This window comes from Molossus molossus, unplaced genomic scaffold (genome assembly GCF_014108415.1).
Source record: "Molossus molossus isolate mMolMol1 unplaced genomic scaffold, mMolMol1.p scaffold_m16_p_8, whole genome shotgun sequence".
Lineage (NCBI taxonomy): Eukaryota > Metazoa > Chordata > Mammalia > Chiroptera > Molossidae > Molossus > Molossus molossus.
This window is the reverse complement of record NW_023425402.1, coordinates 96,961,528-97,105,706: the sequence shown is the minus strand read 5'-3', so window position 1 is coordinate 97,105,706 and position 144,179 is coordinate 96,961,528. Positions and strand designations below refer to the sequence as shown.

General features: G+C 43.2%; 1 protein-coding gene across 1 annotated transcript; it reads right to left on the bottom strand.

Annotated features, from left to right (window-relative positions):
- Positions 1-85,754: 85,754 nt before the first annotated feature.
- Positions 85,755-132,719, bottom strand: SAMD5 (sterile alpha motif domain containing 5). The gene is made up of 2 exons (XM_036249340.1): positions 132,096-132,719; positions 85,755-86,146 (listed from the first exon to the last, which is right to left on the bottom strand). Exons 1-2 carry the CDS (start codon positions 132,552-132,554, stop codon positions 86,084-86,086), a joined length of 522 nt encoding a protein of 173 aa, XP_036105233.1. The 5' UTR covers positions 132,555-132,719; the 3' UTR covers positions 85,755-86,083.
- Positions 132,720-144,179: the final 11,460 nt, after the last annotated feature.

Genomic DNA, 144,179 nt, shown 5'->3' with positions numbered 1-144,179 from the left:
CATGTATGAACTGGGAAGGTTGGCTTAACCCCTGGGAGGCAAGCTCTGATGCGGGGTGTTCTTGGGTCTCTGGGGAGGCAGCGCCAATGAGTGTAAGAGAGACAGGCAAAAAAACCACATCTGAGACAGACGCCAAGTAAATAGATAATAAATAGCAAATTAATGTTGACTTAATAAAGTGACAGGATTCAGCAACACACTAGGTAGAATAAGAAAATATGGGAGAAGTTAGAAAGTGTGGGGAAATAAAAATGTATGTCTTGACTGGAAGATAACAGACTGTTAGAGCTGCAAGAAGCCATAAAACCATCTGGTCCAATACACACATGTATTGGAAGTGAACTGAGATCAGGCAGATGAAGGGCCACAGAAGGCCACAGTGTGCACGGTCTTTGCCTTCTTCACGACTTCTACTGAACCACGGCGTCGCCGGCATCTAGACCCCTCCTACTTGGCAAGCTTTTATTCAAAAGAGCATTTCGCCAAATTAACAAGAGAAAAATAACAGAGGACATCAGAATCTATACTTCGTTTTCCTTTTATGTCTATACGCTTTTGCTAGGTTGAGAGGAGAATAGCAATTATTATTAAATGTTTATAATATGATTTCAAAAACCACTTTACCAACAACAACAACAACAAAAGTCTCACTTATTATACCAGAGGAAACATTTGAACCAAATGACTTTAAGTGCTATTAAATAAAGGACATGTAACTGGAGAGCTAACACATTTTGAATATTTGCAATTAAGGAGAAAAAATGCAAAGCTACTGTTTAAGAAATGCTCCCTTGTCTCCTTTCATTTTCCTGTACCTACTCTGTGAGCCATTAAAATGTAGTTACATTTTTATTTATCAGTATTTTGAGACAGCAATGGGTCTTAAATAGCAAAAATAATAATAATTGAAATTGTACTTATTGAATAACAAATGTATTGATCGTTTCCACAGGATCCCAGGCTGGGAGGATGCCAACTGGGAGTGACTGATTTGCTACCCTTCAACCCAGCTCTGTCTGCCATTTGCCTGGATATGACCTTGGGGAGGGCACTGAAGTGAACTGCTCTGGTCTTCCGCTCCTTTTGTCTAAAACATGACACAATTAAATTTAAAAAATCTCTAATGTCAAAATAGCTCACTTATTCTTGTTTTATTCCCCCTCTTGATTTTGTTCTTTATGTAAAAGTTAACTATGAGTGGAAATCATATGTTAAAGATTAGCAATGAAGAAAACTGTATGACTACAATATGTCAGGATTGTTTGTGGATTTCAATGAACCAAAGGCTCTCTGTCTCCACAGTGCAGGCTGGACTGTAATCATTTACTATTTTTAACCACAGAGCTTTAATTACATCTCCTCATTAAGAAACAGAAAGAACAGGGACATTTCTAAATTTGATTTTTGGCTCAAACTCTCTTTGCCAATTCCTTTGGACAATAAATTCTGAATGATGGTATTCAATATCTCCCAGACAAACATTTCTTTCATAAAAATGGGTGGGGATGAATGAATTTCAAAATGTCATCATTTTAGCTACCATTTATTCTACTCTATTACAAATTCAATAACCTTGAACCAGAGTTAATAGAAATTCATGATGAGCAATAAAAATCAAACTGGCCTCAAATTCCCATGGCTACAAACACCACCCCTAAACTACCAATTCCTCAATTTCTCTCTGCAGCCTAGATCTCTCAACTGAATTCCAGCCACAATCACGCAGACAGACATCTCCAGTGGGATGTCCCAGGGGAGCCTCAGACTGAACACATCCGTCACCCTCTTCTCTTCTCCCAGACCAGCTCCCCCTTCAGTGCTCTGTGTTTCTGTGACTATTTCCACTTCCACCTGCTGCCCAGATCTGGCTCCATGACACTCTCCTCTCATTCGCCGCCCTGTTAATTCACCCTCCTTAACTTCATCAGATACATCCTGCCTTTCCCATGAACAGTATCTTAATCCCGCATTCTAAAATGCCAGTCTGATGGCTTTCCTTGCTTGAAAATATGCCAGTGCCTGAGTAAAACCTAATGTCCCAGCACTGCATGCAAGGTGACTCACACCTGGTCTCCGCCTTCCAGGCCAGCCTCATTGTAAGCCACTCTCCTTGTTTCCACCCAAAGTGTTCATCACCCTGAGCCTTTTACACCTTCCTAATGTTCCATATGCTCCCCTCTAGTCTTTGCAGATATCACCCCTTCTTATTGGGAATGTCCCTTGCTCTCTTCTTGCCAGGCTACCTCTACCAATCAATGGAAACTCACCAGAGCCTTTCTACTGCTCAGCCTCGGCTTCATTGATGGTGCACGTGTCTTCTCATGGGATGATGGGTACCCCTCCCCCACAGTTCCCACTCCATGGCATTTTAACTGCTGTCGGACTGTGAGCCCATAAAGGCAGAGTCTGCATTTTATTTACTTCATTGATTAATGCCTGGCATATAATAAATGTTCAATAAATATAATAAATGAACAAATAGGCGTACAATAAAGGGTCTATGAGGACAGTGATCCTAGGCCCAGATGCCTGGGACAGTCCAGGTACACACTTACTGAACCCGCCTCATTATTAATAGACCTTCCCCCCTTCACTACCAAGTGTCCAAGTATGTGGTCACTAATTATGTGGTCACTAGGAGTCAACATTCACAGTGTACAGCTACCCTTATTAATAAGCAATATCATTGAGAAGACATGGTAATGCATTCACACAGGGAGGTCTGGGAAGGATGATCACTGAACTATAGTCCTGCCCAGGCGAATTGCAGGTGCCTTTTCCTCCTGCTTGTACTTCCACTAACTGGTGCCCCTTTCATTCAGTGAGCGCACACCACTTTTACACACATAACAAAGCTACGTTGAAAAAGTCACAGCAAAATTCATTTCCTGTGAATTTTCTAGAATGTTCAGCTTTGTCTTTAGACAAAGAATATGGGAAATGCCAAGATTCTTCACACTGTAAGTCAACTAAGCATATGACAAAATGGCTCCATCATAAAGATAAAAAACATCTGAAGTTTGAGATTATATTCACAAATATGTCGCCCAAACCCTCATTCCATGAAAAATGAAACGAAAGTGAAGTAAAATAAACACTTCTGGCGGCCAGAATGCCAGAATATGCAGACATTTGGTTAGAAGCTGCAGCATAGGGTCTAGACATCCACAGCTGGTGATGAGAACAAATGCAGAGACCAAAGCTTCAAATAGGAAAACATATGGAAAACATTAAATGGAACATAAACATTGCTAATCAGAATCCAACAGAGGTAATCTTTAAAAACTCCTCTTGTGCGAATGTGCTCCCACAATCAATTCCACTTTGCAGGGCAACGGCCTCTGTCCGTGCAAACAGCTAGAGCTCAGTGGAATGTTGCTATGAGAAAAAGTAATCATGTTCCTATCAAGTTTTTATAGTGATTAAATGTATATAGTGAAGCACCATTGGTCAGGAACTTTTAACCGACACTTAAATATGTAAGTTCATAGGAAAGCTTTGATTGCATTACAATTCCAAATAAAGTTCCAGACCAATTACTTTTAGTTACTTTCTCTGTTTTATCGCTGACTTGCAGATGCATCAAAAAGAGAACAGTACAAGCACATTGGTTCTGCCTGGACAGAGATATTTAAGACAAATCATCTCCAGCATTGTGGATCAAAGTGGAGACTATTGCTTGCATCTCTTCCAGAGCTAAATATTTCTAGCAGAAGAATGGTATGAGGTCTTTTTAAAATGTATTTATTTAATAATTTTAGAGAGAAAGAAGGGAGGAAAGAGGGAAAGAGGGAGGGATGGAGGGAGAGAGGTGGGGGCGGGGGAGAAAGATAGAGAAAGAGAGAGAGATCATTGTTGTTCAACTTATTTATGCATTTATTGGTTGATTGTTGTGTGTGCCCGGACTGGGTACTAAACCTACAGCCTTGGCATATTGGAATGATGCTCTAACCATCTGAGCTACCGGGCCAGGGCCTGGTATGAAGTCTTGTACATCAACTGAAAGGAAGATGATGGGGGGGGGGGGGGGCACGTGCTGATCAGCCATTGGCTCTGACTTCCTTTCTGGGCAGTGAACTGAGGTGTGCACTGACATACTCCACAATCTGCTTCTCTAAAACAGAGAGGGAAGGTTCAGACTCAAAAGTCTCCACTCCCTAGAATCCAGCTAATCAGCCAATGGTGTGTTCAAATTCTATCACATAACCTTGATCAATTTACTTAATCTCTTGAAGAGTTCCTATAGAACACTGGGTTTTGAGTGACCACGAACACTCTATAATCTAAAGTGTAGAGTCATTATGTTTGAGGTAAGCTCACAGGATACATTTTCAGAAGAGGATGTAGATTATTAAGTGATAACTGATTCTCTAGTAGCCTAAATTTTCTCTTAGGAGATGAATTCTGCATCATGGTGGGGCTATTCCACCTGCTCAGAGTGACAGCCTGCTGGAGCACCAGAGCCCTGATGAGGATGCCTTTAGCAACTCCAATCTCTGGAACTAAAACTCTGAGAGCAATTATGCTGCTTCTTAGTACATAATCCTACCTTGGGCAGCTCATCCTCTTCCATACTTTCTATCACCATCTACACCATCAAAAGCACAGGCAACAAAAGCAAAAGTAAACATGGACTATATCAAACTAAAAAGCTTCTGCACAGCAAAGAAAACAATCAACACAATGAAAAGATAACCTATGAAATGGGAGAAAATATTTGCAAACCATATATCTGATAAGGACTCAATATTAAAAAAAAAAATACAAGGAACCCATACAACTCAATAACAAAAACCCAAATAACCTGATCTTAAATATGGGCAAAGCACCTGAATAGACATTTTTCCATGGAAGAAATACAAATGGTCTATAAGTATATGAAAATGTGCTCAATATTACTAATCATCAGAGAAATGCAAAACAAAACCACAATGAGAAATCACCTCATACCTGTTAGAATGGCTATGACTAAAAATATAAGTGATAACAAATGTTGGTGAGGATGTGAGGAAAAGGACTCTTGTGTACTGTTGGTGAAAATGCTAATTGGTACAGCCATTATGAAAAACAGTATGGAGATTCATCAGAAAGTTAAAAATAAAACTGCCATAAGATACAGAAATCCCACGTCTGGGCACATAGCCAAAGAAAACGAATCAGTGTCTTAAAGAGGTGTCTGCCCTCCCGAGCCCAGTACAGCGTGCTCTCACTGCACTCTTCACTTGGTCAACTCTTCCTCATCCCTCAAGCCCAAATCAACACGCTCTCATTCCTCCTTCTCCGGTGTGCTCCCAAAGCATCTCATCCTTTCCATTTACACAGACTGTAAGTCTTGTCATTTATCTGATTCCTTATTGGATCCCTAGAGCCAGCAAGTCTCTGAAAGATATTATATACGCAATGTGTATTTGCCAATTCAAACTTTGAGCTTGGGTTTGGGAGCCTTTCCCTCCTATATGCTAACTACTAAATCCTATGCAAGTTAGCTAATTGCACTGAACCCCAGCATTCTTACCAGTAAAGCAGGATAATGATACCATGGAACCTCAGTTCTCGAACTTAATTCGTTCCAGAAGGCCGTTCAGAAGTGATTTGTTTGAAACGTGATTCATTTTTTTCCCATTAGGAATCATGTAAATTGAATGAATCCATTCCAAACCTACAAATGATTCCGTTTGAAACTTTCTTATATACAGAGCATGTCTAATGTCCTTGTTTAATCTATAAACAAACACTTATTTTTAAAATATCTTTTTCTTTATTGATTTTAGAGGGAGAGGGAGAGAATGAGAGAAAGAAATATCAATGAAAGAGAACACTGATTGGCTACCTCCTGCACGCCCCCCACTGGGGATCGGGCCCACAACCTGGGCCTTTGCTCTGACCGGGAATCAAACCAGGGACCACTTGGTACGTGGGCTGATGCTCAATCACTGAACCACGCTGGACAGACAAACACACATTTTCTTAAAGTTATGAAACCAGCCCCTGCTGGGCTGACAGCAGTCACTCCCAGCACCGGTTCCAGGGTGCCGTTCAGATCAGTGTGTGGCATCTGCGCTTCTTCACATATCACTGCCTGGGAAAGGCTGTGACTGGCTAACAGCTTTTTGTTTATCCAAATCAACAACAGTTGATCTACCTCTTCAATTACTTGTGATTGTGGTTCTGTGAGCACTTTCACACCCTCAGCAACATTCGCACTCTTGATGGGCTCTTTGTGGCCTGAGAGCTCCTTGTCCTGCTGAACTAGCATTAAGGCTTGTCACGTTGAAAATGGCGGTGTTGGTCAAGGAGACATGTTTTCCCCTTGAACAACTTGATGGAGAACCAAACTGTTTCAGATGGGAGACGTTAGGGAGCCGGGGTTTGACTGAACCTATTTCACAAGCTTAGGGTGTTGATCAGGAGCTCACGTATATGCAATACTTGGCACACAGCCTGATGTGTAGTTCGACGTTGATACTGATCCTAGTATACGGAAACTGATGACCCAAGGGCCAGTTCTGGCCTGTAGTCTATTCCATTAGTTCAATCTGTTACTTAAGATAGAAAAAATTACATAAAAACTTGAGGTTTTACTTTATTATGAAAAACACTCTTCAGAGCTGACTGCCCTGAATCTGTATTTCTCATGCAACCGTCAGCTCAAGCCCAGTAACATCTTTTGCTCGAATAAGACACAGACTTTGGGTTGCCACAGACTTCTCTACCCCCATGCTCTTATTATCCCTGACCTGCTTCTCAGCTAGACCATCTGTGCTTAAGACCCTCGCTGTACAAAATTACGGAAAATCCTTTGAGATGAAAGTGTTAGTCAGTCTCACTGAATTCCAACGTGCACGATTATACCTAGCACATTGGAATTCAATGAAACTGGCTTTTTCCCCTTCTCCAGATGGCCCCTAGGCCTAAGCTGAAGTAAATGTATAAATATATTCAGCTACAGAAACATTCTATGATTCTAACCTTGGGGTCAGTATCTCACTTCCGGCAGTGGAAGGAACAATGCTTCTTCTGTCCTAGAAATCGATCACATGAGCTTACAGAAAGGAACCTGGACAGTGCTTTCTGGAAAAAAGTTTCCAAACCAGCTTCCACGGGGGTGGTGCCGGGAATGTCGACCTCACAGGCCCAGCAGAGCTGGACTTGACTCGATTTCCTGAGAGAATGATGTCAGGCCCAGTGACCCCCAAGTGGGGATTATTGTCCCACCTTGAACTTGCCACCAGCTGTTCATGGCATTTCTTCAAATCAGCGAGGTGTCCTGTTGTGCGGGGTGAGGGGGCGGGGGTGCCCCAGCCTGGCAGCCCCTCAGAGCCTCTGATTGTGGCCATCTTCTTCGAGTCCCCGGAGGCTGATGTTTCACATCACAGGAAGGGGGCTTCCCATGTGGTCTCTGATGTAGTTTTGTTGTGTCTTCTCACAGAAACCGGTCTGTGAGCACCCTGACCTATGCTTCCATGCAGATCAAAAGATGACCAGCATGCTTCAATAACAGGCTCGGATTCAGGGTCGCAGGTGAACGCTGATTCTGACCCTGATCCTCTGACCCTTATTGTTTAACCAAGGGATTTCTATAAATCCCACTTAATTATTTAGAGAACTGTTGGGTTAAACTATATGATACACACACATATATATGTACATCAAATGATGTATAAACATACACACTATAAAATCATGCTTTAACTATAACGTAATTGAATGAAAGGGCCATGAAGCAAAGTGGTCTTGAAAAAAAAATCAACATTTTTCAATCAATGAAAGTATTTGATAATGTTTCTACAAAACAATTAAGAAACATGCTTATCGCCCTGGCCAGTTTGGCTCAGCGGTTAGAGCGTCGGCCTGCGGTCTGGAGAGACCCGGGTTCGGTTCCCGCTAAGGGCACGTACCTCGGTTGCAGTTTGTCCCCGGCCCTGGTTGGTCGTGTGGGTGGCAGCCACTCGATGTGTCCCTTTCACGTCGATGTTTCCCTCTCTCTCTCTTCCTCTCTCTCCTTCCCACTCTGTCTGTACAAAAAAAAAATGGAAAAGTGTCCTCGGATGAGGATTAAAAAAAAAAAAGACATAGTTAAGGACAGTCTCAGTCTTAAAGGGGCAGGATTCCAAGTCTCCTTGCCTCCTCTGATGGGTTTAAAAAAAACCAAAACAGTTTTCTCACTGGAGCAACGTTTCACACTTCTAGGTTTGGTGTCTACATCTTAGTCAGGAAAAAATACTGTTTGTAATTTCATGGAAGATAAAACATTTCAGCGAGGGCACACATTCATCGCACAATGAATCAACAGCCAGTCACCTTTATCCCCATTCACATGCAAATAACGTCCCAATTTCCCTACTTGTCATTATATGTGACATTTAAACCAGTTACTATGGACTTACAACACAAGTGAATGCCAGGCAAGTTAAGATGCCAAACAAAACCTTGCTAATATATCAGGAACTTATCATTTCTTTCTTTTTAGAAAGCCTTTCATAAAAGTACACCAAGTTCTGGGTAAAAAAAATGCTTCAGACTACACACTCTAGCCAAGCAGATAAACACAATATAAACTGTTTCTTATTGGTACATGAGTGACAAGTTTAATGAATTTGAGATGACTTTCCAGTTGGATATTTTATCTTTTTACCTCTAAATGTTACCCGCCTTTGGGAGGAGAGGGTGGGTGGAGATTGAAGAGGGAATAAAAGGTGATGGGAAATTTCCTCAAAAAATTAAAAACTGATCTGCCATTTGACCCACCCCTAGGAATATTTCATAAGAATCCCAAAACACCAATCATGTACCCCTATGTTCATGGCAATGCTATTCAAATAGCTAAGATCTGGAAACAGCCTAAGTGCCCATCAGTAGATGAGTAGACACAAAAGCTTTGGTACAGCCCTTGTCAGTTTTGTTCAGTGGTTAGAGTGTCAGCCCATGGACCAAAGAGTCTCAGGTTTGATCCCCAGTCAAGGGCACGTACCACAGTTTTGGGTTTGATCCCCGGCTCCAGTCGGGGTCATGTAGGAGGGCAACCAATAAATGTGTCTCTCTCACATTGATCTCAATCTCTCTCTCTCTCTCACCCTCCTTCCCTTCCTCCCTCCCTCCCACTCTATCTGAAAAAAAAATTGAAAATCAATGAAAAAATATCCTCAGGTAACAATCTATAAAAATAAACAACAACCCACCTGTGGTACATATAAACAATGAAACACTATGCAGCTGTGAAAAAGAAAAATCTATTACCTTTTCAGACAGCATGGCGTGACCTGGAGAATATTATGCTAAGTGAAATAAGCCAGTCAGAGAAAGACAAGTACCACATGATCTGTTACATGTGAAATCTAATGAACAAAATTAATTGATGAATAAAATAAAAACTGAGGCATGAAAACAAGAAACAGACTGAGGGACCTCAGAGGGAAGGGGGTGAGGGGCAGGAAGAGATTAACCAAAAAATGTATATGCATTTATGCATTACCCTTGGACATAGATAATAGGGCGGTGAAGGGCTGGGGCAGGGTGAGAAAGGGGAGGAGGACAGCAATATGGGAAAAAAGAGGGTACATCTATAATTCTTTCAACAATAAAGATTTTTTTAATGTGATAAAAATATACAAATAAAAATAAATTAATTAATAAACAAATGTTACCTGCTGCAGGGTAAAAGAAATAAAATGTCAATCAGATAAGTGATCCACTTTTTTTTTTATATCAAATTCAAATGAAGGAATATGGCAACTACTACACAGTTGGATAAAATTAGCTTCTTTACTGTTTTGGTTGATGTCCCCATTAATTAAGAAAAAAGTTAGATGTAGAAGGTACATCTAATTTCCAAGCAAGTATTTAATTCCTTTAAAAAACTGATGGGATATTGAAGCCCATAGAAAAATACATTTAGAAAAAAATATATAAATATAAGGAAAAATATATAGAAAAAATATACGCACACACACACATACACATATATAATGCAGAACATATATCTGCCCGGCCGGTGTGGCTCAGTGGATTAAGCATCATCCCATGGACTGAGAGGTCCCGGTTCAATTCCCAGTCAGGGCACATGCCTGGATTGTGGGCTCAATCCCCAGTAAGGGGCATGCAGGAGGCAGCCGATCGAAGTATCTCTCTCCCATCCATGTTTCTATCTCTCTCTCCCTTCATCTTTCTCCCCAAAAAATCAATAAAAACACATTTTTTAAAATATCAAAGATTTGTTAACTACAAACAAAATTAATTCTTTAAGATCATTAACAAATGGAAAGAAACATAGTCTTCTCAACTTATCAATAATTTCCAAGAACTCTCAATATACAGCTGACCCTCAACCAACAGTTTTGAATTGTGCTGGCCCACTTACACCAGGATTGTTTTCAATAAACACAGTCGGCCCTTCTTATTGCGGGTTTAGCATCAGCAGATTCAACCCACCATGGATCGCAAATGGTATTTTCTCAATTCCAACTGCAGATTCCCACCAAAAATACTATTTGATCCACAGTTGGTGGAACCTGAATATGCAAAGGGCCAACTTACGTTTTTGGAGAATGGGAAGTTTGATGCATATTTTCAACTGGACAGCCCCCAACCTCCTTTGTTGTTCAAGGGTCAACTATATTACATTATGAAATTATTACTCAGGCCTCATTGCTTCAAAGACTTCTGCGGTGGTAACTCTCCCAATCTACAGATTAGGAGTCTGAGGCCCAGAGAGGTACATTTCAACACATGGGGGTGCTGTCCAGGGCCTTTTTCACAGCCTGTGACATATGGAATTAAATGTACTCAGAACAACAATTAGTAGAAAGAGAAAAGCTGGAAATGAAAATCTTTCAGCAAATCTTTGAAGTGAGCAGGTTTAAAAGGAAGTGAACTTTTTTAAACTAAGAAATAATTACAAGTGCCACATCCATCCTTATGGTGGGCTGCAATCTAGCTCATTATTTTCCAACAAAGAATAAGAAAAATCACTGTGTGATGTATGTGTAATAACCTCATTGTTCCCATTATGGGGAACAAAAGGGAAAGTGTTAACAAAAAGTGTAATTTATTACTTCTGGATCTGTACAAATTAAAATGGGACAATAAAATAGGAAAATAAACCCAACATCTTCATGTTAGACTGCCACTGCTAGAACAAACACCCAAGTGTTGGAAGGATATGGTTTTCTCCTAAGCATTTTATAACTGAATTAAAGGGAAAAAACAATTTCAGCAAACACATCATGAATTTAAACTCCAGTGAAACAAACAAGAATTTTACTGCAAAACCCTAAAAGTTAAGTTATTCCAAGTTTATAGGTAAAATGAATAGATTCTGTATTGCTTGCCTCCCATTAAACGCTATAAATGTAACCACAGAAGTCTCGCGACAGCGCGCAGGGCAGAATACCAAAGAAAGCTCGTAACAGGATTTGAGACCACAGGATGTTAGTCATGTACAAAACCCTTCAAAATTTTGGATCCGAATCATCATTTACACACACACACACACACACACACGCACACTTTGTAGACATTTTGAAGTTTTATGAGAGTCAAGCCATCCAACCATTTTTGAGCAAACAATTTTAGAAAGAGACAGAAAGTTGCATGAGGGTGCCAACCAAGCTGAAGAGCCCGCCTGGCGCCCAGAGGTTCTGAGATGGACTCACATTTCTTGGCCCCTCTTTTGAACCCTACACTTGATCATGTCCTGCAGGTCTACCTTCCAAATGAGGGCAACTTGCTGGATCACACACATTGTGACAAGGGCCCTTTCACTTCACTGTAGCCAGTGAATCAGTCAGTTTCTATTTTTTTTTTAATTATTTTTAATGATTTTAGAGAGAGAGGAAGGGAGAGGGAGAGAGAGAGAGAAACATCCATGAGAGAGAACATCGATTGGCCGCCTCCTGCATGCCCCTCGATGGGGACCAGGCCCACAACCTGGGCATGTGCCCTGACTGGGAATCGAACTGGCGACCTCTTGGTGCAGGGGTCTATGCTCAACCACTGAGCCACACCGGCCAGGTGAATCAGTCAGTTTCTAACTAGAGTTCCCCAGCAACTGGGCAGAGGGTTTTCTCGTGTCTGCTGGAGCTCGTGGTAACGGAGGGATGTGGGGAAATCCTTGAAGGAGATCTTCCAAGGCTGGACCTCCAACTCTGAATCAAATCTCTTCATGCAAGAGCTGAGCACGGAGCAGGCCGTCACGGGCAGAAGAATTCAGGGATCAGGTGAAAAATCTGGACTTCTCGGATCGTGTGTCCTGCCCTCTGTACAAAGCCATGCCCATCCATCAGTGCTCAACTCTTATTAATGTCTGCTGGAGGTTAAAGCAGGTTTACGGAGGATTAAGAAGCCAAACTTACTCTTTCGTAATTTTAAAGTTTCTACAAGAGTTCAGTGAATCTTCAAAGGGATGTTTCAGGAGTTGAGGAGGCAGGACCAGGGAAGCTAACATTAAATTAAAAAATACTTAATTGCTAAGCAACAAGATAAGCATCTGAGTGATCCTCTAAAACACAGGGTCCCCAAGTCTAACCTTGTAGGTCATGGCATGGATTGAAAATCTTGCAAAGCCACTGGCTGTTTGGTTTGGCAACTTTTCTAGGTGCTTTTCCATTGTGGTATTAAGGGAATTGCATCATAAAATTGTATTTCTTTTAAAATAAGGATTTTTTTTTTCCATTGAATCTATTTTAAATGGGATGAACACAATAATCTGGTTAATTGGGATAAACGTTTAAGTAAAAAAATGTACCTTCCTTCAATTTGTGAGAAAAATTATAGTACTTTCTCCCTACTTCAGGATACCGCCTCGGAGCCTGGCTAGATTCTGCAGAGCCCTGTTTAATTTTATGTTGATCATCCTTTACCATTAAGCCTTTTAGCTGCAATGTGTTTAGCGTCAGCTAAACTACTGAGATCGCAAGTCATTTTTCCCCCTTCTCCGCCCTCACAAAAGAACCTGCAATATTCTTGCCCTTTATGGTAAGCAAGCAACAAACTTTCCTAACAAAAATGAATGAATAAGTAACTGTCTCAATTAGAAGCTGTCTCTCTTTCTACATGGCTATTAAAAATTACCTACGCTGATGCTGTTAGGGTTTGGGCAGCCAACTAAAACAGTGGATATTCAAACTGCTAAGTCTGAGTAACGATTATCTCCTGATTTTCTGAGAGTGAACATGTGAAAATCCTTCCAAGGAAAGACACAGAGGAAACAGTTATCAGCACGTTTTTCAACCCTTCCTAGCCCGAAGGACGGCAGCTATGAGGGAACACAAACCGTGTGCTATTTTCTCCTCCTGCTATTCCTCCAGGCCCTCTGGCTAACAAGAGGGAACTTTGTGGGGGAGGGGGTAGCACCCACATGTTGGCAGGGAGCCCCCTGAGATGAGGGCGAGCCATGACTCCTCAGGGGCCCCTGGAGCCTCAGCTCCACTGTTCCTGGTCAGCCTGGGCATAGCTGGGAGCAATGCATGAAGACTGGAGAGAGCCGTCTCACACTGAGAACACCATTCACACGTAAATATATACACTGGCTGTATCCTTATCTTGAACATACATTTATTTTCATAGACCACATACTGGACAATGTTCAGGATTTTTAAAATTAGAAACTTAATTAATTGTGCTTTTGTATTTTGTTAATAATCCATGTAACTACAGTATAGTACTTAGAGAAGAATGGTAACCACATCAAAGTTACAAATTCTGGCTTCCTGGCATGGATTCCATGACTATAAAAATTCAAAACAGGTGAGAAACGGGACTTTCATTTCCCAAGTCCTTTGACTCTACGGACTGAAATCATTCGCTGTGCCCAGCCTAGCCTTGGAGCCAGGGTGCAAAGCACAATGCCGGCACGGAGCTCGTCCAGGTCACCTGCTTCTGCAGATCTGCCCCACCACCCTGTCTTAGGGGGAACCGGACAGTACTTGATCTGACGCACACAAAAATGAATACACGTATTTGAGAACACGGGTCTACCAAATGGCTAGCCAGAAAACAAATGCATTGTTGTTCTTTATCAAAATGCACATACGAGGAACACAAAGGCAATGTAACAGCAGGTTCCTGAATTCCAGAAGGTCACCGTCGAAAACAGAGAACACTGAAGTTGACAGTGCTTTTCATTTATTCCGCAAAGGCTATAAAATGCCCGGCATCGAGGATTGAGGTCCCCCGCCTTTATTTACCGAAAGATGATGGGCCACCCCGCCGGCCCCAGCACACACAGCTGCTCAGGCCCACGTGTCTTCCTGCCACACAGCTCAGGGCCAGGGGGAGAGCGGCCGAGCACGGGGCCGTCCCACACCAGCCACGCACGGCTCACATTCTTCATCAGGTTTTCGAAGGCATCCCCAGGCAGCTGTGACTCACAGAATAGATGGGGAAGTGGAATTATGCTACTTTCAAACAAAATCAAATTGCCAAAATCTGTATCTAGGCACAAATATATCTTTCTGTAATTTCTTCCAAGGCTTTGGTGAACAAAGGGAAATTTTTCAGTAGTGTAGATCAATGTACTAACGTGCCTAACAGACAAAAGAATAAGTTAATGTGTCATAACCATCCCATTTCTTATCAAGAAGCAACGCATTTTCAGAAAAGGCCATTTTTTAAAAAATAGCATCGAGAGTGACTTTTCCTTTGCTTTATACTATATTTGTTCCAAAGATTTGGTGGAGAGAGAGCCAGCCAGCACGGGAGTAGCTGGAATGAATGGTCATGCTCTTGTCTGTAGGCCCTGTTACCACCACCAAGTGTAACTGGATGTAGCAGCAGGTCTCTGTGGGAATGGGATACACTAACACAAGCTAATTTTCATTAATTTCTCCAAACTGTCCTGTGAGGAACTTAAAACATATGCCTGACAGAAGTTAATAGTGGCTAGTACTGAACAAAAGGATTCAACTAGTTTGAAATGAAGGGAAAAAAAGCAAAACTGGGCTGTGGGAAGGAAGATGTTTACATCACACACGGAACGCGCTCTGATGACAGGCCGCCAATCCCTTTTCCTGAACCAGCTACTGCGCCAGAGAGTGCGAGCCAACGGGTCCTCATGTCCCGCCACGGTGCACACCCTTTTGCTGCACAAGGATGAATTTATAAAAGCTAAAAACATTGGTGAGAGGAAGGGTTTTTACCTCTTTTCTTCCTAATGAAAGCTATACAGACCTCAGGTAAGTCTTGCCAGCCAGACTGCGTGTCATCTTTAAGAGAAGGTTGTCTATGAAAAGCCAAATCTGCTACAGTGTTAACACCTGGGCATCTTTGGGGGTTACCAAGATGGCAGCAGCTTTCTAGTCTTCCATCCTTTACATCCAATAAGCACATTTGGATTTAAGTCTGGTTATATGCATATTTCATGCCATCCGTGAAATAACCCAATGGCCCTTGGCAGGTACCATCCTCTCTCCTTCACACACAGGAAAGCTGTGGTTCAGAGATGCAAAGTCCCTTGGCCCGTGATAACACAAGGTCACTAAGGATCTACAGCTGAAATAAGTTTACTCTGCTCCGTGTAAGGTTTATGGAGAGCCTGGTATGTCCCCATCCTTAGGCACGGAGCTAGATACCAGAGGCACTCACCTGCCCTGGACGCCCTCCGTTGAGGTTGTAGAAACTCCTGTTAGCTCGGAATGGCCAGGGCTTGGCAGCTGGTGCCTTGGTGCTTGGAGTGTCTTGGCCGGTCCCCGAGAACGGTGGCTGCCAGTGCTTGGGCCGCTATGTGCCAAGCAAACAGCCTCCCGTGGGCTTCCAGGCCCAGATCTGCCGCCGCTGCTACCATTCCGTGGAGCGGTCACGTCCTCTTCGCTGTCCTCCACGTCTGAGCGATTCTATGACCATTCCTCTGTTCAACCAAGACAGTATCTTTTAAAACAATTTCCCTCAGTCCATCATTTGGGCTGAAGGTGTATTTGACATTAGTCTGCTGACCATATCCTCACATTAGGTAACAGCAGGGAACTCCTGGGTCTCCGTTGTTCATCAAGGGTTTAGATCATAAAGTGAATGATGATATTTAACGCTCGGTAATGGAAACATTAAATAATTTGAGAGGCTGGAGCTAAATCCAAGTCTGTCTGACCCCCAAGCCCAAATGCTTAACCATTTGGCAGCACCGTCCTCGGCCACTATGCTCCACATTGGTCACAAAGGAAAAACTGGTAAAGATTGGCAGACGCTGGAATCCAATAACAGGTATCATATTTTTTATATTCCAGGCCAGGTGATATAAAAAAGAACAAAATAAAAAGATTTGGTAGTTTCATGCCTATCGTTTTCATACAAACATATGGAATGCATGCTCACACCAATGAGTTACATAGTAGATTCTAATTTCTCAACTTCTGGTGATAGACAACTAATGTCTAAATTTTCAGTCAGAGTGTTATCTTTATTTGTTAAAAACATAATAGAAAACCTCAAGAAAATGGACATTTCTTGGTTTTCAAAGGAGCTAAATTCTCCTATTGATATCATACATCACCTTGCATTCATATATCCCTCAGCCTTTCTAGATATTTCCATCACTCTTATATCCTTTCCATGGAACTCACAGAGCCTAGATACTGCCACCTGCTAGGGTACTTAGATTGTATCCTGTCTTCTAATAATGTAGGGGCACATCACCCTTCCTGACTAAACACCAACTGAAGACAACACTGACATTACTGAATGCATCTTTGCATGCTCAACCCGGCTACAGTGACTGGTACTTGGTAGAAAACCAAAGCAGTTTTGGTTGAATTCAATGAATGAAAGAACAACTAGATACCATTGTAATAGTAAGCATTGCCATAATAAGTCTGTGTAACAAACCACCCCCCGAGTGGCTTGCAATGACAAACATTTATTCTCATGCTGATGAATTTGCCAAGTTGAGCTGATCTGAGTGGGCTTCAGGTTGAGGGTCAGCTGGGCCTGGCCCCAGGCAGGTTAGCTCAGGTCTGTGCCGTATGGATTCATACAAGGCCTCAGATTGAAAGGGTGGTAGCCATCTGGACATCCTCTTTCTGGGGTGGATCACCGACGCACGGAAGACCAGCCGAAGAGGGCAAACACATTTAAAGCCTCTGCTTACATCACGTTGCTCAATATTCCATTGCCTAAGCCAGTTGCATAAGCCCAAATTAATGGGGTGGGAAGCACATGACACCCACGTGGGGGGGGAGCAGAAAGGGTGTGAATGTTGGCTAATAATCATTCAAACCACCAGAACTATGAAATCATCACAAAGCCAAAAGAGACTGAAGCAGAACTTAGACGGAAAGTTTGAGACTTAGAGCTAGAAATTACTTTAGAAGAATGTACGGATATCAGCGTTATCAAATATAGTTCAAATTCTGACTTCACTTTTCTCCTGTGTAAAATTAGGGATATTAATAGGTCCTATTTCAGAACTGTTCGGAAGACTAATAAATAAACCCATATAAAATGTTTTAGCACAGTGTCCTGAACACCAAGAAATGGCCATTTTCCTGGGACCGGGGGTAGTGGGGGGAGGAAGTCAATGGGGAGATTTGTAATACTTTCAACAATAAAGATAAAAATTTTTAATGGCTACGTTCAATACAGTTAATATATATTTCATAAATGTGCACAATGATGTTAGTGGTGGTGGTAGTGATTGAGGATGATAAGTTAGAAAAAATTCAATCATTCATGAACAAACTAGTTTTATATTTCAATTTCATAAAGTTAATAATATCTATCAAACAAAACAAACAAAAAAGTTTGGGGGTTGCCTCTACTAGATTTTCAACACACTCTATGACAAATATTCTAAAAGTCTGACTCCTCCTCAAACTGCTTCTGTGTCTCTGTGTGTGTTCCCATGTGGCCACGCCCAATTTACCTATGAGCCTTCCCCAGGCTTTGCTTCTCGTCTTTACGGTACCCTTTTCATTTCATACTCATTCAATGCATTATGTCAACCCATTTCTCTCACTTTCCTTTTCATATTTGCCCTACCTAACTTTTACTCTCAAAATGAAAAAGATACCAAACTCATTTCTTCCACATTTACTTCTAAAATGTCAACTCAACAATTCTGTATTTGTATTATGTTACAGGCGCTATATTATATGTTTCAGAAAACATAGGACTAGTAGGGGAAAATATCCCTCCTCTTAGTATTTGTCATCCAATGGAGGAGATAAAACACTGATGCCTCAAGAAGTAAAAGAACAGAAATGTGATAGATATATATGCTGGAATATTACTCAGCCATAAAAAGGAATGAGGTACTTATTTATGCTAAAACATGGATGTACCTTGAAAACATCATGCTAAACAAAATAAGCCAATCATAAAAAAAAAACATATATTGTTCTAAAAGACCATATACATAATTCCAGGCACATCTATAGAGACAGAAAGTGAATTAGTAGTTGCCAGTGGTTGGTGGGGGATGGGAGTTGGGGAGAAATGGGGAGTAACTGCTACTCTAGAAATCATAAAGGGTGTATTTTTTTTTTTTTATCCTCACCCGAGGACATTTTTTCCATTTTTTGTTCAGAAAGAGTGGGAGGGAGGGAGAGAGAGAGAGAGAGACATCGACGTGAAAGGAACACATCGTGTGGCCGCCACCTGCACGACCCAACCAGGGCCAGGGACAAACTGCAACTGAGGCACGTGCCCTTAGCGGGAACCGAACCCGGGTCTCTCTGGACCACAGGCCAACGCTCCAACCGCCAAGCCAAACCGGCCAGGGCGGGTGTATTTTTTTTTTTTAATCCACACTCGAGGACATACTTAGAGAGAGGAAGGAAGAAAGGAGGGGGGCATTAATGTGAGAGAGAAACATCAATTGGCTGTCTTCCAAATGTGCCCCGAACAGTGATCAAACCCAAAATCCAGGTATGTGCCCTGACCAAGAATCAAACCAGCAACCTTTTGGTGCACAGGAGGATGCTCAACCAACTGAGCCACTCTGGCTGGGTTACAGAGCGTATTTTTGAGGTGATAAAAATATTCCAAAATTGATTGTGGTGGTGATTACACAATCCTGCGAATATACTCAAAATCATTGAACTTTGTACGTTAAATGGGTGGATTGCATATGTGGATTCTATCTCAATAAAGCTATTTTTTAAGGGGGGAAAACAGATCCATTTTTTTACACAAAAAATTGAAAAATTCACAAAAGAAAGAAAGAAAGAAACAGAGAGAGAAGAGGAGAAGAAGAAGAAAAAGCAGCAACAGCGTAACTTGTTGGAATGCTGTAAAAAACTTATCCGAATTTAAAAAATTATATACAAATTAACGAATCAAGTTCACCGCTTTGCAGAAAAGCCGTTGCATGTGGCCGCCAGAGGAAATGCTTTCCATGCCAACATCAGTACTTTCCTTTCCTTGGAAAAATAGCAGCTGTCAGTCTGCGGGGGTGTAAGCTCCTCCCCGCAGCCATCTCCACAAGATGCTAGATGGCACCAGCGTGAGCACAAGACGTCCCCAGTCACTCCCGATCCGTCAGCAACCAGCAAAGCAAATAACTGTCCTGGGCTCCGTTCCCCCTGGTGACAGAAGGAGTCAGAACTGCAGCCTGAAGCAGCCCAGGAAACCTCACGAAGAGAAGTGATAGCGGAACGTGCCAGCTAGAATTTTTCATCTTTGCAAAGCAAGGGGTGTGTAACCCTAGCGAAAGTTTATCTATAGTATTTGCTACAGTTTTTAAGTAAAGAACTGGACACTCTGCCTTATAAATGCTACACTTTTTGCATTTGGGAAGAAACTTTATCAAGCCTTAGGCATCCAATAAGACAGACCCTTTCAAGAGAGCAACCAAAAATTAAAACTGCCCGTATGTCTGCCCTTTCATTCGACCCATCCCTTCATCCAGCGGTTCCATCTGAACATTAACTGAGTGTTACTCTTTCGTCCTATAGTAACTATGGCATAGATGGTGCTTAATGTACATGAAAGGAATAAAGAAGGAAGAGGAGGGTTAAGAAGGCGGGAGGAAAAGAATGTGTAAAGCAAGGAGGGAGGGAAGAACGTATATGAGCTATGACATTTTAATTCGAATTAAACAGCCCGTTAAAATGTTAAGTTATGAGTCTCAAATAGTGAAACTGACCTAATGTTCACCACAGCCTCGATTCGGAAAGAATGCTATTTTCAAGGTTCATGATTATTTTGAAAAGAGCGCTCGCCATTCACACACACTTCCCCATGTCCGCCCTCAGAACCCGGTGAGAGGTGAATAAAAGTCGAAGCAGTTTATTGTCACAGGGTGCACATCGAGCCTGTGGCCTGAATCATCCTGACCCTTTGACACATCCTTTATAACGAACAGGTGAAAAACCAGGCCAATCTGTTGGAGAAAACCCAAGGATCACAACTCACTGACAACTCTCCAGTGGGTTGGAGGTGGACTTAGCTCTCGGGGCACCTCGGCTGGAGGCCGCCTCCTGCATGTCCTCATACTGAGAGGGGGGCGGTCCCCACGGGAGAGGCCTGGCGCAGCCCCACACGAAGAAACCACAGTCAGAAATCTAGGGCTGACAGTCCATGTCAAGTGTACGCAAAGTACAAAATGCTCCGTCCAGCAGGAGCTAGTGCTTAACCATCTGCTATCACCACACGGAGCCCCTCGGTTCAGGTTGGTTCTGACCATCAAACAACATGAGATGACTTGCCGCCCTGTCTTAGACATTATCCTGCTGCTACTCTTGACTAGTGTGCGCTTTAAAGCCACTGAAACCCCCAAACCTTTCTCATCATTTCTGCTAAATTGTATCATCTGTTTTGTACGAATATGACTGGCTGTGGTAACCCAAATGCGGGGACTGCCACCTACTCCCATTGAATGTCATCCTATTGGACTTCCTTGTCATTGTACCTTTTCTAAGATCTGTTCAGAGTCTGATTTTATATTCCGACACATTACCATTGCCCCTCACTTCGTGTTCAGGAATTGGATCATCACCAATATCTTTATTCACCCAAGAAATGTACAAAATGGGAAACTTGAGAAATAGAGAATCTCTGTGGCACTCAACTGGAGAACGCATTAGAGGTTGTCGTCAATATAATAATGACCACTGCTTGGGTATGGTCATTTAATCAGGTATGAACCCAATCAAAGGTGCTATCATATAGGTCAGTGGTTTTCCATCATTTCTCCAAAGAGAGTTATGAGTTCCCTGGGCTGCAGGTGTAAGGGAGCAAAGAGAGCGTGATCTCCCCAATACCTAAGTGTTTCTGGGTTTTTTTTGTCTTTATTTTTATTTTTTGGCATATTACATGTCTGCATAATCCTTTGTTTGAAAAAAAAAATCCTTTGTGTTCAAATGAATCTTTGAAAACTATAGATTTAGACCTAATTTCTCTGTTTCCTGTGAGCACATCATGAGATCCTTTGACAACTGTCTTGGAATTCAGATGGACTGTACTGACCTTCCCCTCACTAGCACTCCCGTGATCCTCCCTTCAGATCAAATAATCTTAGCAAATCTATATTGGCGCCTGCTGACCTGCTTCTTTTACACTTTCTCCAAATGTATTTAAGAAACTATCTTACACTGAGCTGGCATAAAGTTTATTACTTTTAAAAGTGAGGGCCACACTTGACAAACCACAGAGTTTTAGAAATTATCATTTTTCCATGCAAATCCTTGAAACTGATCAATAATGGTCTATAAATAGGATTTTAAAGTTCTTAAAAGAATGTTTGACTGTAAATCATTCAAACCAAGGGGTCAAAGTCATTTAAAGGAGCTGGTAGCTTGCATATAATCTCTTATTTGGATCCTCACTCTCCCTTACCTAAAGCTTGTGACTAGATGAAAGAAATTTCATCTACATTCTGGAAACAAACAACAAGCAGATCTATCATCAATATTGATTGGTCCACAATAATAATATTTTCATTCACTAGGAACTAGACTTTTTCACGGACTGAACCATTTGGTATTCAGTAGCAATTTTGAACAAATTCTAGGCACTGGGGTATGGTGGCCAATGTCATTAAGCTTTCTGCACAGATCAAAGAAATAGAACAATGATCTAGTGCTAGGGAACATCTGTACCAAAACAATAAAATAAAATAAGTAAAATATCAATGTAAACAGTGTCTTTAAAACTGACAAAATTTACTTTTTGCCAATAGCTTGCTCTCTCTTTTGAGCTAAATTTCCTTTTGATGTAAGGCTGGCTGCATTTTAGGCTGTTGTCCAAACACAAAGTCATTTCCACTGCCGATTTACTAGATGGCACAGCAAAATCTAGACTGGGCATCATAAAGAATGCAGGGGAAAGGAAGGATAATTATGTAAAGCCAACATCTGAATGCATTGTGTGTGACTGGCAGACTTCTCCGGACTCGCATTAATATTCACACCGGGCGCTGTTTAATGAAGCCATTCAGAAAGGAAGACGAAGCAGGGAAAGGTATAGAGGCAATCAAAAAATAATTTATTGCAACAGAAATATTCCTTCTTTTGAAGCATCGTTTCAAAAAGAGGCACTTTCCCCCCTGTTCCTAATTTTACTAAATAGAACCTCTTCCCTGTCAGAACCCCAAGAGTTCTTTATGAGAAATAGAAATTGGTACGATGAAAAAAATTCCTACGCAAAGTGTACATCACTCCGGAGACATGCCGTGTGGGTCTCTCAAAGCCATCAAGCTGCATAAAGAAGATGCAAAGGCCTTCGGCTGGTCACGAGGTGCCTTCCTAATTATTTTCAGCCAGTTTGCCCAGGTCACTTTTGAACCTGAAAGGGAAGGGAACGCTCCCTCTGCTGCCCTTTGCACCCCAGGTCAGCCCAATATCGATACTCTAACGCACATGACACCAGGAATAAGAAAGCTTCAGGTTCTCCGAGGGAAAGGGCTTGCGGAGGTTGGGAAAAGATAAATCAAAGGACGTATATGCACAACCAATGCACACAGACGACAGTCTGGGGAAAGCAGGAGGGGGTGGAGCAGGGAGGAGGGGGTCAGTGGGGAAAAAAGGGGGGACATCTATAATACTTTCAACAATAAAAAAAGAAATCTTCAGGTTATTTCCAACAGTGAACTTCAAACTCATAGCTTCTCCTCCCTAGGTAAATATTTCCTGATATTTCCAAGGCTATTGTCTTTGTACTATTAGTAAAGGAATGGGTTCCATATATAACCTAAAATGCTTGTTCTTTATTAAAGACTTAGAGAGGAGGAGGATGAGGAAGAGGAACAGAAGAATCACAATAACTAAACAACAACACCACGAGTCACATTTTTTGAGTGCTAGCTACATGCCCAACAGTATGCTAAGAGTTCCACATGCATTACTTTTTTAATCCCCAAAGGACTTTATGAGGTAGGTACTATTACTATTCCCATTTTTGAATTTCTGAAAACAGAAAGGGTAATTTTCCAAGATTATATAGCTTATCTAAAATGCATAAAATCAATGCTAATTACAAAGGCTAAAGCTATGTCAGAGTAACTAATAAGGAGGCAGGGCAGCGAGGAATAAAACATAGATCAAAAAGAGTCTAGTAACTCTTAATAGACTAGGAAATATTTCCTAGAAAAAACTGGAAGTGATTGCAGTTTTTTAATTCTATCAGTAGGAAGCTATTTAACTGCAAGTAACAGATCAAACAATTGCAGTCGCTTAAGTGAGCCTGGGTTTAACTTTTTTACACATGGCAAGACACTCTGAGAGAGATGGTTGCTGGTATTGGTTCAATAATGTTAAGGCCAATGACACTGCAATCTTCTTAGCTCTCCTCTCACGGTAACAAAAGAGCTGCTGCAACTCCAGCCATCAAATCACTTTAAAGAAGTGAGACAGGTGCTGCTAAGCGATACATCAAAAAAGCTTCCCCAAACTACCCCAAGTCCTCCAAGTAGAAGACTTCCACCTAGGCCTCCAGGATCAGAACTAAGTCACATGGTTACTCCTAATTGAGAACAGGCTGAGGAATATGAGCAGGATTGTCATGACTGGTTTGGATCATCTGTGACCTGCTCTCTGGAGCTGAGCCATGATACTGCCTGGAACTAAATTGCAGTCTGTTAGCAAGACTGTGACTGAATTTGGACTTGCTATAGTCAGTCACTGTGACTTAGAGGTCAGCAAACTTTTTCTGTAAAGAACCAGAGAGTAAATACCTTAGATGTTGAGGGCCACATATGATCTTTGCCATATACTGATCTTTGTTCTTATATATTTTTAAACAATCCTTAAAAAATTCTTGATTCCTGAGCTATGTAAAAATCATCTGTGTGAGTTTGCCAGAGGTTTGGGATAAAGCTCTAGGTATGAAATGCAACAATGAAGAAACTGATCAGCTAAGGCTGCTTAAGGGTCTTAACATTTCCCTATATCTATACTTCTATTTTCTCAAAAGAATTAAGATTGGGAGTTAGAAAAACCAGATTCTTGGCCTAATAAATAGTTAATTGAATAAATCAACTAATACATACTAAGTGACATGATAACTAAGTCATTTTAGTAACATCTAATAAAATTTTAGTTCCTTCAGTTCCAGACTATATTCTGTAGAGATTAGACTGTATGATCCACCAGTTTCCTTTAGCTTTAATACTGAGTGATTCTAACATTAGGAAAGCATTGAAAATGAAGGCGGCATCTCCCATGACGACTAAACACCGAACGGCGGGAACACTGCGTCTGCACTAACCACCAAACATTAGCAGACTGGTCTATCACCCTGAGCCTCTGGCAGGAAGGGGCATTGGTACGAATACTCACCACTGTGCCAGTGGACCCTCCATGCCCCCCACAGACACGAAGTGCCTGGTCTGGAACAAAAATTACCCATCTTTCTGGGTCTCCCTACTTGACTTTCACTGCAAATCCGCCACCCCCCGCAACCCCCAGGACGCGAGCCAAAGGGGGAATGCCCCAAACAGGCAGTTTTTAATTAAAAAATAAGAGCAGTGAAGAATTGTTTTTCCTTTTCTATTTATCTTTTATTTATTTATTATTTACTGTTGACAGTATTAGAGATGTCCCCATTTCCCCCCTTTGCTCCCCTCCACCTCCACCCAGCCCCTTTCTGCAATTTTAAAAAATTAAGCTTTTCTTGCATTCTCTCCATAATCACTCCTCTTTTATCACAAAAACAATATTGTTAATTACTCTAAGCAAAACTGATGCTGCAGGCGGATGAGCCTGGTTCCCGTGGCCGGCTCGAACTTCCACAGCCCTGGGGTGGGGCGGGAGGGGCCAGCCTGTGTGCTCAGCCAGGACCCGGCTCATCAGCCTGTGGGCCCTGCTCCACTTTGATTCCTCATGAGGCCTACCTGGGGGCGGGGGGTGTTAGATCCTTTTCTCCCCTTGATTTCAGAATTACAGAAGGCTGGAATATAAAATAAATGTACCCAGGAAATAAATACAATAAAACAGAAATGTATATGCCCGCAGTTAAATTTCCATCTAATTGAAACATCTTAACTTGCATCCACTATTGACCAATTCTTCGTTGCTCTAATGTGCTCAATCTTACTTAAATTTAATGGTCCTTTGACAGCTTAAGTTTTCATACACACTTGGCATAATGTGGTCAGAGTTACAACGAGCAAAAGCTTGTTTTTCCACAATAGACTGTGTTTTCAGAAGATTTGTTGCAAGTGTCTTCTGAATTATATTTTTTCTTCAATGAAAATGTTCGAACAGGATAATATATTGTGGAAATAGCAAAGTTACATCAGATTACTCCATGTACACAAGTCCTTCCTATACTGGGGAAGGAGGCAGGGCAAACGCCCCTTACAACGCTAATGCGACCTTTACCAAAGTTCAAAAGCATAGCATATGTCCTAAAATATGGACATACAATTCTTGTGTCAAGATCCTTTGGTATTAGAACAATGATTTTAACATTAACTTAATTTGCCATGTGTGGCTAATTATTTATTAAGAATATTATCATATGTGAGGAGTTATTGCAAGATGATAGCTAAATAAGCAATACAAGTGGGAGACATGTCCAGGTCGGCTGGGCAGCTCCCAAGGACCCCTGCCGATGGCCCTGCCCCTCCCCTCCCTTCCACACACTCAGTCACCACACTTGTAAACTGCACCTCACAATCCCGGGCAGCCACTGAAACCAGGGCAGACTGCCCAAGAATGTGAGACCGGGACCAAGTGGCTTTACTTTGGTCTCCTGAACCAAAAGAACTATTGCGTGGTCATCTCCCTGCTATAGTGTCCGGAGAAGTGGCAACTGCCAGTCTGGACCAGGGGTGAAAGACAGGAAAGAGTTTCTGGGCCTTTCACCATCCTGGGCTCCACTCCTTCCTGGCGCTGGAGATGGGTTACATGTCAGAAGAAGCCCTAGAGAAACACAAAGGCACAGCCTGGACAAAACTCATCTTCTCCGGCCGTCTACCCGCACCACCACAATCACCACCTCCTCTTCCTCCTTCCTGAATTCTTACTGATCACTGGATCAGGGAAGATATGTTTGGCTGCAAGCGACAAAATACTAACAGTTCAGATATGCATGGCCTCACTTGGAAAGAAGTCTGAAGATACATTGTTCCACAACTGGTTCCGAGCGCAACATTATCAGAACTCGAGATTGGTTTCTCCTAGATTCTGCATGGTCCAACACTTCCGCTACCCTAAGCATCATGTCTGTAGGGAGCAGCATTCAAAGAAGGGAGCGGAGAGGGAGCGAGGGGCCAGCTCCTCAGCAGCTATGTTTTGTCAGGACCCCCAGCCCACTTCTTCCTTTATTTAGCTCACTGACCTGACCTGGTCATATATCTGCTCTGAGATCATGCTCTAGAAGAGAAATGATGGCCGTGACTGGCCCAGACCAGTCAACGATTATTCCTTGGGGCTAGGAATAGCTTTGTGTCTGGAGAAAGACAGGGCCTGGGGATGGGAGGAGGGGAGGCGACTGTTTCATGGAAACCCAAGAGTGTCTCCAACTGTAAGCATCACCCAGTAGCCACCCACAAGGCCCCGGCATCACCCCTTCTCTTGCCCCACCTGCACCCTAGATTCGAACACCGCCTTCTATCCAATCAGAAGTCAAGTTCCACTGACCGTCTCCTAAAAACACCTCCTGCACTATCCAACCTCATGATCTCAGTCACTATTTTATTTCCTGTTTCACTCTTTCTTACATATAAAATTTCAAAAAACTCCCTCCAGGACTTCTCATTTCCAGCCTCGCTATCCTCTATAACCCAAGAAGAAAATATAAGGAGCTATATTAGTAACTTTGCTCAGATTATATCACTCCAACACACATAAACCTTCATCTGCTACTCGGACTTCAACACAGAGTTCAAGCCCATTAGCCTGGAGGGTAAGACCCTGGTGATGATGCTCCAGGCCATCTTTTTAGCCTCACTGCCCATTGCTCCCCCCTCCCCCCACACACACAGAAGAATATTCATGGGCTCTCTTTCTAATATTATCTCCCTCGGAACTTCCTTTAGAAACAAACAATCCCAATGTCCAAATCTAACTCCTCTTTAAGAAGGTGTTCTTACCATCTTCACAGGCGGGCAATGACGGAGGTTAGCAGAGCAGGCCGGTAACGTGCCAGCCAGTGGCCTTTCCCAGGCCGAGTGCTGAGGGGTGGTGGGTTCGCCCACCTGGAGCCTGTTCCCAGCGCACTAGTGTGGAAGTGGGCTCACCTGCCCAGGAAACACCACCACCTTCATGAAGCCTCTCGGGTCCCTCTGGAAGATTTTCTGGCTCTGTGCATTCCCTGAGGGCTCTCGTGGCATTGAATTCTCCTGCCTTGCAGCAGAATTAGTTTTGCCCACGTCTTTCTCCCCCACTATCGATTCCTTGCTGGTGGACAGTCAATAGTTTGCCTCGAATTGGTGCACAGTAAATATAGAAATAAAAGTGCAAAGTGAATACCCTGAAGTGTGGTCTTCGTTCTGAGAGCAGAGCTCAGGAGAGAAGTGATCCAGGTCAGCCGGCCAAGGGTCGGACAGGGGTAAGGAGAGGCTGCAACCGGGAGGCATGCCCAGACCAGACGGGGCAGGGTGAGAGGCACAGGAGAGAGGAGCTCGCTCTGTCCGCGGGACGCAGCTCCATTGCTGGGCAGAGCAGGGGCAGGGGCAGATGGAGGAAGGACCGGCAGTGGAAAGGAGGAGCCGAGGGCTATGGGGTGGCCCGGAGCAGAGGGAGGCACAGCGTCGCTGCTCGGTCCAGCCAGGGCTGCGTGCGGGTCCCTGCACGGAGCACCGACACTCAGCTGATTTCAATGAAACACATTATACTTCTTAACAACTCAGATGGTAATAACCAGAAAAGAACCTCGGAAATCCGCGCAGGCTCCTAGGACCCCGGCAGCCCTTCTGTAATGAATGTGTGGGGCACAAGCCTACAGGGGCTCCTGGAATCCCGAGGACCAGGTGTCAGCTGTTCAGGGGTATCACCAGCAGAAGGCACCCTCCCTCTTAGGCACTACGCTCTGTGATGGCCTCTAGACACAGGCTAACAATGACTACGGTCTGCACACACGTAGCCAACTGCATTTAGGCGACAGTTACCTCCAGCCTTTCGTGCAGCCAACAGGTTTTCCCTGAGGGTCCTCTCTGTTTCTCCAGAATTTCTGAAGGGGGCAATTCTTCCTCACTCTTAGAAATCCAACGAAGCAGCAATGGTGCAGTTTTCCTGGCAATTCATTTATTCGGGGGCAGAAAACAAGGATTTCTCCACATAGGATTCTGTATCAAGGAGCATCTTTTTTTTTTTTTTTTTTTCTTTATTGATTTTAGAGAGAGAGGAAGGAAGAGGGAGAGAGAGATAGAAACATCGATGAGAGAGAACATCAACTAGCTGCCCCCTGCCTGCTCCCCACTGGGGATTTGGCCCACAACCTGGGCATGTGCCCTGACCAGGAATCGAACCGGCAACCTCTTGGTACATGGGTTGACGCTCAACCACGGAGCCACACCGGCCGGGCTCAAGGAGCATCTTTAGGTAAATGTATCCTTAGTAGCAGCATGTCTGCTGTGGTGATCTAGAACATACTCATATAGAACTCAGGAAAATCTCTCCAGATCAACGTGTGTGCTTCTTTTCTGTTAGGATATAGAAGACTAAACAACCAAGTGCGTTTTCCTTTTCACCTTGGCTCCTAGGACGTTCAGATATAAATGCAATGTTCACTTAAGTACCTAATTCATTTCAAGAACAGGTGCCTTTCTATTTTATTTATCTTAGATTTCCTATTTTATATCTTTATTTTAAATAAGAATGAGAAAGATGTTTTTGAATTGTTTGAAAGCATATCTCTCCGTTTCCTATGTTTTTGCAAAGAGTTAGAGACACGCTCTCCTTAAACGATGGAACGATGGAGAAACGTTGGTGAGCTGCTGGAATGTACCAAAGGAACAGAGTACTTGCAAGAGACCCCACAGGCTGACATGCGTTGCTCAAATGCCTTACTGAGAAATGGGATGCTCCAGAGAACAGACGGGGATGGCTTCTTTAAATGTCCCTCCTTTCTGCACTCACGAGGTGGCCCGGTGCCCTGAGGGGTGTGCTCCACATTGGCAAGGAGAACATTTGGTTCAGCAGAAACCGAAGTCTCTGCTTGACTAAAATAATGGATTCCCATTAAGGACAGAGTATTGATGGTGCTCTCTGTCTCCTCACACATGGCTGTCTGGGGTGGACAGTGCCCCTGAGGGTCTGACCTCACTGTGCTCTGTCCGTTCAGTTCCTGATAACTTGCTTTCCCTAGACCTCTGATATTCCAACCACTGGCTCCAAAGCACGCTTGCAGGTCCAGCTGCCCCGTATATGTTCCAGGTTCCGCTAGTCCCACCTGCCTCCAAGGCTTAGCACCAGCGTCCACTTCCCCACCATTTCGGGTCTAAAGTGCTACCAGGTGCCCTCCCCCGGCTCCCGAGCACCAAGCCATGTCTCCGTGTTGAGGCTGAAATGGAGGCAGATCGTTTACTCTGTTCTTGTCTTCCTCCCAACTAGATTTGAATGTTCTTGGCTTCAGGCTGTGCCTTGTGGGTCTGGGGCCCTAACACCCAGCCCAGCACCTAGCACATTCCAAGCACTCGACCAGCGTAGAGACTCTCATTTCACCTCTGCCTCAGTTTTATCAGTTTCCTCACCTGTTAGGACTAAATCGGTTAAAACCTAAAAAGTAGTGTTCTGGCATATTCAATGAATTCCATAAAATTAAACCATCATTTTTAGACAGTTGATAAATGTTTCTTGAATAAAAGACTAAATGAGCCTGGCCGGTGCAGCTCAGTGGTTGAATGTCGACCCTGAGAGGTCACTGGTTTGATTCCCAGACAGGGCACATGCCTGGGTTGTGGGCCCCGACCCCCAGCAGGGGGCACACAGGAGGTGGCCAATCGATGTTCTCTCTCATTGATGCTTGTATCTCTCTCTCCCTCTCCCTTCCTCTCTCTCTAAAATCAATAAAGAAAAAAATTAGAAAAAAAAAGAGACTAAATGAATGTGAATATAATGACAAAATCAATGTGAAAAATCAAATGACTCACTGGCCCAGTAAGGTTTGTCTTTCAAACACTTTCACGTTCAATCTACGTCAACGTGTGTGGTAGTTACGGGATACACATGTTAATATGGTACAAGGCACATGCCCATCACAGACGGCCAGAATGCCACCAAAGTGTGTACTGCATGGAAGGCAGTGGCCAGAGCCCCTTTCTCCTAGCTCTGTGCTCTCCTAGAATCCGGGCCAGCGTGACAAGTTTCACGTGCAACACTGTAGAGAAAGTGACTCCCATAGGCTAATGTAACCCAGCATTTGTTTCCAGCACCTGCCAGAGCCATTTCAATTAGCTTCCAGAACAGGCAGGGCCGCGGAGCTGAGGCAGCAGATTCCACTCAAAGCACCACGGAGCAATTTCGTTTCATAACGCCATCGCTGCAGCGTGGGCCCGAGAGCTCGCCACATTTGCGAGGATGGAAATGATATCATTACTTTCTAAGTTGAGTTTATGAATTACAAATCAATTCCAAAGGCCAATGAATCAGAAAAGTTGCTTTTGCCAGGTATCTTTCTCAGTCATTTGGGGGCCAGGGCGGAACATACCACCTACACGAGACCTGCTCGTCCTGAGGTGCCTGGTGCTTCTCACGTGTTCCTCAAGGCACACTATTAACTTTTGAATTACCGGAACCCTGTCCAACTGCCCATTTGCAGGAGAGCATCTTCTCACACCAAGTGTGAGATTCACCCAGAAAGACCAGCCGCAGCCTCCCTCAGACAACAGCGAGACCTCCCACAGAGAACAGCCTCAACCTGGTAGCTCCCAATCATTCAAACTCACAGATGAGAAACTTTATCCCGTAATTGCAACCTGCTCTGTCCAACTAGAATGTATTTTTCAACACAGGAAAATGAACATTTTTTCCAAACCAAATATCACTCCCTCCCTTTTTACTAATTTATATTCTAAAATCACCGTAAGAGCAAGTGACTAGGACTACTGAAGCCAAAAGCCACAGTAAGGGTGCGGCCACGGCTCTCGCCTGACGCGGGGCTCACAGTGGCCACACATCCCAGGGAAGGAGGGCGAGGGGAAGCACGGACGGGGCGGCCAGACCCTGTGCCTTCGGGCTGCGCATCCACTCCTCACCAGGCTGCACATCGGGGCTCATGCCAGCAGCTCAGCTTTTGCAGAGGAAGACGCTGGGTCTCAGAGAGGTTAAGGCAAAGGCCCCAGGTCACACAGCCTAGCAGGTTCTGGAGCCTGGATTTAACTCCGCCTGTGCCCGACTCTCAACCCTGGGCCCCCACTGCGGCATTTTCCCTTAACAACCCAGAGCCAGGATGAAAGTCCTGGCCTCTCCCAGGAGCGGCAGAGTTACAGTACGGGGACTGTGTCTCTGGCGTATTTCAAATGGTGGCTCGCATAATTTACTTCTTTAAACAATACTCATGCATACAATTTTGGTTGGCAAAATAGATGAATCATTCCCATCAACACTCTCATGTCACTCTCTGAAGGGGGGTATGTTTACACTGATACACGCTACAGGCGTATTTTAAAGAAGTAAACATTTATTGATATGTGACATTCACCAGGTAGCATGCACAACCAATTCTTCAGCTATTTCTAGAGGGCTTTTATAAACACATGCACAGTCATGAATGAAGTAATGGGAACTTCTTCTCTCAAAGATATAAAACCTCAACTTTTCTCAATCTTATTAATTTTCAAGAAGAATAAAAATGAGTGCTTTCGCCCAGAAAACAGGTGCCACGAAGGCACGGGGCAAACATCACCGGTGATCTACTTTTAAGTTAATCAATATTTAAAAGTGCACACTTATGGAATCTAAACATAAAATCAGAACTCTAATGTATTCACATGCTGTTAATATAGCCTAATTTTACATTTCAACAAGTTTTTAAAAATCAGAACTATAAATAGTATGATCAGGGTTCTTGTCTAACAGACTTTGTTTGACTGTGTTGGTATTTTAAATATACTCTTCTACAGGTATGCTTTCTTCTGCTTAGCTTTTTAAGAAAAGTGCAATATATTTCCTTTGTAGAGACATTCGAAAATCTTAAGTGTGTAGCCTGATGAATTTTTACACAGGTCACTCTCATTTACTCACTACCCAAAACAACATGTGGAAAGTTACAGTGGCCCAGAAAGTCCTCAAATGACACCTGCCAGGTAGTAGCATCCGCAACACCAGGTATCACGTGTCAGCTTCTGAAACCACAGGTGAGCACTGCCTGCTCATCCTCAAGCAATGGGGTCTCAAGAACGTTTCTTCCGTGTCTGGCGTTTTCACTCAACACAGCGTGTCTGAGAGTCTCCCGTGTGGTGGTCTGTCGGTGGTTCACTCGTTTTTACAGCTGACCTCTTCACAGGCTGCCCTCCCAGCCCCAGGTGCCCCCCCTTCGCCCAACAGATACAGCTGCTCTCGCTGGGCTCCCAACGCCACCTTCTCCAACACGAGCCTCCTCTCCCTAGACGGACTCAGCAGCTCCTTTTCTGTTCACGCCTTCTTTCTCAAGATGTGTTTCAACCTGCTTCATGTGGTGCGACACCCCCACTCTGCAGAGTGATCACCAGGAGGAGAGGAGCCGAGACCGAGCGTCCCTTCGTGGGTGAGCGGCAACGTCGGAGGCGGCCGTGGGGCTGCTCCCTGCAGAAGGAGCTGCTCCCGCCCTGTTCCTTCGCCCTTCCTCTCTGCCCCCCTTCCTTCAGCATCTCCATCCCTCCCTCTCCTCTACCTCTTCTTCCCCTCTTCTGGCTCATTCCCCCCATCTCCCCTTCTAAGTGCCTTAATCTCATTCTCTCTTATTCTTTCCCTTTAATGTTCATTTTTTCTTATCTATGGTTATTTCATTCACATGAAAATATTTAATGGGATATCAGGCTACTGAGCTGCCAGGAGGTTCATTATCTCTCCGCTTGGACAACAGGTGATGTGGCTGGTGGCCACTGCACTGGGTATCCGGAGAAGATGAGAAACTCAAGTCTGCCCGTGGAGAACTGTTAGGAGGGGATCCTGTGTGAGAGGCTGGCGGGGGCCCAAATGCTACAGAGCCGGGAAGGTATTCAGCGGTTTGGCAGTGGACAGACTCATCTCGCAGCACAGGGTTCTCAGAACGAATTTAAGGCGCTCAGGGGGCTCAACAGGAAGGAAAGCCAGAGGTTCACAGGACGAGGACCCAGCGACCAGGCACACCCTGCGCACTGCGAGACAGTGCAGGACATGCCAGAAAGTGGGGAGAGGACTAGGGGACAAGTGTCTCTCAAGGATACAATCATAATGGACTTTCCATAGAAGTTGAGGCTTCAAATGCAACAACTTCGGAAGAAAGACAGCGGAGTTAGACAACGGAGCCCTGTTCCTGGCTCAGCCACACGGCAGGCGCAAAAAGAAGGAAGGAACTTAGATAACATGATGTACTTAGTATATTTTGTAATGAGACAATGGCCCAGAGAGGAACAGTGACTTTTCCTTTATCACACAGGGTCCTTTGTTACCCAGCATTTTTTTTTTTTTTTTTTTTTTAGGCCAAGTCTAGCCTCATCCCTACTACATTTCTCATAAAAAGGGGTTTAGGATTCAATAGGCAAAGAAATCAGAAAGCAATTTCAGACAGTAGGGGTCAGAACAGAATACTGGAAGAGGGTTAGGAAAGTAGTTTGGGGCCAGTGCTAAGAACTTCCACGCCAAGCAATGCAGCGTGAACTTGACTCTTGAGAAGCAGTGGTGAAATTAAGAATTTCTGTAATCAGAGAAACGATACGGCCATTACAGCCTAACTACAGCTCGCCGTCCAGCTGCGGTGCACACGGTGCCGATTGGGCAGCTGTGCCACGTCTCAGGATGGCACCAAATGCACAGCCCAGCTCTGAGTGACCACACAGACACCGTGTGACCTCAACATAGTGGTCAGACATGGGCACTTGACCCAGCTCTGGGTCAGCAGCGGGGTGAGAGTCCAGCCGACTGAGCCAATACCACCTTTGCTTTGTGAGACTTCGAACTTGAGACGAACATTGGCAGACAAGCAACTGGACATCGGAGTAGCAGCCAGGGGGCAGCTACAGGAGAGATGCGGAGAGAGACGCGGACGGCAGCAGCGGCCAGCACATTAGCGGGTGTCCGCACAGGCCGTGCTCGGGCACCAGGAGGGGATCAGAAGCTCCAGCCCTCCCAGCGCCTGCTGACGGGCATCTTTTTCCCAGATGGCATTTGGTCTCCACGAGGCTTCACCGTACGGCTGTCCCCAGGGTTCTAGGCCATGTGTCTGACTCCTGCCACGGACCCTCAGTCAGACTGTATTGCTTCAGGGAGTCTCTAAACTAAAGAATTTAACCAGAAGAGAAGCCGGGGACTGTCTGGCTCAATCCCAGGTCTTCAGAGGAGGGCACAGCACCCTTCCCCCTTCACACTGAGGGGGTCACACTGGAGGTCGCAGGGGCTGCCCCTTGCGCTCCCTCCTTATTTCTGACCAGCTTCCACTTTCATCAGGCTCAGTCTCTTCTCCCAGATCCTCGCCTGCACTTCCCATCTGAGAATGTGTGTCTGGAAACACCGGAGCCGGGCTTCCTGCTTCTTATGGAGAACTCTGGCTGGTTCTTCCTGCCCCAACCTCTCCAGGAGCACATCCCGCGCCATCCGCCTGGACCCAACCCCAATCCTGAGCAAACCTTCTGGCACAATGAGGAACGAAGGCCAACACCTCACCAGACCGACTGATTCGAGAGCTCTGGGCAGCGTCATCCCTTGCTGATCGTGACATTCTCGGAGAGCTGGAGGTGGTCTGATGAAAAGGCCGGGGGTGATGTGCGCTTCGAAAACATGTCCAACAAGTGTCCCACTCATGGTAAACCACTGGCAATGACACACATTTCAATTCCGCCTTGAACACGGTCTTGCAGGAAATACCCTGCATGACAGATGGCGGTGGGGAGAGGCCCGAGGGCATCCATCCCAGGGTGCTGCTCACACACACATCGCCCGCAGGACAACTGCCCTCAGGGCACAGTCACTCCATCAAAGCCAGGCCTGTCGTGAGTAAAATCTGTTGAAAGGGGACATTTTTTCTCCTGTTTTTACTCCTGCGGGGTCGATCAGCTAAGAATAATAAAAGTTGCAATAGACTAAAATGCTTCAGGTCGATTATCTGTCCCCTTCCCTTTGCTGTGTGTTATCAGCCAGCCCAAATAGTCTCCACGTACAAATGCAAATGAAGACCTGAGCACACACCATGGAAGATGCGTAACAAGAGGCATGTGCCCAGCATGGAAAGAACCTCATAAGAGAGACAATTGCGTCCGTCGTTTACAGAGCACAGCGCACACGTAATGTGCGACCGTCACGCTTCGTTGGTGGCTGTTTCCCCAGCTGGTTAATGAAAGCAACAGAAGCCACAACGAGGTGTGCGAGCTCGAACGGGACTGTTATGAAAATGAAATCCAGGTGTATCTAAGCAAGATAAATGTTTTATATGAGGTATGTCCTAATGTTCTCTCCTTTCTGCAATCCAGTGGCAATGAAGAGAAGCATCTTCCAGGGAGTATATTGGTCTGCTGGGACTGCCAGAGCAAAGTAGCACAGACTCGGTAGCTTCAACAACATTCATTTATTTTCTCACAGTTCTGGAGGCTAAAAGACCAAGATCAATGTGGTGACAGGGTTGGTTCCTTCTGAGAGCTGTAAGGAAGGAGTCTGTCCCAGGCCTCTCTCCTTGGCTGATGTATGCAGGTCTTCGCGCTCCTGTATGTGTATTTGTCTCCAAATGCATCCTTTTCATAAGGACACCTGTCACCTTGGATTAGGGCCCACACTAACGACCTCACTGTAACACGATACCTCTGTAAAGACCCTGTCTCCAAATGAGGCCATGCTCATAGGGGGGTGGGTACAGTTAAATCCATAGGAAGGGGTTAAAAAAGAAGAGATTCTAAAGGTAGCTCTTACTCATCTCAGCTAGAAAAACACTCATCCTTTAACCAGTAATCGCTTTCTGTTTTCAAAAGAAAGTTCAAAATTCCATCAGAGCTAATGAAAACTAAAACACTAGAAACACATGCTCTGGCCACACACACACACAAAGTACTGTGAGGGAGGACTCGGCCTGGGCCATCAGGCCCGCTCACCTCACAGCTTTGTTTTCCTGTGTTTTGTACATCCAGGGCCACTATCAAAACCTTAATATTTGCCTGGCTGGTGTGGCTCAGTGGTTGAGCATCGACCCATGCACCTGGAGGTCGCCAGTCAATTCCCAGTCAGGGCACATGCCCAGGTTGTAGGCCTGATCCCCAGTGGGGTGCATGCAGGAGGCGGCCAATCAATGTTCTCTCTCAGCCATGTTTCTCTCTCTCTTTCTCCCCCTCTTCCTCTCTCTAAAATCAATAGAGAAAAAAAAATAACATTTGCCAAAATAGAGTGAAGAAATTGAATAGGAATCCAAGAAAAAGAAACAAACAATGAGCACTTTACAGCATGTCAGAATCAAAAGGGCCACCAACGTCACCTGACCCCACCTGCTGCACATTTCGTGAGTCCTCTCCACTGCACGCACTCCGAAGGGCCATCCTGTCTGTGCTGGTCAGCAAACTCGCCCTAGGGATGCGCACCCCGCTTTACACAGCTGGAAGGCGGGAAGCTCTTCCTCGTACTGAACAGAATGGACCCTAATTCTATCTATGAGACCAAACAGAACCTGTCTCATGCACTCAGCAAATATTTGCTGTGTACATACCGTGGAGCGACAGCGCCTCAGATCTACTAGGGACTTGTCTATGACAAACACTCTTCGGCAAACACCCATCATGGAAACTGCTTCATTCCCTTTGCCATTTTTGTTTCTCTGCTCAAGAGAGCACTTTTTCTCCTTTTAAAGTCTACTGCCCAGAACCAGACACAATCCTGATGATTAATTTTATTTTTTATCTTTTGGGTTTGACTTGTCACTTCATCTTGGATGACTGTATAATAAACTTATAAAACACTGCAATCAAATTAATCTAAATTCTGTGGAATTTCGGAAAACATAAAGAGATAAAGGGTATATTTTTGAGGAATTTCAATAGAGTATTTAATGGGTCAATACATTTTTTTAAAACATCATTCTTTCCACCCTATTTTTTAACAGTTGTTTATTTGTTTAAAAAAAAAAAAACCTGGAAAATATTTTTATTTATTTTAAGTATCTTACATGGTTCTTTGGTTTACAGAATAAGATTGAAAGCATGGAGTTTACATACAGATTCTTCACCATCCATCACTAGCAATCTAGTTTGTGAAATTAAAGATGCTACAAACATAGCCCCAGAGGATGACATGGACCTAGTACTGAAACTGATGCAATGACAATGTCAGAGGAACTTGACCTCTGGAAGAGCAACCAGAACATACGTAGCGGTCAAGACTCGGATTACCCCACACAAGACATACATCCGTGTCCACAGTTTAGGGCTTTAGAAGTTCTGGAAAACATTTCAAGTTCCCCACTATCTTTTTAATATATATTTTTTTAATTTGAAAACATGACTGTGCATGCTCCTGTGAGCCAGCACGGTGCAGCCCCGAGTTCTCCTCCCACCGGCACACGTGGACAGGAGGCCTGTGTTCTGGGAGACCCACAGGAAAGCTGTCCTGAGCGCAGTGACTAACTAGGGGAGTGTGTCCGTACATTTGCCAGCCTTGGTTCACACATCCCATGATGCTGAAGCTTAATTAAGCCAATGCCTCAGAGGATCAAAAGAATTCTTCCAACCACACTGAGCGCTGGATCCTGGGCACTTCAAGGAAAGAGAAGTTGAAACTCATTCTCTCCTCGAAAACCAGAATGCAAATAGCACCCCCATCTACTATTGCTGGCACGTGCTTGGGAGTTTCAAAACTCTCCAAATCGGCCAACTGTGTTTCCCCCCTCTTGAAATGACTCTGTAATTACCTAGCAGTTAACTAACAGGGAAGCTGTCTCCTGGCCCTGATGCATGTGGTAGGGGGGAAAGGGCACGATTTCCTCCCAATATCACACCGACTGCAGCACACGGTTCCTGTCCTTTAAACTCCCTCCATCAGGAGCTGCCAGGTCTCTCCAGCAGGAGAAATTAAGGGTAGTGTTAAAAATAAGATTTTTCACTGCTCTAAGCACTAACTCAAGCCATAAATTTGAGAGGCTGATATTTAAGCATCATTTAGTAAAATGCCAGTTAGTACACATTAAGTAAAAAGCAATCTGGTCAGTCTGGCATAACTCACTTTGGTGGTTTCGTTAAATCAAAAATTTTTCCAAGTCGTCAGTCTTCATGTTAGAAACAAAACATTGTGTTCTAATAATATTAAGCCCTCGCCCTGGCCAGTTTGGCTCAGCGGTTAGAGCGTCGGCCTGCGGTACAGAGAGACCCGGGTTCGGTTCCCGCTAAGGGCACGTACTTCGGTTGCAGTTTGTCCCCGGCCCTGGTTGGTCGTGCGGGTGGCAGCCACTCGATGTGTCCCTTCACGTCGATGTTTCTCTCTCTCTCCCCCTTCCTCTCTCTCCCTCCCACTCTATCTGTACAAAAAAATGGAAAAATATCCTCAAGTGAGGATAAAAAAATAAAAAAATAAAAATAAATTAATAATATTAAGCCTATATCTCAGATTAAAAGCCAAAATTATTAAATTTAAAATTGTATATTTTTAATCCAGCCACTATGGGAAATTAAGGCCTAAAAATATACATGTGGCCTTATATGCTAACAAAGAATGCCTTTCAGAAAAATTATTAGAGAATAATATCAACTAAAGCTAGAGACTGAATTCATCCTGCCCAGCTTTCAATTTTTTTTATCATTATTGTTGAAAGTATTACAGATGTCTCCCCTTTTACCTCCCTGACCCCCTCCTCCCTGCTCCCACCCACCTCCTGCTTTCCCCAAATTATTGTCTGTGTCCACTGGTTATGCATACACACATATCAGTCCTTTGGTTTATCTCTTCCCATCCCCACCCCCACCCCCTTCCCTCTGAGGTTTGTCAGTCTGTTCCCTACTTCCATGTCTCTGGATCTATTTTGATCGACCGCTTATTTTGTTCATGATATTCCATAAATAAGTGAGATCATGTGGTACTTGTCTTTCTCTGACTGGCTTATTTTGCTCAGCATAATACCCTCCAGGTCATTCAATGTCATCTCAAAGGGTAAGAGATCTTTCTTACTTACAGCTGCATAGTATTGCATTGTGTAAATGTACCACAGCTTTTTTGTCCACTCATCTACTGATGGACACTTGGGCTGTTTCCAGATCTTAGCAATTGTAAATAGTGCTGCTATGAACATAGGGGTGCATATATTCTTTCTGATTGGTGTTTCAGTCTTCTTAGGATATTATCCTAGAAGTGGGATCACTGGGTCAAATGGCAGTTTCATTTTAAATGTTTGAGAAAACACCATAATGTTTTCACAGTGGCTGCACCAGTCTGCATTCCCACCAGCAGTGTACTAGAGTCCCCTTTTCTCCACACCCTCGCCAGCACTTGTTGTTTGAAGACTTGTTCATGGCAGCCATTCTGGCAGCTGTGAGGCGATATGTCATAGTTGTTTTAATATGCATCTCTCTGATGATTAGTGACATTGCACATTTTTCATATGTTTCTTGGTCATTTGTATGTCCTGTTTGGAAAAGTATCTATTCGGGTCCTCTGACCGTTTTTAATTGGATTAGTCTCCCTTTTGTTAAGCTGTATGAGTACTCTATATATTTTGGATATTAACCCCTTATCCAATATATCATTGGCAAATATGTTCTCCCAGAGAGTGGGTTCCTTTTTCATTTTCATGCTGGTTTCTATTGCCGTGCAGAAGCCTTATAGTTTGATGTAGTCCCATGTATTAATTGTTTCCTTTGTTTCTCTTGTCCTAGGCCATGTATCAGTGAAAATTCTGCTACATGTGATGTCTGAGATTTTTCTGCCTACATTTTCTAGGATTTTTATGGTTTCATAACTTACATTTAATGCTTTTATCCATTTTGAGTTTGTGGCTTCTTTTTTAATAGTGTAAGTTGGTGTTCTAGTTCATTTTTTTTGCATGTACCTGTCCAATTTTCCCAACACCATTTATTGAAGAGACTGTCTTTTCTCCATTGTATTTTCTTGCCTGCTTTGTTGAATATTAATTGCACATGATGTCTTCGGTCAATTTCTGGGTTCTCTGTTCTGTTCCATTGATGTATATGCCTGTTCTTGTTCCAGTACTGGGCTGTTTTGATTACAATGGTTTTGTAGTATAACTTGATGTCCAGTATTGTGATCCCTCCTATTTTTTCATCTTTTTCAAAATTGCTGTGGCTATTTGGGGTCTTTTATGGTTCCATATAAACTTTGGAGTATTTGTTCTCGATCTTTAAAATATGCCATTGATACTTTAATAGAGATGCATTGAATCTGTAGATTGCTTTGGGTAGTATGGGCATTTTTTAAAAATATTTTTTCTTTATTGATTTTAGAGAGAGAGGAAGAGAGAAAGAGAAACATTGATAAGAGAGAACATCAATTGGCTGTCTCCTGCATGCCCCTACTGGGGATCAGGACCACAACCTGGTCATGTGCCGTGACTGGAAATTGAACCAGAGACCTCTTGGTGCATGGGTCGATACTCAACCAGTGAGCCACACCAGCCGGGGTTATTATGGGCATTTTAATGATGTTGATTCTTCCAATCCATGAACATGGTATATGCTTCTACTTTTTTATATCTTCCTCTATTTCTTTTTTCAATGTCCTGTAGTTTTCTGAGAACTGGTTTTTTACCTCCTTAGTTAAGTTTATTCCTAAATATCTTATTGTTTTTGTTGTTGCAATGGTAAATGGGACTTTTTTTTAGTTTCCCTTTCTGAGTGTTCATTATTGGTGTATAAGAATGCCATCAATTTCTGAATGTTAATTTTGTATCCTGTTACTTTGCCAAATTCATTTATTAAATCTAGTAGATTTTTGAAGGAATCTTTAGGGTTTTCTATGTACATACAATATTATGTCATCTGAGAAAAATGACAGTTTCACTTCCCCCTTTCCAATTTGGATGCCTTTTATTTTTTTTTCTTGCCTAATTGCTGTTGCTAAGACTTCCCATACTATGTTGAATACAAGTGGTGAAAGTGGGCACCCTTGTCTTGTTCCTGTTCTTAAGGGAAATGCTTTTAGTTTTTTCCCATTGAGTATGATGTTGCCTGTAGGTTTTCCATAAATGGCCTTTATTATGTTGAGATATGATCCCTCTATTCCCACTTTGCTGAGAGTTTTTATCAGAAATTGGTGCTGGATTTTGTCAAATGCTTTTTCAGCATCTATTGATATGGTCATATGATTTTTATCTTTCATTTTGTTTATGTAGTGTATCACATTTGTTGATTTGCAAATATTGTACCAGCCTTGCATTTGTGAGATAAATCCCACTGGGTCATGTTGAATAATTTTTAAATATATTTCTGGATCCGATTTGTTAATATTTTATTGAGGATTCAGGCATCTATTTTCATCAGGGATATTGGCCTGTAATTTTCTTTCTTTGTAATGTCTTTATCTGGTTTTGGAATTAGGGTTATGCTGGCCTTATAAAAAGAACTTGAAAGTCTTCCTTCTTCTTGAATTTTTTGGAATAGTTTGAGGAGAGTGGATTTTAGTTATTCTTTGAATGTTTGGTACAACTCCCCTGTGAAGCCATCTGAACCAAGGCTATTATTTACTGGGAGTTTATTGATTACAGCTTCAATTTCCTTAGTTTTTATTGATCTTTTGAAGTTTTCTGACTCTTCCCAGTTCAGTTTTGGGAAACTGTGATTCTAGGAATTTTTCCATTTCATCTAGGTTGTCCAATTTATTGGTGTATAATTGTTCATAGTATTTTCTAACAATCCTTTGTATTTCTGTGGTGTCAGTTGTTACTTTTCATCTTTCATTTCTGATTTTGTTTATTTGAGTCCTCTCTGTTTCTTGGTGAGTCTGGCTAAAAGTTCTTCAATCTTGTATATCCTTTCAAAGAACCAGCTCTTGGTTTCATTGATCTTTTGAATTGTTTTTTAGTCTCCATGTCATTTATTTCCACTCTGAAATTTATTATTTCCTTCTACTTTCTCTGGGTTTTCCTTCTTGTTCACTTTCAACTTCTTTAAGTTGTAGGGTTAGATAATCCACTAGAAATTTTTCTTATTTCTTGAGGTAGGCCTGTAGTGCTATGAACTTCCCTCTCAGGACTGCTTTCACTGTGTCCCATAGATTTTATGTTGTTGTGTGTTCATTTTCATTGATTTCCAGGAATTTTTTTTTATTTCTTCCTTGATCTCCTTGATAACCCATTCATTGTTTAATAACATGCTATTTAGCCTCCATGTGTTAAATGTTTTTGAGTGTTTTTATTGTAATTAATTTCTAATTTCATGCCATTGTGATCTAAGAAGATTCCTGAGGTGATTCCACTTCTAGGAATATACCCTATGAAGCCTGAAACACCAATCAGAAAGAATATATGTACCCCCATGTTCATAGCAGCACTATTTACAATAGCTAAGATCTGGAAACAGCCCAAATGTCCATCAGTAGACAAATGGATAAAAAAAGCTGTGGTACATATACACAATGGAGTACTATGCAGCTATAAGAAAGAAGTATCTCTTATCCTTTGAGATGACATGGAGGGACCTGGAGAGTATTATCCTAAGCAAAACAAGCCAAGCAGAGAAAGACAAATATCACATGATCTCACTTATTTGTGGAATATAATAAACATAACAATATGAGGAATGGGGTAGTCCCAGAGATGTGGAAGTGGGGTATAGACTGACAACTCCCAGAAGAGGGGGTGGGGGGAGATAAACCACAGAACTTATATGCATGTATGCATGAACAATGGACATGAACAACAAAGCTGGGGACAGGGCGGGGAGGTGGGGAGGGGAGTATCAGTGGGGAAAAAAGGAGAAACATCTGTAACAAAAATAAATAAATATATATATTTTTTTAAAAAGAAGGTGCTTGATATGATTTCAATCTTCTCAAACTTGTAGAGACTTAGTTTGTATCCTAACATGTGGTCTGTCTTTGAGAATGTCCCGTGTGCACTTAAGAAACATGTATATTCTGCAGTTCTGGGGTGGAATTCTCTGTAAATATCTGTTAAATCCATGTGATTGAGTGTCTCATTTAGAGTCTCTGTTTCCTTGTTAATATTTTTGTCTAGAGCAGTGGTTCTCAACCTTCCTAATGTTGTGACCCCTTAATACAGTTCCTCATGTTGTATGTGGGTGTATCTGCATGTGGGTGAACCCGCCTGGAGATGGATAGAGGAGCGGTGTCTCAGTTCCTAAGACCATTGAAAATATGTGTTTTCCGATGGCCTTAGGCAATCCCTGTGAAAGGGTTGTTTGACCCCCAAAGGGGTCGCGACCCACAGGTTGAGAACTGCTGGTCTAGAGAATCTACCCAGTGATGTTATTGGGGTATTGAAGTCCCCTACTATGATTGTATTGATGTTAATTTCTCCCTTGAAGTCCTCCAGAAGTTTTTAAATATATTTTGGTGCTCCTATATTGGGTGCATATATTTTTACCAAGGTTATATCCTCTTGTTGAATTGATCCTTTTAATATTATGTAGTGGCCTTCTTTGTCTCTTGTTATGGCCTTCATTTTTAAGTCTATTTTATCAGGTATGAGTATTACTACCCCAGCTTTTTTTTTTTTTTTCATTTTCTTTTGCTTGGAAATTTTTTTTCCATCCTTTCACTTTCAACTTGTGTGAGTCTTGTTGTGAGGTGGGTCTCTTGTAGACAGCATATATATGGGTCATACTTTCTTATTCATTCATCTACTCTGTGTCTTTCGATTAGGGCATTTAATCCATTTACATTTAAATTTATTATTGATATGTACTTATTTATTGCCATTTTTATTTATTATGTCTGTTTCTCTCTCTAGTTCTTCTGCTAATTACAGCAGTCTCTTTAACATTTCTTGCAATGATGATTTGGTGCTAATATATTCCTTTAGCCTTTTTTTTTTGGAAGCTCTTTATTTCATCTCCTATTTTGAATGATAGCTTGCTGGATAGAGTAGTCTTGGATTCAGATCTTTGTTTTTCATTACCTTGAATACTTCTTGCCATTTCCTTCTGGCCTATAGTGTTTCTGTTAAGAAATCAGCTGAAAGCATTATGGGAGCTCCTTTGTAGGTTGCCTGTTGCTTTCTTGCTGCCTTTAACATTCTCTCTTTGTCTTTAAATTTTGGCATTTTAATTATGTGTCTTAGCTTAGGAGTCTTTGGGTTCTTCTTGCTTGAGGCTCTTTGTGCTTCCTGAACTTGTATGCCCTTTTCCTTCACCAAGTTAGGGCATTTTTTTTTTTTTTGCCACTATTTCTTCAAATAGAGTCTCTAACCCTTGCTCACTTTCTTCTTTTTCTGGTAATCTTATGATGTGAATGTTGTTATGTTTCATGTTGCCCCACAGCTCTCTTAAACTGTCCTCCTGTTTTTTTTAAATCCTCACCCAAGGATATTTTTCCACTTATCTTCAGACAGAATGTGAGGAACAGTGAGAGAGAGAGAGAGAGAGAGAGAGAGAGAGATCGATGTGAGAGAGACACATCAATTGGTTGCCTCCTGCAGGACCCTGACCAGGGCCAGGACCAAATCACAACCAAGGTATATGCCCTTGACCAGAATTGAACCTGTAACTCTTTGGTACGTGTGGCCTGAAGCTCTAATGACTGAGCCAAACCAGCCAGGGCTGTCCTCCTGTTTTTTTAATGTTTTTTTCTTTTTGGTTCTCTGATTAAGTGATTTTATCTACCCTGTCTTTTAATCTGCTGATCTGATCCTCAGCTTCCTCTAATCTACTGGTTATTCATTCCAATGTGTTCTTTATTTTTGTTATGTCATTCTTGATTTCTCATTAGTCATTTTTCATTGTTTCTTTATCTTTTCTCATGCTGTTGAGCATCCTCATAATCATTTAACTTGCTTATCTCTGTTTCATTTAGCCCTTCTTCTGAAGAATTCTCTTGTTCTTTCATTTGGGATTTGTTTCTTTATTTCACCATTTTAGTTCTCTCAGCAGGGTTTGGAACCTGCCAAAACCTCTCTGTGGGTATTGATGTTCTGCAGATTGTAGCTGTCTCTGTTGGGTTTGGATGTGTATGGAAGGAACCAAGCTGAACACCAATGTCTGGTCTTACTCTCCTGAGTAGAGTCAAAAGCCAGGCAAAGAATCAGGTATCCCAGAGCCTTTGCCTGCAGGCTGACTGTTAGTCTCAGTCACTTAAGGAGCCTCAGGTTATAGCCCTCTGCTGAATTAAAACTCCCCCAGGTGGGCAGTATAAGAGAATTACCAGCAGGTGAGGCAATTGCCTGCCCCCGCCCCCACCCCCACCCCCAGCTAAAGCTGCTTTGAGAGGAAAACTCTGCCTGAAAAAAAGTGGTTTCTGCAGCACGGGTTGATGACTTAGCACAGGAGCACAGGCAGCTGGGCTCTGACCCCAGAACCTTGGAACTCAATGATCGCAAGCCAGGCCCAAGCCTCAAAGCACTCAGAGATTTGTCTTCACCTGCAGGCCAGCTGGTAGTCTCCCCCCAACTCTGGACTAAAGCCCCTCCAATGGGAAAAGATTGCTTGAGAAAAATGGTTTCTGTAGTGTAGGGGAATGACTCAGCATAGGTTTCCCGACAGCCTCCTTTCTAGCAATCTCAGACGCTCCTCACACTGGTCCAGTCCAGTCCACTCTCCCTCTGCAGGAGCCCATGGCGAGTAGCTGTAGCTGTAATTTAGTGCGGGTTCTTGTGTTCCTAGTGCCTCTCCCTGCTGGACAGAACTTCTGTTCTGATATTTTTCACTACCAGCTGTTCTCTGTTCTGCCACTCTGTGCTGGGATCCAGACTGGGGTTTAAACCCCAGACTTTTCAGAGGGAACTTCTCACAGCTAAGATAACCCTCAACTGCCCGGCCAGTGTGGCTTGGTGGTTGAGCGTCGACTCATGCACCAAGAAGTTGCAGGTTCAACTTCTCACAGCTAAGATAACCCTCAACTGCCCGGCCAGTGTGGCTTGGTGGTTGAGCGTCGACTCATGCACCAAGAAGTTGCAGGTTCAATTCCCAATCAGAGCACATGCAAAGGTTGTGGGCCCAATCCCCAGTGGGGGGAATGTAGGAGGTGACCAGTCGATGTTCTCTCTCATCAATGTTTCTCTCTCTCTCTCTCTTCTTCTCCCTTCCTCTCTCTCCAAAATCAATAAAGAAAAAAAAAAAAATAGCCCTTAACTGCTTCCTGTAGGAGCCCATCCACCCCACTTACACCTCCACACCTCTTACCAGTCTTGATTTGGGCTCCTATTTATGTCCCTGGTTATAAGGGTTTTCTCCAGCTGGTCTTCAATTGGTTATTCCAGATTATTTTTTAAATTTTAGTTGTAATTCCAGCTTGGTCCTGGGAGGTAGTTTAGTTTCCATTCAATCCACTGCCTCTTTTCCTTGTCCCCAGTTTTCAATTTTTAAGATGAGAAAATCTAAACCTCCATCTCCCAGCAAGGTCATTTTCTTATCAAATGAGGTTGCCTTTCCCTGACTGGTGTTGCTCAGTGGTTAGAGTGTTGATCCTAGTACCGCCGGGTCATGGGTTTGATTCCCAGTCACAGGCATGTACCTGGTTTGCAGGTTTGACCCCAGCCCCACATTGGGGCACAAGTCAGAGGCAACCACTTGATGTTTCTCTCTCATATCAATATTTCTCTCTCTCTCCCCTGCCTCCCTTCCCCTCTCTCTAAAAATCAATGGAAAAAATACCCGCTGGTGAGGATTGATAACAACAAAATGGGTTGTCACATTCATAAATATGCTAAGTGTCAACTTACCCAAAATCTTTGTACAACAGCTAGGTAGAAAGGTACTAGTCAGCAAATCGAGAAGCCTGAATTCCAGACCTGGCCTTACATATAACTAGTTCTGTGGCACAGCAAGTCACATGCCCTTGCTGGACACCAACTGAGTTAAGGAGCAGACAGCAATAAGACACCAACCCTGGCGTAGTAGAGGCAACTGCTAAGAGACAGGGTTCCACATGTTCACCCCCCTAACTCCACTTATTATTATCAGTTTCTAACTACAGCAAATTTGAAATACTGATTCCTGTCATTTTTTTCCCTTTTTAAAATTGTAATAAGAACATTTAACATGAGTGCTATCCTTCTAACAAAATGTTGAAAGAGCACAGAACTCTTTTAACGATAGTCACAATGTTGTACACAGATCTCTAGAACCTCCACACCTTGCATTTCCCCCTCCCTCCAGCTCTGGCAACCACCATTCTGTCGTCTGCTTCTGTGACTTTGACTATTTGAGATACTACATGTAAGTGACTTCAGGCACTACTGGTCCTTCTGTGACTGGCTTGTTTACTTAGCGTAATGTCCCCCAAGTTCATCCACACAGTCACATATTGCAGGGTTTCCTTTAAGGCTGAATATCCCATTGGGTATAGAAATCACGTGTTGTTGATCTATTCAACCTCAGTGGACAGTTAAGTTGCTTCCATATTTAGGCAATGATGTACAATGCTGCAATGAACAAGGGAGTGCAAATATCACTTCGAAATCTTGATATTTGATTTCTGTAGTTTTCAAGGAAGAATTGCCTTCTGGGAATGCCTGACTCTCATAAAAATAAAATAAAATAATATAAAATAAAACAAAATAAAATAAAGGACAAAATTAGAAATCTAAGAACAATACCTCTCTATTTGTCAATATAAACCCAGATTAACATCTGTATATATGTCTATACACACAAAAAGTATTGTGTAGAGCACCAAAAGTATTACACTTGCCTGTGTAATATGTCAGTAGGCCTAAAATTATGCTGATAATAGACTCTGTTTTATTAATAACCTGAGATCTTTTTCTCCCTAAAACTCAACTCAATGTCTATTGTAATCACCTAGGAATAACTTCAGTTAAAATATCTGATGTAATTCCTCAGAAAGAACCATAAGATCAGTTTCTTTCTCAAAGAATGATAATCTTGAACTTAGAGTCTTATCTTTTCAATTTCATCTTACCTTTACATGGCTTTAAAATTATAGCACTGTAATGTGTTTTACACTAGAAGAACTGTATTTCCATTACATCCATTCTAGTTGGTAGTTATCAACTTCGAATGACATAGCCCCCTTTCCATGAATTCCAGTGCCCCGTCTTCTGTACCCCACACTGTTTGGTTTCAGTATCCTTGACCTGAGTATTTCTCTTCTCTTTTAATTACCAAAAGTTTTCCTTATTCCAGAACTACTCTTGTTCTATTGGCTGAGAATATTTTGTGACTATGTTTGTTTTCACAAAGACACCTTCCAATTTAGTAAAGGCATACTTCTGAAATACGACTTAACGTACTGCAGGTATCCCTCGCTTTTTAAGTTTGCTTTTGGCCACTTTGCTTTTATGGAAGACCTACATTAGTACCTAATTTTGGTAACCGAAAGGAATCCTAAGAGGATTTTCGCTTTTAAGAAAAAAGTGGAAATAGCATCCTGCATGTGCGTTGCAGTAGCCCTTACAAGAGGCGGTGAGAGTGGCCCCACCAAGCTTCTTCCCTGGGAACCACACTCGGGATCAGCACCAAGCCCCATCGCTGTAAACCTGTCTGTGAGCATCTGTACTTGGTCTGCACTGAGTTTGTGTACCCGTTAGCTTCTTTGTTTTACGCCATTTCAGCTTACAAAAGGTTTCATTGGAACACTCTACTTTCGGATACTGGGGGAATCCAGTACCTCCACGTGCAATAAAAAAAGAAATGTTATTACAACATGAAAACCCCAGAACCAACAGCACTGGCTTAGCACTGCCCTCCGTCCAGTCCAGAAGCTCTGTTCCGACGTGAAATGTTAAGTCAAATATGATGCACTTTCAGGGCGGGAGGAACATGAGCACGCAGGTCTGTAGCCTGTTCAATCTCAAACAGGCACGAAAGATATTTTATAAGTGAGAGATTTTACCAGTTCCCAGGCTGCTTTATAGCTCTCAATCTGTGCAGAGACATTTAAAAAAATGCAAAATACATTCGTGTCCTTTTAAAGTGAAGTCAGCACAAATGCACTGAGAGTCGCTGCAATTTGGTGTGAACAAATTCAGGCAGCTGCGGCCACGCTAACGAGACCCGAGGTTATCTTCCAGCTCCTTCCTTTAGGGTAATTGAGCGCTAATTCAAGTGAAGGAGCCAATGGACCAAGATCATTTTTGTAAAATATGAAGACTTCCTCGTGCTTCTTCACGAACATTCTGAAATGCATAATCGCATTCACGGTGACGTTAGCTGTGTCCAATCTACCGGTCGGCCAGCAACATACCATGACTAACCCTTTAGTGCCATGTGAAACAAGAAGAACAGTGATATAAGCGAAAAAATAAGGCTTTAATTAAGTTATCATTTTTCTTATTTTATGTCTCCCTAACAAGTTTTCAGATTGAGGACAATAATCTAAGGTATGTTCATGTTCAGACAGGCGCCCAGCTGTGAAGGAAGAAAGGAACGTGTCTACTGGAGCTCTAAGTCTCTAAAACAACGTTAAACAGCCATACGTACAATGTCGTCACTTTTTAAAATAATAAATCACAAATCAGTTACATATAAATCTTAACACTAAATAAGATCTTACAAGAGTTAGGGAAGTTCTGGATATAAAAGTAATCTGATTTTCCAAACATCTGAATAAAACAGTTGCAGGCTGACCAGTAGAAAAATTCCAACCCATGGTGTTCAGTATCCGTACTATATTGCAAATTTATAATCTGTAAATTCATAGGGCAGAAAGCTGATGGGTTTTGTCATTTATTTTTGGATACTCATTTCCTAATAAACTGCTGCCTCCCTGGTCCGGAATAAGAGATGGACCTCAAGCAAGGAGTCCTGTGGGAGGAGCATGTACACTCGGCTCGTGTCTGGGTCAGCCTGTGAAACGTATGGAACGTTCATCCATCTGTTGGTCTTTCATGTTATGTTTGTCACACAAGTAAAACAGTCTTCATGGTCCAGTCCGATCACAGCAAGAAAAGCTCGCCTCTGATTTTGAAAATGCCACTCTGGTGGACAGCTTGTTCTAGTCTTAGCATTCAGTTCCTATTGCTCGGTGCACTATTCAGCACACTGTCAAGAAGAGACTGCTCTGGCGGTGTTTGGTTCCCTAAGGGATTCTCATTGGAAGGAACCTCATCTCACCTCTGCCCTCATCCACCAGAACCCACAATTTGTTCTCCCACTTCCTGCTTCCTCCAAGTCTCTCAGAGGCGTCCTGTTACCCACGACAGAACACAGAGGCCCTGTGATCGAGTCTTGACAAGCTTCATGTCATTAGTGCCTTTTTTAATCATCAAGGGTGACAACCCATGATAAACTTTGTCAAAACACCGGATTCTAAATGAGGAGAGTGAAAGTGGAGGAAAGTAATGCACTCCAAGAATAGATATGTTTAATCATCTAATTTTGAAATTGAAGAGAAAGGAAGACCAACCTGAGGGCAGGAAGCACTCTGAACTGGATTGGGGGGGTGGGCAGAAGAGGGGGAATTCCAAACAAACCCCCCCAAAGGAAATGGGAGGCTAGTCAGTTCTCAGTTCTTTGTGATTACCTTTTCTATCCATCAAGGAATAATTTGTCTGAAGCCAAGAAGGAAGGAAGGAGGGAGGGAGGGAGGGAGAGAAGGAAGGAAGGAAGGAAGGAAGGAAGGAAGGAAGGAAGGAAGGAAGGAAGGAAGGAAGGAAGGAGAGGGGCAAGGGGAGAAGGAAGGGGAGGGGAGGGGAGGAGGAAGGGGTGGGGAGAAGGAGGGTATGGGAGGAGGAGGGGAAGGAAGGGTGGAGGAGGGTAGGGGGAGGAGAAAGGGTAGGGGAGAAGGAGGGGAAGAGAGAGGAGGAGGAGGGGAAGGGGAGGGAGGAGGAGGGGGAGGGAAGAGAGGGGAGGGGCGGGGAAGGGACGGAGAGGGGCAGGAGGGGGAGTTTGGCACGCCCAGCTCTAGGCTCCTGGCTAGCTCCTGTGCAGGACCATGCTGGATGGCGGATGCGCTCCCCGAGGCAGGGCTGGAGTGAGAGCAGAGATTCGGGAGCAGAGAGGTCTGGGAGATGCTGCGGAAACCAGCCCCCACCACTGCTAAAGGGAGCGTCCAGGAAGCTCCACTCCTTGGGCTTGTTCATTGTAAGGGAGCTTCTCCAGGACCCAGAGGCTGAATGTGCAGCAGCAGTTCTGCCCCAGTGAACAGGGTCCAATCCCCTTGTCATTTTACTCCCACTCTGGGCTGGAAGGGTGGGTCCCCCTCCTAACCAATGAGACTCCAGAGGGACACAGGCAGCAGGTACAGCCGGCGCAGGGTCCCTGGGCTCCCGGTCTAAGGAGCCCCTGGGCGCTGGACCCTTTGAGTTCAGCATGTGCTGTGGCCTCGCAGTTGGGCCCGGCCAGTAAAAACATGTACACGAGGCCTTTACATGGAAAGATGGCCCAAGTCCACTGTGATGTATGTGATAGGATCTGTAGTTTTACCAAGAGCCAGACAAAGTTTTACAAATCTCTTGTAACAAGAAACTGACTAGAAAAATAGGAATGGACAGCAGGTCTGGTTCTCGCCGCTTTTCCTCCTAACTCAGGGAAGAAATACCCACTGAGCCACAGAGCCGTCCTGGGAACAGTGTTTGCGGTGGTTCCTTCACTAGTCAAATATCAATATTTCACTAGTCAAAATATCAGCTTTAATCTGGAAAAAGAGAAAAATAAAATAAAGTAGTGCATTGTCCCTCCAAGTCCGACAAATTCTATAGCTCTATTAGACCAGAATCCATGCCTTAGGTTAACATTTTTAAATTGAGGTGACAGGTGGATGGCCATTTTTATAATTTCAGAGACCTCGTTTCATTTCAAAACTTTTGGCAGGCAAAGCACTCTAGAACACAGAACAACACGGTCCGTCTCCTCTACCCTAGAAAATGAACCTGTCTTCGCCCTTCTCCTCACTGCCCTCCTCGCCTCAAAGCCACACTTCTTCCAAGAAATCTGCTCCTCTCTCCTTTCCACGCGCTTCTGAAGTTACAGCAACCTGGCCTTCTTTGCCATGGCTCTGAGGAGGTCACCAACCCTAGCCCTGCCCAATCTGAGAGCACTGAACCACTGGCCACGTGGCCCACCTGTTGTGCGCACTCCGCCCTGGTCTTCTGCGACACGCTCGCTGTGGCCGTCCCTCCTGGCCCTCCTCTTCCCCACTAAGCGCACCTGCTCTTTGCTGGCAATTCCCCTGCTCTCCCTTCAGACGCCTGCTCCCCTCAGGCCCATCCTCAGCCCTTGTGTTCTTAATTTGCACACATTCATACTGGTGAGCGCAAACGCGGGCACAGCCTCTGTCACGTGCCTCTGGTCCCCTTCCCCACTTTTATGCAACTGGGTCACCCCTTCAAGATAGACAATGTTGGTTTTCACATAATAGATGCGTAGTAAGTACCCCAAGGAGGGAGGGAGGGAGGGATGGACATCTGATGCAGCAGAGGGTACTGTACCCTTCGGTCTGCTCGGGGATCAAGGGGCTGGATTCCCAAAGAGGAGCCTGGATTACGTTTGGTCTTTCACATGTAATACTTTGTAGCTACCCTGTGAAGTCAGTACCATCGTCATCGTCTCAGTTAAATCTATGTAGATGCTGGATGGATGGATGTTTCAGATCCAGGTCTTTCTGATTCTTAAATTGATGTTGTTGCTGGGTCATATGGTAACTCCATTCCTAATTTTTCAAGGAACCTCCATACTGTTTTCCACAGTGGCTGGACCAGTTTACATTCCCGCCAGCAGTGAATGGGGGTTCCTATTTCTCCACAGCCTCTCCAACACTTGTTATTACTTGTCTTGTTACAACAGCCATTCTAACAGGTGTGAGGTGGTATTATAGAATTGTACACTTGAAACCTACATACTTTTATTAACCAATATCACCCAAGAAATTTAATAAAAAATAAAAAACAAGCAAAAACAAACATCAAGAAATTACAAAATTACAAGAAAGCACATTTTTATCTTAGAAAAGTGAGAAAGGGGAGTGAATTTTCACAATTGACTCTATTTTAAAAAGTGGTGAAGTTGTGAACAGAAAGATAAATAAGACTTAATCCCACACATATTTCTTTTATGGATAGTTTTAAGGATAAAAGTGGTTCAAGATTTAAACCAAAATATATACTTAACAAAATAATACTATAACAGAAAAAAAAAAATCTATGTTGTTTTCTACTATATTACATCGATCCACAAAAAAGGGGTGGGGGAAGCATTCTTTCCCACTTTCTTGTTTTGTGTGTGCGGTACATGCCCCTAGTGGGAACCGAACCCGGGATTCTCTGGTCTGCAGGCCAACACTCAACTGCTGAGCCAAACTGGCCAGGGCTCTTTCCCACTTTCAAAGAGAATACCCTGCAAGGGTTGCCACCTCAAGGGGGCCAAGGCACCAGAGGGTGAGGCTGGCTGGAGGGCCTGGCATGACCTAGTGACCAGTGTAGCTCCAGCAGGAGGCAGCTCTGTGGCGGAAGGTGGCCTGCAGGGGAGAGATAAGTTGGGTCTATCTCAGGAGTATCTAGGTGGCCAGAGGACAGAGTAGCTCAGCCATGCCTGGACAGGGAAGTCCCATCTTAACCTACTAGACAAGACTCCCTGGGAATTCCCAGATATCATCACAGAAGAACTGTTCAGGGGACCTGGAGTCCCATCTGAGTCTGAAGCAAGACTCAGGGAAAAACAGTTGGTCACCGTGGAAAACGGTGACTCTGGAACGGGGTGTGAAATTTAGATGACTAGAAATATCGCTATAATTTTCTTGCATTATTGAAATAAATAAATCATGTTTTAGAATGTGATGACTCTTCTCTTTTCAGCTGCTCTGTTTAATTTTGTGAGTAAACTTTCCAGGACGGTGAGAGGAAATACATCTGAAAAGCTATTAAGATTTTATCAGACGTTATCAATTCATGATACAGAAGTATGTCACAGACGTGAGTGAGAAGGATAAGCCGAAATAATTACAAATAGATTTTTGCTCACAGAGAACTCAAAACAAGCTCTCTTAACAAATAGCCTCCTTTTACTGTAAAGTTGAATAAGTGAAAGGGATTAATTCACGGTCTGGAAATACATCCCAGTGGTGTTCAAGGGACAGTATCTCAATAGACATCTGGAGAAGTCACTGATTAATTAATAGACTAATTAATCAGACAGCTGTACTCTTAGGAGAGGATTTAATTGTTTGGATTAATAACCCTACTAATTAATCCTAAAAATCAAGAACCTTACAGTTGAGAAAATGCTTATTTTTCTAAGGACCTGTCTGTATGATAAACATACTTCCCACATACTCCTGGCTAACCAGACAATAGCACCTCGGGGCGCTCAGTGCTGTCAAGGAGTTTTCAGCTGGGTCACCACTCCTACCCTCACTCCATCATCCTGACCCAGCCCTCCGGGCCCTTATGGCAGGAAGGGGAAAGTCCTCAGAGGGTGTTGATTTGAAATTCGAAGCACGCAACACCAAAGAGTAAGCCACTTCCTAGAAACAAGGCTCTGAATAAATTTAAAGAAAGACCACTACCAGCTGCTAGGATTGGTCCACATGACATTTTTCAAAATAAAATAGAAGGCAGACCCTTCTTCCAGATGACCTATCTAATAGATAAGGCAGAAATGTGCAAACATTGGTAAAGGGCATGTTTGTAAAGTAAGAAAAATTATAATTTAAAAAAGTTATTTTATTAAACGTAAGTGATTACAGTGAATCTCAATGATCTTTATAAATCATTCATATAACATTAAGAAGTCTTGGGTAATAGCTCATTAAACATTGAGGAAGAGTGCTTGAGAACTGATTATTCATACAGAACTTTTAAGTGACAGTCATAGAGCAAATGATAATTCCATTTTCGGGAAAATGTATGTTTAGAGAATGAACATTAGTTTCCAAGAATTACTTGCAAATACACAAAAAACACAAAATTTCACCAGAGTAGCAACTATGGCTATAGTCAAGTAATAGTAAGCTTAATAAATAGGCAACCAGAAATATACTTTTTATTAATTTTTAAAAATTACGCTAATACCCTGGCTGGTTTGGATCAGTGGTTAGAGCATCGGTCTGTGAACCAGAGGTCACATGTTTGATTCCTGGCCAAGGGCATGTGCCGAGGTTGCAGGTTCAATCCCTGGGCCTGTTCGGGGTCATGCAAGAGGCAGCTGATCAATGTCTCCCTCACATCAATGTTTCTCTCTTTCTCTCTCCCTCCCTCCTTTCCACTCTATCTGGAAAGAAAACAATGAAGTAGTATCCTCAGGTGAGGATTAACAATAATAAATAAATAAATAAAGTTAAAAACTTGATAATATTTTATAAGAAAGTTTACAATACTGACTATATACTGAGAAGACACATGGACCAGTAAGCCCTGGCAAAGAGGAAAAGGTTAGTGAGGATAAAAGAAATTCTAAAATAATCTGGTTTTCTAGATACTTTTTAGTTACTTTTACATGGCCTCAAGCATCTTACTTCTCTGAGCCCCTGAAAAACATAGAAGGAATTACCGCTAAACACACACTGTAACCAGGGTATGCCCTAAATATATATTACTACAATATCCCTGGCCAGCAAAATCTACACTGCTGTAGGTCTAGTCCACATTCATCTGTGTTTTGTTTTTGTAAGATTTTTTATTTGATTTTTAGAGAGAGGGGGAGAGAGAAACATCGATGTGAGAGCAGAACATCCCTCGGCACGCCCCCACTAGGGATCGAGCCGGAAACTTGGGCATGTGCCCTGACCCAGAATCAAACCAGCAGCCTTTCGGTGCATGGGAGGACACCTGACCCGCTGAGACACACCAGCCAGGGCCATCTGTGTCTTAATCATGAAATAATAAGACTAATATTGAGTTGTGTACAAGGAAGTTATTATCATTATTTTCCAGATGAGAAAACTAAGGCATGAGGGGTATGAATGTCTTGTCTACAGATTAAAATTGAGTAGTGCAACCACTAGTAAAGATGGGGTGGGAAGTGGGGCACTTTCTTCCTTAGGAGGGCAGAATAGCAAGGCGATAAATGCTGCACTGAAGACCTGAATTAGAGTCTAGGCTCTGCTGGCTCACTCTTGCAGAAGTTATTCTAAGCTGCAAACTAGTAAGTGGAGGAAAAATACCACCTACCTCATAGGGTTCATGTGAGGAGTAAGTTACATACTGCACATGGAGCTTTCTGCACTATATCAATAATAGTACTATTATTGTCATTATTACAGAAAAAAGATCTCACGTCTCTGTTAGTATTCCAGATATATTGGGAATTTGTGTGGTGGGCTGTTTGAGGTGGAGTGAGTCTCAGAGCTAGGTCCACTCCGAAGACGACATGTTGTGCTGTGGTCGTAACAGGCAGGGCAAGTGCTAGGGCGGTTTATGAAAATCATCCTACCAAACCGATCGCTTCCCAGGGCTTTCCTTCCGCAGTTCCAGGCAACCCAGCAAGGCCTATCTTCCAGTTGGAGCTGGAGGAGGGGTGAGCTAAGCGAATCAGTCTCCTGGTAAACAGCGCTGTGACATTTTGAGGTACACACACATCACCAAAGGGTAAGAAAAGCACTGACCAGTACTTAACAAAAATGACACTGAAGTGACTTGAGTGTTCCTATGAGGCTTCAGAAGGTACTTCAACCTCATGAATTACCCAAACACCATCAGACTGAATCCCAATTTTCCTCCTGTGGCCAAAGCTCAGAGATGAGCCAGTTAGTGACAATTTCTGATGAGCGGAGTGTTAGTGAAGAGCGAGTGCAGTGACCTTTACAGAGAGACAGCTGTAGTCTGGATGGTCTCTGAGCTCCCCGCCGCTCCATCCTCCTGCCTAGTATCTTTCTCCTTTCAGTACTGGAATCGCCATCATCACAACTCTATGAAATCTGTTTAATTATTTACCTTGAAGTGGAAACAGATATTTACCGATACCTGTCTTTGTGACATAGTGGATTAGATGAAAACTTGTAAAATAAGCTCAGTCTCGATGATCTCTGCTGCTCAGCACTTGGCAGAATTCAAATTAGGGGCATCCATAAACGTCTATGTAATCTCATTGTTCCATCAGTCTTCTCTGCCACCAAAACCTTTCTACGAGAGTTGTTGATGGAAAGGGAAGGGACTACTGCATTCTCCTCTTTCTTCTCTCACCTAACCTCTGACCCGGCCTTAACAAGCAAAGGAGCGAGCGAGAGAGGAGCAGGGGAGGGAGAGGAGAAGATCAAAGTGCTCAGAGACGATGCACAAGGAACGAAGGAAGACTAGGAAAGACGCGCTCACGGCTGCACTGTACTCTTTGGCTCCTGTTGCTTTTTACTTTCCTTTCCTGGGGACAAGTCTGCAAAGGGTCTAAGCAGACCTCTTAGAGTGGACGTGGAAAAGGAAAGGAGGTGTAAGAGATGACTATGGATTGCACAGTGGAGTCAGATGTTGACACATGATCTTGCAATTTTAATTCTTTGGAAATCCATGTTCAAGTCATGTCAGCGTGTGTGAAGAATCTTTCAAGTCAGGCTGCCTGAACATGCGCCTTTCAGCCTGGCACCCAGCACCGCTATAGAATGCCCGGGTTCAATACTATTTCAAACATAGTAACGATAAAGAACACACCAGATTTACTGAGTAAACTTCTTAAGGAACTAATACAGGCTCTATTAAATGGATAATCTTATGTATAGAAGGCCTATCTTGGTCCTTCAATCTGAAGTAGGTTCGCCACCCTCCTCCTTAGTCCCCCTTCCCTTTGGTTCAACATTTTGATCATACATTTATTTGAATATTCATTGTATGTTGTCCACCCCTCTACTAGACTATTAGGACAGGAAGCCAAGTCTGTTTTGTTTGCTACTCTAAATCCAGATAGTGTCTGAGTACATGATATGGAGTAGGCTCTCAATGGTCAATAAAATGAATGAGTGAATGAATGAATGAATGAATGAATGGGAAAATGCATGGGTGCTGATTCCAGTCTCAGACACTAACTTTTGGTGTGACCTGGCAAAGTCACTCTCATCTACCCCAAATTATTTCCCTGTCACATGAACACAAACACAAAACACCACGCACCCTTAATTATCTGTGTAGTGTCCCAGGACACTTATTATATAATTTTTTAAAAAATCAACTCTCCAAACTAAACGATATTGGAAGCCTCATCTGGCTTCAGGAGTTTATGATCCCACTTCTGCTTAAAGGAGGTTCAAGGCGCAACCTTCAATGGATATCACATCCTGAACACAGCATGAGAACAGCAAATAATGATCACAGCTGTTCACAGCCATCTACGAATGCATTCTGTATGCCAGGTACCAGACTTGCACCTGACTTAAGTCCTCTCGCTCATCCCTTAAGCAACCTTTCACCATGGATATCATGGCTTCTGTTTTACAAATGAGCACGGAAAAGTTAAGAGTGTTGCCCCATGCTTCACAGCTAACTAAAGTTTACAGTCATTAACGTCACTTAGTACTGACGGTGGTGGGTATTATGAACACGGGGACTCGGTCTTTCAGGAGCTTAGGGTTTATTTGGTAAAAGACTACCAAGGAGGTAACTTCTGCTTGTTCTACTCATGTGAGAAGAACACAGGTCAGCGAGCTTGGACCTGAGTGGAGCCGAGGGCTTTGTGAGTCAGAGAAGAGGGAATGCCGACATCAACGGGACCCGCAGTGTTTGGGGACCAGATGGAGTGGTGATGGGCACGGCAGGTGGAGTGGGGACAGAGTGACCAAGAAGCCTGGAGATGTGGCTGGTACATGAACTGAGCAGAGCTTCAAATATCTGGATTTCATTCCTTAAACGAACCAGTCTTCTGTGTGGGGTGTGCTGGCATTTTAACTCCCATGCGCCCTCCTCCGGGAGCCTCCCCTGAACATCCCAGACCATGCCAGGTGCCCCTCCTGTTCCCACGAAGCCTGGCACCCCTTACCTAGCACTAACCGTACCCTATTACAGCTGCCTGTTCGTTTACATGGTGGGAGGAAAACATTTTCCCTTTAAACAAGAACAAAATGAAGCCACCGGGGGAATAGAACAATTCCTATCAGCCAAGGTGGGGCTTTGCCGAAGACATAGCTAACATCTCCTTGAACATAAAAGGTGAGACACCCCAGAGCCTAGAGAGAGAGCAAGTCTCGACTACCCTCCAGGACCAACCCTGACCTGCTTTTCCCCGTGTCCCTGTGCTGCCTCCTCCCAGGTGGGAAAACTGGACAGACCTCCGGAGGCAGAAGAGAGGCTCGCTGGGGCCCCGCCCAGAGCCCCGCACCGGTGGCTCAGAGACTGCTCTGCACGCTCCTGGGGCGTGTGCTGCCCTGAGCGGAAGAGGGGGAGCTGTAAATGGGGGTGCTGCATGTTTGTCACAGCTTGTCACTTTTCAAAAATGTCACAGGGATCCTTATACCCTGAGTCTAAGCGCAGCAAGTCAAATCAGTGAAAATCTCCTATATCTCCTTCATAAAAATCCCCATCTCTATTAAAAACTGAGCCACACATTACATGACTGAATTAAATGTGTGCTAGGACGCCGTTATACTGCAAGCTGCAAAATGTAAGCTGGTCACACAGAATGTGCCCCAAACTTTGCATTAAGCGCCACGCCATGAAGTCAAGTGGACTTCTTATTACTGGATTTTGTTCTTAGTAAAGAAGAATTGAAAAGATAAAGGAAGACTGTGAAATCAAACAGTAGCTGACCCTCCGATGGGGCGTGACCTCCTTCAGTTCAGCAACCACTGAGCTCTGACGGCTGCAGGGCCCACGCTGGGCACAGGACGGGCACAGGACAGTCAGGTGTTTCATTCACGGAAGGAGCTCGTTTTCCACTGGAGTTACACCGTTCTTAGAAATGTTAAAGAAAAAAAAATGGCCCCCAGTTCATATGTGGAAATAGCGATGGGCCATTTAAGAGATAAATGCAATCTCTCTCTCTCCTGGAGACACCTAACGATATATTCAGGACCATTAAACCATCACGATTCTGGCTCTGACTTCAAATAAACAGGATAAATAAACCCTCCCTTCTCTGCATTTTTAATTTAGCGAAGCCTTTATACACCCTCTCAGAGCAAGTGAATCTCACATTTGCATCTTATTTGAAATGTGCTGGCATTTTGCATGATTTTTTAACTGCCGTTTGGAAGCCCGGAACCGTCTAGTTGGAGATACAGAGCAATATCTGCTCTGAGCTTCTAATTCTGGGCCCATGTACACATACATATGTATGCACACATTTAAAATATCTCTGATGAATATATTATTGCTGAGATTAGGCAGGGACAGAAACCAGAGACAATGCCAGGTCCGTCTCCCGTGACATCACCAGATCTCATTTACTGAGTGCTGTGGTCTGGGCACTTGCATTTATGTCATGTTTCATTCTCAGAGCGCTAACAACAGTTGCTAAGGTCTACTGAGCACCTTCCCTGTGCCTGGCCTTCTTCTCAGGATGTTTATACCGTATACGCCCATTTGTTTATAATGCTCTCCGAGCCTTAAGTGACGGCCAACCTGGAGTTCACACCCAGCTAGCTGGGCACCAAAGTCAAGGCTTCAAACAGTTACACCAGACTGCCTTTCTGGGAGTGCTATTGTCACCCCAGGCACAGATGAGGGCCGTGGGGCGTGGAGAGACTGTCTAGCTGGCCCCAGGTCACACAGACCGCAAGCAGCCAGGCCGGGCTCAGACCCAGTCCTGCGGCTCCAGCTCCGGATCCTTTGTGCCCCATGGTCTCGTGGCCACACCGCATCTGTCTCCATGGCACGCATGAGAAGGGACCGCTTGGTCTGTGAGAAGCGGAGGTGGAGAAAAGTAGGAAATGTTCTAAGTATGAGGATCATGTCAGCAAGGTCCTTATAGATCAACCAACCCTATAAATCACTATCCAACTTTTCGAAGTGGAATGGGCACTGTGAATGTGAATGCAAGGACACGGGAACAAACCAGGTGTCCCCGGCCAGCGCTCTGAGGTGATCGACTTAATAGCTGCAACCAGTCAAAAAGGTGCAGCCGCTATGGAAAACAATATGGTGCTACCTCAAAAAATTAAAAATTGAACTTCCATTTGACCCAGTGATCCCACTGCTGGGAATATACCCTAAGAAGCCTGAAACACCAATCAGGAAGAATATATGTACCCCCATGTTCATAGCAGCACTATTTACAATAGCTAAGATCTGGAAACAGCCCAAGTGTCCACCAGTAGACGAATGGATCAAAAAGCTGTGGTACATATACACAATGGAGTACTATGCAGTGGTAAGAAAGAAAGATCTCTTATCCTTTGAGACGACATGGAGGGACCTGGAAAGTATTATCCTAAGTGAAAGAAGCCAAGAAGAAAAAGACAAATACCACATGATCTCACTTATATACGGAATATAATGAACATAACAGTCTGAGGAATACAGTAGACCCAGACACATGGAAGTAGGGCACAGACTGACATCCCTCAGAAGAGGGGATGGGGGGTGGGGGGGGTGGGAAGAGATAAACCACAGAACTTATATGCATGTATGCATGACCAATGGACATGGACAACTAAGCCGGGGACAGGGTGGAGGGGGGGTGGGGTGGGGGGTGCCAATGGGGTAAAAAGGTAAAATATCTGTAACAAAAAAATAAATAAAAATTCATAAAAAAAAAAAAAAAAAAGATATATAAGCTAACCCCGCCCCCGAATCCTACCTTCCGTAAATTGTGATTGCTTCTTACAGGTAACAAAAGTATGTTATCTTGATAAGCAAACTAGAGATCTTCCCAAATCTATTTCAAAATCACATCACAGAATAGGACAACACAACATTTTATTCAGGAAACGGAAATAGGACAATGCTATTCACATTGTATGTTCATCTCAAATAACTGAAAACAAATCAGATACATATTTATGTTTCAAGCTCCTACCAATATTTGTGAATTAGCATCTAATGAGCACTTTTACTAGGTGAGGGATATTTAAAGCAACATGATTCTGGTCTTTGCTCCTCATCCTCTATCCTCCAATGATTGCTGGTTTCACCTGAGTTCTTTGCTTCCATTTATAAACCCTATAAAGAAAAGTATCTCCCATTGTAAGAAGTCTGCACAGACGGGATTAAACTTAGAGGGTGGAAACAGCAGGTCCACAGTTCGTTTTGAAAAATGCAAAGCTTCAAACATTGACAGCTTCCAGGCTGTAGAACACCCTTCAGGGAAATGAATCCTCAGAGTCCAGCTTTTTTTGTTCCTCTAAAGTTAGCAGTAAAGCACAGGAGAGGGGCTAAGTTATAGGAACCTAAAGGACAAAATAAGTAATTTCTTTGGCGCACGGGGAAGGGCAAACTATGTCAGACGGCGGAAGGAAGAACCCAGAAGAGGAAAAGTCCTACCAAGTTCTGAAACGGCTGAGCGGCTGCAGTGGACACAGTGCCTGTGAAGGCAGTGGCTGGGCCTCTGCTGGGGCATGAATATACTCACTGTGACACGAGTGTCGGCCACCTCCTATGTGAGTTTATTTTATACAATTTTAGATGTAGTATACTGCATGATATTTTCCCAGAACAGCATTTCTTCAAGAGTCATTCAAAAATATGTTTTGACCCTGAGCAGTGGTTAGAACATTGGCCCGCGGACCAATGAGTCGCAGGTTCGATTCCAGCCAAGGGAATGTACCTCAGTTGTGGTTCGTCCCAGCCCTGGTTGGGTCATGCAAGAGGCAATCAGTCGAGGTGGCTCTATCACAATGATGTTTCTCTCTCTCCCTCCCTCCCTCCCACTCTACCTGATGATAAATAGAAACATATCCTCGGGTGAGGAATAACACACACACATGCACACACACACGTTTAGCAAGGAGTAGAACTGTCGCAGGAGCTGAGAATACAGTGGTGGAAAGACACGAGCCTCACCTTTCCGAAGCTGAAGTTCATATCAAGCAGGGAACACAAGCATTAAACTAAACGCACAAAGAGATAAATACTCGAAAGCTCCATGACAATCTAGTATGAGAAAAACATTCATTTTACAATCATCTTTGCAGGACAGCACTTACTCTTCAAAGTTCAAAAGAACATATAAAGCTGCAGAACTACGGAATTGGTATTAACAGTTTATGTACTAATCATTGTTTATTAGTTCCCATCATTTTTTTTCTTACAACCTATCAGGGAAAGGGAGAGACAGGGAGCAAGAAAACTAGAAGAATGCTCACGTATTTCTTCATTTTGGCTTTTATTTTATTAACTGGCCTTTATTGTGGCTGCTGCAGGCTCATTTGCATACTCCTTGTATCTTTACATTTATATTTATATCATTTACCTATTTGTATTATTGTAATATAAATGATAACAGCTAATAGTTTAACCCCCATTATAATCAGAGTATAGAAGAAATGCTTTTTTAAAAAGCTGGGCAACGTGGAATTCCCGTAAAGAAAGACCACGGTGACTTTTATTAGCTTAAATGTGGCACTCGGGCACACACAGTTTAGCCTCTCTGATCCTCGATCTCTGACACCGTCATGGAGCTATTTAATGTCAACATGAACAAAGGTAGTTCTTCTCTAACTGGTTTCCCTTGTGAAAGGCGTAAGGGTTTTTATTAAATATTTATCTAAGAGTGAAATTTCGTAAGATGTGATCATTTTGAATGTGTGTGCACAAGAGTTTTACTACACTCCTTGAAAATAAGTAAAATATTTCTGTTTCCAAAGCTTTCCAAATACACACACCCTGACAAATTGGTGTGAGATGAGACGAGACTAGGCAGTGTGCCCGTAATTGAAGACGTTCTGCCAACAAGGCAGAGGTGCCCGCAGACGCCGCGGCAGCACTCAGAACAGAAGCGTGTGATCCCCATGCAAATCCGGAGGCTCTCTGCCCTCTCCTGGGCGATGATTCCAGTCCCCATGACTGGCAGGTACCTTAACTAGTCATGGCACTGAGGGATGGCCGTCCTTAAGGACGACTGTTCTCTCAGCTCCAAGCTGATACTCACTTTCCACCCCATTCTTTCTGTGATCCATTTCTTTTTGTCATGAACATGTTATTCAGAATTGAGACACCAAGAAAATTTGATTTAAATTATCTTTATTTTTATTTTTTATAGTCCTTCAACAGGATTTATGTCAACATTGATTTTTTACTTTTTCATTAGCTGTTTTTAGCATCAATGGTGTGAACGTATGTGTGTGTGTGTGTGTGTGTCTATGTGTGTGTTCAAACTGAGATGGCATTAGGATTTAAGGAAATCAAAGTTCTCAAGGGAAACAAAAGGAAAAATAAACAAATGGGACTACATCAAACTAAAAAGTTTCTGCGACAAAGGAAACCATCGACAAAATTAAAGACAACTCACTGAATGGGAGAACATTTGCCAATGATACATCCAATAGGGTTTAATTTCTAAAACTTATTAAGAACTTATAAAACTCAATACCAAAAAAGACAAACAATCCAATTAAAAAATGGGCAAAGGACGTGACTAGACACTTCTCCAAAGAGGACATACAGGTGGCCAATAGATATATGAAAAGATGTTCATGTCATTAATATTCAGAGAGATGCATCTTACAACCACAGTGAGATATCACCCCACACCTGTCAGAATGGCTATCATCAACAAACAACAAGTGTTGGCGGGGATGTGGAGAAAAGGGAACCCTCATGCACTGTTGGTGGGAATGAATATTGGTGCAGCCACTGTGGAAAACAGTATGGAGGTTTTTCAAAAAATTAAAAGTGGAATTGCGTTATGACCCAGTAATTCTACTTCTGGAAATATATTCAAAGAAACCCGAAACACTAATTCAAAAGAACGTATGCACCCCTATGTTCATTGCAGCATTATTTCCAATAGCCAAGATTTGCTAGCAGTCCAAGTGCCCATCAATAGATAAGTTGATTAAAAAAAAAAAAGCTATGGTACCTTTACACAATGGAATACTACTCAGCCATAAAAAAGAAGAAACTCTTACCTTTTGCAACAGCATGGGTGGACCTGGAAAGCATTATGCTGAGTGATATAAGCCAATCAGAGAAAGACAAATACCATATGATCTCACTAATATGTGAAATCTAATGAATAAAATGAACTAACAAAATAGAGCCAGAGGCATGGATACATGGAACAGACTGACAGAGGTCAGAAGGGAGGTGGGTGGGGAAATGGATAAAAGAAGATGAAGGGATTAGCTGAAGAACACCTGTGCACAGCCCAGAGGGACTGGGTGGAGGTGGGCAAAGGGGGGTGGGGTGGGGACATCTGTAATAGTGTCCAATAAAAACTTTAAATCCAAAAAAATTTTGTAATCAGAGTTCTGTAGAAATTCATAATTAAAAACCAAAAATAAGAATCCTTTAAGTGACAAAAACAAACAAACACAAAAGGCAGGTTCTTCAGGCTCTGAGTGGGGCTTATTCCTCTCACAAAAAGAAAGTAAATTGTTCCTCTTTTGGAATATGTTTTCAGGCCATTAAGAAGCAATGTCTTATGCTACATGGTAATGTATTCAATGAATGCCACTAAACAGCAGCTGGTTGTCGCCTTCCTGTTAACAGTTCTTGCCCATTACATAAAGTTCATAAGAGGCAGTAGTGAACCCATCACAGCTCCTAAGAGCAAAATCTTATTCTCTTTGGTGAGATTAATTATTGACTTTGGGGATGTGTTTTCTGACTTAATCACGGGAAAGGGGTTCGTGTATAACTCCATCAGCATGATCTTTCCGGTCCCGATTCCCTGTGATAATATTTACAGTGGCATGTGGAGCTTTTCATTTTGTACCTGTAGTGTTTTAAAATCCTCCTCTGGCCCTGCATCGAGTTGCCATGACATTCTCCAGATTCTTAGATCACTATCCATGGTTCTAAACCACTTGTCTCACCAATACCCCTCCCATAAAGAGCAGTGGCTCACTCAAGTGGCTGGGGCACAGGAGGGTGGGGGGACATATAGAGTAAATGTGGGTGAATGCAATTCTGCAGAGCCCCATAAGCCCCCCAAATCCTTTACATATAGCCCTACCTTTATACATCCTTGATGTATTGAAAACCATTGATTTTTTATATCTATTTTTACCACCAGATGCGTTTGTGACATCAACAACGATTTTCTCTCATGTTCCTTCTTTCCTTCTCGGTCACACTTACTAACAAGGGTCTTATAGCTGATATCATATCTGCCAAAGATAACATACAAGTTACATTTTGCTAGGCACTCACACAGCTAATTTAATTAGTGGCCTGAAATACTCCAAAGGAAAATATGTGTCCTCATTTATTTATTCCAAGAAGGTATATTACACTCACAGGTTATGTATATAATTGTAATGCATATAGTAATTCATCAGTGGTAAGATTCTGTGTAGAGTCAGGGAAACAAATGCCAACCAAAGACATGTTCCCACATGGCCTGGCATGGTCCTCATTAGCCAGCAATAAGCCTCATTTGCCAGCAATAGCAGGAGTGTGGGCCAGGAGCTGGCCAGGGCCACCCTGTGAGCCCAGAGCGGTCCCAGCTGGGCCAGGCCTCTGGAAAAGCAGGTGCAGGAGAGGGCTCCGGTCAGCTTCCAAGTGACCACTGTCCAGGACTAGTGCGGTGGCCTTTGGCATCTTAGGACAAGAAACATGAGCGGTGAAGAGTTTAAAAAGCAGTGGATCAAATTACATAGTTTAAAGAATTCCTTTATCAACATAATCTAATCTAAAGATAAATGGCAGTTCTTGGAGAAACAAAAGGAGTCCTCAGGTAAGAAGGGCTGAATGATGTCTATGAACCCTCCGTAAAAGTGTGTTGAAACACTTCAGGGGTTTTTGGTGGGTTGTGTTTTAATAAATCATGGAAGTAATACATACTCACCATTCATGAATAAAAGAAAAACAATAAAAAATGCTATAATCATATCAATCAGAAAAATGACTCAACACACTGCCATTTGACCTTACAAAATTCCCCTACATGTATAGATTATATACATTTTTACCAAAATTATTTATTCCCTGAAGTATTTTAGAGTATTTTAAAGACTTTTTTAATTTGGAAGAATAACTGAACATTATATATATATATATATATATATATATATATATATACACACATATATATGTATATATATTTCAGAAATTAAATAATATATGAGACTTTCTTTTGTCAAAAAAATCAACTGGTTTTTTTTTCTTTCCTAAAAAATTCCTTTCAGGTAAATTGCCGATATTTTGTATGTTCTTTTACAGTCTACTTTTTAGCATGACTGTCGGGTGGCTGACTCCATGGGGCCTCCCGTAAATGCTTCCCGCTCTTCACTTTGCCGCTCGATGGTGAGGTGGCAACAGGGTGTGAGCTAGTTTGCGAGCAGGGTTTTATTTCAGGAAGGGCTGACGGTTACTGCATAAAAATTCCCTGAAACCTTCTGGATCTACCTCTCAGGTCGGTGTGCCTATGATTTAATGTGCTGGCCCAGACGTATAAGAACTAGCTAAACACATGGGCCGCGGGGTCAGCTGTCTCTCATAAATAACAATGTTGGACTTCTCTTTCAAAACGGTTGGCCTACAATGACAACTGATTGTAGGAAAACAAAGAGGGTGTCTTGTGATGGCTCCTTAATAGGTTTTAAATGATAAAAATCAGAACGTGGGAAGCGCAAAAGCATAGCAATTACATGTCCCTTGTTTATAATGTAATCTGAATTCTCACGTTAATTCCGTGCTCTATGTTTAAATCTTCGTTCATTGAGCCTTACTGATTAGACCAAAGACATCTTGTGGTATTTCTTTCAATAGCTCGCTAACTGTGCTATTGGATTTAGTAACTATTCCCTTCAGAGCCCTGTTGAGGCATCTGGAGAAACAGCTGCTCGGTTTCATAGTGGAGAAAGATCCATGTAATGAAATGTTTATGTTTAAAACTAGATATCAATTTTATACATCCTGCTTTTATTTAATGAATGGGTATGTTACTTTAAGAAATCATTAAGTATTTTAATGTTTAGTCATATTTTCATTCCGCATAACAAGATTTTCCCGGAGGCTGATACCACCCCGATCCCAGTACCCCGAGGCCTGAAGCAAGCGTGTTTTGAGCACCTGCCAGGACAAGGCCTCGGCTGCGCGCCCCCAGGCGGGCCCCGGCGGACCTTCCACGCCTGGTCCAGTCCACGCCCCGCCCGGGCTCTGCACCTCACACCTCCCAGGATGTATTTTCAGAGTTCCTAAAACTAAAACCATACACTTGCCATACCAACTGCAGAGCGGAGAAGCCAGAACAGTCACTGTGCTTCCCTCCTGCTCTTAGTGTAGCCAGGGGGGCACCAAAGCTCCTCTTCCCTTCAGAGCCTAACAGCGGCTTGCTGCCCACAGTCCTGGGGGGACCCGGGACCCTCACTCTCCCACTTTCCGAAAGCCCGGTGCCAACGGAAGAAGCACGGCAGACTTGGCCTGTGACTTTTTATGAGCATACTTGTATGAACTCAGTATATATAAAATCATAAAGCTGATCTTGGCCAACCCAGCACTCAAACAGGACCTGTCTCAACTGCCACCTAGTGAGCCTATGAACTTACCTGGGGCCACACCGTTCCTCTCCTTAAACTAAAAGTCATCCCTCCTTCTGTCTAAGGTCGATGTCTCTCGCCCCACCTGTTCTTGGATCTCAAACATCTCCCTTCTCAGGAGCCCCCTCTCTACACTGTCTGTCTGTCCACTAATTCCCTTTCCCACATTGTACCTTCAACCTCTCTGTGACCCCTCGATGTGATCTGACTCTAACCTGCCTTCAGAGAAAACAAAACCAGCTCCCAAAACTTCTCCACGCGTCTCTCGCCCTCCTCAAGTGACAGCTAATCCCGCTCCCCACCCTCACAGGCAAACGTCTTCCCAGAAGTCGCCTACACCTGGCTGCCTCGGCTCCTCACTCCCCGCCCTCCCTTCCAAGCCAGCCACCTGCTCTCACTGAAGTCCCTGCTGCCCACGTCATGGTTAATCGTACGGGTACTTCTCAGTCCTTACATTACCTTGACCTTTCCTGAGCACATGACACGGCTAAATGTTCTTTTTCGTAGAAATGTCTCTCTTTTTTTTTTAACCTCACCCGAGGACATTTTTCCATTTTTTGTTCAGATAGAGTGGGAGGGAGAGAGAGAGAGAGAGAAACACTGACGTGAAAGGGACACATCGAGTAGTTGCCACCCGCACGACCCATCCAGGGCCAGGGACAAACTGCAACCGAGGTACATGCCCTTAGCAGGAACTGAACCCGGGTCTCTCTGGACCACAGGCTGACGCTCTAACCGCTGAGCCAAACCAGCCAGGGCGAAATGTCTCTCCTTTTGCTTTTGGTAAACATCTCATTTCATCTGCCTGTCTTGTTCAAAACTCCTATTCCTCACCCATCGTGTAAATATCAATACTGCGGCTATGTACTGCCTCTTGTTCTTTCCCCTGTTCCCCTTCAGACTGTGCCATCTTCTCCATTCCCACGACTTTCCTCAGCACATGCCAGTGACGCCAAACCTCTGTCTCTGGAACAGATGACTGTCCAGAGCTGCAGACATGGATCTCATTTCTGAAGGCACCTCTCACCGCAAAGACCTCAAACTCGACGTGTCCGAGGTGGAGCTCCTCACCTGCCTCGCCCTGCTGTTGGATTCCTTCTCCTGGGCACCACTTATGAGTGAACGGCACCGGGCATGGAGTTGTCTGCATGTCCACACATGACCTCTCCCTCTCCTCCCCTGCTCATCCTTTAGCCAGGAGCCGGTGAGGGACTCATATCACTCTGCAGGGTATCCTTCTGTCTAAACACAACTACCGCTTCTCTCTGGCAGTTTTACCTGGGCTGCCTGTTTGGGAAGGAGGGGAAGAGAATGTGTTCTTTTCCTTGGCTGAAGAATCCACCTCTTGCCCTGGCAGTTCCCTGCTCCTAGATTTGGGAGATTTTTTCCCCAGTTAATCCTTCCCCGAGGATATGTTTCCATTGAGTTTCAGCTAGAGTGGGAGGGAGGGAGGGAGAAAGAGAAAAAGGGAGAGAGAGAAAGAGAAAGAAACACTGATGTGAGAGAGAGACATTGATTGGTTGCCTCCCGCACAACCCCGACGGGGACGGGGGATCGAACCTGCAACTGAGGTACGTGCCCTTAACCAAGAATCAATCCTGGGCCCTTTGGCCCACAGGCTGACCCTTCAACCCATGAGCCAAACTGGCCAGGGACTAGGTGGGAATAAAACAAATTCTCAATCACAAACTGACTGCAAAAATAACTAGAGAACTGAATGTCAGACTTGGCCAGATAGCTAATTGTCGAGGAAAGAGAGTACGAAACGGGACATTTTTTATGAACAGCTAGACCTTGCTGTCTAATAAGTTGCTATTAGCCACATAAGACAACTTGAGTTTAAATTCATTAACTTAAGTAAAATTAAAAACTGCATTCCTCAATCACAGTGGCCATATTCCGAATGCTCAAGTCACCCGTGGCCAGTGGCCACTGTGTGGAAAGTGCAGAGTAAAACATCGCCTTTGCCACAGAAGTGCTACCTGATGGTGTCGGACTAGACGAGTGTAATTAAAGAAATGGGAATGATAATTAAAACTGAGGGAGGTGGGAGAAACAGAAGACGAGGCCGGCGGTAGATCTGCTGTGAGAAGTGCTGCACCCTGGGCCGTCCTGGTACCGAGGGGCTGACAGAGGAGGTTTCTCTCCAGGAAGGGTTTGTGGTCTCCTGGGGTGACGGCGTGCAGAGGAACCTGAATGACACCAGCTTGATATTAGCAGCCTCTGGTGCTGTCTCACATTACGTCACTTCCCTCCTCACAGACCTGAGCAGGAGTTGGTGCTGGGGTCCAGACACTCAGAAGAGCTGGCATTGGTCTTCAGTGTGCCAATAATCTGTTAACAAGTATATTTAAAGGGGCAGTGTGTGAATGATTTACACTTTTATGCATTAGGCTCTTCCCATCATAACCAGATGATCATAGGTTTGCATTCTGATACGCCTTTTTGAGCGAAAGAGAAAGCAGAAGCCAGCACGGAGTGACCTACCCGTCTATTTCCTTAGAAATACGATCTCCATGATGGCAGGATTTATGTCTAGTTTTTCCTAGTCTTAGAACAGTAACCTGAGTAAGGATTCAATACATATTTGTCACATGAGAATTTGTTAGGCATGCGAATGCCATTGGTTTTATATCTTGGGAAACAAATGTTTGAAATACCCAGGCTCTAAAGTAAAATGTGTCCTCTTGGTATAACATTTAAGGATCCCAGGCTTGCTTCCAAGGTATGACTTACACATCTTTCCTCGTAGTCACCTACTCATGCGAGACTCCGGAGCCACGGCCAAGGTCCTGTCCTCCACAGAACACCACGTACTTTCAGCCCATCAGGCCTTTGCTCATGCGGCTCCGCGATCTGGGAAGCCCTCCCTCCATTCCCACCCTCACACCAATAACCCAAATCCTAGCCATCGTCTGAACTATACACATCTTTTCTTACTTCCCCGCCACGTACTAGGAATTTATTTGGCATTAGTGCCATTTTGTTTAGGTAGAGTTTGAGTTCTCTGTACGTCCGTTTCCTCCTACAAACGATAAATCCTCTGTTCTTTCCTCCTGTGTCCCCACACAGCCCAGCGCAGTCCCGACAGGCACACTACTCAATAAACTCTTCGCAAACTGGGTCATTTACACATTCACTGGGCCTTGATTCATCACACGGTCTTAATCGCCCAGCTGTTAGATATGAAGATGAACGATGATGACAGTCACTAACATTTACCGGGCACTTGCTACATGCACAGCACGGTACAAACAGTTCATCTAATCCTGACGTAGGGGAGGCAACCTGCCCAAGGCCACATGGATTTGGTGGCAGAAAGAAATTCAAACCCACGTCTCACTCTTTTCTTTCCACTGATGTTTGTTTTCTCCACTCTGTGTTTTCTTATATGTAATACATATGCATTGGGTTTGCAGGTATTACTCTTGATGTTCAGTATAAAATGTGAATAATTAATACCCACAAATAACTTTCAAACTCTGCCATGTTTTCCCTTTGGATATTAGGTCCAAATTTTCTGAAAGCATTTTCAACTACAAAATGTGGGCACTAACCTATTAGTACATCTATCATTCACCATGTATCCTATACCCAACTTTACCATCAAGGGCAACACTAGGTCTAAGTTTTTCCTATAACTAGATAATGCCTTGGAATTACTTTCGAATCGTGCAAAGAACGAACCCATCCTTTATTTTAAGCACATACCTATTCTCATATAGTGTTTTATAACTAACTGATGTGATTTAAAAGCTCCCTCCATGTCTCCAAGGTGAGAAGACAGGAGCATTAGCCAGAGCAGGTTACCCTCCTAACTTAAGGGAATTCTTTGGACAGGTGGGAAAGGAAATGATCATCGTATTTTAGTTGCTCAACATTATTTACTGTGTATGAAGCCAAGTAAAGTATATATAAATAGACCCAAAACAGTCTACGAATACCACAGCTAAGCAGCAGAGTAACAAAATAATTAAACCTTAAGCAACTATTAATTAGAGTCCAAAGATCCAAAAGTAAGATGCAAACATATATAAGGCAGAGGAGCAATAAACTAGGTTCACAGCACTTTCTTGTCCTTCCTTATTCTCTCAGTTGCACACAACTCCTTGAAGTGGGCTCTGTGGATGACACAGTTGGAGACTCTGCCTTCTCCTTACATTGCCCTTAGCACACTATTATTTTGATAGACCGGACTTTTGTCAGAGTGCCTGGGATGCCAGAGTATAACCCTCATCGGTTTATTCTTTTCCAATTATTGGTTAAAATTACACTATGGTTTGTGTTATAAAAACATTAAGTCCTAGATACTAGATTTACACATATATCCAGTTACTACATGCTTTTTAAAAAATAATTCATCAAAATCCCATGCAACCTGGCTCTTTTCCTTCCTGAAAAAGTCTGCTGTGCTTCATATTAATCATGTCTCCGGGGATTTTAAATGTAAATATAGACTTAATTTTTTGTTCAAAATCCTCTTTTTTGTCAACCCTTTCCTTACACCTCCAAAATCCAGGAAATGTGCCAGGATTTTCAGAATACATATTTACTTATTCTTCAAATGTACTTGGAAGAAGATTAAAGCATAGAAAAATAAAAGCAGATGAATAGGACTTGTGGGCTAAAAGAGATATATTCATTTTGTTGTCAGTTCCAAGAAAGAGAGAGAGAAAAAGAAAGAAAGAGATAGAGGAGGGAGGGAGGGAGGGAGGGAGGGTCGGTCAATCATTTGAGGCAACAACGTTAATGTTTCTCAGATCTATGCCTTAATCAATTATATCTATCAAATTATTGAATGACCTTTGTCTTAACATGTATATAAATACTAGCTTATTTTGTATTTGGTGGGGACAATGACATAATTTTCTAAAGGAAATGTTTCTAATGAAGACATTGAGATTTTATCAAGATGAGAACCATTGAAAATTATAGTTTACTATGTATCTGACTTTGGTTATTGATTCAATAAATGTATAGAAGATGTTAGGTTGTCTCACCCAAAGGTCCACCATAAAAAATATTTGGTCCTTAAGTTCCTTAACTTAGGTATCATGGAGAATACTCATAGTAGAAAGTCATACTACCTACTGGATTTTCTAATTTAAAAATTTTTTAAATGATCAATAACTTAAGACAAAAGGAATCAATTTGTATGTATAACAGAAAATGATCTTTATTGGGTTCAAAAATTATAAAGTGTTAATTTCCCTCTCAGAACCTATAAGGTGATTTCATATGACAATTTAATACTCCTCATAGAATAGAGAACAAAAGCAATTAAAATCCAGTGTAACAAAATGTTGGCAGTTCGAGCACCTAATATGTGCAGTGTGCTTAATACATGGGATCATTAAGACTCACAACAAATCAACCTTTTATAAGCCTAAGGACACCCAGGACAGCAGAGGCAAAGTGAATTTCCTAAGACTGCTCTGAGCCTTGGTTTCCTCGCCTATGAAATGGACCAGCAACAGCGATCCCTTTATTGGGTTATTATAAGGATTAAATGAAATTTGCATACAATGTGCCCCCATCACCTGTTTTATTTTATTTTATTTATTTATTCATTTTCCAAGGCCTTCCAGTAGTGAGGAGTTTGGGGTTCCCTTCTCCCTGACCTCGAGGTCCACCTTCTTTCTAGTTTACCACACATACTCTGATCACAAGATTTGGGAACCTAAGAGTCCCCAAAGACATTCAGAAACTTCAAATACTGTAACAAGATTCCAACATTTAAAGACCAAACAGAAAATTCAGAGCTGCCACTAGCAATTCTAATCACAATATATAGTATTCCTTACCCTGAAGCATCAATGAGAACAAACTTCTGCTTCCAAGAGTAGGTAGGTGTATTGATACTTTTTAATTGGCACTTATTAAAAATTCAAATACCCAAATAAACGATCATTCCACAGGGGAACGTGTTAAACCATATTTAAATCATTCCAATATTATTTTATAAAATGAATTCAGTCTTCATGAGCCAGGGATCTCCATGAAACACACAAAACTGTAGGCCACACCTAAGCAATTTGTATTGTGTGTCTATGGGGAAAATTACGTCGAGACCCACTGGAGAATAATGTTGTCAGGGACTTAACTAGAAGGAGAATCTAAATGAAATCTTCCTCTAAGTCCAAGGCAGTTCCGGGAAAACTGCTGATCCGTAGTCGCCATCAATGCCCACACCCTTTCGGCTAACAAACCACTTCAGGACCTTTCGAAGAAAAAAATGAACCACTGTCTGAAAACCTGCTGCAGGAACCTCAGGTTAAGATCAGGAAAATAGCAGCGTCTGGATGTGTAGAACAGTGTGGGTGGAGCCCAGGATGGGCGAGGTGTTCTCAGAGGGCTGCCTTCCAGGGCCCCTGCTGGAAGGGGACGCGGTGGGGACGGGGCGCTGAAGGACCCGGCCGAGAAGCGCTCAGAAAGTTCTGCCTAAGAGAGGTTGGAGGGTTCCCTCGTGTGTGCTTAGTTTTCTTTTTCTTTTTATATACGTCTGTGTGGTAAATCATGGACATCGATGTGTACAGAAGTCTAAGATAGCTCTGTCAATTAGTTAAAGAAAGATCTTGATTAAAAAGCAGTACGGTGCAATAGTTGAACCGGCCGCATACTGATGTCTTGCCCTCTTGGGCAGTGGTTCTGACCCTCCTGATGCCGCGGCCCTTTAATACAGGTCCTCGTGTTGTGGTGACCCCCAACCATACGATTATTTTCGTTGCTACTTCATAACTGTGATTTTGCTACCGTTTGTCTTAAGCGACCCCCATGAAAGGGTCGTTCGACCCTCAAAGGGGTCGCGACCCACAGGTTGAGAGCCGCTGCTGTAGGGCATCTTAGGCTGGATGAAATGCCACGTTTGATACCTTTTTTGCCTAGTCTCCTGACACTTCTTCTTTTAAAAAATATATTTTTATTGCTTTTTTAGAGGGGGAGGGAGAGGTAGCTAGAAACATCGATGTGAGGGAGAAACAGCTATTGGCTGCCTCCTGCAGGCCCCCTGCTGGGGATCAAGGTCAAAACCAGGGCAGGTGCGCTGACCAGGAATCGAACTGTGACCTCCTGGTGCACAGGATAAAGCTCAATCCACTGAGCCACGCCAGCTGGGCTCCTGACCCCTCTTTTATGATAAACCCCACTCTCATTAATCTGCTTCTCTCACTTCTTAATTAATAGTCGTTTCATTTGGTCCTGTGTTAAATTTGCCCCCATAAAATATACAGGTTAAGAGGACAGGCCTAAAGACAAACTGTTGAGATTCAAATTCCAGCTTTTCTGGCTACAGGCTGTGTGGCCTAGAATAAATTACCAAAACCCTGTCTTTACCTTAATGACCTCATCTGCAGAATAGGCATAATGATCACATCTACCTCGTGGGGTTGTTGTGAAGATTAAATACAAGAATACATGTAAAGTGCTTTGAACAGTCCTGGGTACGTATTAACTATGATTTTTAGTATTGTTCTATAATCAGTTCAAGAATGTAAGCTTTTTTATTAACGTATCTTGAAAACAATTTTAGTTCATGAGTCACACACCTCTCTTCACATCCCACCCCGACCCGCCTGGATGATACGTAGTAAGAACTCCTGTTCCTCCAACACAGCACCTTCTCCAGGGTTATCTTCCTTGTTATTTTGTTCTATTTCCACAAGACCTCTGGGAGGGGCTGTTATTAACCTCACTTTTCAGATGGCAAAACAGACTGGCAGAAGCTAGTAACCTGCCTGGAGCCACTTGGCCAGGGTTGGAGGGCTGGGATTGGCTTCCAGGATTTTGTTGCTCGAAAACGTAAACGTTCTTCTCTCCTGTCCGCATAATTCACAGATGTCAAGGAATAAACGTCATGTAATCACTGTTCAGTTGTAAGTTTCCTCTTAGGTCAAGCGATCCTAATTCTCAGCAGCTCTGTGGGGTTCAAACCCAGGTCTGAACAACCCTGGACTGAAATGTTTTAACTGCTCTACTACCTTTTTTTTTTTGCCTTCCTATTGGTAGAAGGTAGACATAAACTTCAGGGAAGAAGTAATTACTTCCAGGGGCAAAATCGTGGGTCATGTATTTATTTTAATAAGCCTTAAAGGGAGTGTGTCTAAAATGCAATGTAAGAGGGAAGTTAATGTTTGTGTAGGGCAGATCAATCAAAATACCTTTGTGTTTTGTCTAGTATGTATGTGGTAAGTACATTAATCATAGTTTGATTAGTTTTCATTACAGAAATGGATCAATATTTTCTTATCTTTATCACAGGAATACAGGATATCCCTCTTACAATTTGAACAGGAAAATATAACCAAAAAAAAAAAATCATAATTCAAACAGTGTGTCATTGGAGTATTTCTGTGTGCCTTCACAAATTACAATGTTTAATAAGTTTCTGCAAAAGAAAGTCTAAATGAATATGTAAATGTATTTGATAAATTTACATTTATAGTTTTATACAAAAGAAAACAGCAAAGTAAGAGGACCCAAAGAACCAAAAAAATCCCACACCCCAAGATTAACTTCTGATAAAGAAAAATGTGGTTTCCTGGGACTTGGGGTGAAAGGCACGCTCTCTCCTTCAAACATTCAGGTCGTGGCGTTCCTGCAAGTTCCTGCAACCAGGAAATACCCTGGTAGAACCCACCTGTAGGGCTTTAGCGCTTAGTGACGTTGGGTGTGTGAGAAAGTCCAACCGGTCCTCCGTTCAAGCCACAATACAAAGTGAGGGAAAGGTAGGTTCACAGTGGTTCGTATGAAAAATAACACAGTAATCAATAAATAATAAAGTATGAATAAACTCTGTTTTGCGTCCTTACTACTGCAAGGGTATGTTTGCCTCACCCTGTACTACTGAGCATCTACAACGTGTCAGAAAATGCATCAGGAACCACAAAAGACAAAGTGGGTAGCAACGCCATGGAGGCAAACCAGGTGCTTCGTAGCTTCTCGCAGGTCAAGAGCTAGACCGCCTCACGGACTTTCTTCTAAGCAATGTGAGGTTATTCAGATGCGACGTGTTTCCCAAACCTTTCATAGGCTGTGTTAAGTCATGCTGCTCACTGGACACGTTTCTAGATGAGAGAGTGGAGGTGTGAAAAAAAGTACTTAGCTACTCACCAGGAAAACCAAGACTGGCTTCAGGGCTTCTGATGGAGAGGACGGGATTTAGAAAAAGTCAAATGCATATTCTTCACTCAAAATGGCTATTTTTGCAAATGCTGTTATGTAGGTTAATTTCTAAAATAAAGTTGAAGTTGAGTTGATGGAGCACAATGGATGTAAAAGAAACACTGAATGTACACAATTCACAGCTTGCGATATTATTCAACCAAGGAACAGACGAGATTCTGCAGACGTCCTGTTAAAGATTCATGGATATATTCTCAAGCAGGGGAGGTTGGCCAAAACGTGTCCATAATTACGTGAATGCACCCTGTCCTCAGGGCAACTCTAGGAAAGGGAAAGAGTAATTTTTTTATTTAAATTTGTTCAAAATTCCTCTTTTAAGTTAAAAAAATCCTTGGTGAGGAAGCATATGGCCTGGAATAAGACTAGAAGGTATTCATTTTCCAGGTTCAGATAAAAGACTTTAAAAGCTGCCTTCCTTATGTGATTTTATTAATGATATTTTATCATCCTATTCTTTTTTTTTTTTTTTTAATCCTCACACAAGGATATTTTTCCATTTATCTTCAGATAGAGTAGAAGGAAGGGGGAGAGAGGGAAAAAGAGAGAAACATCAACATGAGAGAGACACTTTGGATGGCTCCCGCACAAGCCCAACCAGGGCCAGGGATGGACTGCAACTGAGGTATGTGCCCTTGACTAGAATTGAACCCGAGACGCATTGGTCCGGGGGCCAATGCCCTAACTGCTGAGCCAAACTGGCCAGGACCATCATCCTATTTTTTATCAATTTAAGACTCTTTAGTTGGGATCTCTAATACATCCATGTGTTTAATCATTTTAAGAAATGCATTTGAGTCCTGGCCTGGTGGCTCAGCTGATTGGAGTGTCATCCTATACACCAAAAGGTTGCGGGTTCAATTCCTGGTTGGGATGCAAATGGGAGGGAACAAATTGATGTTTTCTCTCACATTGAAGCGCTCTCTCTCTCTCTCTCTCTCTCTCTCCTCTCTCTCTCTCCCTTCCTCTCTCTTAAAATCAATAAAAACATATGCTCAAGTGAGGATTTAAAAAATAACATTTTAGTGCTGCCCACCAACATCATTAACTTTTCTAAATATGCTTGATAGATCAAGGAAGACTTTTAAAAATGTTTTATTCAAGTATTATTGAGATACAATATTATATTAGTTTCAGGTTTACAACATAAAGTGTCAATGTTTATATACCATACAATGTGATCATCACACTAAGTTTAGTAATCATCTGTCACCATGCAAACTTGTAACAATGATACTGATGTTGTTGACCTTTAGCACCCATCCCTTAACCCCCCCTTCCCCCTGGAACCCATGAATTTAATTTCTGTTTCTATGAGTCTGTTTTGTTTTGTTTGTTCATTAGTTTTTTCTTTTTGATTCCACATATAAATTAAACCACATGGTATTTGAATTTCTCTGTCTTATATTATTTAGCGTAATACCCTCTAGGTCCATCCATATTGTTGCAAATAGCAAGATTTTGTTTTGTTTTTTTACTGCTGAGTAATATTACACACACACACACACACACACACACACACACATCCCCCACATCTTCTTTGTCCATCTATCAATGGATACTTGAGTTGCTTCCATATCTTGGCTATTATAAATAATGTTTCAATGAACACAGGAATGCACATATATTTTTGAATTAGTGTTTTCTCTTTCTTTGGATATAGACCCAGAAGTGGAATTGCTGGGTGGTATGGTAGTTCTATTTTGTTTTTTGAGGAACCTCCGTACTTTTCCATAGTAGCTGCACCAATTTGCAGTCCCACCGAAGTTCAAGAGGGTTCCATTTTCTCCACATCCTCACCAAAGTTTATTTGTTGTCTTTTTGAAAACAGCCATTCAGAGAGGCATGAGGTGGTATCTCATTGTAGTTTTGATTTGCACTTCTCTGGTGATTACTGATGTTGACATCTCTTCATATGCCTAATGACCATCTCTATGATTCCTTTGGAGATGTGTCTCTTCTTGTCCTCTGCTCATACTTTGTAGATCGAGGAAGGCTTGCAGCCTAAGATTTTAGAGCTGACAGACTGGGTTTCCAGCTCCATAGAGCCCTGGGGCTGCCTGGAGCTTTAGTTTGTGAACAAAAATGTTCTAACGCTACATCTTGGAAAACAAGAATCTAAGTTGAAATTAAGGCCAGTCTAGAATGATGGGCATGTGTTTTTCGAAGACGCCGCAGATAACTTTAGGTTATACTTTCTAGAATATGATATCAGACAAAAAGATTTGAGGGTCTGGGAAAATCTCAATTGTCTGCCACCAAATCTGTGTCATCATGAGCACGTCACAAATCTTGGCTCCCTGGTGTCTTAACTACACAATTTCTGAATGAAATTACCTTATTCTAAGGTTTCTTTCCTGGCTAAAATTCAAATTTTTGCATATTTCTTTCTATATTTACTCTCTATCTCCTTGCTCTAAATGTACCGTCTCCTCTCCTCTTGTATTCAGCAGGAATAGAAACAACCATTCATCATCACTGGAACATATCACAATGTCATTTATACATAACACAAAACACTACTATCAAACTTCTTTTCAGTAATATTTTTGGGCTGTTAATGATGTGCCAATTATTTTGCTAAGCCTTTCCAACAATTATTCTATTTGCAGAAGGTCCTGAAGCCAGAAAGTGGCAAGTCTAGGACTGAATCCAGTAGACCCTGGATCTAGTGACCTCTGAGATGGAGATTCAGGGCTGTAGGAACCACAGGACACCCAGATGTGGAGAAACTCCACATAGGACCCTGCCTACCACCTAATCTATCCCTCCACCCACCTCCCTTGGTGGGCACGGTTGCTGGCACAGAATCCCCTGCTGTCACCCTCATAAATACTATTTTAGTGGGAAGTGGGGTGGAAGGAATAGGGAGACAGCCACAACATATACATATGTAACAATCACAAAAAAGCACCTAAGTCATCATGATTTATTTGAATTGTGCATGCAGTGTGGGAAGCCTGGTTTTTTCCCTTTCTTTCCAGTAGAACTCTGATTTCCCACGCTAACCATAATGCTACAGTAGTATAAACATTTACATATCGTCAATTTAAACAATGCACAGACTCTGTTCCATTCATCGAATGTAAACGATCACAAAAGAGGCCAAGGCGGAACCGCTGTGAGAGCCGCAACATTTATTGAGGAACGAACATGTCTGCAAGGCTGCCCGGGCATACAACCCACGGCTCATAACGCTGTTCCAATGAGGCTTTTCCCAGCGCCTTCTCATGCAGTCCTTCTTTAAAACAATAACTGAAAGGGGAAAAAGTGTCACATGCAATTTCACTCACGAAACCCAACCTCCAGCTTCCACTCGGAATGACTGTGCCCGGCTACCCGGATGGACACGTGCTGGTGATTCGACACTGCGCATGCATTTCTGTGTGGGCAGCAACACTCAGTGAGCAATGGCTTTACTAACCCAGAAGGTCCCTCGGAACGTCATCCAGCTTGGGGAACAGGACAACTGCAATGAACAACAGAATTTCTAACGTTTGCCCCAATCAATAGACCACCTTGCCCTCAACACATGCAATACAGCATTTTATTTCTGGAATAAAAAGGGAAAACTGGTCCAAAAAAGGGTATGTTACAGAACACATTTAGAAAAGGCATTTGTCATCTTATATAATATTTAAAAGTTAACTTCCTTTTGTTCCAATGGAAGAAATGTTGATCAAATTGTCACACACACACACACACACACAAAAAAAAAATACCACCCAGCTCTTACTTTGAAATTTAACCTCCTGTTTTCCTCTAAAAGTTGTCTTTTAACAATAAAAAAGAAAACTTCATTTTCCAGAATTTAAACAATTTAAAAGAAAACATCTATTTTGATAAGTAAAAAAAGTTATGTTGTTCATTTTTCTAAACTACCATTCTTTTTTTTTTTTGCCTTTTAAGGAAATATCTAAGATATTGATCATAGAGTAGAGTTATTTGATTTTTTTTTCTCCTTAGACATTAATAATATAAAGCTGAATAGGATTCTAATAAAAGAATCTGAATAATATAAAACATCTGATGTAGGCATATCTAAGTGGTGATCACTGAGGCTACTGTGGGAGCAAAATCAGAAATTCTAAAAGAGAAAGAAAGCCTAGCTGATTTGCTTTTCTCTGCACGGTCTGTTTTGTGTCATTTAATTCAGCATTTACTATGGCTTTACTCTAAGCGCAAGTTGTCAGCTAAGCTCGTCTAAAATCCCCCTGGCCCTTGGTCTGAATGGAGAACTGGCCATTTAAGGTCGGACTCCAGCTCATGTCTTGTGTGTATCTCTGGATATTGTGTTCTACTCTTTACTCCTTGTTTGCTTGAAATTCGGAAGACTTCCACCTGCCTGGACATGGTATTCTGACACCTAGTTAAATATTACATGCACAAAATTATATAAACCAAATATTCTCAGCAAACATTTAATTTTCTTTAACCTGTCTTTGTGTTGTTCCTCAGTGCCCAGGCGAGGGATCTGTTTCCAGGCTCTTCGCAGAGCACAGTCTCGGTTTCCGGGCAGGTGCTTGCCAGGTACACCCGGTTTCTCTTTGCACAGAAAAGTCTGCTGACGGACCACATCTGCTTCAGATGTTGGCTGCATGGACCCCAGAAGCAGCTAGAGGGGAATGCCCCGTAGCACTCCTCATTTGTAAACCAAGTCATAAAACCACAGGAAACTGCACGTAGGCCACTCACTAATTTGCACGCCAAACTTACAAATCTAACGCTGTTGTAAAAAGAGGCAAAGCAGAGAAATACTTTCGTAATGCGTCTGTGTGACTGTTTCCCAGACTGGACAAGTGCTGGCCTTCTGAATGTGCTCCTCTCATTCCGTCAGTACACTGACTCCACTCCCACCGTCAGCAGCCACGATTGACCTTTTCTTCTATCCCTCCTGAAACAAAGCCAAGGGGCCTTCTTCAGGGGGCCCAGGCAGCAATAAGAACAGGTCAATTTATGCTTGCATTTTCTCGGCAGTTGTAAGGTAGTCTCCTCCACAGAAGAGGAAATAAAGAAGGTAACCAAGTACAAAAGGAAGGGAGAGACACTCAACTCCTACCACGCGCCATGTGCGGGCCGAGAACTGTGTGGGTACAGGTTGCGGGACTCCTAAGCCTCTTAGGAACGACAGGAGATATTTATTTTTTCCCATTTTACATACAAGCATTAAACACTGTGATGAGTTTAATAACTGTTCGAGATCATTCCCCATACTGTCTACAGCTTATGTTCTTAGATTCACCATAGACAAAAAAAAAAAAAAAAGCTATGAGCGTGATCTAGATTTTGAACTAAGATCTGAAAACATCCAAAGTAAAAACTCAATTCTGATTGTTCTTGTGGATTCGACGCCAGGTGCTGTGAATTTCTCTGGGCTGTGAGGGCAGCTAGTGTTTCTGCGAAGTCCTTTGGTAATCACGTTTTCCCTAGGCCAAGACATATTTTTTGTGAATAAAATCTTTCTCTCCTCCACCCTACAAACTTAATTTTAAAATGAAGTAAATTTTGCTGCAATCCTCCAAATTCCTCAGTTTCGTGAAGTAAAAGTCAGTAATGAATCTCTCTCGATGTTCTAGGAAAAAACAAATCAAGATAATCCTCTAGTTGTGATAACATTTGTCCCTCAGCTACTTCCTTTACGTTAAAAAGAAAAATTAAGGATATCATGAATGTTAGATAAAAGAAAAAAAATAACTCACTTTTCTTGAGAGTAATTATCGCCAGATACAATTCTACCTTCCTGCTTACTTAGTCGTCTTCCTCTAGCTTCAGCTAAAACGTCTTTAAAACCCATCAGCGGTTTCACCGTTGTAGAATGTGACTCTTCATTTAGGTAGAGGATTGTTATTTTCAAATTCCAATAGCAGACGCAGAGAAGACAAATTTGGCAAGATAATTAAAGATTGACATTACCCAAATAGAAAATAAAACTTAAAATGACCAAAAGAGTCCCATTTTTGGTTGCATTAGATTGCATCATAATGCCCACGGTGAAAATAATCGATTTTTCAGAAACTGGGTCCCTTTCTAGCAACAGTTCAACAAATGCATGTAAATGTACATCTGTGAACAAACCCGCCACAGGTGTTGCCCCTGGGAATGAGGTCTCGAACAGGAAGCGATTTATTATCATAATAAATTATTTCTGTAATCTATAGGCCCTCCCCCACACCTCTAGCTCACTTGAAAAAAAAAAAGACTAAAGTTGGCCATGGCCAGTTCGATTCCCAGGCAAGGGCACAAACCTAGGTTGCAGGTTCGATCCCTGGCCCTGGTGAGGGCATGTGCAGGAGCAACCAATTGATGTGTCTCACATTGAACTTTTTCTATTTCTCTCCCCCACCACCCTCCCTCCCTTGCGCTCTAAGAATCAACGGGAAGAAAATATATATTCAGGTGAGGATTAACAAAATAAACAAAAATGACTGAAGTTTTACTGGAATGTAATCCTTAGGAAACTACAAGCTATGCATAGTTTAAAGGAAAATGTGTACATGCTTTTAAAGCTTAATTTCCTTGAATTTGTATTTAAGAATGAGACTGAGTTTATCCAGTATCTAAATTAATCTCCAGAAGTAGCTATACCATGTAAACCTGAGATTTTGAAAGGAATATTGTGATAAAATAGCCCTCGGCGAGCTTACGGGCCTGCCCATCCTAGGGGACCAGTATGTACGCGCCAGGAAGACGTGAGTGCAGGTTTCTTTCCCTCAGTGTTCCCGACGCTGGAGCATCACCAGGCTGCTGCACACCTGCATCTCTTACATGCTGCCCAGTCGCACGGGAAGATTCTGCCGTACAGGACTGCTCAGCGACTCTCAGAAGCTGCCGGTTCCAGCTTGTTGCATGTCCCTGTCTGTTCTGAGGATCTCCTTTAAACTAAATTTTGGGTCCTATCAACATGGTTGCATTTTCTCAGCAGAAAAATAAAACTGCCAGTATCCAAAGGCAAAAACAATAGGGATCAGAATCATCTTAACATCCGTCTCCCACCTCATTCTATTCTCCTTGGCTGCGGCTAGACAGGGTTCTTAACTCCTACCTTCCTGCCCGAGACCTGAAGCCAGACACCGGGGCAGGGCAGGGGAAGGCACGCACTGGCCACGGCAGCACCCACGGAGTGAAGGGAACCAGCCATCAAGTCCAAGCTGGCCCCTGCTCAGTGTGCGCCAGAGCAAAACGGTCTAATTGGTCCTAACACTAAACTTCAGCCAGATTAAATCTTAATCTTAAAAGTTATAAAAAAATGTGCTTCCTTTGCTGATGTTCCTTAATTTGTCAGCTTTATAAATGTACCTACATATAAAATGACTATAAAGCACCTTAAAATAAGAACTCCCTCACCAAACTATTCTATATAGAATGATATAAAATATCTCAACCTATGAAAACACGATCCTATATAAAGTGAAATAAAAGTATGTTAAAATACAAAATTAAAGCTACTATTCTCAAGTTAAAAGTTCATTTAAAAATGACGTAATTACTAGCGAATGCCAGAAACCTGCTTTTTGTCTAGTATTTCACTTAAAATTAAACCCCCGAACCTTAGCCTACCTCATTTATTTTCATCAAGAACTCAGAGAATAGAGGGAAGAATCCTACAATATGCATAAGACTGTATCTCACAATGACGTGTCCTTTAAAAATGAGCTCGGTACTTCTTCACGTGTGATATTTCAGGGTCTCATTTCTAGCTATTGTAAGTTAGTTACCCAGTGTACTGATTATTCCAGAATTTTCCAAGCAAAAGTTAAGCTGATGAATGTTTCCAGGGTCACCATCCTTTTCCCTTTTTGAAAGAAGGTTCTAAATATGCCCTTTTCCAGTCGTCAGGCACCACCTCATCAGTCCTCCACGAGTTTCAAAAATGGTATCTAGCGGTTCTGTGATGACTTCGGCCAATTCATTAAGTACTCTAGGATGCCAGCCATGGGGACCTGTGGATGAACATAGGGGGGTTACTGAAGTTCTCCTTTACCCACTCTCCCCCTAGTTCAGATGGATTCCTGCTCCTGGTTTTAAGTCACAGTGGTCCCTGTCTGGTTACCACACGGACTTTTGTAAAAACAGCATTAAGTTTTGCTTTTTATCCATCAATTTTCTCTTTGAAGCTAATAAACAAAATATGTTAGTCTTTTCAAGTGTGTTCTTCTCCAGTTGTTTTCAAGAGGTCTATTTATTTTTCCTTTTCTGCTGCTTGTAAGACAAGATAGTAACACACAATTAAACAAACTTGTATATCTTGTAACAGTCTGCCTTCCTGAACCATCACCTCAATACTGTCCTTACTGGACTAACAGTCCCCACACTGTGGAAGGTTCTAAAGGCTACACAGAGGGTGTGTATCTATTCACTTGTATCTGCAAGTGCTAGTTCAAAATGCACCTTCCAAAATAAAACCGAATCGCCACCATCTTTCACCGTAAGCACGTGTATGCAGAAAGAGTAACGTTTTCACACACGTATTTAAAAAGTGGGGTTGTACCAGTGCTGGGAAGAGATTAATAAGGGTGTCTTACAAAGCAGTGACCTAGCAGAATTTAGTCGTTGTTGGGTGGTCATCTGCATCGATGTCCTGGGATTGATATTACACTAATTATCGCCAAGCTCTGATAGGTGTTGACAGTTTTAACCCCTTCATTGTCACAATGATTCCTCCAAAATCGCAAGATAGCAACAGCTTCCAGTTCCCTGTCCATCTGTCGCAGCTGTGCCCTGAGCCAAGACTCGGCTGGCAGGTCTAACACGGACAAGGAGAGGAAGAAAGGAGAGTGTGAAGGAAGAGATTTTGACAGGACAGGCAAATTGCGCTGATAGGATTCAACTGCTTACTTAGGTTTGGGGGTTTGATTTCCATTGGAAAAGCTCTTGGGAAGGGTGGAATCCATTTGCTTTCTTCTGTTTTGTTTTTCTAGTCTCTCTCTCTCCTACCTGCCCCAGTTTTATGTCTTACAAAAATAATTCATATCACCGGCATCATTACAAAGATTTAAACACACACACACACACACAATTGTACATGTTTCTCCAGGGTACAACAATTTGTTTGAGCACATGCCATTTTGCCCCTGCTCAGCCAGCCACCTGCTGATGGCAATATGTTAACTAATATGTCATCATTAATTAGATTGGGTAACATCATCCAGCTATTGCATCTATATGGAAAGTATCACTATCCATGCTCAGAAAGTTTCTTTCTCCAGATAATCAAGCTATTCTCAGGCCTTGTTCCCCCTGTAATACTAAGTAATAATAATTTATTAGTAAGTAATATATTCCAATAGTCCCTCCAAAAAACCACCTCCAAACCAATAACTCTATGAAAATCACCTCCTGTTACGAACGTTGAAAAAGTGTTGATCACTTTGTTTACTTGACAAAACTAACCTTTTTTTGAAGACAGTGAAGGCAAGTTCAGCTTAATATGAAGAAGGCAAAACTGGCTTTTAATGTTCTAATAATGAACAAATGAAAAGACATCACACCAACATCTATAATTACTCTAGAGTACAAGATACCTCGCTATTTCTATGAGAAAACAAAACCAAACTCAGAAAGAACCCAGGTTATAGCACTAGTGTGTACTAAGGACATGGCCAGGGCACCAAGCAAGGCGGCAGCATCTTCAGGACATGTTTTTAATATGTTTCCATTATTTTTTTTCCAAATTTTTTTCCATATGTTTCCAAATTTTTTTTTTTTTAGAGAGAGAGAGACAGAAACATCGATGTAAGAGAGAAACATCGACCAGCTGCCTCCTGCACGCCCTACACTGGGGATGGAGCCCACAGCCCGGGCATGTGCCCTGACCAGCGATCAATCCAGGACCTCTTAGTCCATGGGACCATAATCAGTCCACTGAGCCACACCCACCCGGTGAGGACATTCTTGTGAAAACAAACGATTCTCAGGCGTCACCAGGCTAGATACAGCTCTGCCTGAAGCCAGGAAGATGGCCTCACCTATCATTAAAGGTCTTTTCATTCCAGGAACCTACAAAAATAAAGAAGATGCCTGTGGACCGCTTACCTATCATCCAGCAAGTGCAGACACCCCCCACCTCCAACCCATCTAAAGGTGAGGACCACGGAGTCCTTCAGAAATCTAGCATCAAGCTCACGCCTCCGAAACCTGGTGTCCGCAGTTCAACAAAAACAAATCGCATTCATTCAACAAGCCCAGCCTTGCAAGGGACTGTTTCTCATTCTCCGGGGCACAGAGTGGGAGGCAGGCAGACGGGATCTCCACGGCTGGGCCATGGAGAGTTTCGGGGTGTGAGCACAGGCAGGGATCCCTGGCGAGCCGGCGCGGGCTGCTTCATGACCTTAGGGAGCGCTGCGAATTCCCGCGCCCAGCGCTCGCGCCCCGTGCTCCGGGAGCTCACAGCACTCAGACCCCGTTTCTATTCGAGTGGCATAGAAATGAGCAGATTTTAAAAATTCTGACCCACTTGAAGGAGATAACTGCTGAAAAGGAGTCTTCTGGGCACACAGGCTGCCAGCCCAGCCTCGTTTCGCACAGCTGCTCCCCCAGCACCCACTGTCCATGCCTCACTTTCCCCCTCACTGACTGGCACACTCCTGCAAAGAGAAACAGCTTTCGCCACGCCACCGAGGAAAACCATAATGTGCTTCTGTGTGTGGAGGGTCCTCTCTGCATGCAGTACAAGGCTGACTTGGGATCATGGAAGCAGTGACCTCGAATCCGGTCTTTTCTCAAGTTTCATGGAAGCCAACCTCTGGAACAATAAATAGCAAGTTCTATTTTTGGTTCTATTCATGCTCCTGAAGTTTTGCTCTTTTTATAGCCAGAGTTTGTAAAAAAATGAATGCCAGCAGTCTGTAATGTTATCTCCCTATTTCGAGGAAACATTACTGAAAGGTTTATACTCTAGTTGACCTAATTCTCCCCTTACCTGCCTTTCTGACCACTTGCAGGCACAGGGTTCTTACGAACGGCCACGCAAACCTAATTCTTGGGCTCGACTGCGTGCCTTTCTCAGACTAACTTGCTCTAGGCTGTTGTGGGGGATGGGAAGGGTGGGAGGAAAGCTGCTCATTTCATAGAGATTTGGCAACTCTCCTGACCTATGTTAGAGGAACAATCTGAGAAACAGGGAGGGGGCAGAAAATGTCATTTCATGAATAAAGAAACCATAATCCTATGGCTAAAAATGAAGATTTATGAGATTACATTTTTTTTTCTCCATTTAGTACTCTGATTTTTAACTGATTTCAAATCTGTTACTCTCTTTAGCTTGTGGTTTCCCCCTAATGAAAGACAATCAGAATTATATGCAGGCTAGCCCTTTGAGAAGTTATTACTCGATTGCGATATTATTGTAAGGATGTAGTTCCATTGCAGATTTAGGACCACATCTGGTTGCTGGGATAAAAAACTAAAACTGGTGACTATACATTAACAGTTCGTGCAATTTCTTTACAACTGAGGGGTCGGGGCAACCATCTCGTGGGAACAAGTTAATTAGGAATGACAGTACAAATGTTGCCTCTTCTCCTCCTGGATGGCAAAAGGGCCACAAAGCTGAACCTTTGGGCGCTTGGTGCCAGGACACAAGATGTCACCACCTCAATGCTTTCTCAAGCTAAGCTGACCAACCTTCAGCCACGACACACTGCCCATCGTGACGGGACCAAGGCAGGCTGGGACTCTGCTCAGGAAGAGGGGGCGTCTACACAGAGTCATTTAACTGTAAACTTCTCCAAGGGCTGAAACCACATTTTACACGTCTTTGTATCTCCTGTGGGAACATTATACATAATGTCACACACTACTGCTGCTGCTTGATTGAATTGTCCACGCTATCACTTTTACATGGAAGTTCTCAGTCAACTAAGTTCCTATTGGGACAGTTCAGTCAAGCAAGTCAGATAGCAGTATAAACTCCTTTGCCTATGCAACAGAGAAAAATGATCAATATATGTTCACTAAACCCATATGTGTCTTAATGGTCACCTTTCAGTTCTGCACAGGCCTCTGAGAGTCTCTTCTCAGCGGCTGCACTGGGAGGTCCAGGCTGCTGCCCAGACCCCCACAGGCAGGACCCCAGACACCGACAGCGAGCTCGCACGCAGGTCCTTTTTTCTGGCAGAGGAGCCTTAAGGGTATATTTCTTAGGGACGCTATAGACTAAAAATGTTCGATCTCCTCCAGAATAATATATATGTATATATTTTACTTTAAACACAAATACCCAAATGCTACACACACATTGTAGATCACCATCCTATCTTCATTCATGGCGTGTTCTTGGTAAATACTGATTTACTACCTCATTTCTGGAACATACTAAGTGGGTTTAATAAACAGCCCTGCTTCTCGCTACCTCCTTGCATCCCACATGGTTCCAATCTCCACTCGGGACTTACCTGCAGCTTTCCAGCAAATGCAGAGTACAGTGGAGGAGCTGGAAATTTCCCTACCTGCTTATTATTCAGGAAACTCTCAGAAACAAATTCATGGGTTCAAAGGTAGAAGCGCCTTTGTTTCTGTTATCCTCAGGGCATTTACCAATTTTATAATTTTTTCTAATGGAAGAGCTATGTAAATGCAATTTTTTTTTTAATCCTCACCAGAGGATATTTTTTCATTCACTCATTTCATTCATTTTTAGACAGAGTGGAAGAGAGGGAGAAAGAGAAACATTGATGTGAGAGACACATCAATTTGTTGCCTCCCACGTGGCCGGGGACCGAACCGCAACGGAGGTACATGCCCTTGACCTGAATCAAACCTGAGACTCCCGTGGACCGATGCTCCAACCGCTGGGCCAAACCGGCCAGGGCTAAATCCAATTTCGTAAAATCATTTTATTATAGTCATCACTGAATACTCTGAATAAGCTAAAACCCCCACGCAGGGCCTGTGGTCTGCAAGCGGTGGCAAGCTCCCGGAGACCCCTGTTCTCAGAGGCCAGCACCTCCTCACTGCCTGGGGGTACCGCCATGTCTGTAACTTCATCTCTACCAGGGCGCAGTGGTCGGGATTTAACTGCTGGGATTTCTAGACTGTGCTTTCAATAATTTTATAACAACCGCTTGTCACAACATGAAGCTAGGGCTAGGCTATTGCTCTCTCTCTAAGGTACAGTTCCAGAGTCAAAACAGTAGCCAGAGGGGCCAGAGCCTTCAGGAACAAGAGGGAGTTCGGGCAATGGATGGAGCGGACGGGTTCTAGGGAGAGAGAGAAAACGCAGGCTAACAAAGGGATACTGTGGACTGTGATGATTACTTGGGCCAAGAGTAGATATGAGGGGAGGGATTCATCTCTGAGGAGAAAGGGCACTTCCTTATCCAAATAGAGGCAAAGAAAGTTTGTCCCTGGTCCGGTGGGGGTCGTGTGGGTGGCGACCACTCGATGTGTCTCTGTCACATCCATGTTTCTCTCTCTCTCTTCCTCCCTCTCTCCCTACCGCTCTGTCTGAAGATAAATGCAAAAATGTCCTTGGGTGAGGATAAAAAAATAATAATAATAAATAAAAATAGAGGCAAAGAAGAGCAGTTGGCGATGATGCCAACCCACTCTGAGGTGAAGGAGAGAGGGAGGGAGGCAGCACACTACAAGGGACTCTGCTGCTCAGACGAGCGAGCCGAGGCTGTGAAGAAGGGCTGTTGAGAGGCACAGGTTGGGGCTGGGAGTGGAGCGTGAGACAGCCACCAAGGGAAGTGATGCGAAGTCAGTCTGACAGCTGCAGGAGGGCAGACCGGCTGCACTGGGCCACGTGGAATCACAGTGAGATGGGCCTTAGAGTCTCCCTGCTTCAGGGTCTCCAAACACCACCCCAAACAGGGATCGAGACACAGGCCTATAAACGCGCAACACAAATCCAGAGCCGCGATGATAAACGCTAGAGCATGCTGAACACCAGGATTCCGTCCTCCACGGCAGCTCTTCACATACATACTTGGTGGGTTTCGATGAAAAAGTCCTACTGCGGACTATCTGTGTCTGTTTGGGTGGCTATCATAGAATACTACGGACTGGACAGATTATAAACGATGGAAACTCATTTCTCACAATTCTGGAGGCTGGAGAGTCCACAGAGCCGGTGTCTGGGGAGGACCCTTTCCCTGGTTCATGGACGCCGCTTTTTCAGTGTCTTCACAGGGCAGAAGAAGGCTCTCTGGGGCCTCTTTTCTAAGGGCACTTATCCCATTGATGAGGGCTCCACCCTCATGACCTCCAAAGGCCCCACCTACAGATGCTCTCACACTGAGGATTAGGTTTCAATGTACGAATTTGGGGAGGACACAGACATCTAGTCTACAGCAATGTCGGTCTCTAACCAGGCTCACGGATGCTCACTAAGAGTTCTCATCCCTCTGTCCCTCCTCGTGTCTCTCTTTCACCCAGAAAAATCATCCACTATTAGATACTAATGGTTTTTGAAATCACCATTAACACTCTTATTACAATGATCACCAATAAACTTGCCATTAACAGTCCATTTATAGTGCATATTGTGATTATCACTACCTTTCTAAACTGGTGAGAATAAAAACCACTACTATTTACTGAGTGACCTACTCTGATCAGACACTGTGCTGAGAAGGTTGTATATTTACACACAGTCCCCTCACTTCTTGGCGTGATGCTGTATCATGGACCCAGTTTCACAGATGAGAAATCAGAGGCTTTCAAGTGCAGGTGGCCGGGCAGGGTCAGAGTGCTGGTCCGTGGCATGGCCCTGTGCAGCAGCAAAGTCCAACCTATAAAAGCATGTCCACACTCCCAATCATCGACTGGGAACTTACAGTAGTTGAATAGTGTTCCCCCAAATTCACATCTCCCTGAAATCCCAGAATGTGACCTTGGAAATGTGGTCTTTGCAGATGGCTCAGGTTCTGGGGATGCAATCATCTTGGATGTAAGGCGGGGCCTAAATCCAATCACTAGTGTCCTTAGAAGAGGAGGAGAGGACCCAGAAGAGGTGGTCATGTGAAAAGAGGAGGCGAAGAGAAGCTGAGTAATGCAGGAGCCACCAGAAGTCAGAATAGGCCAGGAAGGGTCCTCCCCCAGAGCCTCTGCGGGGAGCATGGCCCCACCCAACCCGGATCGCACACTTCTGACTCCCCAATTGCGAGAGGATACATTTCTGTTGTTTTAAGCCACTCACTTTGTGGGACTTTGTTACAGCAGCCCTCAAATACTAATCCAGATCCCTTTCACATAAATACACCATTTCTCAAATGCTCTTAGGAATATTTTGAATCAACTCATTGTTTTTGGCAGCATATGTAGATGTGATTTTAAGCAAAAGGTATTTTGTTTTTATACAGATTATTACTGGGTGTGCACAATGCTTACTTAGATCTAGTATTATTTTTAATGTAATTCATAATATGTAAGGAAAATTTTGACTACTACTTATTAAATAAATGATCAAACTGGTTAAATTAATTATGTAAAAAAATAGGATTTATAAAAAATACATTAAAAACTATACACTGTGTTTATACATGGACTCTGTGTATGTTAAAATACAGACTGATATTTATTTACTACAGCATCAAAAGTACAAAATCAGCATTTGAAATTATTGTTTTTCTTTTGCTTAATGTTCAATGGTTTATTTATTATTTACTTAAATATTTATGATTTGTTTTAAGTTGCAATACAGAGAAGGTTTCAGTGGCTATTTACAAGCATTTCTCTACCTGTATTTTTAATCTTTTTTCTTTATTGATTTTAGAGAGAGAGGAAAAAAGAGAGAGAGGAAAAAAAAATCCATGAGAGAGAACCATCAATTGGCCACTTCCTGCATGCCCCCCATTGGGAATTTGGCCCACAACCTGGGTGCCCTGACCAGGAATCGAACTGCCGACTTTTTGGTGCATGGGTCAGTGCTCCACCACTGAGCCACACCGGCCGGGCCATGTGGGTAATTTTATTTCCAATGAATTAGAATTGAATATAATTGCCGGTATTTTCCTGTTTTGATATCAGTCAGTAAAGAATGAGGAAGAGTTTAATATGTAGTGTAAGCATATTTGAGTTCTAGGAGGGTTTCATTTTAAAGAGAAAAATATTTAAATAATTTTTATTGAATTATTTAAATATATATAAACAGTCACTATTATCAATGTGGACAACTTTTTCGACTCCTCTGACAGCTCAGACACTCCAGTTGGCTAATATTTTACCATTCTATATTCAATGTTCTCAAACTCTTGGTTCCAGGAGCCATCTGCATTTTATAAAAACATTGAGGATTCCAAAGAGCTTTTGTTTATGTGGATTATAACTATTGATATTTACTATATTTGAAATGACAACTGAGAAATAGTTAAAATATTTAATTCATTTGAAAATACAAAATAGTAAATGCCTTACATGTTAACATAAATAACATACCTTTATGTAAAATAAACATATTATTCTCCCAAAGAACTAATAAAAAGCATGAGACTGTTTTGCATTTTTGCATATTTCTTTATTTGATAGACAACTGGATTTCCATATTTGCTCTGGGGCAATAAGTTTTTTTTAAGTGAAATATATAAAGAAAATCTGGTCTCACATAGCTGTATATTCAAAAAAAAAAAAAAAAGTATTTTTAAGAGATTGTAAGAGAGGTAATTGTAGATATGTTTTTTAATACCATGCCAAAACTTGACAACAGACAATTTCTTAAAAGTCAGGTGCAATGTGACATCTGAAACCACACCCATGAACTTTTCATATTGTCTACTATATCAAAATCATTGGTCCATCTTCTACTCTTAATGGCTCTCTTCCCACACATGATTTGGTAACATTATGCATTGGTCATTTGGAAAATACTGGGTTCCAGAGTTATGCAGATCTTCTGAATATTAACATAGATCATTATTCAATGTCAAAAAAATAAGTTTATTAATATCACCACCCATCTCATCAAAAAAGCCTTCAAGTCTATTACTGAGTAGCTGTCAAGCTCACTGTGGCAAATACAAATTTTCCAAAAATGTAATTTTTACTTGAATATTTAAATTTTACCATTAACAAATATTATCGATTGTTTTTCTTCAAATATTAGGTCCATATTATTCATCTTTGAGAAATTTATCTGCCAAATAACCACATCTAACGAACCCTGGCTTGTTTCTCACTTGTTCTTTCAAGTGAAAATGATGCTCTGTAAAGAAAGCTGCCAGTTTAGCAAGCAACTCAAATAACAGCGCAAGTGGTTTGCAAGGAGACCAGGTGCACACACACTTCCATTTGCAACAGATATTTTTTAAAAAGTACTCAAAGGTTAAACTTTAATAAACTTACTGAATTCTACTACTTCATCAAGGATAGTTTTAGGAAAATGGCTCTTTTGGGCATGTGTACAGATGAAGACTAAATAGGCACTAACATGGTTTGGTGCCACTGCCTTGATTGGTACTAATGTGCCAGCACTTCCACCCACTGTTGCTTTTGTGCTCCCTGTGCAAGTGTCCACATGGTGAAAAGGGCAAATTATGTCATAGCAATGCTATAAAACAATGATTACCTCACAGACCCCCTAAAAGGGTCTTGGAGACCCCCAATGGTGTGAGGACCACACTTTGAGAACCCCCAGCTCTACACCACTTCTAGATGGAAAGTCAAGGTGGAGGTCACAAAATCAGCACCAGCAAGCCTCAGATCAGCTCATCTGCCTGCAATATAAGCACACCCTTTGAAATGGGAGCTCCTTCCTAACACCCACTCTGCTTTTACCCTCCTCGTCCTCCATCTGGCTCTGTCGCATGTAACTGGAAAGTCTGGAGGCTTCCCGCCATGCAGGTGAGTTGATTTTCCTCACCTGTCTGGTGAGAGGGTGTGCAAAGACAGCGGAGCTGGCCAGGAAAAATCCTTCTCTAGGGGACTTTACTTGCCAACCTTGACAATAACAACAGCTTTGAAATGGCTTGGGCAATTCTGAGAATGGTTAGCCATCGGAATCAATATAACCCTTGGTCCAGTCCCAGCTCCCCCAACACTGTAGCATGGCCTCCACTGGGCCTGGACAACACCTGCCAGATCGGATGGGCAGGGAAACAAGACAACCGCCATAATCCTCTTCAGCAAGTCCTTGGAAAGCGCATTTGCATGTTTATTGGCAGCCAGAGGAAGGACTATCTGGAGTGTTTCCGTTGCTTTCTATTATTCCACCTCTTCTCTGGTTTTGGCAGGGGAAGAAGGGGCCCTTTCAAATGTCTCCTGAAAAGTGACATGCTCTTGTACCATTCTGGGTCTCAAGGATCATTCTGGGTCTCAAGGACCAATAGCTAATTTCTTTAAAGGCACAGTACCTTTAGACTGTGACTTTAGAAAGTCATCTGAATAATCCTGAAGATGCAGGCCTTGTCCAAATGAACTCTGAGGGCATGTAAACAGGTCACCTTATGCAGCAAAACAGGTAAATAGGACTGAGCTCTGGCATACACTGGAGGTCTTTACCACATATACTTGCTGTTAAGAAGTGACAGTTCTAGAAAGTGGAGCAAAGCCCAGATGAAAGGGCACACTGCAGATACAGACCAAGGTAGCCTCATGGCACTGTGTCCAGAGTAAGCCCAGGGCAACGAGTGTGTATGTGTGCGATGTTAAGGGTTGGGGTGGGGAGTAGAGGACACATGAGGTGTATGCTACCAGCCTTTCCCCCAGCTATTCCTCAGCAGTCACCAACCCCTTTCTGCCAGGAGAGAAGCAAAGTCCCCTGGGCCAGCAGTGCAGAGATCCCAGCTCAGAATGGAATGAAACTGCACGTTTCCTTCTTCCTGGGAGGGCAGCCTTGGGCACACTGCTTAACCTCATCACTCTGTCCTTTAGTTTCCCATCTGAAAACGGAACCAACAACAGCACCTACATCTCCCAGGGTTGTGACAAGGATTAAACCAGCTAATATTCATAAAACCGTTTGGAACAGTATCTGGCACAGTGTACCTCTATGTGTAAGTGTCTGGATGCTTTTCCTAAGACCTACCTCCTAAGCGGCACAGAGTTCTGTTTCCTGGTTCCGTCCCTGAGTGATACAAACCCAGCCCTAAAGAGGCACAGATACTCAGTCACATCTTCAGAACAACACATAACAAATGTGTGGCAGCATGAAGGTAGTCATTCACAAATGGCATCAGGATAAATCAGGACTGTGTATGCTTTGAGCCCTGTCTAGCCGTTAACTTTTTAACATTTCACTTAGGTTTGTGAAGCATGTCCTACGGAACATACCTGCCATGGTAGCAGTTCTCAGCGGGTCTGAGCGTAGGCCTCCTTAACTGTCTACAAACACAGATGCTCCCCGACACAGGCCGTGTGCGTGGGTGTGCGCATACACACACGTGTTAAAGAAAGAGTAACTTTACTATTCTATTTTTCTTACCTTCCCACTGCCCTTTGACTGAGATATAGCTTTAAAGGTGACCAAGACTTTAAGAACACCTCCAAATAAATGTATTCAAAACATTATCTAGGTAGATATCCACTCACAATGGTTGGTACTAAACAGTTTCCAGGACTCTTGTATTAATTCCTCAAGGGTCAGTGTTCCTTGGATAAGGGGCCACTTTCCCAAGGGAAGAGAATCGGCAGGAGCTAAAATGGCATTCTTAAAGAAATTCAAATGCATTAAAACAAAAACTGGTTCACCAAGTGAAAGTCCAACCCCAGAGTCCCGACGTCAGTAGAACACTGAGTGGCCATAGCTACATTCTTGCATTGGTTAGCGTGCACCAGGCAAGACGTTGGAGCAGTATTTCAAGAAGCTAAATGCCAACATTTTTCTTGTCTTAAATCAGAATAGCTGGCTTTCCTCTCCACACGACCGCCCATAGTCGGCCCTTACAAGTTCCTATTGTTTTCTCCTGCAGGAATCTGACCAACTGCAGCAGGACGTCAAACAGGGAAACATAATTCCATGTAGTTTCTGCAGGAACCATACTGGTTCCAGAGACAAGAGGAAGGACCCAAACTTCCTGCAACTAGCACAATCTATGGAAACATCCTCCAGCAATAATGCAGAAGCTCAACGGATTGGATATTTTTCAGAAAACTCAAAACCAGAAATAACAAGGGATTTTACAACCCCCGCCCCCCGCCCCACTTCTGTTGATAGGAGATCCCCTATATGGGATAGAATGCAATCCCAAGAGCTGACTTTTGTCCCTCAGATAAAATAGAATTTATATATATATATATTTATATATATATATATACACACACACACACACACACACACACACATGCTGAAATCACATTTAGAAACACAGTCTTCAATTCTTTCCTTCTGTCTTCTCATTCCCTTTGAGAACAAATGTAAAACAACCTTTCATGTGATTGCATTTTATTATCACTTTGAAGGAGAAGTCGGTTTTATTTTAGGACATCATGTGCAAGTCATGCTATCTAACACTCCATTATATTCACAGATTATGCAAGTTAAATACAGACACCTTGCTGCTTTCTCAATGCAGATTCAGCCAAGATAAGTTATGTATCTGCCACCTTAACATTCAGATTGGGGGGTGGAGTGGGGGCGGAGAAGCCTTAGTTAAAAATCACACTTGGCATTTGTAAGTGCTTAGAATTTCATGGTTCATTTAAGAGCATCACAATCAAGAATTTAATTATGTCAAAAAGAATGGTATCTTCTTAACAACCAAGACTACGTCCCCTTCAATTTCTTTCCCTGCCCTGCCCCCAAAGTGGATCATTTTCCTTAATGTCTATGGACTTGCTTTTTGACCTATGAAATAAGGAGTTTGGTTAAGATATCCCCCAGTTCTATCATGCTGGGATTTTAAGATTTCTAGGAAACAGACTGACCAGGAAGCAAAGAGGAAACAAAGCCAAGATGCTATGGGAACTTAACCAACACAGTTAGCTCCTAAACAAGGCATTTCCCATAATGCCAGACAAATCTCCCACCTGGCACTGTCAGTAGACTGGCAGCTCAGAGCTGAAGGGCAACACGGTACTACAGGTCTACCACAGCCTCCGCTGCGCTGTGACGTATAAACATCTGCTTAACAACATGCTATTCAAAATTCACTAAATTGTGAAAACATGAGCTCCTCCCAACCAACAACTGTGGACTGAAACTAATGACAGATTAATCTGTGTGTGTGGGAGGAGGGAAGGGATTATTTTGGGAACAGCAAATCTAACAATAACTTCTAGGCTGAGTGGCAAAGTGTTTATGCTTGCAAGTTTCTATAAATGCACAGTATAATTCTTTATGCTGCTGAATTACGTAAATAATTCACTCTGGTGGTGGATAATGCTCTCATTGGATCAATTCAATGAGGATCTAACTGGTGGTGAGTCATGTTCCCCCCACCAAACAGAGCCCAAGACAAAAATTTATATGCAGACAGTTTATTTGGGAATGTGATCCCAAAAGGTAGAAGGGCTGGAGAGAGTAAAATAAACAAGGGAAAGCCAACATGAGGATATTTATGGAGTTAGCCTCTTGGTGATGTATTGTTCAATTCTGCAAGACTTTTGGAGGAGCCGTAAGAAATGCACCTCAGAACTATGCATGTAAGAGAAAAAAGAGGGAAACATTTATCCCTTGGCTTCTATTACCTATTTGTCAAGGTTTGCCTTGTGGGTGTCAGTCTCCCTGAACTTCCTGTTTACACGGGAGAGTGGCTGGTCAGCTCCCACAGGAGTGCACAACAGGAACATATTAAGGCCAAGATGATTTAAACTGATGCACATGTATCAGTCAGGATGGGCCAGTTATGCTGCAGTAACAAATGACCCCACAATTGCAATGTGTTACAACAACAAAGGTTTTATTTTTCTCTGTTGCTACTAATCCAACGTGGATCTACTATGGCTCTGTGTCATTTTCTTCACTCCAGGACCAAAGGCAGCAAACCAGTCTCTGTCTGGAACACTGCCAGTTATTGTGACTTCAGGGAAAAGATTGAATTTGTGAACCACGCCCAGTTTTGTAAAGCTTCTGCCTGGAAGAGATCCACATCACTGTTCTCACTTTCATTGACCAGAGCATGCCATGTGTCTATTCTTAGCTCAAGGCCAGGGATACAGAATCCCACAGGGAGGGGCAATGAGGAAGGGTGAATTAGAGTTCATTAATACAATCTATCACACTATGCTTTCATTTTCCTGGAAGAAAAACCAAGGCTTGCTTTTTAAGTATTTTCTGTATATCACAAAGCTTTTGAAAGAAAATTCATCCTCTCTCCTCACCAACCCCAGCCACCCTCTCTTCCCTTAACTGCATCTAATTATTGTTGTACAAAGAAATCCTTCCTTTCAAATATGTGTCTGGGCAAACATGCAGGTTTCTACTAAATAAAAACTTCCTTTCTGACCTATCCTGGGCAGAAGTATATACAGGAGGCAGAATTCTAAGAACAACCTCAACGACTTCCCTCATCCAACCCCTCCTCCTGCAGGCCACAAAAGGCCCATGAAATCAATGCCAGCTCACATCTCACACCTCACCAGATTAGCCTGACCAAATAGATAGCAGGCTAATTTTTAAGTTGATAATTTGGTATGGCCCGAGAATGATGTCATAAATATCCAAATGGTCCTTGGCAGGAAAAAGGTTCCCCACCCCTGCGGGTGGAACCTGTGAATAACATATGATGAGATGTCACTCTCATGATTAGGTTAAATTATATGACAAAAAGCAGATTTGTTGGGTTGGCCTAATCTAATCCTGGTCCTTTAAAAGCGTAGTGTTTCTCTGGCTAGAAGACAGAAAGCCAGACAGAGTGGGCGCATGGGAAGGATTTGACCCACCATGCTGGCAGGAAGAAGGAGTGTCTACATGGGAAGGAATTCGGTCAGCTTCAGATGCGGGCAGAGGCCCACGGCTAACAGCCAACAAAGACATGGGGACCTCTGATCTACAGTTCTCAGGAACTGGACTCTCCCAAAACCTAAATGAGCTTAGAAGCAGATTCTCCCCCCAAACCCTCCAGATCCGAAATCAGGCTGACTGATACCTTGACTCTGGCCTTATAAGACCTTGAACAGAAAAAGTCCAGCTTGCCCAGAATATTGACCTAGTGAACTATGAGATAACAAATGGGTGTTGTTTTCCCCCCTTACGTTCTTGGTAATTTGTCATGCCGCAACAGAAAGCTAATACAACATGTAACCAGATTTATCAGCTGAAGTGTTCTGTTAAACAGCTAAATAATGACTCCTTCCAACCTTCAGAATGTGTGACATTAATTCTAATGAAAGCAAAGGACTTTCCAGGGAAGGAGAAGGGAGGAGGGCAGTGAAGGAGAACCAAGGTGGGACAGACTGTAGCGCTCACCCCGCCCAGGGGCTGTGCTGTGCCTGCCCTGGGCCACCCGCCTCTCTACAGGAAGGAAAGGGACAGAGTGACTCGGATCAACTAAGAGGTGCGAGTCACAAGCGAGAGGAACTGAGGCACAACCGATTCTCTTTCCAATTCTTAGTACGTGGGTTGGGCAGAGCAGGAGATCATGAAACTGTTTAAAACATATTGTGCCTCTGTGGCATTTTCCCATTTCAGACTCACGTGGTTACATGCAGAGTTCAGACGCACCTGCGGACTGCGGTCGAGGAAACACCAGGTGTTCATCTAACACCCTTTCATTTCCTTCTCCTGGGCACCAAGGAAGACTGCAGTTCTCAGGCTCCCCTGAAAACTGGTTGTGGACATGTGATGAAGTTCTGGCCAATGGAATAAGTAGAAATAATAGAAGTCATTTGCAGGCCACACTCTTAAAAAATATCCTGAGTCCGGCCAGTGTGGCTCAGTGGTTGAGCATCGACCCATGCACCAAGAGGTCACCAGTTCGATTCTCGGTCAGGGCACGTGCCCAGGTTGTGGGCCCAGTAGATCCCCAGTAGAGGGCATGCAGGAGGCAGCTAGTTGATGTTCTGTCTCATCAATGTTTCTCTCTCTCTCTCTCTCACTTCCTCTTTCTCTAAAATCAACAAAGGAAACACACACACACACACACATATTTCCTGAGCCAATCTTCGCGTCTCTTGGCCCTGAAGAGGCCATGTGTGGAGGTGGTAGGCCCGGGACGGAGGGAGCTTGGATCTCTGAGTCACCGGGTGGAAGAAATCCTCCACGGACATGCACTGCACTTAGCAGGAGCCAGAGATCAGTATTTGTTTACTGAGGTTTTGAGATCAGGGTGTGTTGGTGACGTTTCCTTATTACAGCACAACTTAATAATATTATCATATCGTGAATAATATGCATATATTTTCTCATTCGATTTGATGTAACAGGTTTAGGCAGAATTGCTTTATCTGTGACTTTTTTTGATTCAGTGTAACATTCAAGCATTACACAAGAACATTAACACCGGAATTTGAATATCAGATTTAATTACTGCTACAGGAAATTCACATTCTTACACATCTGATATTTACACTGGATTTCTGTCTTACATAAAACTGCAATGAGGAGCATATAAATCCTAAAATTCACACACACACACACGTATATGCATATCCGTGTAAATTTACACATACATACATACATCATCATTAATAACAGGAATAATGACAAACTACAGTGTACTGCAATGCCAACTGAAAGCGTACCTATGGTGAACCCCACCCCCCAACACCCCCACTTCCCAATCAGAAGAAGGCTCTACCTCCCTGATCTTTTCGGCTTCACCTAAGCAATGTCAACCTGGAACAAGGACAAACTTAAAATGAAAACTAGCATTTGTGTAATATGGAGAAGGACGCACAATGAGAAGTAAAATTATTTTCCTGAATATTCTGAAAAGATGTTAACTAGTTATAAGCCAGGCTGTCTAACCCAATCACCCATTTTCCCATTTATCTGAAATGAATTTCCAAAGCCCTAAGAAGAGACAAAGGCTAATACATATCCTTTAATGTACAAGATTATAATTAACCTAACGTCTGTTTCAAATTTACTATTATCTATTAAAGAATAAATTATTTTACAGCCCTCTAATGTAGCTCTTAAGCTTTAAATCACTGACCATAACTAATAAGCAGCTTAATAGCAAGAATACCCTAAATAGAGCCACAGATCACAATTCCCTCTAAGCGTGAATCATCGTCATTTTTTAACGCAACGGCAACAGCAAATCTCTGTAATTACTGGGTGCATTTTGAATTACTTTCATCATTACTGCACTGGCCCCATTTAAAAATCCACAACACTAAACTGCGTGGAATATAAAATTGGAATTAGGATACCCTACGAAGTCTAATAGAAATCCATAAATTTTCTACTACTATTCAGAATTATTTTGTTGCCAAAGAGTTTCAGCTATTTGGATCACCTTTGAAAATATCTGCTTTCTTCAAAGCAATGAAGCAGGAGCATTATGCTCTGCCAACCTCAGGGAGTGGCTTCTGTAGCCAAATTAAGTAGGTGGTTTCTTATTCATTCAGGATGTTACATTTCTATGGTTAACCATAATGTGTAAAAAAAAAAAAAAGGAATGGAAAAGTCAAATCAAATAAACCACCCACAAAGGCCATTAAAACAGTGTACCTCTTCCGGAATCACTGCCGCACCCACCCTCACCCAGCGGATGTCATTCGGACTACAAAAGACCCTGCAACATCTACACTAAATCTCCTTACTAAAATTGATGGAGGTATGTTACCAAATGCACAAGAGGGGAATGATGACAACTTTCTCACTTGTGTGTCTAGGAGAAATGAACACAGGATGAGTCTCCAAGCCACTCTGAGAAATGGCAGTACTACGAACAGAACTTTCTGTGCACCTTTAATAGTGAATGATTTCATGACTGCCCCTTAAAAATATTCCGTGATTACTGGAGTTCACATGAGAGGATGTATGTAGACACAATGAGGCTCATCACATGGCTGAGCATTACAGTGAAGTCATCCTATTAAAACCAAAGTTTCTACACACTGACTCTGATCAATTTGCCTGATGCTCACAATAGAGGTTACAACATGGCAAAACCAACAATCGTCCTATAATAAGGCTGTGCCACCACAAGGAGTCTTATGCATTATAAATTTCTATTCACCATATACTGGTAGTCTCCTTTGAGTATCTTGAAAATTTTAAATACACCTTTTCTGTTGCCTTTAAAAAGAGAGGGCCTCACCCTGGCCAGTTTGGCTCAGCGGTTAGAGCGTTGGCCTGCAGTCCGGAGAGACCCGGGTTCGGTTCCCGCTAAGGGCACGTACTTCGGTTGCAGTTTGTCCCCGGCCCTGGTTGGTCGTGCGGGTGGCAGCCACTCGATGTGTCCCTTCACGTCGATATTTCTCACTCTCTCTCCCTTCCTCTCTCTCCCTCCCACTCTATCTGTACAAAAAATGGAAAAATATCCTCGGGTGAGGATAAAAAAAAAAAAAAAGAGAGGGCCTTGCTCTCCTCTGAACATCCTTTCCTGCTCTACACGTCTGCTTGTACTTTACATTTTCCTGGAATGTCTCCACTCCTCCTCCCAACTCAGATCCAGACCGGACTCAAATGCCATTCTTCAGGCTATAAATTCCCAGGTCGCCCCACCCTGAAGAATTCACTCTCCTTATTTTAAACTCTTCGTTCATTTAAAAACAATCCTGATTTTCCATCGTTGCTGCCTAAGCTAACACTTAACTTATGCATTGACTATTTCACAAATTTCCGTCTTTTCTTATCAACTACTCTAAGTTCATCAAGAGAGACCACACACACGTGTTGGGTGTAGTAAAGCAAACTGACCATCATTCTAAACACTTGATGTTGGCATAACTTTAGAACTAGGTGCCCTTTCTCAGGTTATTTTGACCTAAACATTATATATTTTGATCATTATATCCCATTTGTCTCCAACCAAATCAAGCACACAAACACCAACACAAAGACTCAGTAAACTTTTTAAAATTATGTAATTCTGACTTTGTTCTTGTTAGAACTTCCTCCAGGCATATCTGCATGATGCTCTCACGTGAAACTGTCAAGTGCACGTGTCTAAGCAAGTGACTACCAGCAAAGGCCAAATGGCACGGCCTCCAACAGAGAAAGAGAATTTTGCAGCTAGTAGGGGGTGTGACTTCAGATCCTGACTTGGTCATTCTCTGATCTTGGTCATTCTCTGGTCATTACACTGGTTTAGTGGTGTAAAGCCCAGGATGAGGAAGCTGGGTTAGAGTAACACCAGATCAATGATTCGCAAACCATGCCCCTCAGAGTACCCGGCCTTCCAGGGCGGGGGAGTCGGAAGGCGGGGGGCGCTCCTGTTCCTTACCCCAACCACTCTCTCATGCAAGCTACTTTTGACTCTCTTTTTGGCTTTGGGATGTCTCCTGAGATTTTTGCTTCAAAAAGTGTTTTAAAAGATACAAGGAAAACACATCGACAACCCCAGTCCTTGTCCCCTCACATGGCGCGTGTCCTCAAACGCTCTCAGTTTACGCAGCAGAAAACTCCGGCTGCAAGGGCAAAGGGCCCACCTCCCTCACGGCCCACACCTAAAGCAGCAGATGGCAGGGCAGGGTCTGACCACAGTGTCCACTTACAGACCTTCTCCCCAGTTCCGGGTGCGGCAGGCCACCTCCGCACTGTGGCAGAAGGTGACCTGCCCTCCTGGCCTTGTGTTCTGGTGCAGGCCAAGAACCTGACCTGGGGGCTGTGGAGGTTAATTTCATATGTCTACTTGGCTTGGCTATGGTGCCCAGTCTAGATGTCCTTGTGAGGCATCTTCTAGATGTGATTAACATTTAAACCAGTAGACTGTGCATAAAGGAGATTACCCTGTATAACGTGGGTGGGCCTCAGCCAAACTGTTGAAGGAAGACCTTAGGACAAAGGACTAAAGCCCCTCTAAGAAGGAATCAGGAAGGAATCCTGCCTCCAGACTGCTTTGGAACACAAGACTGCAACATCCACTCTTCCCTGGGTCTCCAACCCGCCAGTCTGCCCTGCAGATTTCAGACTCGCCAGCCCCTACAACGGTGTGAGCCAACTTCTTAAAATCAATCAATCAATCAATCAATCAATCAATCTCTATCTACCTACCGATCAATCGATCTATCTCGCCCTCTCTCATATACCCTTTGGCTCTGTTTCTCCAACACAGGGCTGGTCTTCCTCGTAGACCTGGAGTGCCTGTCTTCTGCCACCCGGATGTTCCAGTGAATCCCATGGCCTACCTTCCCAATCTCAGCCTGAGAACTTGCTTGAGCTCTTAAAAGTTCCCTTTGTTTGATCAAAGGCAGGTCTACATGGAGGTGAACCCTCAGGGCTTCTTACCTGGGTTTTCTCAGGCCTTTTACCTAATTGTATACTCTGTTCCTTAAGAAAGGGCCTCCTCAAATGTAAAAGCTTCATACCTCATGAAACACGGCTCCACGCTTGGGCTCAGTGGATTCGTTTGGGCCCCTACACTGGGGTCTGAAGTCTGAATGTGCTGACCTTGCCCGTCACAGCGCTGACCTTGCCCGTCGCGGTGGTGCCAGACTCCCCTCCCCAGCGCCTGCCACTCCTGGGCCACGCTGCGTCGCATGTGCGTGTACCATGGGAAGTAAAATAGAACTGTTCTTCTGATCTCAGCCCAGAAGAACTTCAGGTAACCTTTACCACCCAAAGTCACAGAAGTTATTATAATAGCAGATCTCAATGGGCTGCTGCTAAACATTTAATAACTGGCTCTCCACGGGGGGAAATGTATGTACACATACACATTTATGAATTTATTATAAATTCTCCCACCATAAAGGATGTGTAGCATACCATTTACAAAAGGATAATAAACTCCCTAATATCCCTTATTGTAAATTCCACTTATCCTATTAACGCTTCCAGAATGCTTCTGCTGACCTGGGCTAAATTCTTGTATTGGAAGCCAACCTATACAGTCTGTATTACAATAACGACTGTAGTTCTGACATGAACGTTGGCTGATACGTTTGTGTACATTAACGAATGAGACGCAAACGGAGGCAAGTGTCCTTTCGGCGAACATCCCATCCAGTCCAGCCTTCCTGGTGCGGGGCCTGGGGGTTAAGAACTGGAACACAGGCCTGTCTGCACATCGTGTGCAACCGGCAGGCTTAGAACAGCGATGATCGTGCTAATAATATGAGATGATAATTAAATACTGCAATTTCAGGCAGAATACTTTAAATGCCTTGCCAAACTCAGTCCTACAAGTTACATAATCATAACAGACTATTATGACTTTAATGTAATTTCCTATGTGGACTGGACTTTACTCACATAAACAAGATTAAAGCGTTTTTTCAAAATATTAGGACAAAAATGAATTGAGCATTTTAGTGCCTAAAGAACCTGTTTAATCCCTAAAATGTTTTAACTATTATTTTTAAATCCTTGAAAGTTTAAATGTCCTGGGATAGCTGAAATATACCTTTTGGTTTTGTTACACAGACTTCTCAAGCCAGGAAGGATCTATGGTAGGAAAGAAGGCATGTGTTTTATAAACAGAACACTACTTAACAATGCTGTTGTCAAAGACCGTCGTTTACAATTTTAAATAAGGCTAATTATAAAGGAAAGCAGGTCAAGTTCAGACAGAGGTTAACTTGGATAGTGTACCATGATTTTGCAGTTCTCAGAATAACAGATCAAGACATTAAACAGCAGAAATCGCGAAGAACACTGACTATGGAAAACGCCCGGAGCTCAGAACCCAGAACATGACTCTTCTCCCCGTATTTGGGGAGCACTGGCCTGCCCCCACCTCTCACTGATTCGTTCGCTCCAGCCCAAGCCACGTTACACCCCCACTATCTTCCTTTGGGTTGGTGAGTCTTAGCATTTACAACAAACCCTTTGTCTGCAAGGTTTGCCTCTCGCAGGTTGTTCTGCTTATTAAATCAATTACACAATCCTCAACAGTAACCACAAAGATGTAAAAAACAAAACGAAACAAAAACAAAACCTCAAGCCAGTTGTGGCTGAGGAGGCGGGTTGAGGCTGGATGGCATGTCTCCAGGATGCCAGCTAAAGGAAGGAGTTGGAGGGCTCCAGAGGGCACTGCGTGCGGGCTGCTTCGCTCTGTACTTCTCTGCAGAAAGGAAATGAGAACGGACACGCCTGTCGCTTAGGAAGAGCTGTCTGCACCTGCCTCCTGCACGCTGCCCAGCCCGCTCCGAGGTGAACACCAGCAAGCACAGCGTAGGTGTGCGCGCGTTCATACCATTGCTGGTCCTGCCCGTGTCACCTCTGTGTGCAGTTAAAAACCTAATACTAATTATGACTAAAGAGAAATCTCAAACAGAGACAACTATTTCCCTTCCTGTGGCAAAAACTCTTAATGTTTGTTTGATGGTTCTATTTGTCGTTTTTTAAAGCAGAAACCTAAATGCCAGAAAAATACCTGCCTGTATATGGTAAAGACGAATACACTTTATTTTTTTAAATATGTTTTTATTGATTTTTTTCAGAGAGAGAGAGGAAAGGAGAGAGAGATAGAAACATTGATGTGAGAGGGAAACATTGATCAGCTGTCTCCTGCATGCCAACCACCAGGGATCGAGCCCACAACCCGGGCATGTGTCCTGACCAGGAATCAAACTGGGACCTCTCAGTCCACGGGATGATGCTCAATCCACTGAGCCACACCGGCTGGGCAAGACTAACCTCCTTTAAAGAAAAGACCACCATAAGAAAAGATGCTTAAGAATCTCAACTGTATAGGGTATTTTTATTTACTTATTTTTACTGATTTTTTTTTAGAGAGCGAGAGAGAGAAACATCCATTAGTTGCCTCCCACCTGCAACCCGGAATGTGCCCTGACTGGGAATTGAACCTGCCACCTTCCGGTGTGAAGGTCCTTTCAACCTATCTCTAAAACAAATAACCCTTTTTTACTAATGTTATTCTTTTAAACACACAATATAAATCACAAATATTTTTTGTTACCATTTTCATTGTATAAATTGGAAAAACTCTGAAAGAATTATCTTTTTCAAAATAGCGTTACATTACAAAGTATTTGTAAGTTCCCAACTTATTTTGTTGGCTATTTAAAAATGTTCTAAGATGAGTATAGTACTAGCAAAATAAGTGATAGGAAAAGTGTTAATATACACTGCCTGCTTTTGCTCTGAGGAGCAGATGAAGCAGGCAGAGTGTACAACAGGTCCAATCAAATCATCCCTGATGAGTGTATTTAGCACTGAGTTCTACCGCAAAACCCCTGGAAGGCTTCCCATGACGTTACCTACGATGAAGCAACAATGATGTCCAATGTTTCTGTGTATCTTAACACCACAAAGAAATAACTAATTTGTGTGCATACCTCATAAGTAAGACATTTAGGGTTGATACTATTAACAGAATCAAATGTTCAATTCCAGAAGATAAATCCACCTAAGTTACATTTAAATAAAGCCAAGAAAAGTTACTCTTCAACAATAGTATAACACAGGAGTAAGTGGTCCACTTCATTTGATAAGGTTACAAAAACAAGACATACTATTTTTAAAACATTTGAAACATGACTGCAAACTTTTCCTTCAATTTGCATAAACATGGCTGCCCGACGAATTGTTGCTGACAGTTCTTCTGCTAGCAGGCCTGTGAAAAGACCTATCGTTTTCATCTTAATAACAGCTCGCACTGAATACATATTTGATTAGTTAACATACTGAGTGCTTACTACATATCAAGGACGATGCTGAGTGCCTGACATACATTTTTCCCATTTAATCCTCAGAACCATCTGATGAAGTAGGAAACATTTTCTTCCCCTTTCAGATAAGGAAGGAGTGTCAGAGAAAGATTACGCCATCTGCCTGCAGTCAGAGAGATCAAAAGGGATGGAGCCCGGAGCATGTGACTTGGGAGCCTGGGATCCCATTAACTAACTGTCCTGTCTGGCACTTGTATGGTTCATTATTCTCTAGTAAATGTCATAAAGGATGCTATGGATTTATGGGCCTGGTTTCCAATCTTACTTAAACCACTGCGATATGGGCTGCTCTTGGATTTGCTGGAGACTGAGCTTCAGCCGGGATCGCTTTCACCGGGCAACAATCCAGTTTCCTCAGCTTCCGAGCACCTAGCCACCTTAAGTCCTAAATTCAAGCTCCGTTGCCAACCATATGTGATCGGATTGACTTAAACCCCAACAACACGATTCTTGTCAGGTGGAATAGCATGAGTAAGGCTCCTTAGGTCAGTGTTACGGGCTAAACTGTGTCCCTCCAGTGCCTTGGAATGTGACCGTATTAAAGACAGGGCGTTTAAAGAGGTAATTATGGAAAAACAAGGACATCTGAGTGGTCCCTAAAAACATGACAGATGTCTTTATAAGGAAGGGAAGTTAGATTAGAGCCCAGACAACACCCAGACTGGGGGGTGACCACGTGAGAACACAGTGAGAAGACCGTCGTCTGCAAAGCAAAGAGAGAAGCCCCAGAAGACACTGACCTGCCAGGACCTGCGCTGGGATGGCAGCCCCGGAAAGGTGAGAAAACAAAGCCTGGTCCTTAAGCCACCCAGACGGTGGTATTGTGTTATGGCAGCTCTAGCAACCTAAAGCCATCGGCAATTAAATCCATGATCAATTCTTTCAGGAATGCCTTGTTCATGAGTTATATGCTTCTGCCCAATAAAAATAGAAAAGTTAATTGATTACTGTCAGAGAAATGTAGCAAAGTTTTTGAATCAGAGTCCAGAAGACAGAGTGTAGGAGGGCCCACGATAAATGGGGTACCTGCGGACAAAGAGATTAAGACCTCCTAAGGAGAGAATAGAAAGGAATTTTAAAATGGTAGAAGTTTGAAGGAGCTTTGTAAAATAAACAGGTTTAGGTAACTCTCCAGGTCAAATATATCTGACATGTCCCAGTCCGTGGAATAAATTCTATATTCCTTAGCACTAGAGGAAAATCCCTCAAAAACCCAGCCCAACCCTGTGCCATACCCTACACCACATAACCACTGGCCTCGATCTTGATATTCAATAAATATTGGCTGAATGTAACTAATAATATTAATTAGTAATATGCTATGTTGTAGAACTAAACAAAAATAAGGAACTCATCAAATCTGAACCTAAAAATGACTAAGTTTACAATGTGTTTGGGCTTGGTGCTCTGCAGGTCTCAGGGTGGGGTCAAACGTATGCGGAGGCTCCGGCTGCAGGCTGTCACTGACAGGCCTCGCATTCCCACCTCTCCCACCCACGAATGACGGCAATCCCTACCGCGTATTGGTGGTAGGTCTCGGCTCCAAGCCCAATCTTCCTCAGCTATGGCAGACCTCTATTGAACATCACTTCAAATCCTGAGCACAAGAGAAGTTTCCACACTGCCCTTGGTTCAGATAGAATTTACCAGCCTCAGTGCAGAGCTGGGAGGGATATTTTCTATCTGTATCCCAACAACTGTCGATCTTTGCCTGGATCCAAGGGTTTGGTGTCCTGTGACAGAAGTGCTGGGACACTGTTGGGTTGTGAGCCCAGGGTATCTGTTGATCATCACCTGCATGCCTGCACCCCTGAGGAGGGCTCTGGTTTTCTGCCCCGTTCCCAATCTTTCCCATGAGTGTCTGGTGGGGATCTACAGTCAAGAGTGGAAGTAGATACAGATCTTCTTTATGTCTGGGGTTCCTGGGAATTTGAAATTATGCGAGCCCATACTAACCTTTAAAGATTCAAAAACGTTTTAGTTGTTTTCTTTATATCTTCTTTGATGGCTACTGACCCTCCAGCTTGGGCCCTGTCAGAGACAAAGCAATGCCGTGTCCCCTCGTTCCTTGTAATTTAGATCACCTGGCCACCTTCAGACCTTGGGTCTCTGATGGAACGAAAATTTAAAAGGTATGATATTACAGGTTATCCATCTCTTTTCTCGTGGTTAAAGGGGGAGCAATATTTTCTTGCGGCTTTCTACACCCTAAGTCAAAATTCTAGAGTCTAATATTATGTAAAACAAATTACTGATCCTATAGGACACTACAGTATAACCAAAGCTGCCTCATTATTTTGACACTCCCCTCTTACAACAAAATTAAGCCTTATATTCAGTAAGTGTGTCTTTTTCACACTCAGATAATCGGAAGGTGTCCTAGACATATTCCAACTGAAACATGCATGATGCTCACAGATGTAACACAGGCTCAGTCTTACTGGAAACGTACAAAATGCCAACAAATTCTTCAGAACAGGCAGGCTCCCCTTGCACAACTAAGTCCAACAGACAGCCTCTTTTTCTAAGTCTACCATTCCTACTCGCTGCATTTCAAAGATTTATTCTTAATTGTAATAGCAAAAAAAGACCATTCAAATGCATGACTCTAAGCAAAGGGGATACTTACTACAAATAATTCAATAGATTTTTTTAAGCAAACAAATAAATACATATGTGCAAAAAAGAACTATCTTTAAAAGGAATGTCTGTCAGGAGACTGTGCTTTCACAATAATGGAGTTTCACACACGATCAAGATAGTCATGAGTCATTTCTCTGTAGAAATGCCCATTTCTAAGAAAATCAGCCTTATAACTTGGTGAGTACATTTTTGTTTTCTTTTCTTTTCTTTTTCCAGTTGATCATTTGGGATTTGGGACTAGAACTAGGACTACCCACTACCACAATGGCTTTCCACTGATCCCAAACACTTTGCCATTATGGATTCCAAAGCCACGCCAGAGGTTAAGACTGCAACTCACACTAACTTCGAGAACTACTCTCAGTAAGAAAAGGCTCATTTGATTAAATGTGTGGTTCCCCTATTATTCCCCACCTTGTCTACACGTAGCAAAGCCTTGGTTCTTAAGAACTTAGAAACTGAAATAGCAAGGTATTCATTTAGCAAAGACATTAATATGGCAAAAACTCTTAAAAAGTTGAATCAAGGAGAAGCAATACTTTCTTGCACAGTATGCAACACAGTAGCGAGCATACATGTTTAATGATTGCTAATCACTCCGTCAGTGGATGCTCAAGAGTAACAGGAGCTTTTGTCGCCAAACTAGTGTGATTTAATTTTCACATGGCTTTCTAGTCTCCTTATTTTGGTCAATATTTGTAATTAATACATGCTGAAAGAATGATGGAATTCTCCTGGTCTTAATTCAAATATAAAATATGGATGCATTCTATATAACCTCTTTGAAATTTACACTAATTATATGCTATTAATTTTTAAACAAAACATTAAAATCTCTAGGACTTACTCCCTACCCCAAAACTATTTTTCACCGTATGAAAGACAGACCAATTGACGTTATATCTGAAGAGGCCGCAACAGCAGGAAACTCATCCTAACTTATGCAAGGCTAAGGAAAAATAAGTAAATCTGGAAAGAATGGAAAATAATATTTTAGCTTTCAAAAGTCTATGGGGAGAGTGAGGGAGGGGTTCAAGCAGGAAGAGAAGAGCAAGTAAGTAATATTTGGTTGAATTATTAAGAATAAGTCTAATTGGTATTTCAGGCTTCTTAGGGTATATTCCCAGCAGTGGGATGACCGGGTCAAATGGCAGTTAAATTTTTAATTTTTTGAGGTAACACCATATTATTTTCCATAGTGGCTGCATTCCCACCAGCAGTGTACTAGAGTCCCCTTTTCTCCACACCCTCGCCAACACTTGTTGTTTGATGAGTTTTTGATGGCAGCCATTCTGACAGTGTGAGGTAATACCTCATTGTTTTAATTTGCATCTCTCTGATGATTAGTGATGTTGAGCATTTCTTCATATGTCTCTTAGCCATTTGTATGTCCTGTTTGGAGAGGTGTCTATTTAGTTCCTCTGCCCACTTTTTAATTGGGTTCTTTGTCTTCCTTTTGTTGAGTTGTATGAGCACTCTCTATATATTGGAAATTAACCCCTTACCTGACACATCATTGGCAATTATGCTCTCCCATACAGTGGGTTACCCTTCCATTTTGATGGTTGTATCTTTTGCTGTGCAGAAGCTTTTGAGTTTGATGTAGTCCCATGTGTTCATTTTCTCCTTTGTTTCTGTTGCCTTACTTAAGTGATGTATCAGTGAAAATTCTGCCGCATATGATGTCTGAAATTTTGTTGCCTACAGTTTCTTCTAGAATTTTTATGGATTCATGAGTCACATTTAAGTCTTTTATCCATTTTGAGTTTATTCTTGTGTATGGTGTAAGTTGATGGTCTAGTTTCATTTTTTTGCATGTAGCTGTCCAATTTTCCCAACACCATTTATTAAAGAGGCTGTCTTTACTCCACTGTATGCTCTTGCCACCTTTGTCAAATATTAATTGAGCATATTGCCTTGGGTCTATTTCTGGGTTCTCTGTTCTGTTCCACAGGTCTATATGCCTGTTCTTGTGCCAGTACCAGGCTGTTTTGATTACAGTGGCTTTGTAATATAACCTGAAATCTGGTAATGTGACCCCTCCAACTTTGATCTTCTTTTACAAGATTGCTGTGGCTATTTGAGGTCTTTTTTGGTTCCATATGAACTTTTAAAGTATTTGTTCTAGTTCTGTGAAGTGTGTTACCTCAAAAAATTAAAAATTGAACTGCCATTTGACACAGTGATCCCACTTCTAGGAATATACCCTAAGAAGCCTGAAACACCAATCAGAAAGAATATATGTACCCCCATGTTCATAGCAGCACTATTTACAATAGCTAAGATCTGGAAACAGCCCAAATGTCCATCAGTAGACAAATGGATAAAAAAGCTGTGGTACATATACACAATGGAGTACTACGCAGCTGTAAGAAAGAAAGATCTCTTATCCTTTGAGACAACATGGAGGGACCTGGAAAGTAGTATCCTAAGTGAAACAAGCCAAACAGAGAAAGACAAGTATCATATGATCTCACTTATTTGTGGAATATAATGAACATAACAGTTTGAGGAATGGGGTATCCCAGAGACATGGAAGTAGGGTACAGACTGACAATCCCCAGAAGAGGGGGTCATGGGGGAGAGATAAACCACAGAACTTATATGCATGTACGCATGAACAGTGGACATGGACAACAAAGCAGGGGACAGGGCGGGGGGGGGGAGAATCAGTGGGGGGAATAGGAGAAACATCTGTAACAAAATTAATTAATTAATTAATAATTAAAATAAAAAAAATAAGAAAAAGAATAAGTCTAATCATCACAGTGAATGAAATCAAAGCCCAGTGAAAGGTCTTGGGAATCAAGGTTGAACTCACTCTTCTAGGAGCTCTTGCTTTTTCAATCTGCCTGCTTTCAAAAGATCACAATCGCTCTCCACCTCTCCCCACAGATCACTTTTAAAATGAGTATTTTTTAGCATGTGACTGTCAAAACAGCAATGCTGGGGTGACAAAAATATCATACTTCTTGTCACAGAACAGGACTAATGGGGCTCAGCAGTTCAAGCACGTTACTGTCACAGTGTTTTCATAAACAATCATGAGAAAATCAGAAGATTCAATCCAACACCATTTTCAAGGTAAGTATATCAACATAAGGGATCATATTATTACACTGGCCCAAGCGGCTATGCCAAGAAATGGTAGTAAAATCTCTGATTTAAAATGACACAGCAATAAAACTCAAAGTGAATGTCACCAACCTAACTCCAACTCCCCATCACCTCTCTGTAATGAAGCAGATCTCAAAAGAGTAATTACTTTGCATACCTTCTGGCTCAACTCTAATCTATAATGGATACAATATGCACATCCTGAATTTTTTCCCGCTGTACAAGCCTAAACAAGCCAGAGGTAGAGTGGGTTTGTGTGATCCCAAATAGCAACTAACTCCACCCTTTCTTAGAAGTCTCATAAACGACAGTGACTAGAGCACAGATCTTGGGTGCAATTAACAACTTATCAAATTAACAATTTTTTCCTCTCACATTTAGGCAGAGTTGCTTTTCACCTTAACCAGATCCTGTAGGAAGCAGTCCCCAAATTGCTCGGTGGCTTTTTAATGTAAAATATTTTCTCTTCATAAAGATTCACGATGGCTTTATTACTTCCTGGCTATGAAAATATTGCTGCTACTTAACACAGTACGACTTTTGTCAATCAAAGGTTTCCCAGAGGAGCGCTCCGTAATGCAGCAGTGCTCCACGGTGTTGATGCATGGTCACTTTAAAGTGGCTGTATCTTTACTGCATGACTGATGGCTGGCTCGGGCGCTTTGGGTGCCTCCACTTCTGCAAACTCAGCTGAACTCAGCACCTGCCATGGGTACTTTCTCCAGAAAGGCACCATTCTTGTACTCCAACTTTAATCCTTGCTTTGATGACCTTTAAAAACAATCATTCTGCCCTCGCCGGTTTGGCTCAGCGGTTAGAGCGTCGGCCTGCGGTCCTGAGAGACCCGGGTTCGGTTCCCGCTAAGGGCATGTACCTCGGTTGCAGTTTGTCCCCGGCCCTGGTCGGTTGTGTGGGTGGCAGCCACTCGATGTGTCCCTTTCACATCGATGTTTCTCTCTCTCTCTCTGTTCCTCTCTCTCCCCCCCACTCTACCTGAACAAAAAATGGAAAAATGTCCTTGGGTGAGGATAAAAAAATTAATTAATTAATTAAATAAAAATAAAAACAATCATTCTTTTTCACCTATCAGCAGATGTTTAAATGGAAATCGAGGATTATAATTATATTTATAATTATATTTCAACAGAGTTTTTCAGTTTTACGTTTGTTACACATTGGGCTGTTGCTTCTGTGCAATGCCAACCATTCGCATTAAGATGAATGCCACTTCGAGTCATTTTGTTAGGGTTTTGGACCTAACACGGCACCTGGCAAGCATCCCCGTCTGCGTTTTCCACCGAAAGGCCCGGGGGGGTTGGGCAGGAAAGGAGCAGACGAGTTGTCAGGGAGTGGGCGCGGGGGCGGGGGGACGAGTGGGAGGATGCTGTGCACCCAGTAAAAGCAACAGTGAGTCAAGCGAACCCCTCACCCCCTTAGGCGTCTCTGCCCTCTGGTTCAAAAACAAAATGTCTACACGAACCAGAACACGAAACTGTCACCCACAACTCTGTGGCTGCCTTTCGAGCAACAAGGGTGCAGTGCTAGTCCCCACATGTCACCACGGTCGCTGCCTCTTGCGCCTGTCGTGACAGAGTGCAAGCTCCAGACCGCTACCCACAGGAAGCCCACGGTCACACACAGGTGGACGGAGAAGGTCCACCACCAGCCAGCACTACCTGAGGGACAATCCTAAGTAAGAACACGAAATCATAACATTAATAATAATAACAGGACAAATAGTGCCAATAAAAATACAGTCACTGACAAATAACAACACAAGAACGAACTCTGTTCTGTGTGCTCACAACTGTGAACCTACGTTGCCAGCCCCAATGTATATACTATCACCGAAAACGGTCGAAGCGGCCAGCACACAGGAGGCCAATGTCAGACACTATTCACGAAAGAGAGGGTGCGGGCTGTAAAAGAATGAATGTCATGAAGACCTGGGAGTAAGATGACACAATTCCTTCTCTCACTTCGAAAGACATCATTTTATTATTTACGTCACCTCAGCTACGTAAGGACAGTTTACTGTTAGGAAATCTCTTAATGGAACACATAACATTAGGCTCAATAAGAAAAAGACTCTCAATTAATTTTAGTGGCTAAAAAGACATTTAGTAGCATCAAAAAGCCCTTCCCAATAAAAATGCCTTACAAATTAGGAAAACAGTGTGGCTCCGCTGGTTGGGCGTTACCCTGAGCACGGAAAGGGGGCCAGTTTATCCCCGGTCAGGGCACGTGCCCGGGTTACAGGTTAGATCCTGGTGTGGGGCGTGCAGGAGGCAGCTGATCCAAGTTGTGCTCACATTGATGTTTCTCTCTCTAAACGTTAATTTAAAAATATTTAATAAAAAGAAAAATGCCTCTCTGAACACTATCGTTCCAAGAGCCTTGAAAAAAATAAGTAGGAAGACAAAGCTGCTCTTTTAACATCATGAATATCTTAAGCTGAAAGCCAGTTGCAGAATAACAAATTTGGATTAATACAAGACTGCGTAATTACCATTATTATTTAATACTGCTATATAAAATTCCAGCCAAAGCAATAAGACTAGAACACAAAAATAAGAGCTACAATTCCTGTAAAGTAGGTGATAAAATGATGTTGTACGTAAGATTCCGTATATCATTAGATTCTGTATATCACCTTCTATCATGTGCCAAAATAAATTTCAAATGGATTAGAAAGTTAAAGGTAGAAACAAGCAAAAAACTAGAAGATATAAGTAAGTATTAACTGATTTTGGACTCGAGAGAGGATTTATAAGGATAAATGTAATCACAAAAATAGAGGTTGATGAACTTATTTCTCTACTTAAAAAAAGAAAAGAAAAAGAAAACCATGAAAGCCAAATGACAAATTCAGCAAAATATTTTCAATGGTTATACCAGGCAAAAAAAAAATTGTATACGTTGTTATTTAAAGAGCTTTTTGAAATGAGAGCAAAAGAGTATCATCAGAATGGCAAGGACATGAACTAACAATTTAAGATAAGGTCTTCCTATTGTGAATAAGTTCACAGTTATTAGGTTATATATAATATCACAAGTTTAGCAAGATGTTTTGAGAGACTCATTGGGTCGGGTAGCCCATGCAGCCCTTGACATATGCTGCCTCACTGGGCCCTCCCAACGGCCTTAAGACACAGATAACATTAAACCCATTTTATAGATGAGGCAACTCTGATTTAACAAGATTAAACAACTTGTCCGAGTAAATGACAAAAAGAAATTCAAACTCAATTCTATCTGAGACTGCACCCTGTATATTCCTTCAGTTTGGAAAAAATAAGTAAAATTATTGATAAAGTGGTATATGCAAGAGTTGTTAAGTTTTGGACACCCCCCCCCCCTCCAAAATCCCATAAAACTCCAAAGTAAACCACATTCCCAGAAAAAAAAATCTCTGCAACCTCTACGCAATTAAGATGGTGTTACTTAACATGTAAAGAACTCTTGCTAAGCAACTGAAAGAAGTCTAACAACAATAGAAAATAACAGGCAAGCACCACAAACAGATGTAAACATAAATATAAATATATATAAATATAAAAAGTCACAAATGTGGAATGATTTCAACCAGTACTCTAAGAAGACTAATTCAAAGAACAATAAAATACTATTTCTCAAACACAGTACTTTCAAATATAAAGTATAATAATCAATAATAACATAGGTAAGGTTTTGACCCAATAAAACAATTAAATTAATTTTGGTGCTAAGACGATGTCTTAGTATTAAAGTCATTTTTAAATGATACCTGCTGACATAGGAATAGCCTTCCCTTCTCCACATACAGTGTAATAACAGATTTGTGTAAATGTACATGACAGATATTCTTACACATAAGCGCTTTTATAAAAATATAGTGTCGTGTTAGACACTGGAATACAGGACTTTACATTCCTAATTGATCTGCTTCATTGTTCTCCAAATTTTCCCAACTCAGTGTGTTTACTTTTCAACCCAAAATATTTTCAAATTTTTACTGCAAACATAATGATTTATTTACTCAATAGGAACACCTTAAATCTATCAAGTCCTTTGAGAATTTACAAAGCAGCCTCATAAACATTATTCCACTTAATTCATTACAACACTAGGAGACAGACAGCGGCACCACTCCACAGAAGAAATAACTTCTCTTAAACTAACGTGATCAGATGTTTTAAGTCTTCCAAAGACAGGACAAAGGGGAGGGTTCACCCCAGTTGTAAAAGGGTCCTAAAAATCAAAATAAAACTTTAAATCATGAGTATGGCTGACAGGAAACTCTAAACAACGTCAGTAATAAAACATTCCTCCCTGAAAACAATATTTTGCTGGCCTAAATTCTAGTTGCCACAGTCACTAGATGATGGTATGAGTATTTGCATCAAATTAACATCTTTTTATTACCTGCCCAAGCATTAAGTTTCTAGATGTGAATTAATGCCGAGAACTCCCAGTTCCACAGGTGGAATCAACCCACAGCCTTGGAGACAACAGTCCTTTTCTGGAACAAATCTGTAAAATGGTTGTGTCTCCCCCACGGTACTACATAGTCCTAAATTTAATGAGATGTGAAATAAATAATAATAGGACCATGATCTGACAAAACAAAGAAACCAAACTCAAGTTACTTCAATGTTGTTATTTTTATGTGACCATTTGGTTGGAGCTTTTATTTGTGTCGAAAATTCAAGGCAGTGCGAGGAAGGGGGAGAGAAGGAAACATCGGCGTGAGGGTGAAACACGGTCGCTGCCTCCTGCACCCGGGCCTGTGCCCTGACTGGGGATCGAACCGGCGACCTCTAGTGCACAGAGCGTCACCCAGCCCACTGAACCACACTGGCCGGGGCCATAGATGAAATATTTTTACTAAATTTAAATACTTTAAAATTGAAATGTATTCTTTATTTTAATTATTAATTGCTTTAAAACTAAAGAAAATAGCCCTGACCGGTTTGGTTCAGCGGTTAGAACGTAGGCCTGCGGTCCTGAGAGACCCGGGTTTGGTTCCCGCTAAGGGCATGTACCTCGGTTGCAGTTTGTCCCCGGCCCTGGTCGGTTGTGCGGGTGGCAGCCACTCGATGTGTCCCTTCACGTCGATGTTTCTCTCTCTCTCTCCTTTCCTCTCTCTCCCTTCCACTCTACCTGAACAAAAAATGGAAAAATGTCCTCGGGTGAGGATAAAAATAAAAAATAAAAAAATAAAAAAAACTAAAGAAAATAATGACTGTGTATTATTCCTTGACTATTACTTAAAGTAATTTTCTCAAGTGGAGGTAAGATGTTTAAAAAATGATACACTCTGGGTGTCAGACAGAGTCAATACACTTCTAGTCTTATTATAAAGTTATGGTATGTTCTAGGGAAAATACCCTATAATTTGGAAAATCTGTTCATTATGATTTTGGTAAACAAAGAATATATATCAATTATTTTTCTACCTTTCTGACATGTTCCAAATGAAATAGGTCTTATTTTTCTATATTTGTAACTTTATGGAAACATAACAGTGAGGTTTTTAGAACTCATTAGACCATTTATTTCCATTAGAAGCAGTAATGAAAACCCTTTAAACTATTAGATGTCACTTAGTCTCTATGGAAGAGAGATTGTATCCTTAATGCCTCTTGGCATGATCCACAGTTATTTGCCCTTAATCGTTTTTATATTGATTAAAAACAAGGATTCCCTTCCTTCTCCCAGGCCTCCCCAAGTCCAAATCAGTGGTTGATCTGAAATAGCATTATTTTTTTTCAAATCACTTTAAAAAGAGCTGTTAGAAAGCCTTTCACCTCAAGTGCCAGCAGCACTAATAAGCCTTGGTTCTGGGCAAGGACTCGGCGTTTCCAGCTCTGCACGGGCCTTGGCCTCGAGGAGCGATGACTGTCGTGGTCCTGGGGTGCGTCCCCTCGCCACCGGCAGTGTTCTTCCAAGTACCTTAGGGTGGCCCCTGTTTATTTCAAGGATCGGCCCTGGTCGAGTCCATGTCCCTTACTTCAAAAAATTTTATTTCAGAATGTACTTCTGGTCAACCAAAATCTGAGCATTTACATCCTCTTCAAAAATGCATTTTTATCAAAACTTATTTCTTCCTTATTTTTCATGATATGCCTTAGACAACAACCTAAGAGCCGACAAGGTTCATGCGGGCATCCTTAATGCCGCTACGTCTGTTTTTAGCAACTTTTTCTCTCCAACGTGAGGGAGAAGAATGAGCACAGCTATGACCTCAGGAAGACCTGTGACCGCAGTGGAGGGAGCAGCGCTTTCTGAGAGCAGGACAAGCCAATGATCAGCCGCAAGGGCACCACGAGACTCCCCAAATCCAGGTGAACCCATCAAGGGCTGCAGCTTACTAATATCGGGGCACAATTGATCTAATTTTTCTCCTTTAGGGCCACAGGCACCTTTAAATAATTATCTATTCGGAGAGTCCATGACTAGTGTCTGGCTCTTGGCAAACACACAGGGAATTGCCTTTTGTGTTTTTGAAAAACCCTGTCAAGGAATTTCCGTTTTTGCAACATGGATACAAACCAAGAGCATATGTTTAAGGGTTCACACATAGGAAAAGGATTACAAATATCATAAAATCTAAAACCAGTGTAAGTGTCATACCAAGAAGAAAAATACTAATTTTGTTGTCAGATTCTGTTTTCCATTTCACATTTTATTGAATGTTATTACTCTTTTGTTAAAATATGTTTTTATTGATGTTTTTTGAAGAGAGGAAGGGAGACAGAGAGAGAAACATCGATGTGAGAGAGAAACATCAATTGACTGCCTCCTGCACGCCCCCCACTGGGGATCGAGCCCGCAACCCAGGCATGTGCCCCATCTGGGAATTGAACCAGGACCTCTCAGTCCATGGGATGATGCTCAATCCACTGAGCCACAGCAGCCGGCAAATGTTATTACTCTTAATTGTCTGATTGGATTCCAAATTACTTTGGCTGTGTACCCCACACCAGATCCGCCTTAGAAGAGGGGAGGCTTACCACCAGGAAGATGCTCTAACCTGGAGTGTTCAGCAGGTGCCAGAGTTCCAGAAATGTTTTGAGTAGCTGCAACACTGTCATTGACCCAGTGACTGTTTTGAAAAATACAACCTAATTTTGAATATCTAAATTCTAAAATATTTATATATCTTTTTAAATTTAATCTTTACTCAAGGGTATGTTTTTATTAATTTTGAGAGAGAGAAAAACCTCAATGTGAGAGAAACACCGACTGCTTGATCTGGTACACGCCGCAACCAGGGATGGAACCCGCAATCTAGGTACGTGCCCTGAGCAGGAATTGAACCTGCAACATTTTTGGTGTACGGGACGACACTCCAACCAACCAAGTCACTTGGCAAGAGCTGAAATATTTATATATTCATCCCTGGCTGATGTTGCTCAATGGATAGAGTGTTGGCCCGCGCATCAAAGGGTCGGACGTTTGACTCTCAGTCAAGGGCACGTACCTGGGTTGCAGGTTTGATCCTGGCCCTGGCTGGGGTCATGCAGGAGGCAACCAATCAATGTTTCTCTCTCTCTCTCCCCTGCCCCACCCCCACCTACCATTCTCTCTAAAAAAGCAATAGAAAAAATATCCTCTGGTGAGGATTAACAAAAAGATATTTAAAAATCATTTCGTTATTGTGTCCTCAGGCACACAGCAAGTCATTTGTACTAAAATCCTACCACTGACTAATTGCCAAATACCCCCATTATCAGAAATGAGACCTGGGACAGGCAGCCCCCCTGTATACAGATGACACATGGCCAGAGGCCAAAGTGTCCAAGCACAGTCAGTACAGGGGCACAGGAGCCAACAGAGGGGAACCTCGCCAGGACACAGAGAGCTGTCTGCCAGGTGGTTTTTCCTCGATGCCTGTTCATAGCCACAGAAACAATTCGCTTTCAGCTTCACTGTCCTACCTCAAGGACATATCCACATACCAAGGACAGCTTGATGTCATCACTTAGTTCGCAGGGGTCTTGATCCCCTTTCCCTTCCACAAGATATCACACTGGTCCATTACACTGATGACATTATGCTGCTTGGACCTAGTGAGCAAGAAGTAGCAACTACTCTAAACGTATTGGTAAGACATCTAATTACATGCAGGAAGGTGGAAAACTCATCAAAAATTCGGGGGCCTCCTACCTCAGTGAAATTTGCAGGGGTCCGTGGTGCATATGGAAATCTCTGTTCTAGACTGAGGATAATTTTTGCATCTGGCTCTTCCTACAACCACAAAAGAGGCACCAGGCCTAATGGGCTGCTTTGGATTTGGGAGGCAACATATTCCTCACTTAGATGTGCTGCTCCAGGGCCTTGACTGAGACCCGAAAAGCTGCTGGTTTGGGGCTGGGCCCAGAACAAGAAAAGGCTCTGCCTCCAGGACACATGACCCAGCAGGTCGAATGGGCTGGATGTGGCAGTGGCCCGCAGAGATGTGTTTGAGCCTTTGGTGGCCCCTGCAGGCAAATCACAGTGCAGGTTCTTAGGATGCTGGAACAAGACCCGCGACACCTTGATTTTGGGCCTCTAGCCTCCAGAACTGTGAGCGAACCCATCTCATTGCTCTCTATACCCAGTTTGAAGTCCTGCTGTGACAGCCCTGGGAAACATACAGATCTTGGCCTCGGAAGTTCACGAGAACCAGCTCATCTAACCGCCGTAAGAACCGTAGGAAGTGGTCTCTGGTGATGTCTGCTTTTTACAGCAGAGCCAAAGGTAGCCTGGCAGAGAGCACAGCTGGGACCTGAGCTCTGCAGCCTGGTTCTCACCTGTGCTCGTAACCCCTAAGCAAGTGTCCACAGGGCAAAGTCACATGGATGCTCAGGTGTCTCCTGACCGCACGGCTGCGCGGCTGCCATGACTTAGAATCCACGTCGTCTTGTTTGGGAGCCGGCACCACCTTGGCTCACACACAGGCCAGGTGCAAAGTGACACAGGAGTAGGCGACTGCTGGGTGTATGACTTGAGGGCTGCCTACAATGCCCACCGATACCTGATATCTCACAGCGGGGCCTAGACCTGCACCGCCCTCAGATGAGCTGGCCCTGGCATTTGTACCCTGGGGCCGCGCGTGCCTCAGCCTGGTCGGGCCCTGCCCAGGGGTCTTCTTTTTAAATGACCTGCAAGAGTCATGATGCCATTTAGCATTTTACTTGCCAGTTCTCCTCCGAGAATACTTCGTGAATACACATACTATAATTTTAAATTTCATCACTGATACTCTAGGTTTGACCAAAGTTGATAGTTTATTAACATTTGAAAGAAACATAATTGCAAAATTTGCCAACCCTTGGCATTTGTAGAAATATTAAACTTTTATATGGTACAACCACTACCAGTCAGATACGGTTGGGTAGGCCCTCCACATACACATCCATTAACCTGCGGGCAGGGGCCATGTCTGTCTGGTCCACTGCTGCCATCCTAGCGCCTGGCTTTGGGAGGACGTCATCAAGAGGACATGACTGCCAGCTGACCCAAGAGTTGGACCCGTCCCCTGTCCTTAGAATGTGTGTTCCATCCACTGTTCCCTCACTGGGGGCCACTTCAGGACGCTGCCATGAGAGTGATGTGTTCTTGGACCATCTGGACTGCACGTGACTGAAGCCTGTGTAGGCTTCTATGTGAACGCTACGGTTCTGGCAGGCAGGTGTCCACCCCAGAGAAGCCTGCATGTAAGGTCCCTTCCTTATTCAACCCTGCCACCTACCAATCTGAGTGGTCTGCCTCTTTCTTTTGTCTCTCCTTGCCCTCTGTGCACAGGGGCCAGACTCAGATTCCAGCCAGGGGACTCTCGAGGGTGCGAACCAACCCGGACGCATGGCACAGTCTCCATATTTGTTGAACAGAAAGATAAATGGGCAGACGGATGAAGAGCCGGCTGGCTGAGGGTCACACGTATGGAGACTCCGCAGACAGCAGACCACCCGGCTCTCGCCCCCACCCCTGCCCTCTTTCCACAGGGTTCCAACGGGGACTGAAAACAGATCACCGGGGAGGACTTCACCTGCCCAGCCTGAAGGTACCTGAGGACATGGATCTGAGTTGGGGAAACTGAACCTTGCCAGCCTCTAGTCTGCCCCGAGAACTTCACGAAGTCAGGAATTCTTAGGAGGGAGGAATACTTATTGTCATTTCAGTTTCTGCCAGGACTCAAGACAGAACTAACTCCAGAGGACGCAGCGTACCTTTCCATGTTCTCTTTCCCTCTAAGTGCTTCCTCTACACCCTCCTCCTTGGCCTCAGGCACAGCCCTCATGCCTCATCTCTCCAAATTCCTCCATCCCAGGCCTCTCCAAAACTTCGATAACAGCCCCATTACCATGAGAACCTTGTTACTTAAACGTACCCAGGGATGTGCATGAAGTGGGTATTAAGCTAGAGCAGTATTAAATCAAGTCATACGAACTCAAGCAGGTTTCACTGGCGGTGTTTGGCAAGGAGCTATCTTTCAGGTGAAAACGTCCAGAAGTCGAACCCCCATCCACTATCCACCCTAGAGCCTGCCTTCCGATTTTCCAAGTCTGCTAGAAAACAGAACGCCTTGCCCACCCCCCACACTATTCCCACCTACCTATTCACAAGTATGGCCACAGCTTACAGGACTCAGGAAAACACCTGCAGAGCCTATGACCTGCAGCACAAAGATATGAATGGTGGGGGCACCTTTACGTATGTGTAGTCCTCATGCCCTGTCAACACTATTGTGTCATGTTCATATTTAGGCATAGCTATAAACACCGGATCATACTACCTAAAGTTTTATATTAGCACAACCTTCTAACCCATAAAGCTCTAATCCTTCCATCCTACCTGCCTCCGACTGGTGTGAGAATGTCAGGGAGTGAAATGAGGTCTCTTCAGCATCACCTGCACAGAGTTCTCAGTCTGCTCCCCCACCCCGCTTCCCCTCCCCCCAACCACGGGCAGAGGCTCCTCTCCGCTGGGAGTGAAACACCTTCCCCTCAGTGCTCTGGGCACAACCCCTCCCACCTCCTCCAGGACCTTGACCTTTGGGTTGTGTCTTTACTCCCGTCTCCTCACCGGCTCCCTTTGTCCAGATGCCCACCATCAACACGGAGACATGCTCCAGTTTCTCTGATCCTTAAAAAATCCAAAACACAAATCCACAGACCTCTTCCCTTGACCTAGTCTCCTTCTGCTTGTAGCTGTAGCCTCAGTTCTATCTTCCCTGTCCAATTTTGTTAAAAAGTTGTCTGATGCATACAGGAAATGGAACATTACTCAGTGCTAAAAAGAAAGGAGCTACTCAACTGTGATCGAACAAATTAAAATAAAAAAGAAATGAACGATCAAGCCCTGGGAAGACATGGAGGAAACTGAAGTCATATTACTAAGTCAAGGAGCCGATCTGAAAAGGCTGCATACTGTATGATTCCAGCTATCTGACATCCTGGAAAAAGTAAAACTACCACGAGGGTGGGGGAGGGGGAGGGATGAATGGGCAAAGCGAAGAGTATTTTTAGAGCAATGAAAATACTCTGTGTAATACCATAATGATAGATACATGTCATTATACATGTTTCCAAATCCACAGAATGCACAACCCCGCGTGACCCCAAATGCGAGCTATGGACTTTATAGATGATGATAATCCACTAATGTACATTTGATGGGGAACTCAAGAAGTCAAAAAATGTTAGCTTCAGTTATGCAGTGAATAGGCTTGGTAATCAATGTATGTAGAAAGCTACTGTTCCAGGGACCGGAATGTATGGCTGGAACTGCCCTGACTTCAGGAGATCTACCAGCAATTCGCTCTTTGTGCCCCAGGAGGACTGCAGGCCACCAAGAAGGTACCGAGCCTCGGTGCTCCAGGGACAGAACGTCCTCCACCCAGGACGCAGATAAAAGAATCACTGAGCAGCAAAGAAGGGATGCTCGGAAAATCACTGAACTGCAGTTTTTATCTGATTAACTGTTTTGTCTAAATTCCAAACCCCTTAACTACTTTCTCCTGAATTCCAAACCCTTTACCTATACTTTTCTTCTCCTTACAAAGGGGATCGGCTTGAGACGAGATGTAAGATGGTCTTTTTAAGGTACATAACCCACTGTCTTCTCTAATCGCCGGCCATCTGAATAAAGTGTCCATAAAGATTCGATCCTTGTCTCTACTTAATGGTTCTGGTAGTGACAGGCAGCATGAACATTGACTTTTCTGTGTTCAGGTTGATCCACTGTTATAAATGTACAACTCTAACTGGGGATGCTGATAATGGGGGAGACTATGTATGTGTGGGGCCAGGGGGTATATAGAAAGTCTCTGTACCTGCCTCTCAATTTGCTGTGAAAAAAAGTCTTAGAAGCACCAAAAAAAGGTTGTCTGTGTTCCCTGTTCCTACTTGCTCTCATTGTTCCCATCACCTAAACCTGCTAGTCCAGAGGTCCCCAGTAGCACGGTTGCTACTTCCTGTGGATGTACTTTAGCTCTCGTCCTACTTGACCACTAGGCGCCCTCCTGACCAGTCCCTCCTCCTTGCAGCCTCTCTACGTGGGCTTGCAAACACCATTTGCTATCTACCTCTACCCTACCTCTCCACTCACCCTTTTCTCCTCCCTCGGTTCTTCCTCTGCTCATCTCCTAAATCCTGGAGCTCTCCAGTGTCTGTCCTGCTCCCTTCTCTCTTCTCCCTCAACAGCTCATTCATTTTCATGGCTACAATGTGCTGGTGACTCCCAAATCTAGATCTTCTGCCCTAGAATCTCTCCTCTGCTCCACTGCCAATTTTCAACTGCCAGTTAGACAACTATACTCCTACACTCCACAGGTACACAGAATATATTGAACACTGAGAGCAATCTCTTTCTCCTACTCCCCAACTCCAGGAATGGCAATGCAGTCCTCAACCAGAAATCTGCGTGTCATCCCCACCTGTCTCCCCTCTGACCTCTGTCATCGAGTTCTGTCCACTCTGACACTCAATCACCTCCACTGTTCTTCTCCCCCTGTCACTACGTAGTCCAGGCCACCCTCAAACTGCTCTTGACACTGCGGGGACTCCTAATTCTTCACCCTGCTTCTGGCCAGGATCCACCAATAGCGCCCCTCCTGAGATGCACTCCAAACTCCTAAATATGACTTAAGGCCATCAGTACCAGCCACCGTCTGTCTCTCCACCTCTTGCCACTTCCTCCCAGCATTCTGTGCTCCAACCAGGCTAATGTTCTTTACATTCCTGTTGCGTGCCAAACTTCCCCCCTTTCTGGCCTTTGCACACACTGTTCCCTCTGCCTAGAACACCATCCCCTAGGACACTCCTCTTCTTCAGGCTAAACCCGACCACCTTCAGTTCTCAGATTAAATACCAGTTCTGGAAAGCCTTCCCTTGACCCCCACCTTCCTGCAAACTAGGCTCGATGCACCTGTCTGTGGTAGCACGTGCTCCTCATCAGAGCATTATCACATGTATCTTTATTGTTCATCACTTTATGTCTTTCCTGCTAGACCCCAAGTTCCTTGAGGGCAAGGCTTCTGCATCCTGCCAACCACAGTAACCTGGAGCCTGGCAGAAGGCTTTGGCAGAGAGAAGCTGGGTAAAGTAATTCAGTGTTATAGGGAAAGCTTCATCTAACCCCTCCCCTGTGAAAACACCTTATCCTCGTCTCACTAAGGAAGAAATCACAGCAATCAGAGAAGCCAAATACAAGGCAGGGAGGGACTGGCATCCAGGTGTTCTTTCCAAGCCCCTGGTTTTCCAAAGCTACAGACTTCTTTTGTACAGCAAAGAGAATCTTACTTTTAACTTACATTTTAACTCACCCCAGAGGAAGGAGTAGCAATTGACGATAAGATTTAATGAACATACCACTGTAGCAAAGCACCCAGAAACATTAAATGTTACCGCAGCAAGTTCCAAATCCTACAGTCCTCCCAGGTGATTCTTGGGAAAATTTCTCTAGATTCATTATTCTGCCTTGATCACCCTTCATTTAATTCACTTTCAGGTCATCAGATGTTCTCATCAAAGTAAGAAAAATCACAGGGATCAATGATGCAACTGCCCATAAAGAGAATAAAGGCAAGGTGCGGCCTGCTCCAGCCAGCAGAATCCCAGTGTGCAGAACAATCACTACACATTCTAATCACCACAGAGCCAAGGAGTCTGGAGAAATTATATATATAACATTGCATTTTAAAGAAAAGGTTCTAGCACTGTTTGCAAAGACATAGCTGCAACAGAAAACACATTCTGAAATAACTTTAAATGCAAAACTTAAGAGACAGTGCACATATAAGCAAATTTGGAATGACCAATATGATCTGGTGCTACACACGTGTATGCTTGTTTGGGGTACATCAATCATATTTTAGTTTTAATGTCAGTGTCTGTTTTTCTTGGAACAAAAATGTAAACATGCAGTAACAGAATTTTTTTTACAATAAAATTTGTCATCTCTACTTTTTTGGTCCCCATTAAATATGTACAGGAAGTGAAAGGGGGTCTATATTATCAAACATTATTGTTATGGGATTTAGATAGAAGTTGACTGAATCAATCATTGACATGGAAAATAAACGGCATCACAACCCAAGGTGAGATATTCTTCTGGAAATCGCACTCACTGAAATGCATGGCCACATCTCGAACTGATCTAGGCAGGAGTCCGCAGTCCAAAGCCTATGCCCAGACATTTCTTGTCCTTGGAATCAATCTTCTACCGAGGAATCTTTTCCAATGTTTACGTTCGATATCTAGGCTTGTCTTTTTGAGTATCAGAACCCAAATGTGTCACTTCGGGTACAGGACTCCCACCTCCAGCCCCACCCCACCTCCTCTGCCTTCTCAGCCCCGTTACACAGCTCTCTTCCTGACAACTAAGCAAGCCATCACACCGCTGTTCCCGTCCTCCCTTTCTAGCCAGGACTTGAACTTCCACGTGTCCAGGCACTCACATTCTCTCACTAAGCCCACCTCACTTCCTGGGATATAAGTCCCAAAAGTCTGACCCTGAACCCTTTTGACACTGATGGTCAAGTCCCTCTATCCACGTATAAACGTAACTCGAACTCTACGTCTGGGAAAATTATGCTCCTCTCCATCCCCCTGTTTTGGACACACATAAGTAACACAGTCAGAGTGGGTAACTGGAACATGTGTTTAATTTGAGGCAAAATGTTCTCCAAACCTGTCTTCTTCATATAGATTTTATAAAACACCTTTGTACACAAGCAAATTGTCTGAATTGCCTATCTGTCTTGCAAAATTACATGGATAATATTAAAGTCTTCCTTTGAGAACACCCTAGACACTGTTATCTACTGTTTACGAAGTTTTTGCGTGAACTTCCAGACGTTATAACCTTTACTCGAGACCACAGCGCAGCCTGCGAATCCGAGACCAGCACACATTTGGATTCCGACAGTTCCCTTGTAGGGTGCTGTGTAAGACCCCTCCAGCAGCAGCATCTTCAGCCTCGTTTCCCCCACAGCTTCCCTATGCCTTGACTTCCCAGCTCAGGTGCCCACATCCTGCGTGAGCCCGGCAGGCTGGGGATCACCTGTGCTGTTCCTCTCCTCCCTTTCAAGTCAGGACCCTCTACCTGGAGGGCTGGAGAAACCTAACCGGAACAGATTCTGCTGAGACAGAACTCGTGCGTGAGATAAGACTTTCTGTTCCTTAACTATTCAGCGCTCAAGCTCACATTGCAGCCTTCCTCACAGAGCAGCTGCCAATACTTCTGGCTCCTTCCCTGGGGCTCCCTGCCAGGGAATTTTCCTCACTGGGTCCTGAAAATATCACTTCCTTGTGCTGTGTCCTCCTCTCGCAAATGCAAGGCCACTCGGACTTTCTACAAGTCGCAGTTGTACCTACTTCATTTCTTCGGGATGAATGCTACACCGACTGGTGACTGAGCACAGCCCTGGGCAGCACACCCTCAGTGGCCCCATTACCAGCCGTCTTCAGCACCCATTACCTCCCTGCGCTTAAGCCGAAGAAATGGATCCCAAGTGGACTGATATGTGTTCTGCTAACTTTTCCACCAGAATGTCCGGGTCCCTAGTCCACTTTCCAAATGTGCAGCAGCGCTGGGATTTGACAGTAAGGGACTGAGAACAGAGGGGGGGTTTACCACTCTTCGCCAGTTTGCCTTGAGAGGTTCCCAAAGAGGTGAGGGAAAACGGGGGAAGGTTGGAAACAATGCAGATATTAACCATCCTTCTGGTACCCTTCAGACCCAAACTGTAGGAGAGGATATCAGAAACTGCCCTGTTTCTGCAGAAGCACCGCGAGTCCAGTTCCTGACAGGTGAACTCCTGGGTCCAAGACCTTGTCTTCCCAACCGCTAGTGACACCAGGGAGGAAGGAATAAAGATCGAGTACAGACAGAACATAGAAGAGAAGCCCAAATAACAAAGCATTCTTGTCTTCCCATGTCACCTGAAAGGGGCTAGCAAGCCTTGGCCGAAGCGGCCGGGCCGCGTCCCCTCCCGCCCCGCCGAGCGCCCAGCGCCCCCCGGGCGCGCCTTCTTACCTTGCGGGAGTACGGGGGCTTGCTCAGGTGGATGCTGTCGCGGACCAGCTTGTCCCTGATCATGATCTTCAGCTTCAGCTTGGGGTAGCTCACCAGCTCCCTGCCGCGGGGGACGGCCGTGTGGCCGCGGGGGTCCCCGCGGGTGCCCTGGGCCGGGCCGCCGCACGGCTCCCCCCGGCGGCCGGTGGGGAGGGCCGCGGCGGGCGGCGCGGGCGGCGCGGGCTGCGGCTCCAGCGTGAAGTAGAGGCCGGCGGCGGCGGCGTCCTGCTCCCGCAGCCGGCGCACGGCCTCCAGGATGCGGCGGCGGTGCGCGGGCGCCAGCACCCCGATGGCGTCCAGGTCCGGGTCCCCGATCTGCTTGCACACCTCCAGGTCATCGTAGCCGTTGTCCACGAAGGACTCCGCGTACTGCGGGAGCTGCAGCGCTTTCAGCCACTCGTAAACTATGTTGGTGCACATGGTGCGACTGGGGCCCCGCCGGCAAACGCGTCCCAGCGCCCGCGAGGCACGGGCGGCACCAGTTCTTGGAACTTTTAATCCTCTCCTCTGCGGGGAGAGGGGAACGGCAGGAAAGTTTTCCTTGGAAAAGAAGGCTAGGGCCGGATTCGGGGCGCCATCAGCGGAATCCCGAGGACGGCGGAGCGGCAAAGTGGATTCCCCACGCAGCCGGCAGCTCCCAGGCTCTGGGGTTGGGCGAGCCGCTCCGCGCCGCCCCTGGAAGCGCGGCCGCCGCCACCGCCGCCGCGGGGAGGAGCGCGCGGCGGACGCCGCGGACGCGGGAGTGGGCGGAGGCGGGCGGGGCCGCGGCACACCCCTCGCGCCCGCGCGGGTCAGCGGCACGCGGTGCCGCCCCGGAGTTGCCCCAGCGCGGGCCGTCCCGGGGCTGCGCGGCGCATCCCGTTTGTGGCGGCCGCCGCCGGCGTCTGAACGCGCGCCCCACGCCGGGGAGGAGGCTCCTCCGCGCAGCCCCGCGGCAGCCCGAGCGCCTCGTCTTCGCGAGTGCGTGTCACTGTCGTCCTCCTGGTGGGGGGCGGGTGTCTTCTAAACGGCCAGGCTCCGGCGGCTGCTTGGATCGCTGTTCATACTTCTTTTTAATCCGATTTCTGTAGCCCATGGAAATCTCTGCGCTCACTTCTGCCCTAGCCTCCCCGACTCCAGCCTGAGCGCTCGCGGGCTGCCCAAGGGCACGTCCTGCCCACCCCACCTGGCGGGGCGAGGCTGTGAGGTCAAGTTCCCTTCTTCTTTCCCAATCCGCGTTGGATCCCCCTTCCTGGGAGCCTGCACGCAGGCCGGAGCCCGGAGGTCTGGCTGCTTCCGTGGACGGCCGCGCAGTGCCCGGAGCGGCAGCGCTCTGGCCCCGCGGGTGGGGGCGACGCGTCCAGCCGGCGCTGCGTGAGGCCCCTCCTCGCTGCAGCTGGGCCCGCTGGTTGGCGAGAGTAGCCGGTGCTTCTGCCTGGCTCTCCCCTGCTAGGCCCCCGGTCTGCGAAAGTTTGGGATGGATTATACTGTCCCCTCGGCTGGCATTCCGCACGCCCCCGCCACACTTTCCGCCGGGTCCTCCTATCCCAGTCTCCGCAGTGCTTTATCTCGGGTCCCTCCACCCTACATTCTGCCCAAGCGCCCCGCTGACTCTGCCCCCAGGGACACTTCGAGGCATTCAGTCCTGGAGCCCGGGCATAAATTTCTTTCCTCCTGCCCCTGGGGTACGTGGACCTGGATACCCCACCACCCTGCTCGCGTTACAGGGGACGCTCGGGCATCTCCGCCCGGCACTTTCTCTCTGGGGAATAGCAAAGTCATCACGCCCAAAGCCTGAGCAAGCACCTGGGGGTGGGGACGGGAGCTGCAGGTGGAACAGACCCAGCACCTCTCGTAAATTTCCCTAAGCATCTGACCTCTTTTGAGGACTAAGAGAATTTTGGTCGAGGTACTGGGTTAGGCAGGTTCACTGCCTCCTTCCTTTTCGCAGAAGGGCCATTCAACTTCGCACCTGAGCCATTTCAGGATCTGAACTGGACTTTTCCTGAAGTCGTCCACGTGGAACGTGCCAGTCGCCTGTCTAGCCCGACCTTGGAGGTGGACAAATGATGATTTCAGAGTCTTTTCCATACTGCGCATGTGGCCCTTGGCGGGAGGGGGGGGGGGGCGGAGGTCCTTCTTTCCCTAAATCAGAAGAGCTTAACCCTTTGGGGGCACAGACCCCTTAAAGATAGAACAACTTTGGTCCTTTTGTCCAGGACAATAGCAGACATAGGTGCACCACAGATATTCCCTACAGTTCCAGTGGCATGGAGTGGGAGGGTTGGGGGTGGCAGTGGGGGCTGCCTGGGCCCCCAAGCCAAATTAAGAACGGCTGGCAGAAGGAACCTGGTTGTGTGGAGGGCGGGGACGAGGGCAAAAAGCTGTGGGGCTACTGTAGACCCCCCCTCTTCCCTCGCCTAGTCACCCAGGCCACCCCTTCGGAACCGAGCGAGGGTCTCTGGCCCTGGTAGATTGTTTCTCGCGCGCTCAGAGGCTGGGATCACCCAGACCTCTCCGCCCGAACAGCTCCCGCCTCTCCTCGGCCAAAGCAGACTCACAGTGCCCCCTCGCGCTCATGCAGGCGAATTTTAAAAGGCGTTGTCCAAGAACCCCCAAACTCTTCACTGTCCAAGGATGTGAACTTCAATGCATAACATTAGTCCCCCCCTTCTTTTTTTAGTGTTTTTAGTTGAATTTATTGGGGTGACATTGGTTCACAAGACCATACAGGTTTCAAGTGCACAACTCAATGGAACATCATCGGCCCACTGCATCGTGTGCCCATGCCCCAAGCAAAGTCTTTCTGTCCCCATTGCATTTCCCCCCCTTTGCTCACCCCGCTTTCCCTCTGGCTGTCAGGACACTGACACTCACTCCCAACCCTCCTCCCTTCTGACAGCTGTCATCTGTTCCATGTATCCATGCCTCTGTTTCTACTTTATTCTTTAGATCCATGTATAATAGGACTACATAAAACTAAAATGTTTTTGTACAGCAAAAGAAACCATCAATAAAATGAAAAGGGAACCCGCTGGATGGGAGCACATATTTGCCAATGATACATCTGATAAGAGGTTAATCTCCAAAATATACAAAGAATTTATACTACGCAACACCAAGAAGACAACCCAATTTAAAAATGGACAAATAGGCCCGGCCTGTATCGCAGTGGTTGAGCATCGACCCATGCATCAAGAGGTAGCCAGTTCGATTCCTGGTCAGGGCACATGCCCAGATTGTGGGCCAAATCCCCAGTGGGGGCATGCAGGAAGCAGCCAGTTGATGTTCTCTCTCATTGATGTTTCTATCTCTCTCTCCCTCTCCCTTCCTCTCTCTCTCAAATCAATAAAGAAATAAAGATATTTTTAAAAAATGGACAAATGTACATTTCTCCAAAGAGGACATAAAGATGACCAGTGGGGAATCATAATCCACCCCACCATTCTTTTGACATTGTTTCTGTAAACGCTGATTCTAGTATGTGTCTTGTAGATAAACAGCATGCTTGGGTAAGAATCTTAGAACAAACTTTAGAAGACACAGACCTCACGTCTGTCAAATTGGCTGTCATCAGTAAGCCCTTCCCACCTTTTCAAATGTGGAGGTTTACATCTCATTTACCCTTATACGTCAATGCTCTCTCATAAGAACCTTTCATTTTTAGGAGGAAAATATACCAGTAGCTTGAATCGTGCTGCTAAAAACAGAAGACATAGCAGATATTTATTTGGAATTTACTATATGTTAGATGTCTATACATCTTTCTCTCTCCATATATAGGGCATGTAGTAGTATTGTCCAGTATCTTACAGAATAACAAATTGAGGCACCAAAACGTAAAGTTGCCCTCATGTTGTCACTGTTCACGGTGGACCCAGGGCTGGAACTCTGGAGGAATAACTGCAGTGCCTGTCTTGCAGCTGCTAACCCCCGTCCCCAGTGTGTACTGTGCACATGCCAGAGAAATGGGGCTGGGCTGGCTGTAAGAGGGACTCCTTTTTTTTTTAGACTACGAAACTTAAAGCTCCAGGTTTTAGTTTTGCATTGTTTTCTTTCCCGAGATGTACGAAATGTCCAATAGTGCTATTTCACAGGTCTTAGCTTGCTTATATACAGGCTTTTCCCCTTTGGGAGCTTAGATCTTCACCCTATCTCATTAATCCTCAGTTGAGGCAGCACGTATTTTTATTTCCATTTTATAATTAGGGGAACTGGTTTGGGGAAAGATGAATGACATGCCCAAGGTCACACAGTAAATCAAGACAGAGAGGAGAACTAACCTGCCATATCCAAGTGTCTCCCCAACAGGCAGCACTGATTCTCCATTATTTATGTGCAATGTCACTATCCAATTAGGAAATAAAGCATCCTGGTGCTCTCTTTGGAAGCCTTTTATAAATTCATCAGTTGTTAATCAGTCATAAATAAAACTCAGTCACTGCTATCAGGAGACTTCATTGGTGCGAACTCTGGAAACACTCAGTTCTGTCTCCTGCCTTTGCTCAAGCCCTCAGACTTCTCTCTTTCTGCGGCTTGCCTTCACATAGTGAAACGTTTTTCATAGACTTGGCGCTTGGGGCTACTGCATGCAGTCACTTGAGAAGGTAGAAGTTTTTTTTGTTTTGTTTTGGTACGTGCCCCTAGGGGAACAGAACCCGGGACTCTCTGGTCCGCAGGCCGACGCTCCAACCGCTGAGCCAAACCAGCTGGGGCGAGAATGTAGAGGTTTTATAGCCTAAATGTGTCTCTACCCATGGCTAAAGTCCAAAGTAAAACTGGCAAGGACACTTGGCTAATTTTAAGATTCAGAACTAGTTTTAGAGCTGGAAGGCCATTTGAGATCGGCTCAAGCATCCGCCTTATGTGGAGGAAGTCAAGGCTCAGGAAGGTCCAGGTATTTACCTAAAAGTCACACAGCTAGTTCATGACAGAACGGGGACAATAACCCCGATCAGCTTGCTCATTTGCTCTTCACAGCGCACTGCATTACCTCATTCCTGCTGTCAGTGCCCGGCTACTGTCAAAATCACTCATTTACTCATCAAATGTTTATTAAGTAGGCACTTCAGTACCAGGCACTGAAGCAAAAAGTTTTTCTTCATTAATTGGAACTGGAGAAAGCTCGGCACTTTAAATACGTACAGAATAAACGGATTGTTTTATGTCAGTTCATGAATGAGGAAGATTACAAAGGTGATATTTTCTTCCATCTTTAATTATCCAAATGCTGTGAACCATAACATTAGGCAAAATTTATAATTAGACTATAATTTACATCCAAAGTGTACTTTAAAAAACAAGTGGTGCCCTGGCCAGTGTGGCTCAGTTGGTTGAGTGTTGTCCCATGTGGGGGAAGGTGTCCCATGCCAGGGAAGGTCTCAGATTGGATTCCAGGTCAGGGCAGATCCCCAGGCTCCGTCTCCAGTAGGGGGCGTGCCTAGGGCAGTAACTGATTCATGTTTCTCTATCACTAATGTTTCTCTCTCCCTCTTCCTTCTTTCTCTCTATTAAAAAACCCTGAAAATCAAAAAATAAATAAATAAAAAATAAAAGCAAGTTGCTATTGTACTCCTTGGCACAGCCTTAAAACACAGATGAATTTACTCAACACGCATTGTCAAGCACTATACTATCACAAGTATTGTTGAGTGGTTTTGCTTTATTAGAGTTGTTTCTTTTTATAAAAATTTTCAAAACATTTATTCTGCTAATTATTATTGACTGTGTTTGGAGCCAGATCCCGCCCCTCCCCCGCCCCCCCCCACGAGAGGACTTCTTGCCTAATGAAAATTAATGGGAAAATGGGTTGTGGAGAAAGATACTTTTCAGGCACCATTTTAGAACCATTTTGCAGTGGTAATAACTCTGGCAAAATGCCTCTTGATACTTTCAGAATAATAAATTAATGATAATTATATTCAGGTTTTAAATTCTAAATATCAACAACAACAACAACAACAGCTTTTCTACTTTGCTCAGACTCTGTAACTTGATTTAAGGATATGGAGTGAAAAATAATTTGTTTTGAAATGGTCTTGGTGCCGCATAAGGTTTCACACCATTTTATTTCGAAGATAAATGTTCACACGTAGGGTGTACAAAAATTAAATTCCATTAACATCTATTAAACATCAGTCTCCAGTGTGCCCAGCTTTGTGAAAGTCAAAGATATATAATATTAATCTTACAATGCAGAATGTGACTCGCTTATTTTAAACCCTGGGCTGAAAGAGCCTGGAGGAGGAGCACGTGCCACGGGGGGAAGTGAGGGTAATGGGCCCGAGTGACCGGACAGGCGATCTGTCCTCCGGTCTCCGGGCGGGAGGGTGGGGTGGCAACATGATGGGGGCAGGTTGGGCAGGGGTGTCTGTTAATATGTCCGAGCTGTATACATTATACTCATGTGTGACAACATGTACATAAAAGAAGGATCGAAAAGGAACAGCAGGGAGTAGCAGCAGGAGGCCAACAGATTATTCATTGCGATTATAACAGGCCAGTTCTTCAAGAAAGAAAAGAAAAAAAAATGTTCAAAAAATCAGACCTGAAGGTCACTGAAGGAAAGAGAACCAAACCCTGGCTGGGTGGTTCAGCTGCTTGGAGCTTCGTCCAATATACCAAAAGGTTTGATTCCTGGTCAAGGCACATACCTAGGTTGTGGGTTCAATCCCCAGGGACGTGTATGAGAGGCAACTGATAAGTGTTTCTCTCTCTCTCAAAATCAATATAAACATATCCTCAGGTGAGAATTGAAAAAAAAATCTTGAAAGAGAAAAAGAGAGCCAAGCAAGAGCCTAATAGTGATAGAAAAAAAATGAGATGCATTAAAAAAAATACTATCCTCTTATCACTGGTAACCCCCAAACATTCTATATTTTAAAATGAACTCACAAAGTGGAGGTGAGATTAGTGCAGTGTTTCCTAAGGGAAAGATGATAGGTGGAGTATTTTGTTAAATAATAATAAGCAGCCCTGGCCGGTTTGGTTCAGCGGTTAGAGCGTCGGCCTGCGATCCAGAGAGACCCGGGTTCGGTTCCCGCTAAGGGCACGTTACCTCGGTTGCAGTTTGTCCCTGGCCCTGGTTGGTCGTGCGGGTGGCAGCCACTCGATGTGTCCCTTTCACGTTGATGTTTCTCTCTCTCTCTCTTCCTCTTTCTCCCTCCCACTCTATCTGAACAAAAAAATGGGAAAAAAATAATAATAATAAGCAGCTCTTAGAAGTAACTTTAAAAATATATCTAAATCAGCAAAGTTAACTTAGTACCTAAAAGTCAGGTTATATAACTTCATACACATAAAGTGATATTGTCGAAAGCTGTTCCAGACAAGTGCAAGTTATTTGCATAATCACAACCATGAAATCACTCAATTTATGACCAAGTGTCCAAATTAAATAATAAATCTTAGTTGTTCCCATCTGACAGTTTATTTCCATTCAGGCGTTAGGATAAATTATCCTGAGATCTATTTGGCTTTTGATGACCAAGAGGCTGAAGGTTGTTTCTTTTGAGTTAAGGTAATTTTATGTGTTCATTATAAGTTTTCATTCCTTCTTATTTGGTTTAAATTTGCTATTGAAATATTTACTCTATAACTCTTGAACCCTTAACTGATAAGAAATGTCATTGGAGCTCTTAGGAAAGCCCAGCTTTTCCAGCTTTGGAGAGAGGCAGGTGGGGTGCATCACAGTTTTGCGACCATCTCTGATCGTTGAGGTCACTTTTGATGTATGTATGAAATCTCAGACCTTCTTATGAATGTCAGCACAAGGCCTGAGTGGCGCATCAGACCCGTAGACCAAAAAGTCCTATTTTAAGAAGTGTGGTTGAAAAACCCAACTAGGAAATGTTTTGAATAAATCTTTAAAATGTTTCAGCTTATCAGTTTCACCAAAGACAAATTTTAGACTCTTTATTGGGGTTGTTCAGCTCCCTGCCTGAGTGAGCCCAGACTCCCACCGCTTGGACCACGGCCAAGGTCGCAGGACCATGCTCCCAGCCCACATGCTCCGACCTCAGAGCACTCCTGGTGGGGCAAGGGAAGGAGGTCTTCAGGACCTGCCCAGAATAAATGTAAATGATACATTCCTCATCGTGTATCCAAGGATAAATCCCAAATGGATCAGGTATTTAAAGATCAAGATAAAACTATATTTATCAAAAGAAAACATAAGTATATTCCTCTGTACATCTGTGAGGAAGACTTTCTTAATTTTGTTTCAATTTCCAGAAGCAGCGGAAAAAAAGATTGATACCTTTGATTACATAAATATAAAAAACCTTTACATGGCAAACAAAATAACAATTAAAAAATGAATGACCAGCCTTGGCTGGTTTGGCTCAGCGGTTGGAGCGACGGCCGAGAACCAATGAGTCCCGGGTTTGATTCTGGCCAAGGGCACGTACTTCGGTTGCGTTTTGTCCCAACCTTGGCTGTGGTCACACGGGAGGCAACCAGTTGATGTGTCTCTCTCTCTCATCGATGTTTTTTTCTCTCTCTCTCTCTGTGTCTCCTTCTCTCTCTCTCCCTCCTAATCTGTCTAAAGATGAATGGAAAAATGTCCTCGGGTGAGGATTAAAAAAAAAAAATGAATGACCATTAGCAAAGGAAAAAGACAAATGACTTGCTGTAGGATATATCACTACTTGATTTAAAAAAAAAAAAAAAGCAACATGGAGGAAAGTACTTACAGTGTGTTCCTCTCTACTTAAGGAGAGAGAGGTATGAGTAGATACACAACCACAGCAACAAATAGTAAACCGATTTCAGCAATGAGACTGTTGTTGGTAGTATTTGAATTATTATGCAGAGATTGTTATGTGTGTAATGTGGTATAAATCAAGTGAGTTGGTTTCATTGAGATCTAAGATTTTTGGCATAATTGCAAGGAGGTAGAGTTGTAAAATCAATAAGGTTTAAAAAGAAAACTCTGATGGCTAAGAGACATATGAAGAAATGCTCAACGTCACTAATCATCAGAGAGATGCAAATTAAAACAACAATAAGGTATCACCTCACACCTGTCAGAATGGCTGCCATTAACAAATCATCAAACAACAAGCACTGGCGAGGGTGTGGAGAAAAGGGGACTCTAGTATACTGCTGGTGGGAATGCAGACTGGTGCAGACACTGTGGAAAACAATATGGTGTTACCTCAAAAAATTAAAAATTGAACTGCCATTTGACCCAGTGATCCCACTTCTAGGAATATACCCTAAGAAGCCTGAAACACCGAACAGAAAGAATATATGCACCCCTTTGTTCATAACAGCACTATTTACAATAGCTAAGATCTGGAAACAGCCCAAGTGTCCATCAGTAGACGAATGGATAAAAAAGTTGTGGTACATATACACAATGGAATACTATGCAGCTGTAAGAAAGAAAGATCTCTTACCCTATGAGATGACATGGAGAGACCCGGAAAGTATTATCCTAAGCAAAATAAGCCAAGCAGGGAAAGATAAATATCACATGTTCTCACTTATTTCTGGAATATAATGAACTAAACAAATTGAAGAACAAAATAGACCCAGAGTCATAGAAATAGGGAATAGACTGACAAATCTCAGAAGGGGGGGAGGGGTGGGAAGAGAAAAACCACAGAACTTATACGCATGTATGCATAACCAATGGGCATAAACAACAAAGCTGGGGACAGAGTCAGGGGGATGGGGAGGAGGGTGTCAATGGGGAAAAAAGGAGAAACATCTATAATAAAAATAAATCAATAAAATAAAAATTTAAAAAAGAAAACTGTAATCCTAAATTTTAATTTGAAATGTCAAATAAGAATTTATTATGTATTTTATCTTAAACAAAAATGTTTGTTAGCTGTGTCAACAGAAAGTTTAGAAACAAATGATTGACCCAAAAGTAATAAGACTTCTAGTGCCCAAATTGTATTCTCTAATATAATTCCTACTGAACAGTTCCTTAAACAAATGCCTGATTCCAGATGTGATAAGGAAATGAATGAGATTAGTCAAAAAATTTTTGTCATACCAGAGGCAAATTACCTGTCAAAGACTCCTAGACATGCCCAAAGGACTCACGAGCCAACCTGAACAAGCTCCCACCAGACAAAGATGCAATAATTTGAGCATTATCAATAAGGATCATAACTTAATGAAATGATCAGATGTGTTTAGACAAATAGGTTCTTATGACATTTTAATAAAACCCTAATTGGTGACCTTTAGAGAATGTTAGAGAACCACTTCTTTATTTTAAAACTGGTACATAAAGGAAATGATTCAAGTACTTTTTCTGCTTTTCCTATATGATTTGTACCTCAGGAAACAAAATCACTGATGAGTAAAAATTTCTTTATAGAAGCAACCCTGCCAAAAAATTAGAATACCACTAACAACTAATAAAAGAATGGATGTACCAGTATATCTATCTCAACATTATTATCATGGCAATGCTAAAATGTTATTGGCCTTTTTCATGGCATTAACATTCACACTGATGGTACAAAAGTAATGGTGGGCAAAACTGCTGGAACAAAATTAATAGTGGGCCAAACAGCTGGTTCTTGAGTACCAATCAAGGCAGTGGCACCAACTGTACCACTAGTAGTCATTACATTCTCTACCATCACATACTGTAAGAAAAAAGCAAGCCAGTTTTACCTAAGGATGTTCCAATAAAGCAGTAAAAATTATTAAGTGTATTAAATCTCGAATTTTGAGTACTTTAGAAAATATTCTATGTAGAGCACTTATGCTGAATACTGACCTCTGATGGTTATCGTCTTGAAAACAACTGTGTGATTCAGTTACCAGCTAAACTAGCCACTTTTTAAGGAACACAATTTTCACTTTAAGGAATGACTGACAAAAATTATGGTTACTCTGATTTGGCTATTTGGCAGGTATTTTCGTGAAAATGAATGAAGTATACCTGAAACTTCAAATAAACAACTGACAGTATCTGTTGGCAGTAGAAAGATTCAAGTTTAGTTTTCAAGTAAAAATTTGAATTTTGAAAAATTTGAACTTGCCACCATAAGCTTGACAGTTTCCCAATATTTATAGCCTTTTTTGTTTTGTTTTGTTTTTTGTTAATCCTCACCTGAGGATATTTTTTTCCATTGATTTTTCCAATGGATTTTTTCCATTGATTAGAGAGAGTGGAAGGGAGGAAGGGAGGGGGAGAGAAACAGAGAAACATCAATGCCAATGTGAGAGAGACACATCGATTGGTTGCCTCCTGCACATGTCCCAACCTGGGCCAGGGATTGAACCTGCAACCCAGGTATCTGCCTTGACTAGAAATTGAACCCAAGACCTTTGGTCTGTGGGCTAACACTCTAACCAATGAGCCATGCTGGCCAGGGCCCAGTACTTAAAGTTTTGAAAAAATATAACATTAATGGTTTTTAATGAATGTGGTATTTTTTATGTTGAATAATGCAATTGTTCACATTTGAAAGATCTACATATATCAGTGACTCATATATCCAAATAATATCACAAAATCATGCAGAGGTAAGAAATTTATTAAAACAGCAAGATAAGCCAATGGAATTTAATGTAGCAGAATAGAAAAAGTTCATTGACTTGGTTTCAGATTTCACACTGCAACTAATCTTTAAGAAACTACCATATGTCAAGTTTTGATATAGTATCAAATAAGATTATCTACAATTATCTTTTTAAAAAAATATGTTTTATTGATTTTTTAGAGACAGAGGAAGGGAGAAATAGAAACATTGATGAGAGAAACAATGATTGGCTGCCCTCTACATGTCACCTACTGGGATTGAGCCCACAACCTGGGCATGTGCCCTGACTGGGAATCGAACCAGCAATCTCTTGGTCCATGGGTCAATTCTCAACCACTCAGCCACACCAGCTGGGCTCTACAATTATCTTAAAAGGGTATTGAAATAATCCTTCCACCTCCAACTACGTATCTGTGATACTGGATTTCTTGATATAATTCAGATAAAGCAACAGATTGAATACAGAAACAGAAAGAAGAATCTAATAGTCTAGTAAACCAGACGTTTGAGATTTGTAAAAATGTAAAACAATGCTTCTATTCATAGAAAT

What these genes read in the sequence shown, in the direction of transcription:
- SAMD5 (XM_036249340.1), bottom strand. Translation starts at nt 132,554, where the DNA reads ATGTGCACCAACATAGTTTACGAGTGGCTGAAAGCGCTGCAGCTCCCG. An exon ending in AGCCCCCGTACTCCCGCAAG is followed by an intron (nt 86,147 to 132,095) that starts GTAAGAAGGCGC and finishes GTTCATCCACAG; the next exon opens with GTCCCCATGGCTGGCATCCT.